At 51.4% G+C, this 130,826-nt stretch overlaps 5 protein-coding genes and 1 long non-coding RNA gene across 15 annotated transcripts in view; 3 read left to right on the forward strand and 3 right to left on the reverse strand.

Moving 5' to 3' along the window:
* Positions 1 to 3,851: 3,851 nt before the first annotated feature.
* ARSG (arylsulfatase G) lies at positions 3,852 to 45,238 on the forward strand. Of its 6 annotated transcripts, none has more exons than XM_076353458.1 (12): positions 3,852 to 3,957; positions 24,822 to 25,608; positions 25,929 to 26,116; positions 26,784 to 26,831; positions 26,911 to 27,022; positions 27,328 to 27,468; positions 30,476 to 30,669; positions 31,327 to 31,407; positions 34,690 to 34,798; positions 39,484 to 39,604; positions 43,227 to 43,317; positions 43,642 to 45,238. In XM_076353458.1, the coding sequence occupies exons 2-12, from the start codon at positions 25,412 to 25,414 to the stop codon at positions 43,974 to 43,976; spliced, it is 1,617 nt and encodes a 538-aa protein (XP_076209573.1). In that variant the 5' UTR covers positions 3,852 to 3,957; positions 24,822 to 25,411; the 3' UTR covers positions 43,977 to 45,238. The 6 variants fall into 6 exon arrangements, with proteins under 6 accessions (XP_076209573.1, XP_076209572.1, XP_076209577.1 ...); XM_076353457.1 differs by lacking the exon at positions 3,852 to 3,957 and adding an exon at positions 4,437 to 4,474; XM_076353462.1 differs by lacking the exon at positions 3,852 to 3,957 and adding an exon at positions 4,437 to 4,474 and having other exon boundaries at positions 27,331 to 27,468.
* On the reverse strand, positions 7,624 to 17,744 carry SLC16A6 (solute carrier family 16 member 6). 2 transcript variants are annotated; one of them, XR_012996588.1, is made up of 7 exons: positions 17,683 to 17,744; positions 15,377 to 15,619; positions 14,599 to 14,742; positions 13,689 to 13,817; positions 11,862 to 12,683; positions 9,160 to 11,245; positions 7,624 to 7,912 (listed from the first exon to the last, which is right to left on the reverse strand). XR_012996588.1 is itself a non-coding variant. In XM_076353464.1 (6 exons), the coding sequence occupies exons 2-6, from the start codon at positions 15,609 to 15,611 to the stop codon at positions 11,004 to 11,006; spliced, it is 1,572 nt and encodes a 523-aa protein (XP_076209579.1). In that variant the 5' UTR covers positions 15,612 to 15,619; positions 17,683 to 17,744; the 3' UTR covers positions 8,646 to 11,003. The 2 variants fall into 2 exon arrangements, 1 of the variants encoding a protein (XP_076209579.1); XM_076353464.1 differs by lacking the exon at positions 7,624 to 7,912 and having other exon boundaries at positions 8,646 to 11,245.
* A 25-nt stretch (positions 45,239 to 45,263) lies between the features above and the next one.
* WIPI1 (WD repeat domain, phosphoinositide interacting 1) lies at positions 45,264 to 66,990 on the reverse strand. Its single transcript, XM_076353466.1, has 13 exons — positions 66,899 to 66,990; positions 65,381 to 65,463; positions 63,583 to 63,752; positions 59,893 to 59,989; positions 56,062 to 56,159; positions 54,909 to 55,001; positions 54,527 to 54,597; positions 53,503 to 53,610; positions 52,938 to 53,102; positions 52,649 to 52,756; positions 51,282 to 51,403; positions 50,424 to 50,524; positions 45,264 to 45,808 (listed from the first exon to the last, which is right to left on the reverse strand). The coding sequence occupies exons 1-13, from the start codon at positions 66,955 to 66,957 to the stop codon at positions 45,761 to 45,763; spliced, it is 1,323 nt and encodes a 440-aa protein (XP_076209581.1). The 5' UTR covers positions 66,958 to 66,990; the 3' UTR covers positions 45,264 to 45,760.
* A 10,636-nt stretch (positions 66,991 to 77,626) lies between these two features.
* On the forward strand, positions 77,627 to 94,497 carry PRKAR1A (protein kinase cAMP-dependent type I regulatory subunit alpha). The gene is made up of 12 exons (XM_076354076.1): positions 77,627 to 77,671; positions 78,838 to 78,901; positions 79,801 to 79,979; positions 85,330 to 85,503; positions 86,120 to 86,211; positions 86,435 to 86,496; positions 87,017 to 87,063; positions 87,699 to 87,857; positions 88,529 to 88,589; positions 88,879 to 89,000; positions 89,611 to 89,692; positions 91,972 to 94,497. The coding sequence occupies exons 3-12, from the start codon at positions 79,803 to 79,805 to the stop codon at positions 92,142 to 92,144; spliced, it is 1,149 nt and encodes a 382-aa protein (XP_076210191.1). The 5' UTR covers positions 77,627 to 77,671; positions 78,838 to 78,901; positions 79,801 to 79,802; the 3' UTR covers positions 92,145 to 94,497.
* Positions 94,498 to 97,084: 2,587 nt separating this feature from the next.
* FAM20A (FAM20A golgi associated secretory pathway pseudokinase) lies at positions 97,085 to 113,487 on the reverse strand. Of its 4 annotated transcripts, XM_076353485.1 has the most exons (12): positions 113,144 to 113,178; positions 111,641 to 111,836; positions 106,702 to 106,886; positions 106,159 to 106,209; positions 105,592 to 105,670; positions 104,255 to 104,347; positions 102,611 to 102,726; positions 101,967 to 102,147; positions 101,523 to 101,632; positions 101,070 to 101,151; positions 100,927 to 100,986; positions 97,085 to 97,766 (listed from the first exon to the last, which is right to left on the reverse strand). In XM_076353485.1, the coding sequence occupies exons 2-12, from the start codon at positions 111,826 to 111,828 to the stop codon at positions 97,502 to 97,504; spliced, it is 1,410 nt and encodes a 469-aa protein (XP_076209600.1). In that variant the 5' UTR covers positions 111,829 to 111,836; positions 113,144 to 113,178; the 3' UTR covers positions 97,085 to 97,501. The 4 variants fall into 4 exon arrangements, with proteins under 4 accessions (XP_076209600.1, XP_076209599.1, XP_076209601.1 ...); XM_076353484.1 differs by lacking the exon at positions 111,641 to 111,836 and having other exon boundaries at positions 113,144 to 113,487; XM_076353486.1 differs by lacking the exon at positions 111,641 to 111,836 and having other exon boundaries at positions 97,554 to 97,678; positions 113,144 to 113,487.
* Positions 113,488 to 128,101: 14,614 nt separating this feature from the next.
* Positions 128,102 to 130,826, forward strand: part of LOC143167846 (uncharacterized) — a 12,133-nt gene continuing 9,408 nt past the window's right edge. The window contains exons 1-4 of the long non-coding RNA XR_012996607.1: positions 128,102 to 128,202; positions 128,925 to 129,043; positions 129,378 to 129,469; positions 129,902 to 130,043. This is a non-coding gene — a long non-coding RNA (uncharacterized LOC143167846). The remainder of the gene's footprint in view (positions 128,203 to 128,924; positions 129,044 to 129,377; positions 129,470 to 129,901; positions 130,044 to 130,826) is intronic.

A 130,826-nucleotide genomic window follows, 5' to 3' on the forward strand; every position in this document is an offset into this window, starting at 1 on the left:
GGGTACGTGGGCATGGACGGTAGCAACCTCGCGGTGCCTTCAGTGAGAAATAAAGCTTTAAAAAGCTGAAAAGCAAGGATGACAGTGGAGGCTGGAGTTCACGCTGCCTGTGTGAGCTTTAGCATCCCAGCTGCAGCCTGTCTTGAAGCTCATCTTTTCCTTCCCGTGGCTGATGCGTCTCTGCTCTCCAGTGGGTCATCTGCGTTTCGGCAGGGTCGGGTCCTTGCGTGCTGCGCGGTGGTAGCCCACGCTGGCTTTCTCGGCTCTTTGCAGGTAGTTGGCGTCTCCCAGGAGTCGCCTGCAGTATGTCACGGGGGGAAACAGCGCGTGGGGAAGGACCGGCTCAGGCGTGCACGGGGGCTGCGGCACCCACGGGCGGGAAACTCTCACCCCACCGGTGTTCCCGCTGCTGTAACCGGGACGGAGCATCGCGGCTGATAATGACCCTCAGGGGTGTGCGGAGGAGGGCCTGGCTTCATTATCACGGGTGCCCCGACCCTCGCGATACCCGTCCCGAGCGGCCGGGCGGGACCGGCGCAGCCCCGCGGGGGGGCCGGCAGGGGGCGCACGTCGCCCGCGCAGCCCGGGCGGTGCCGCGGGGGAGCGCGGGCGGCGGAGCGCGGGTGGGACCCGGGCGGGGGGGGAAGAGGAGGGGAGCGGGGTTTGGGAACCCCCTCCCAGCGGCGCCTCCGCTGCCCGAGCCTCCCTCCCCGGGCAGCGGGACCTGCGGCCGCGCCGGGGGTTGGCGGGGGCAGCGGCGGGGGCCGACGCGGGGGCAGCGGGCACCTTCCCCCGCACACTGCTCCGGTTTGATGGCGGTTAGGCACCGGCAGCCTCTAATTTGTTGCTTCTCAGGTCCCGCCAGGTGAGAGCCCAGAGCCCGTCCTGCAGCGGTCAGCGTAAAGGAGCGGAGGGAGATAAGGAAACGTAGGTAGGAACAATTTGCCTAACGCAGGCTGTTTGTCAGACCCTGACTCATGAAATCGGGCAGATTTTTGGTCTCCGTCGCTGCCCGTGGCTGCAGGGCATGACGCAGGGCTCCAGCCACCTGGAGGAATCCGACGGACGTCCCCTGGCCCTCTGCCCAATTTGTTTGCACGAGCTGCAGGCTGCCGTAGGCTCTGACATTACAGAAAGATGCAGGGTATGGAGACGGGGCAGCCACGCAAGCTGGCACCCAACCTCTTCTTTCCTCCCCTTCCCCAGCGCTGCAGCTGTGCTGTCGGCACCCACCGCAGAGCCCTCCCGCTGCTCACCCCTCCGCAGGGCATCGCTGCCCACCCCGCCGGGCAGGGCAGCAGACCCCGGCGGAGTTGGTTCTGGTGGCACAGGAGAGCTGGAAGAGCCCGGACCTGTGGCACATGTGCCAGCACCACCAGCCAGCTGCTTCCCAGTAAAGTCACCCGCTGCCCTGCAGAAACCAGTGCTCACGAATGTTAGTAGCACGTCTTCAAAGCTGTATCACCACCCGTTCCCAAGGCCTCCTGGAGACAAGGGTGTCCAGGAGCAGCGTGTTATCATCAGAATGCTCTCGGCAGATTTCTGGCCACCCTTCTCCCTGGGAACCTTGTGCCTGGCTGGCTGTGTGCCTGTCCCGTGGTGGGGCAGACCCGCTGGGCCCTGGGAGCGGGGACCTGGCCCCCGCCTGCGTGAGCTCTGCCTGGGAGCCATCACCTCACGCTTGAGATTGGATTACAACATCAATGGTGTGCATCAATCAGCCCCTTTTTTTAACTTCCTTGCAGGATGAATTTCACAACCCCTACGTAGTTTGTGTTTCAGCTGTTGCTGTAGATACTGTAGCTTCTGTCTGTGCATGTTTTCTTGTTTTTCTCATCTTTCTACAGTCTTACAGACGTAAAAACTGAAGGGGCACATAAGTTCAGGGTTTCCAAAGGAAACTGTGGTCTGAGACATGCAAAGAAATGTCAGTGGTAGAGAGTTATACTTGTGGTTAGTAACTGTTTATTTGTTTTGCTAAGTAGAAGCAGGTGTTACAGAAGAGTTAGGGTATTTGGGGAAGGAGGCAGAAGGGTTGTGTTGCTCACACGGGTTGGGGGTTGAAAACCTTCTAGCCAGTATTAACCATATTGTTTTTAAATACAAGAAGCAGAGTGCAGTGGAGAGAGAGAATGATTTTGCTTTAGTCTTTCAACATTAAAATCTTTCAACTTATTTCATTTTCATTTAATGTGTTACATCTTGAAGACAAGAGATAGTAATATCAAGGAATGCATGAATACGATAGTGAAACAGTGGCAGGAACCCAAATGTGTTCACCAAACCCCTACAAGCGTTCAAGGAGAGCTGCATGTGGTTATTAAAATGCCTTGATGTGCTGCAGGACTAAAGCATATAAGCCGGGTGTATAGTATATGCAGAAAAGCTCATGTATTTAAAGGGTTACTTTCTGTCATTTACTATGGACTATTTTAAAATTTACTGTCTGACAAGAAACTACGAGTGCACTAAAAATTCTTCACTGAAAAGCTAATGTTTGTATCATCTCTTGGCTGACACTGGTTGCTAACGTGATGCTACAGTGTTTGCTCTCTGCTGATGCCATGTGTATGCAAGGAATGTTTGTCTTCATCACTCTTGAACACTTCTTTTCTAAATAGGGTCTGGGGTGTGCTGTATCCCACACAGCTGCAGGTGACTTGTGCGGTTTAATTCTTTCTATTTTATAAGACTAATAATAAAATTGCAGAAATGAGAGTCCCTGTGTAGAAGTAAAAGGGTGTTTGCAGGTGAAAGGGGCAGCTATGAATGAACAGCTGGGTGTTGGGGTACTGGCACTACTCAGCACGCGATACGTGCTGTCCCGAAAGAGAGTCTCCAAGTACCAGGATCTGTCCGTAGCGTGGGTTGCAAGGAGAGGAGCGAAGGCCAGTTGCATCTAAGAGTTTGCGTGACGATCAAGAGAAGATGCCTTGAACTTTAATCCAGGTTATTTACATAGTTTCTCTTTTTTTTTTTTAATCAGGTTCACAGATCTAACTGGCGCTTTGTGCAAGAGGTTTAATTTCCTGTGTCAGGATGTTATTTTTAATTACTGTGACCAGGATTTGGTTAGGGTTCCATTTTTCTTTACATCACCCAGGTAGGATGCTTCCTCCTCTGTGCTGGTAAATTGACTTCCTTGTACCAGGGCCCCAAATCAGGCTGACGGGGGAGAGTTCCCACTGTGCACAATTTTCAAGATTAATTTTTGCTCTCTGGTTCACTAATCTACTTTTGTGCTCCCTTCCTGGTCTTACACACTGTGAGCAATTAATTTCTCCAAAGTGTGTGAATTATCTGCTATTCTGACAGTGAAAAAGTACACACCAGAGTGCATCTATATATATTTAAAAAATTACTCTTTTGAAATAGAATCGCTTATACATTCTGATATTTATTGCTGTTGTTTCCTTGCTTATTAAAATTGAATTTGACATAAATACATAGTTTATGTCCAGTTATCACTTTACACACTGTTAGCTGACCAGTTTGGCCCCCTCTGCTGCGCTGAAGGTGCTTTTTACCAAGGAGAAATCCAACACGTAGGTCAGGCTGCAAGATCAGCATCTAGTCCTTGAAGACAAACACGGAGGTTGAAATTCTTGTCTCATTCAAAGCTGTGCAAAAGAGATTGAATAAAAATCTTTGGGATGTGAAGAGACGAGTGTAGATCTGGGAAGGATAAGGGTTGTCTCAATGAAAACATTTTACGAATTAAAGCTTGAACGTAGTTTTGTATTTAAATATTTGGGTGATCGATTTGCATCAGGATTCGCTCTAACTGCTGTTCAGGGAGTGGGTTTCCACTTTCTCTTTTCTGAGTGCTCTTGATTGTGATATTGGATGAAGCTGTGAAGGGCTCTGACTCCTCACCGGGGGAGGCAGGAGGAGAACAGCCAGCAAAAGGGAGAAGAAACAGAGAAACTGCCTTTATGCCTGCAGACTCCTTTCCAGGTACAGTTTATTTAATGTATTTTTCTTCGGGCAGAGCATGGGGAATTGCATGAGTTACCAAAGGAGGGGAAGTCTTGCAAGGCTGGCAGGGTTTCTGTGCCGGCGAGGGTGGATGCGAGTGCTGCTGAAGGTGCAGTTTGGGGTTTTCAAGCGAGGGCAGAGACAAAACCCCTCACCGGATTACATGCAGCCGATGTTTGAGCAGAAAAGGGCCGTGTTTTGTGAGCAGCAAGGGGATGACTGCGTGTCTGTCGTGCAAGGGCTTGCTGGAGGTCGGGGAGCGGATTCCTCCGGTGGTACCAAGCAGATGGGGGTGGGATGTGCCCCCTCCGGTGCCCGCTCTCGCCCATGGGGGATCGCCGGGGGGCCCTTTGCTGCAGGGTGGTGGCGTGGCCGCCTCGCCTGGACTCCCCAGCCTGCGCTCCTCCCCTCGCCGTGGACGGGGACGGGGAGGAGCGGGGCTCCCGCGGTCACGCCGCAGCGGGGAGGACTAAAACATGGCAGGCAGCTCTGCACCGTGAGTGCACAGGCTTTTGCTTCGGGCTTCTCTGACTGTGTCTGGGGGGGGGGACGGACCCGGTTTCGTGCTGGCTTTCCCTGGCAGTGCCGAACTGCCTGGTGTCCTTTGCTTGGTGGGACCAGTTGGCAGGAGCCCATCCCAGCGGCACGGGAGGCCTGCAGCACCCGATAGCGCCTGGGGCTGCCCCGCAGCAGGGCGCGGGGGCAAGGCTGTGCGTGGCTGATGCTGATAAGCCGTTGTTGCTGCGGCCTGGGGCGTGTGAGGGAAGAAGATACAGGCGCACGGGGTGTTTGGTGGCTGTTACTTGGTACGGTGAGGGTGAACTCGGAGTGCGCACCGGAGGCCTGGGGCCGCAGCAGGAGGAGGGGAAGGGAGTGATTTGACGGTGGGCAGGGAGCCCTGTGGTGGGTGGGAAGGAGCTGGCTTTTCTGGGGGTTCAGCTCCAAGCAGGGCCCGGGCTGTTGCTCCACACGTGTTTTCCAATTTCAAGTTTCCCAGCGTGCACACTGCAATATTCGGCAAAGGCTGGCTTGTCCCCTAGCGCTGCTTTCGGAGGAGCAGCAGAGGCACGTCCTGTCCTGCATCCACAGGGATGCGTCCCGTTCCGCAGCAAGGCTAGCTTCTGGTGCCGGGATGCAGGGGGCACCCTGCCCCGCTCTTCCCTCCTGTCTGTGCAAGCCAGAACCTACTTTCACACCTGGTACGGGCTCTCTAGAAGAATGCAATCTGGCAATGTCAAGGTGTAGTAATTGCTGTGCCAGCTCCTGCCTGCAGATGCTGAATCTTGAGTAGAAGTGGCCATGCGTGTCGAGGTGTCCTCAAATCCCCGCTGTGCTCCGGCTGCCAGGGCCGGCTCCGGCCGGGACACACAGCCGCTGCGTGGTCACCGCCGGCAGAGAGAGGCAGGGATGCAGACCTGCGAGGGGAAGGATTTGGGTAACTTCCAGGCACAGCACTTGACCGGAGCAGATAAAAGGCTTCAGCAGCAGGTTTGTCCGAGTGGCAGTGTCAGAATCAGACCTTGTCATATATCTTTGTATCCTTCAGGCGATCTGTGCATCCATCACTGGGTTATTTAGTCATTCATTTACAGTCAGTTTATACCCTCTGTAGGAAACCTTCTCTACCATCACGCACGGCGTGGAGGTGCAGTGGGGGTCATGTGTACAAGCTGCTGAGCTGGGGGTTAGGGTTAGGGAGGAGGATCATGATCAATGAGGATCACCGCGAGGGGAGCTGACCCCGCTCGCTCAGTGCCCAGGACGGAGGTTAGGAGGATGCTCAGCAGGGGTTAGGAGAACGCTCGGCTTAGGCGGGAGCATCACCCTGTTACTGTGCATGGGCAGTGGTGCGTGGCTGCCCTGTGCCCTCCGTGCCCAGCTCCTGCAGTCCTTGAACCCCAGGTATAACTTCACAAATGGCCTTCGCTCTTCACTGGTGATTTTGGGTCTTTGTCTCATTTTGCAACATTTAAAAAAAAAAAAAAAAGTACTAGCCACATCAACAGCAAAATGCAAAAGCCTCAATGTGCTTGAAGTGCTTAAAATGCCTAATTTTGATAACTTCCCATAGCACAAGTGCAAGCTGGTGGAGACTAAAGCGAATTAGCGGAGCAGAGGGGCAGGACGGTGGGTACCAGCGTTGCCGGGGAGAGCAGGTTGCTGAATCAGGAGCACAGGGTGGTGCTCAGCACCCCGGTTTGCCATTGCCCGTCTCGGTCTTGCTGCTGCTCGGGCTCTTTGGGGCTGGTTTGGGCCATTCCTCTGCCAGGCTGACTGCGGCAAGCGGCCGGCAGCGGATAAAGTAGAAAAAGACGTTCACGACATTAATGAAAGCTTTGACAAAAAGAAAGCGAGGGAAACTATTGTCTCCTCGGCCTTATTCTCATAATGTCTGTGTGTAATAAGTCTTTTGATTATGCTTGTGGCTTCTGTGACAAAGCAGTGATTTAGGGGGCTGTCTTTACAGAGGCAGAGCTGCTCACATGGGCCAAAGTGCTGGTGAGTAATATTTTACCACAAATTGTTGTAACTGGAGCTTGACAACTGCAGTAGGAAGGAGGATGGGGGGTTGCATTTGATTTATTAGATGACTTACTGCAATTTGCAAGAGCGAGCTTTATGCTAGCGCAGCCACGAATTTGCAAATCCTGCAAGTAAAAGTCCATGTGAGTGAAACCGGGGATGGGAAAACTCTGTGTTTTGCTGCCGGGATCCCCAGAGGTCGCCTGGATCGGCAGGAGGCACGCATGCATCGTGGCTGCAAACCGGCTTCTCGAACTGACGGCATCTTGGGATGCCCGGGAGCCTTTCCCACGCGTCGGCGGTGCGGTATGCCGGTGGGAACCACGGGTCCTGTCTTTTGGTGTGGACAGCAGGTATAAAATAATTCCTCTGGGCAGCAGTGCTTTCTCTCTCAGCCCTCAAACCAAGCCAGAAGGTAAAGGGATGTTTTCCTAAACCCAACCTGTGAAGCATCTTTAAGATGAGCTTTAAAGAGGGAGGGAGGGAGGCTGCTGCTTGGGCTTCCATCACTGTGAAAATTCAGGTCATGTTTACTACGGGCAGCTGGAAAATGATGATCTCAGGTGCTAACAAGTAACATCTGAAAGGAAGCATTAAAATGTTCAAGCTGTTTTGTAAGCACCTACTTTACTTTTTTCCAAAACCAGTTCAGCTATTTTAAAAGATTCATTTGTCCTGTTAAGTACCTGGTGTCGGCTTATCTAAAATAAGTGAAAAAGAACAAGAGGTTGCCTTCCCTTTGAATTTCAAATGGAAAAATGGTTTTGTCGTTTTTTTTTTTTTAAAAAGACCCCAAAACAACAAACCAACCCACTGTACAGCTTCCTTTCTGCTTCAGAAAGGATACGTATCTAGGGTCTGAGGGCTTTTTGTCCTTCTGCAAGCTGACCTTGTGTAATTTCCTTTATTTACATTTGACTGGCACTGGCCTCATTGACTACAAGAGTTTATACAGCCACTTTTGAGAGGAATACCGATGCTTGCAGAAGTGAGTTTTGCCCCGCGTTGTCCTCTTATTTACTGGTACAAAGTAGATGTACAGTGCTACTGAATAAAAATAAGTATTCTTATCCTATTTTGTTCTGGCCTTAATGCCTTCATACCAGGGTAACAGAGGAGGACGTGGGCAATTCATTTAAACTGTGGAAAAATTACTTAAAATTGTTTCTGTGCAGGGAGACAACTGATAGTGTTACAGTTTTATGTGCTTTTATTTATGTGAACAGTGTGCAGCCTTTGTAAGGCTTTTATTTTTTTTTGGGTTGTTTTGAGGAAGCTGTTGCAAATAATGTTTGTTCACTGCTGTAATTAAGCCAGAGTCAAATTTGGAGACAGATTAGCTTCCCGGGACTTTGGTATTTGCGTTAAGTCTGCTCCGCTTGCACGCGTGATCACCTCTGTTCTAGGACTTCTGCAACCAGAATGAAAACAAATTGCACTTAATACATATCAGTGGCGTGATGATTCCTTCAACAAGTAGTTCATTTGCAAATCTAATACCTGCATTGATATTTGGAATTAAGCAGCATGGCAGTGTGACTCCTTGTAGGGCTTGGTGATGCTGGGAGTTATGGGCTAAGCGGGGAAGGGCGTATCTCAGCTGGTGTAAAAACAAATAAGGTTTGAGGGAGAGAAAATTGCCCTTTAGTGCGACTATCCTGCTATTTAGTGGCTTGATTTCTGATACATGAGCTGCCTAGCCTGGCATGGAGAAAGTATTCTGCAATTCAGGGAGATGATAAAATAATTACATGATTACATGCTTCTTGAAGACTTGAGGATAATGTTCCTAAGTGCCACCAATTCAGTTACCACTCAGAAGAAGAAAAGGCTCCTTCTAATCAGGCCTCCCCGGGTAAGGGTTTACAAGAGTACCCTTGAGGTCAGCGCTAATCTACCAGCTTCCAAGCAACTAATTTTAAAAGAACGTGGGATTGCCCAATTTGCAGGGTAAACACGCTACTTCAGGCTGAGGAAGCGGCATGTGACAGCCACGCTGCCACGAGCCCTTCGGGGAGGGGAAGCGGGGGCTGGACCCCACAACAACCTCGCGGGGCGAAGGCTGACCCAGCCTCATCCTAGGGATGGAGAAGAGGGAGAGGAGGAAAGTGTCTTCATTTCTTTATTAAAAAAAAAAAAGGAAAAAAAAAAAAGAAAAAGTTTATTGCAAAACTCAGTGTTTTAGAGTATTTCCAGAGTCCACTAGGTACGTTACAAACAAATCAGTAAATCCTGCTTTGAACGCATTAAAGCCTGCTTCTGGGTCTTCTGCGCCCGCATACACACATACTCACTCGCTCCCCTGCTCGTGCCGCTACACAGACAGGAACAGAAATGTACTGTGAGGTCAGTGACAAACATATTATTTGATCTGTATTGGAAATTGTTGTAAAAAAAAAAAAAATTAAATTACAGTAGAACCTCGCAAATCTGCAGAACAGGGAGCTTCCACACACACGCAAAACCTGGAGGCCTTATTCCACTTCCAAGCAGAGTTGTAATAGCAAAGTGCTGTAGTGAGGTCTCGTATCACAAAGACTTCAATAATCTTACAATTATAGTCTACAGAACATTTACCAAAATGCTTGAAGTATCATAAATTAACAATAAATAAAAAGTACATCTTAATGCAACATCGTTATTTGTTCATTTACTCACTGATTCACAAAACTCTAGTTCTCTGTAAGGGGTCTTCCAGTCCTGGGTGCAATGCAGCGAGGTTCTGCTGGCCGTGATAAAGTGCTGAGGCAGAGGAAGGACACGAGACCGCAGGTCTCGGGCAGTGAGGATGAATCGCTCTAGCCACTTGGTTGCAATAGTGCCTGTTTCTTTTCTTTTTTTTTTTTTTTGGACATCTAAGACAGAAAAAACAAATCAAGCACCTTCCCAAAAAGAGTTGGTTTTTTGTTTGGTTTTTTTGTGGTTTTTTTCTTTTTTTCTTCTTTTTTTTTTTTTAAACAGATTGTCCCACATTTCTATGGCTGGTAAAATACAGACAGGTCAGCATAGCAGTTAATGCATGATGCCACTTCCACTTAAATACACAGAAATGTTGGTTTGGTTTTTTCCCAAACCAAAACAGACTTGTTTTATTTGTCCCCCTGAGTTGCCTAGAGGCATTAAGATGCATATAGGTGGGGTAAGCAAGCTTGTGTCACTGTGAGTAGGAATCTCTCCCATTAAGACTAAACGAACAGCTAGTACATCATCTCTTAACATTCCCTTCATGCCTTCAGTGTGCACAGGCTCCAGTTCATTTCTCACTGAAGCCAGCAGCAAAAAAAGCCTCTCGCCGACTTTGGGGGAGCAGGGAGAGCTGGGGAAGGGGGTACAGCTCAGACCAGCCGCCCCGTGCCCGCGGGGTTGGCAGATGCGGGGAGCAGACTGCGAGGGGCTGGGTAACGTGGGGGTTTCCACATTCATTCGGTGATGTGGCAAAGATTTCCTTGTGCACCTGTAAGCGAAGGTTTTAGGTACATTAAGACATACTGGGCCAAATCCTTCCTGCGGGGTGGGCTGGTTACAGCAGCGGAGCTAGGTCCATTGACACCAGCTGAGGCCTTATGGAAAGAGATGCTGGATCTGTAGTTTATTTTTTTTTTCCTTTTTAAATAACAACTGGGTTACCTAAGACCTACCTATTAAAAACAGCTACACTCTATGCTGTAAGAGTAAGTTTCCCAACAATTTCACAAGCTAGCAATACAAGATAGGTATTGAAGAGATTGATGTAAAAACAGCTTTCCGTTACACAAAAGATAATTTTTCCTCTCCCGTTATTTAAGCTAACCTCCTTTAACAATCTTAGAATAAATTAATAAATACTAGTTAAATTAGAAACAGTACATCAGATCTGACTATCAATAGAAAACAGTTCTAAGGATACCAATCAGGAGAAGAAAAATGATCTTATGAAATATGTGCAGTAATAACTGGCCATAAGACATATGGAGCCTCCGATTTCCCAGCATTTGTGACGTTCAAGTTAATTAGAAGAACATTAGCAATGGTTTAAGTCAGCTATCTAGTCTAGCCTCCTCCTCAAATCTGAAACATGAGTCCATATTCTTCCAGAAGATTCAGTTGGCTACTGGTGGTGTACGAAATGCTTGTCTCCAGTTCGTATCACCCGTTTCTTGTCTGCGTGGAATTTGTGGTAAGGGATGGGTGAGGACAGTCAGAGCCTGAGCTGCTTCTGCTGTTGCTGTTCTCAGTTTTTCTGGGATCAGTCAAACCTTTACCTATGCTTGTTATCAGGAAAGCAGGAGTGTGCATCACATCTTCATGCTAGACAGAAGTTACTCTTATGTGGCTGTGTTTTCTATGGAGCTTTCCATTGTTGGTTAAAAAAGTTCTAATAATAAAAAAAAAGTTGTCGGTAGCAACTGTTCACATTTAAAATTTCACATTCCCTTTAGAATGTAGTTTTAAAACGTGGAGCAGAGCTGACGTTTTCCCCAGTCTTATGCCGAGTACATTAGATGGAGAAGGAACAGGGTTTTTTATGCCGTGCCATCACAGCCTTTTCCTGAATTTTCTGCTTTTCCAATATCCATTTCAATAAAGTCATCTGGTAAGTCTGGTACGACCTCCGCCGCGCTCTCCTCTGCGCACTGCTGCTGGCGGTGGCACAGCCCAGCCTTGCACGGTCTCACCAGGGACAGAAACACAGCACCCAGGACCATGCCAGCAGCACAGGAGTAAAAGGCTGAGCTGTAGTTCTGTGTCGTATCCACTAAGACACCTACGGAAAACACATTTACAGCAGTTAGCCACAACTGACTCTCCCTCTCCCTTGCCCATCCGTCCCTCATATAGGATTTTTAATCTGGCTACCACTGCATCGTTTTATTTGCAGAAGATACTTAATGGCAAACAGATGCTACCTTAAAAAAAAAGGTAAAAACATTGTGTTCAGGGGTGTGTAGCGTCATCTTCAGGCAAGTCAGAACCCTTTGAACGCTGCAGGGACTCTAAGCCCAAGATGCATCTATTTATTATGCTAGAGACTTCACCTTTCTGCAGTGTATGGTAGAAACACATGCACAGTGAAAGCAATTTGTTTCTACTGTTCACTAGAGCCTGAAGTGATGCCAGTTTTAGGTTTCTAACAGGATCAGGGTAGCACTGCAGTATTTTCCTTCACTGAGGTTCCTCAGTAGAGACTGCCTCATCGGTGGGACTCTGCAGAGCTGCATTGCAGCAGTCTTCTGGCTCCGAGAGCCTCCTAATACTAGTTGCAGGGCTTTTAGGATAGTACTATGATTAGTGCTGCCAGAACACTTTCTAGACAGAGATCAGCACCAACAGCTGTCAAACATACCAAAAAAAAAAAAAAAATAGTTAAGTTTTAGAGTTACCTGCAAGGGGTGGTCCAGCCAACCCAGCTAAGCTTTGAATGAAGACATAGACTCCAGCCGCAGAAGACATCTTTGCGATGCCAACCACGTCGTCTTCTGCCAGGAGGGGAATATGCGTGCCCGCTACTGTTCCAAGCATGAACCCAAAAAATATGCTACATGTCATCAAGCCCCAGAATTCAGAGGCAAAAGGGAAGGCAAACAACGCTACAGACAGCAGAACAACACAGATGAGTTCGATGTAGATCTTGCGGATAGGCTTTTTGTTGAGAACCCAGCCAGCTGAAATTCTTCCGAAGACCTCTGCGATCGCCATGGCCGACAGTATGTATGCAGAGTGGTCTTTGCTGATGCCAAGGCTGAGACTCAGGGGAATGATGTAGAGGGAGGGAGCGAAGAAGCCCAGTGTAGCGAACAGGCCAAAGAATGCATAACAGATAAAGCTATAGTCTCTCATCACAGAAAAGTCCAGTAGTTTGGTTTTTGGTTCTGGAGGGGTGCTGTTATTTTCAACAAGTATCTGTACGTGTTCCTTTGGTTCTTCACTTTTCGGCTCTGCTTTGGTGTTTCCAGGCACATTGCTGGGTGAGGTAGTTATTTCTACTCCTGAGTCTATGGACTCTATTGAGGTGCGTGTTTGCTCATTTTCAAGCATGTACTTTGTCTCTGTGGGCTCTTCTGGAGGCTGCACTTTCACTTCTTCTCGCTCTTTGATGATAATGGGTCGCAGCAGTGATCCGCAGATGACGATGCTTAGCTGTAGCACCCCAACAGAAAGGAGGCTGTATCTCCAGCCAATCTGCTCCTTCAAAGCAGTAATTGCTGAGGGAAGAGGGCAGAAGAAGAAAGTGTAACTAGAAAAGCCTGTAGTTACACCAAGGAGCTATTTGAATTTACAGCTAGGGAAGTAACTGAAGCTTCATCGCTGGAGGGTCCCAAGCACCTCAGCTCTTGCAGAGGTTTAGCGGGGGTCCCTCCTGGTCCATCCTGCCCAGGACCACCCAGGAGTCTGGCACCCATGTTCCTCCCATCAGCTGCAGCAGACAAGAGCTAGAAGTTGCATTTAACATCTGGCTAGCAGAAGCTATCCTCTAGGTAGCCCCTTTTGAGGTCCCAGCGAGTTTGGGATGCGCGAGAATAAAGGTGGTGTTATTTTTAGTGAATGACAGCAAACTCAACAGTTGAGTTTCCTCTCTCAGCTGACCCCACCCTGAAACCAGCTTCTAGAGGAAGTCTCCTAGCTCTACTCAAAGGTGCATGTCACTGCTTAATTACAAGCCTTCATTTGCAATCAAAGCTGCTTTGCAATGGGTATTAGCTGAAAGCAAGCATGCACAGCACAAGACCACCTGAACTGCAGAGGACAGGTGGTGACAGGGACATGCTGCCTGGGGACAGGTCTCCAGAAGGCTGGAGCAGTTCAGCAGCCCGTGCTAAGCACAAGCCCACTAACCTTTAGGAGCAGTTATGTGTACTGTGTGTATTTTAAATAGCTGAAGTTTCTCGGTCTTATTTTTAGCCTGCCAGATCTATATAGGGAACCCGGCGGGCTGTGTATCAGTGAGGCACGTCCTGCTGTGGCAGGTGATGCTGGGAAGAGCTCAGGCATCGTTAGACCAGTCTCTAGGATTACTTGTAACCCTGCCTGCAGGGCACGAGTGCCACGGGCATGTGAGCAACCACCTGTGGGCTTTAGCAGCTTGTGGGAAGGTCCACAAGCACGTGGGTATCGATGGCCTTTGGCTCCCATTTGCCTGGGAAAAGGGACCGGAGCAGCGTTGCGCTTTACGCATGCACATATCAACTCTCAGCGTTCAGGCACTGTACCTGGTGCAAAGGAGAAAACTGCAAAACATTCCCCTGTAGATGCCACTGCTGTGACCAGCGAACGTCTTTTGTCAAAATACTGTGATAAAATGGTGACAGTCGGGAGGAAAGAGAGGCAGTATCCAAGGCCTGTGAATAAATGCCAAAAATTGCCATAACAACAAGTAAGGGAGGGGGAAACACCGATGCGAGAACACGTTAAGTCAGCTTTCCCAGTGGCGAGATTACAGTATCATTTCGGCCAACTCAGCAAGTCACCCTGGAAAAAAAAATCATTGGGGAAACCAGAATGTTATTTTTCTTTAAATTGGAAGGGGGCAAAGAAAAAAAAAAAGGAAAAAAAACAAGACAAGAGACCCAACCTCCCAAACCTGCTAGATAATGCCTTCTGTTCCCCAACAGCCAGTGGGGTCCACTTTGAGGACCTCATCTGCTTAAAGAGTTTGAGGCTGTAGCAATTGCTCCCCTAAGCGAGGCAAGCTCCCGACCACGGATGTGAGCAGGACACCCAGGCCAGATTGGAGAGGGGGAAAAGTATCGGGGGGGGGGGGGAAAAAAAAAAAAGAAAAAAGAGAGAGACGGAGAAGTTAGAGGATTTGACCCCATGAACAGCTTTCATGTCCCCAGCGATCCCAGTCAATCAGAAGCAATCAGTACAGCTGCACTAGCACAGTGGTCTGCAGGACCAAGTCCCGAGGTGGTCCCCAGGGTGACATGGAGCAGAAAGCCAAGCCTTCAGCCCAGGTCATCACCTCTACCAGGAGGGGGAGGTCAGCTCAGAAGGAGCAGCAGCGTTTCTCAAGCACTCTCAGTATCGTGGGGAGTAAAACCCCCATAGCCAGAGCCACGCTTGCGGGAAGCCACAGGAGTGAGCAAAGCGTTCGGCAGGTACAGGAATAGGACGACTCACCAGAGATGACACCAATGGTGACATACATGTCCACAACAGTGCGGGCAAAGGAGGCAGTGACCATGCCAGTACTGATCAGCACCCCTCCAGCCATCACCACAAAGTGGTGACCGAAGCGATTGCTGAGGACCGTTGACAGAGGAGCTGGATGGACGGGAGAGGAAGAGAGCCGTGGTCAACACCCAAGTCAACAACTTCACCAGCTACCATCTCCTTCACAGGCACTTCTTGTACCCCTGCCCAGGTCCCCGTGACATGCCACCTCCCCTGCCAGTTGACCTCACACAGCAGAGCATCACCCCGGAGCCATCCTTGGAGCACTGCAAAGCTCACGGCATTTAGGATGTGCTAAAAAAAAAGTAATCAGAAGAGACTAAGACAGGCATGTGGCAGCCTGGGACAAACCAGCAGCAACATCCACAGACACCAGTGGATTTCAGTGAGGCTCAAGTTATTTCTAGTACTTTTCACTACGGAGTTAGGTTTCAAAACTCTTGTTTTCACCCCTTGCTGATGAGAGCTAAACAGCCGGGCCAGGATCAGCGACACGGACCACATCCCTGTACCATGCAGAAGGACACGAGATGGGGCTGAAAGGGGCTGCCGGGCTGAGAAAGACATTTCTTGGTATTTCAGAAGCATGCAGTCTCTGGGTTTTATGGCTGTTATTTATAATGGTGCCATTATAGACACGAAAGCCACAGGTACCAGGTCCTCATATGCTGAGTCAGCAGTACGATCGCCCCTTGCACTCGTGCTGAACGCCTGTTACTCTTACCTGTGAAGGTCTGTACAAACACACATATGGATATTATCCAGGATATCCTGCTGTTGGTTTCATCAAAGCTTTCCATCAGGTCATTAAAGAAGACACCAAATGATTTTATAATGCCGTATGTTAGAGCTTCCACAAAGAAGAAAGCAAAAGCAATTGTCCAACCCCATCCTCCATCAGGCACTTTAGTATAAACATTTGGAGCGGTGCACAGCATTTTTACAGCTTTGACAGTCATTTTTTGATCTGGAAAAGAGGGGAGAAAGAGCCAGGCATCAGTTTAAGATTAATTTTGCTGAAAGAGGCATGGCCTAGCAGTTGTAACATCACCATGGCACCTCTAGCTGGTCCCTGCGCTGCCGAGGGATTAAATGCAGGAGTTGGGCTGAAGTTTCTGCCTTGGTCACCCCACCGGGCTCATTTCTGCTGGTGCCCTTTGAGCCCAGGACCAGAAACTCTCCACTCAGCACCCGGGCGAGCTGTTCCCATCAGCAAAACCCAGCGCCCGGGAGCTGTCATCTGTATTTTGGTGCGTGGGAGTGGATGAATGCAGTTCGTGAAAGATCCACCGCGGGACCCAGCACGGGCTGGTAGAGCCGCAGGAACTCCCCAGGAGCACCTGTCCTGCCTGCTGCACCCTCCTGCCTGGCCCGGGGTGGCCAGTGACACCTCGGTACCACCCATGTGCTGCAGGGTCGGTCAACGATACAACCCACCATCGAACCCTGCGATGTCCTAAACCCACCAAGCAGCCGCTGGCACTCGGGGCGACGGCAGCTCCTCGGGAGCTTGCCCGTTCCCCAAAATGGCTGCCCCAGGGCTGCCAAGCCCCAGCTGCCCACAAGGCTGTAGCTTGGCAACAGGGGGTGGGGACACCCCCACTGCCACCAGCTCCCCATGCTGTCCCCTGCAGCCCTCAGGGTCACCACCACCCCCCAGAGCAGGAGGAGGCTGAAGCCCTAAGGGCTGCCGGGGGGCTGGAGGGGACCACCCCGTAAGGCACGGGGGGGGGGCGGTCTCTTCAGCCCTGCTCTGTGTCACCCGGTAGTTGTGGATGCACAGGGGCAATTTTTGTCCTGCATGGGGCTCCTTGCCAAACCCGAGCACCACCACACCTGTGCAGGGGGGACAGTCCCAGGGTCAAACCCCACCGCTGGCTCCCAGCGGCCACCCTGGGAGGGGACCATGAGCTGCCACCCCAGGCGCTGCTGGCCCCCTGCCCCATGGGCTGCCTCCGGCCCCACGCCCGTGGTGTCCTGGGCACAGCGTGAACCTGCGGCTCTTGCAGGCGGCACGTTTCCTCCCTGCGCCGCCGTCCCCAGCAGCCACAAGGCATTTCCCTCCTCCATTTTATACTCCAGATCATCGGCACGACTTTCTCGTCAGAGGAAGCCAGAGCGGCTCCAGCAATGCTTCCCCATCCCACTGGGGAACTTCTCACGGAGGACCAGGCGAGTGCGTGCGCGTTCCCGGTGGCACTGGCACCAGCATCCACCGGAGACCTGTGAGCGGCCCCACGGGAGCCTGGATGGGGTGGGGGATGCAGAGGCCCACCCGAGGGGTCCCCTGAGCGGGGCAGGGGGGTCTTCAGCACCCCGCTGACCCCTCTGCGGTGCTGCATGGTGGGTCAAGGCTAGTGCATGGCTCCCTTGGGGGCTTTTCTGCCTAGGGATGGAGCGAGGCGTGGGCTCCAGCATCCCTCTGGTGCTGCCTGCACTCAGGCTCTGCTGCAGCCCGGGCCGGGCGAGGGGCAGCCTGGCCGGCTGGGGGGCGCAGGCAGGACCACCGCTGCGTGCCCAGGCGGGAGTTGAGCCTCTGCCCAAAGTTTGTGGGAAGTGAAGATACCCCCCGAGAGAGGCAACGGGGCTGCAATGAATTCCTGTGTCACTGCACAAGGAATGGGGGGAGATTAGATTAGAAGGAAGCACGCTATTTAGAAACGGGGGGGGGGGGGAACCAAAACCAAAAAACCCACCCTAAACCACAAACCTTGGCGTACATTTAAAAATTAAAAGAAATTACGACGGGTAAAAAAAAAAAAAAAAAAAAAAAATTAAAATGCCGGAGCTCAGGGGCCCGGCGTGGCCCCCCCTTCCCTGCATCACTTTCCGAACATTTCAGACCTGATTTCTGTATCGCCACCGCCGCACCGGCTCCTCGGCGGGCGCCGGGGCCGACAGCTAAAAATAAAGGGATGCGGAAAAGGGGAGGGGGGGAAGCAAAAGGCAGGAAAAATAAAAAATAATTTAAAAAAAAGCCAAACAAAGCCCCCCCCCTCCCCCGGAGTCCCCGGGCGGGAGCCCACTCACCGGGCGGCGCTGGGTGCTGCGGCGGGGCTAGGGGCTGCCCATGGCCGGGGCAGGGCGGGCGGGAGACCCTCGGCGGCGGGGCGGCGAGAGGAGGCGGCCCCGCTGCCCGCCGGCCTCCGGCCGCTGCTGCTCCCGCTGCCCGCGGTGGCGGCTGCTCTGCGCTCGCTCCCAGCCCTTATATACCGGCTGGAGCCGGTCTCCGCCGGCGGCTCCGCAGCGCCATGTGCGCGCCGGGCCCGGCTCGCCCCAGCGGCGGCGCCGGCACCGCGTGTGCGGCGGAGGGGCGGTGCTGGCGGCGGGGGAGCGCCCCCCCCCCCCCCCCCCCCCCGCCGCTCCCCGGCCCGGCCCTGCCCCGCTCCCAGCCCCCCGCGCCGGCACCTGCCGGAGCGGTCTGGGCTCCCCCCGGCCGCGCTGCAGCCCCCCGGGGGGCGGCCGGGGCTGGAGCGGCGCCGGGCGCAGCAGGTCCCCGCCGGTTCGGCCGAGCCGGAGCCGCGGCCGCGCTGCGGGGAGGGCGCCGCTCCCCGGGGGTCGCCGGGCGGAGGAGCAGGGGCAGAGCAGCGGCAGCAAAAACTCTGCCGGTGCAAAGGGCAGGGGCGGGGGGGAGCGACCCTGCCGCGCCCCGGGCTGGCGGCCCTGCCCTCGGGGAGCGGCACGGGGAGCGGGTTTGGGTTCCCCCCACCCCGTCGCTTCCCCCCCTCCCCCCCCACGCCGAGGGCTCTCGGAGCCCGCTCCGGTTTGGTGCCGAAGTTTTGAAGCCCTTTGTTTGCAGAAAAGGCCTCCATCCCCTTATGGGAAAGGGATGAGATGGTGCAAGTTGGGGTGCGAGCAAAGGATATCCCCGCACGCTTTAGGCCCTTCGGGCAGCGTGGCCGGGATCCGGCCGCCTGCCTCCCTCCTCGCCCCGCAGCAGCGGGATGCGGTGCCGGGAGCATCCCGGGTTCGGGCTCGCGGCGGAGCAGGCAGCCGCCGTCCCGTTTGCTGTGCGAGGCGCTGGGGACGGGACGGGAGCAGCTGGGACGGGGCCGAGCACATGCCGAAGCCCCGCATGCCGTTTTTGAGGACGCCAGCGTGTGCCCATCCCCTCTGCGCTCCAGCGTTGCCAGCGGCGCACATTGCATTTTTAGGGGAAAACATCTCCCTTATGTAGGGAGCTTAAAAAGTAGCGATTTGTGAGTCAAACTGGAAGCAGGTGAGACCGACTGACCACCTATATGGATGGGGGAGGAAGGGAGCCGGGGGGGGGGGGTGTCACATCTGGCACGGAGAGCACGGGATAGGGATCTTTCCCGCGTCTAGCAGTGCCCGGCAACGGGGGATGGAACTAAAGCAATGAGCACTTTAGGGTTTCCCCTAAACTTCCCTGAAATCAGTAAAATAGAGGAAAAAGCTGATAGCGCTGCGTTTCCTGGCTCCCTGTCCCACAGCCACGGCTACCGCTGCATCCCGCTGCCGGCCTCGATGTGCTGGGCGCGGACAGACACTGCCGGCGAGGTTTCAGAACCTCGCACCATTCCTCGAGGCTCGTGGGTGAGTGACTTTTGCCCGCAGGTAACAGCAGAGGGCTCAGAGCGGGGCGGTGACCGGGCCCCTCCTTGCCTGCCCTCCTGCGCTGGCCCGGGACCCCACCGCAGTTTGCTGGGTTAAAGTGGAACCTGACGATTCTGGTTCGTACCCCTGGAAAAACTACCCAGGTTCAGTGCCTCACCCGTCAGCAAGGGCTGCTGTGTTTGATTTGGCAGGAGTCCCTTCTCTTGGTTTTCATTTTTTTTTTGTCACAATGGGAGTTGCTAGTGGGGCGGCGCAGGTAAGGGTAGCGGGCAGCAGGGGCAAAATTCTGCAAACTTCTGACAAATGGGGCAAATTAGCTATTGCTTTCGCTCGGTAACTTTGAGAAAGCTGCCACTGATTTCTCATGGCAATGCTGGTCCAATGGCCGCTGCCTCCAGCAAGACGCTGATGCTCTTGTCCTCGCTGGGAGGTTTTGGCAGCTTCACCCCTCGCAGTCCCATCCTAAACAAGCTAAAATCCAGGTGCTGGGCCATGGGGAGCGATGGGGACTGCGCCCCGTGTGTCTTTGGGGAGCCCCGTATCGCCCCGTCCCATGGGAAACCCCTTGCTCCAAGGGGTTAATGCCTTTCCCGGGTACGGATAAAGGACGACCACCTCGTCCGGCCTCAAGGAGCTGATACCCCGTTACACAAGCTTTTCCTTGAGAATGGGTCGCCCTCCCCAAGCTGTAATTCATCCTGGCAGCGACAGTGCAAGTGGTTATGGGACAACAAAAGAGGTTTGTGCCTCCAGGGGAGAAATAAGAATGCAAATATCTTTGGCATGAAAAAACAAAGGCGATTTACTCCTTGGTATTTCTTGTCAGTACTTTGCATCTGTCTCTGCTTCACCTTCTCATTCCTTTCCTTTGGGCTTTCCAAGTGCAATAAGGCTTTGGGGAGCGATGGGGGCTGGAGGGGCCCTGTGGGAGGGACAGGACTGATCGCTGGTGGCTGCAGCCTCTCCGGCCCAGGGCTTCGCAGCTCTGCTGTGAAATGCTTTTTCCCCCATGTTGTTCGCCCACTTTGGGGGGATTTGCCCTGCTGCAGCCTGGCCTCGGAGAGGGCTTGGCCGTGTCTTGCCGGGACGCTTTGCCCTGGCACATCCATTGTGGGTTCGTCCCGTGCCTGGCAGTGGCTCGCACCAGGACGTGCCTCTCTGTCTTCTCGGGGAATTCTGCACCGCTCCCAGCCTGGGTGCGTGGCCGCTGTTTGAGGGCTCTGTAAACCATAGCGAAGGAGAGCAAGCGTCCCATCAGTGGGCATAAATCAGCCGGGAGCTGGAAAACAGGGCGGGCTGCAAACAGAAGGGGAGTGTGGGCCCCTGCTTTCTGCCGCCGGATGGGTCAGGGACTTCCAGTTCATTTATTCTGCTGGGGTTTGCCCAGCCCTGCTCGGCATGTGTAATGTTTTCTCTGAAAGACCTAGCAGTTAGATGGGTGAAAAACATTCTCCTGTCTCAGGAGCTGGCAGAAATCCTAGTAAATCTGCAGAAGTATGTTTTTGTCGGTGCTGCTTATTCTGTTAGGGGAACTAGTATAAACTATTCCAGTAGAAAACCTTTTCCTGGAATAAAGTCTTGACTCTGTTCAGAGCATTGTCAGGACAGTTGTACGGGGAAACGGAGCTTTGCTGGTAAACATGCTGGGACCGAGGAGGCCTAACGGGGCAGACACAGAGCTTGTGCAGCCTCTGCCCCACGGACAAACCCCTCACAAGGCACCTGCTGCCCTTTGCTGCGCTCAAACAAAAATAAAATCTCTGCATGGTCAGTTTGGAAACAAAACAAGGGGTTTTTTTTCTCCCTCCTGAAACTCTGGCTGTCCCCGCTGGGATGTGCCACTGTCCATCCCCTCCAGGCTGCGGCTGGGCATCCCCCGGTGGGGTCGGTGTCAGCGCCATGAGCCACGCCATGGGGGCACGTCCCCATCCTGCATCACTTGGCAGCCGTGGGGTCAGCACACAGCTCGAGCAATTGCGTCTACTTGCCTGCCTCAGTTTCCCTGACCCCAGCTGGCACGAGGGGTGATGCTTTGAGCCCCCGGAGTGGTCCTGAGATAGCAGTGGGTGCCCGCTCCGCTTTGAATTTCTCATCCCCTGCAGTGTCCTTATCTCCCCGCTCCTCGCAGCCAGGACGGGGATGCCTGCTGGGGCTTTTGGCAGGAGAGCAGGGCCGCCGGCACGGGTTTGGGCCAGAGATCAGAGCTGTGACGCCCTGGGCGGGGTGCTCGCCCTGGGTGCTGGCGGGGGACGACTCGGTGCAGCCGGCACAGCCAAGCATGCTTCAAAGAGCGGCAGGTTTTTCTGGGCTCCAGCTGCTGCTTTGCTCTCCAGGCAGGCGTGAAAATGTGAAAGAATGTGAAAAATGTGAAAATGATCGTGCTGGCCCCAAGATTTGTAAACTTCTGGTTAATGTGTAATAAATATATGACGGATACTCCCAGCGCTGGGTGGGCAACCGTGGCTGCTCGGTGGTGGTATGGCCGGCGGTGGCATCCCTGAGCCGAGGAGGCATCTCCCCTCCCCTGCCCTGGGGCCAGCCCCAGGGTGTCCTGAGCAGCCCCGGTTGGAGAGGCTTTGGGGCTTTTCTAAACTGGTTTATCTGGTTTCGACTGATCCCTCCTCTTTCTGTGAACCACCTTGTCTGGCTTGCAGAAATGCACTTTATTTTATTTGTTTAATTCTTCCCCGGTACAAGGTGCATGCTGTGAAGCCTGGGTGCGCAGCGTCCAGTCCGAGCGATGCCGGCGCTCGCAGCCCAGCGCCGTGTGGCGGTGCCGGTGCCGGTTCTCCAGAGGCTTTGGTTCCTGGGTGTGATTCTGCCCAGGTAGCTCATCGGGCTGTAACCACCAGTGCAGTATTTCCTGCTTGGCACAAAGTGAAGTGCTGCAACCATGTTCCCACCATAGTCAGTCTGGGGCAATCTCTTATGAGTCACTTTTTTTTTTTTTTGCAAAAATAGCTAAAAGATGGTCCTTCAGCTCTGCATGGGTCCAGCTGTAGCAAAGCTATAGGGGAACAGAGATGCTGCTGAAGCACAGGGCCTGGCGTGGTGGTGAGCAGGGACCAGGGCTTGTCCCAGGGAGGCTCCCCGCGACCGCCCTGGCACCGCCACAGGACATGCGCAGCGTGCCGCGGGGGCAGAGCCGGCAGAGCCCGGACTCGCCCAGGAATTCGGGATGAAAAGGGTCAGAGAGGCGCCTCTGCCAAGGAGCTCGGAGGAGAGCACGCTGGAGTTGGTGCCAAGGGGCGGCCTCATGCTCTGCCGGGGTTTGGACCTGCTGTGGGCGAGGATGGTTCTGCAGGAGCCTGGCGAGGAGCCGCGCCGGTGTGTCCCACCTTCCACGGGCTATGTTCCACCTCTCCTTCAAATGGCCTCTGAGCATCAGAGATCAAGAAGTTTTGTCTGACGCCTTACTTTCCCCTGTAATTTAGAGAGAAGAGAGTGTCCTTTGAAAATGGTTTTGTTTTTGTTATCCGTGTCATCCTGGCGTCCCTCCCCAAAGTAAATGGAAAGGACAGAGGTTTGTGGGCGAATGTGGGTTCAGCTCCCTTGGGTTTTGCTCGTTTTTTCTGGGTGGCTGCAGGTGCTGATGGGGGGTCCCCAATGCACATTGCGTGGTGTGGGGCCACCCCCCGGGGATGGGATGGGGTCTGGCATGGAGCTGCATGGAGGATGCTTGGAGAGGCTGGGGCTTGGCACGGAGACCACGCTTAGCCTGGCAAAGGGGCCCGGGAGCTGCTAGATGCCAGTGAAGGTGCCGAAGGGTAGGATTACGTGGTGTGGCTTCCTGGAAAGGGTGAGCAGCACCCTCCTTAGGCATGGCTCAGCTGAACTTCGTCGCTTTATTTTTCCCCCAAAACCAGTTCCAGTGCTGGGTGATACCCTGCTCCATCGCCCTGCGGAGAGCCCCAGCCAGAGGGCTGAGATGGGGCTGAGTTAACGCTGGGCCATGCCCGGGTTAATCCATGCTGTTCCTACGAAGCTGGTGGCTCGATTCTGTGCTTTCCTCGGTCCAGCTGGGCTCAGCCCCTGAGCGGGGGTGTTGGAGCAAAGCAGGGCTGCTCCTTTCAAGCACCCATCCCCAAAGAAACCCCGAGGGCTTTCCAAAGAAATTGCAAGGGGAATTTTTTATGGGAAAATAAAGGCAACTTAGCTGCCATCAAACATGTCCAGATACCTAATCTTGATTCTTCTTGCTGTTTGGCCGTTCAGGGCATGAGGGACGAGCTGTGGGTTTGCAGTTAGGGTGCAGAACGGGAGCTGGGCTCATGTGCTTTGTTCGGGCAGGGCTGTGCAGCCTCTCCCACAGCTCAGCCCCCTCCCGCGGCTCAGCCCACCGACCCACCGCATCCCGCCCCTGTTAATTAATGTACGGAAAGCTTCCAGGCCCTCGGATGAAAGTTTATAAATTGATGCTCTGGGCTATGAATTATGAATGGAGTCACATCCCTGATCACTGCAGTGCTACGCCAACAGTTCTGAAGCTGCTGATCTGAGCGACAGCCCAAAGCTTTTAAAGATGTCAACAGCTAAACCTGGGAATAATTTGCTTTGCCAGCTACAAACCTCTTGGCCTACAGATGGGGCTCATCGTATTCCCTCTCCTGCCTCCTCCTGTCACCTTCTCCTCTTTTGTTTTCCAGTATTGCCTTCTCTCCTTGCCCTCCCGGTTTGTCTTCATGGATCTTGTCCCACTTGGCTGTGTTGACCATCCCATGGGAGCTGAATCCTCCATGGCATGTTCCTCCCCCAAGGTTGCTGGTACTGACTGGGGACATCTGCCACAGCACCGGTCCCAGCTGGGTCACTCTGGCCCCCGTCCGTCCCCACCCGGGCGCAGGTCCCCACACCATCTCCACGGCCGGTGCCGAGCTCCTCACGCAGGGCTCGGCAGGGTTTTGGCAAATCTCTGCAGTTTCATTTCCCTTTGGCCATAACTTTGTGCTGAAGATGTTGTGTTTCACAGCTCCATCTCTGCCATTGGTCTTCGGGTGTTTGTCCTTGAACCTCTCCACCACTGGAGGCCAAATCCTGCCCTAAGCAGCTGCATGTGCTTAATCCTGTAAGCCCGGGTATTTCTTGGGTTTATTGCCTTCTGGGTTTGCCTGAATTCCTGCATTCTTACCTCCGGGAGCGGCTCCCTCCCGGTGCCTGATGGCCCGCAGCTGGGCTGCTGCCCGCACGGGCTGCGCTGCCTGCTCTGGCCCGCCGGCAGCAGTGGGGCAGCATGGAAAGAACTAAATTTAAAAAATGAGCTTTAGAAACTTCTCAATTTTTACAAATGAAGGCAAGGCCCTGCACATTCCCCCCAACCCCCAAGTGCTGCGCACCCTGCAGTGCTTGGGACAGAGCAGCGCGGCTCCCCGGGGATGACAGCACAGCGGGAAACCGTCCTAGCCTGAGCGATGGATGCGGGAAAGGGGCGCTCGTTGTTTCCAGTCCTTTCCAGTCGAGCCATCGTGAGCCAGGCAGCAAAAAAATACAACTTCAAAGGCAAAGTCTCGGCATCTGGTTAAGGCGTTCTGCCCCGGGCTGGGATGCAAGAGGGCTCCGGCAGGTCCTGATTGCGTCTTGTTTCTCTTCCACAGGGGATGCTGTAGCCGTGCAAGGTGAGGGACAGACCGAAAGTCGCCGGCGGAGCCGTGACGGTTATTAATCCGCCTGAAGCAAGGGAGGCCGGCGCTTCAGCGACCCGAGGAGCATGGTCTGCAGGGAAAGAGCCGTTTGTCAGAAACAAACATCCCCCCGGCTGCGGTGAGGCGAGAGGAGCCGCTGCCGCAGATCGAGCACGCTTATTGAGGGAAAAATACCACTTTGGTTTGGTGTCTAATTAGATATTTACCAGGAAGGAAGAAAAGTTAAAAATAGGGTGACAGTTACTTCAAAGGGTGTTTTTGCCTTCTAAGAATAACACCTTTGCTGGCACTGATTTCAGAAATATCAGCTGTGCCTGGCTGTGAAAGATGGAGGTGTTGCAGCTCAGTTGGTAGCCAAGGGAGCAAACCTGGACCTCCCGGCCCCTGGCCCGGCCTCGTAGGAGCAGCTAAGGAGAGGACGTTTGCATCGCTGTGAGGGCCCGTGGAGAGCTCAGCTGCGCCCACAGGGACACATCGGAGGGAGTTTGGGGAAGACGAAGCCGCCGGTGCCCCGGTGTGGGTGGGAGGGGACGTGTGGCACCATGGGGACCCCCTCCCTGCGGGCGGTGCTGGTGCTCGCCGCAGCGCTGGCGGGGCTCTTGGCTCCCCGAGCAGTGTACGGGCAGCCCAACTTCATCGTCATCCTGGCGGATGATGTGGGCTGGGGGGATCTTGGGGCCAACTGGGCAGAGACGAAGGAGACCCCGCATTTGGATGAGTTGGCAGCCGAAGGGACGAGGTAATGTCTGTCCCCCCTCCCCGCCCCTCTCCAAGCATCCCTGGTTACTCTGTCCCGCAGCAAAGGGGGTTTCCCTCCTGTGGCAACCGGCAGGCGAAGGGGGTTTCACTGACATGATTTTGGGTGCACGGGGAGGGCAGCCAGAGCCTGGTACCTCGGGGTGCAGGTCCATCCATCCCCGCTGGGACCTGCGAGCTTCATCCCCCGCTCCAGACCCTCATCCCTGGGGCAGAAGGGGACACGTGCAGGGAAGCAGGGAGGGACGGGACGGCATTAGACCACGCAGAGGCTTGCGAGCGAAGGGTCCTTTCATTTTCTAGATTCGTGGATTTCCACTCAGCTGCGTCCACTTGCTCGCCGTCCCGCGCCTCTCTGCTCACGGGGCGTCTCGGCGCGCGCAACGGGGTGACCCACAACTTCGCCGTGACGTCGGTCGGTGGCCTCCCCCTGAATGAGACCACCCTGGCTGAGGTCCTGCGGGAGGCTGGGTACAGCACGGGGGCTATAGGTAATGTCCGCCGTGCCGAGGGGGCATCCAGGGCGGGGAGATGGCGGTGGGGGGGACGAAGATGCCTGTGTCTGTCCCTTGTGGAGGAGGTACCGCCGGTAGTTAGGTGAAACGCTGGCAATTAAAGGAAAGTCTAAAGGATCACGTGGGACGGATTTTGCACTTTCCCCTTGGATTTTGCAATCCCAAGCTTAAAATCTTCATTTTCAAGCATATGATATTGCCTGAAATTCAGGCCCTCCCCAGTTCTCCATTTAAGCTCTAATTGCTTCACCTCACAAGGAATGCGCAGGGTTTTCCTCAGCAAACATGACTGCGCACAGCAGTCCTGGATTGGTGCATTTGGTGGGAGCAAGGGCGTGCCGGAGGTCCGAGGATGAAGCTGGTTGTTTTGGAGGGGTTAGAAAGTCATCTCCTCTGAACATAAACACATGAAAGAGCCTTTTAAGGCTGGAGACGGTCAATTTGCACAGGCACGAGATACCCTATGCATTTTTTCTGAGTTTCTGCAAAAAAAAGGCATTCTGGAATCGTGGCCAGCACAAACAAGTAGCCTTTCTTGTTGCCAGATTAAAGTACCCAGTGCTGCGGGCACCTCGTGGGTGATGACTGGTGGTGACCATAGCTGCATTAACCTTTGAAATGATGTTCTGTGGCTTTCACACAGGCAAGTGGCACCTGGGACACCATGGCTACCATCACCCCAGCTTCCGCGGTAAGGGCTGCGCCAGCGGGGATGAGCTGAGCATCCTGTGGCCGCCTTGTCCCCGCCAACAGCCTTGCTTGCCCCTCAGGCTTCGACTATTACTTCGGGATCCCCTACAGCCACGACATGGGCTGCACGGACACCCCTGGCTACAACCTGCCGCCCTGCCCTCCCTGCCCGCAGCATGGCGCGGCTGCCAGGTACGGGGGTGCATGGGGGGTTCAAGTGCTGGCACTGGGAGGTTGGTGTTTGCACCAGCGTCCCCAGCCCCGAGAGCTGCCCTTTGCTGTGGTCCCCTTATGCTCTGTGCACCCATTTTTTCCCCTTGTGCACCCCACAGCAGGGCGCGGGTCAGGGAGGTGGGTTGGTCCCCGAGCACCCTGTCCCCTTTCTGCTCCTGTCCTCGGCTGTGCCTTTCTGCTAAGCCAGGAGAACAGCCGGGCTCCGTGCCTGCTGCCATGCCGGTCCCCGCTCTGGTGACGAGCGTGGGGTGGCTTCTGCCCAGCAGGATTGCGAGGAAGGACTGTTACACGGAGGTGGCCCTTCCTCTCTTCGAGAACATCACCATTGTCCAACAGCCCGTCAACCTCAGCAGCCTGGCAGCGCGCTACGCAGAGGAGGCAGCGCGGTTTATCCGGCGGGCGAGGTGAGATGCCACTCGCCGTCCCCCGTCCCCTTCTCCGGGAGACCTCGTGGGTCGCTGCAATTGTCTTCTGCTCGTGCTGCAGGGTGTCCCCGGGGCTGCTTCCCCTGGGCTGCAGAGCCCAAGGGGTTTCGTGGCTGCTCCCCACCACAGCTGGTTTTCCCTTGAGCTCTGCCATGTATGAGAGCAGGATCTGGCTGCTCGATCTGGGTCTGCAAGGCTCAGGACATGCCCATCCCGCAGCGGATGCTGCAGGGCAGATAAAGCCGAGCAGCTCTAGCTGGAAGCCCTGCACGTGCCTGGGGAGGTTGGCATTGGTGTGATGCCGGGGGGCACGGGTGTTGCCCTGCAGTTCTTGGGGAGCAGATCTGGGGTCTCCGTGGCTCAGCTTCCCAGCCCACTGGAGGAGGGAGAAGGCACCGAGGCTGTCACCGGTGTCCTGCAGTGCTCACCCTAGAAGCCTTTTGGTGCATCTCCTCTAAAGGGATTGTGTGTGTTTAAAACCACCATTTACAAGGAAGGTCAAAGCCTTTGAGCTGGGCTGTGCCTCCTTCCTGGGGGTAACGTGCAGCAGGATCCTGGCTAGCGGGGATGGGAGGGAGGGAGGGAAGGAAACACTGCCATCCCTCTGTCCTCCATCCCTCCGTCTTTGCAATGGCATGGGGCGAGGTGGCAGCGGGGTGGCTCTGCCGGGCGGTGGAGGTGCCTCTGTGGGTGGGGGGTGCTGGCGGGGGCATGGGAGTGGGCACTGAATGGGTGCCCACAGCAGCTCCGGTGGCGGGACCAGAACAGCACCCAGAGGTGTTTAAACCCGCCCCGTATGTGGGGTTTAATTCATTTTGAGGATAAAGCGCTCCGGGACCCCTGGGCTTCAGGGTCTGCCTTCCCCAGCCGCCCAGGGACACAAGGAGCCCGGGTGTGCTCTTCCCCGAGAACCAAAGCGGCTCCTCCGAGACGATGACCCCAAAGCCCTGCTGATGAGTTGTGTAATTTTAATCCCTATTATCAGCGGATTATGAGCTGTGACTTTGCAAAACACCTCCCTGCAGCGCGAGGAGGAGAAGCGCTGCCGGGCAGCCATGTCAGAGTCCATCCCAGGCCTGCATCCAGGGATAACACAGACCCGGGGAAGGGCCACGGCGGGGGCGTCCTGCGGGCGTGCTTGGGGAAGGGTTTTGTAATGGGGGCAAACGAGGGGCTGGGCAGGGAGCAGCCTGTGGGGAAATGGCTCCCTATAAGCCTGGGTACCGTTTTGCTCGCACAATACCTATAGTTTATCCCCTTTGGGTACCAGGAATCAGCCGCAGCGTGGCCCAGCCGCATGGTCAGGATGCGTGCCTGTAACGGGGCTGGAGGGTACCCGGGCACCGGGCTGCAGGGCAGCAGTGGTCCCTCCTCCTGTGTAAACCCCCAGCCCTCGGGGCTGCGAGGATGCTGGTAGGCTGTGAAACCAAGTGCGTGAGCTCCGCGTTAATAGGAAAAACCTTTGGACTCCCAATAGTATTTTGGGGTTATCTGCGTTCATGGAGAACAGGGTTAAGCAGGTGCCTGCCTTTTTTCTCCTTCTCTTTGATGGCTTATTCCAGTTTTCCTCTGCCTGACTCATTCATTACGGGGCAACAAAAGAACACCGGATTTGTCATCTCAGTGTTTTTTTAACCAGTTGTGTCAAGGTTGAGCAATTTGTGGCAGTGAGACTTGGCTCTGCTTGGGACACTTAGAGCGCAGTGAACATGGGAACAAAAGTCAGGGACGTTTGTCTTAAGTTATTGATTAAATGTTTGCTCAATTTTCGGGAGAATTCTGAAATGTCCATGCGAGAAGCAAGCGGGATGTTCAGCTGAACGCCGTGGTCATGAGTCCGTCTGGATGCTGGAGTCTACCTGGTGCTCCCGGGTGGGATGCGAGCCAGGGGAAGCAGCTTTCCCCACTCCAGGGTCTCTGGCATCCCAAGGGGAAAGGTGCCGCATAGCCTTTTGCAGCGGTGATTTGCAAGGGATGCATCAGCACCCGCTGACGCCCAGTGTTTTGCAGGGGCTGGGCAGGGTGCCGGGGGGATGCAGCCCTTCGCAGGGCTCCAGTGCTGCTGGGGAAGGATGCGGCAGCTCTGGGCGGGATGGGATTTACTCATTTTCCATCCCCAGGTGGGTGACGGGTAAAGGAAGGAAGTGCTGAAACGCACGTCGGAGGGGCCCAGAAAGCTTTCTGGAGGCAGCGATGGGGCAGCCAGAGCCAGGCGCGTGTGCAGGCTGGGGCACGTCCCCGGGATCCGGCCCCTCCCCACTGCTCACCATCCCACCCTTCCCCTCCGAGGTCCCTGAGGAAGAGCGTGCCTCGTTGGAGGAGATAAATATAGCCGTAAACAAGAAAACAGGACATGTCCTCTGATGATTTAAAAGCAAACAGGCAGCGGGGCAGCGCACAGTGAGCGAATGTGCCGTGCTCCCTGTCCGGGGCTGCTCGGCAGTGCTGAGGCCGCGCTCGGGGTTGGTGTAGGTGTCCTTTTGCTGCTCATCCTCTGCTAAAATCACCGGCGGGGGCCGAGCGCTTGCTGGGGAGGGGGAGGAAGGGCCAAAATGGGCCCCGTGAGAGAGGGGAGGGAGGTGGGTGGGTGCCGGGGGTGCACTGACGCGGGGTGTTTGGCTGGCAGCTGGCATGCCACCAGAGATGGAGGAAGGGGCGAGCCCGTCCCAAATTGGAGGACAGTTGACAACAGGGGGACAACGGGGAGAGGTTTAAACAGGAGCAGGGGAGAAGTGGCTCACGCTGGGCCAAGCATCCCCCCTGGAAGGGCAGCGGGTGCCCAGAGGGTTTGCAGCCGGCCGATGCACGCAGGGCGGTTTTTCCCCCGGGAGCTGCGGCAGAGGCAGGGGTGGCTTCAGGGCTCCTGGGAGGAAGGGCCACCGGTCTGTGTCCCCAGGCTCAGCAGTGCCACCACCCCGGTGACCTCCTGCCACAGCTTTCCCCTTCCCTGACCCGGCTGAACGCGCTCCCCCTCTTCCCTGCGCAGCGACAGCGGACGCCCCTTCTTCCTCTACCTGGCGCTGGCCCATATGCACGTCCCGCTGGGGGTCCCCTCACCGCCCCCCGCCTCAGGCAGGGGCATCTACGGAGCTGCCCTGAGCGAGATGGATGCCCTGGTGGGATGGATAAAGCGGGTCGCCGACAGCCACGGAAAGGGCAACACGCTCCTGTGGTTCGCAGGTACAGCAGGAAAACCGGCTGCGGTGGGCTGGGGGCAATGCCAGCGGCTGCACCGGCACCAGCCCAGGGTGTGCGTGGGTGGTGGGGGGCAGGACCTGTGTTTGTCCCCTGCCCTCGATGCTCCTGGCTGCTCTGCGGATGGGGAGCGATCAGCAGCCATGGCTGAGCTGCCCGGGGCCGTCACATCGTGGGGATGGGGGTCCCGGACTGCTGTGGCCACTCAGCCGGGTGCCCACCCTGCCACCCCCCTTCGGCCGCGGGCCTGAACCGGCAGAGCCATGCCTAATTAAACCACAAATCCTCATTCATTAAGAAGCCCAAATCCTCTCTCGCTGAGCAGCCTCCCTAATGAGGATGTCTTGCTCCTGATGACAGGAACCTCTCCACTGCTCATTAACGCCCAAAGCTGGTGGCAGCCGTCCCCGCACCGTGCCCCAGCTCCGCTCCAGCCCCTCACCCGGGACTCGGGCAGCCCCAGCACTTGAAAATAAACTTTTAGAAATAAAAATAAATAAACCCGCTGCTCTTGCTAATGTGGGAAAGCATCACAGGGATGGGAAGGAGGGATGGAGGGGTCACTTGTCCTTGTTCGCCCCCCGTTGCAGAGGTGCCCCCTGGTCCTGGTGTTGCTCATGGCGACGTTTCTTTCTCTTGCAGGTGACAACGGCCCCTGGGCGCAGAAGTGCGAGCTGGCGGGACGCCTGGGGCCGTTCGTGGGGGCCTGGCAGAGGCAGCGAGGTAACCTGGCAGCGTGGGGGGGGGGTCTCCCGGGGGGTGCAGGGGGGGCTGCTCCACAAAGCCCTTCATTGCCCATCGAGGGGGACATGGGGAGCATTTCACCCCCCAGCCTTTCTGCTGGCTGCTGCCCTGGGCTGAGTTGCCTTGAAGACACCCCAGGATAATTTTTTTTCTTTCAAGCAGTCAAGTTTTCCCCTAAAACCACTGCTGGGGTGAGCTGGGCCCCCCCTGGTCCCTGTTACCCTGGAGCTTGAGGTGAGTGGCTGCTGGTTTTGGAGATGGGATGCTCTCACCACCCAAGCACCAGGGCCATCGGTTCCGGCAGGGTCTCGCAGCCCCCAGCCCCATTCCCCCTCAGAGGATAGGGCCCAGCAGCCCTCCCAGCACCGTGGGACTTTGCTTTTCTTTCTCTCCACCGTTTTGTTGTTTGTTTTTTTTTCTGCCTTTCCTCCTTTTCCGGCCAAGCCATCTGCTTGGTGGGTTTATTTCAGCCGGAGCAGCCAGAAGCATGCATGAGTCAGGCGTTTCCCACTTCTGCTTGTATTACGCAGTGTAAACGCGCGCCGGGCTCGGTTCCCCTCTTTGCTCAGGGTCAGCGGGGAGGGAGCGGCGGTGGAGGGGCCGCGGGCGGCAGCGCCTCTTTCCTCCTCCGCTTCCTGACACCCAGGCGATGCAACCGTGGCCGCTTCCCTGGGCAAACGCTGCCGCCGGGCTGGCTTGCTTTCCCATTCCCAGAGCCCTTCCTTCAGCTGGCCCCAGGATGAAATCGTAACCTTAATTTATTTTTTTTTAGTAAACAAACCCTGCTGACGACCTGGGTTGCTCTTGAGCAACCGACGGTCACAAGCTGGAGCAGATGGTACAGGCAGTCCAACGTTTGGGAACAAAGCTAGGAAAACACGGCCCCTTTCCAGTCTCTCGCTGCCCTGCAAAAACACCCTGAGCCCTGGCTATCGCGGGAGGCTGGGGAGGAGGTCGGGCTGGCAGGGGTCTAGGAGCTGGCTGTAAATACCGGCTGGGAAGGATGACTTCTGAAATCCCTCGGCTGGTTGTTGCATGGATGTTTTGAAAGCCAGCCCGGTGTTACTGTGTGCTGCCGGCTGGTCTAATGCTGCAAACACCCGCCAGCGTGGGTGCTGGGTGGGTGGGATGCTCGGCCATCCCATCCCGGGGGTATTGTCCCCCAGCGGGGAAAAGCCCTTTGAAGAGCGGGAGGGCAGGGGAGGACGGGCTGCTCCGGACTCTATACGTTTCACGTAGCTTGGCGTTTCCTTTTAGGGTCCAACCCAAATTCCAGGGATGTTTTCCATTGATTTCGGGTGGTCACTGGAGTCGGTCCTCCCTGGGAGAGAGCTGCACATCCGTGCGTGCTGCCCCCTTCTCTGGTTGGGGAGCTTCCCACAGCCCCCCAGCCCGCCCCGAAAACCCATCTCCCACCTCGGGGCCCAGAGCCCGGCAAGGGTTGCCGGGATGGAGATGCGCGTTTCGGGGATGTGATGCTGGCCGTGTTTTGAGGCAGGTTTGGGAGGCTCCAGACCCAGCGTACCCGTGCTGAGGACCTGCTGTGCATGGCAGGAGGGGGACTGGGGGTTTCATCCTGGCACGGGAATGCTTAGTTCAGCTTTCCTGGAAAGCTGCGGCCTTCATGGTCCCCACAGCAGCAGGGCTGCGTCATCCCTGCTCTGGAGAGAAATCCCTGCTTGGGTTTGGGGTGTTTTAGCTCCATTTACTGCCCAAAGTGTTAACGTGCGCTCGTTCATGGGTAGCTCCGGTGTCCTCCCCAGCCAGAGGTACTTGGGTGGCTGGAGGGAAATACCTACTTAACGTCCTCCTGGAGACTCCCCGACCATGCATGGAAAAGCCCTTGAAATGCAACTGTCTTACTGGGAGGATGAGTTATCTGATGTATGTGCAGAGATGGGGATTGATATTAACTGTATAATTGCTATAATTTCCTAGGGCGTCTGAAGGCAGGGGAGGCACCTTGCTTAAGCCGTACGTGGTGCGTGTTGGAAGCGGTTACGTTTCCAACAGCTGCAAGAGACCCCGGTGCCGGCTGTGTCCCACCGCTTCAGGCCCCAAAGAGATGTTTATCGTCGGGAAACGCCAAAAATTTGGGTGGAGTGTGGGAGAGATTGGGGATGTGCCTGGTCCGTGCTGCAGCAGGGTCAGAAACCTTTTCCCTGGACTATTCCTCGTGCCGCCGGCACCGTGGCATCTGTGCAATATGTGTCTTCCTCCGCTCCGGCGGTGTGGGTATGGCAGCATCTCTTGGGAGTGCAGGATCAGTCCAGATGCCCGTAGCGTCAGGCGGTGACTCCCGGAGAGGCCAGGCTGGGATGGGGACCGGTGCAGGGACACAGAGGAGCGTGGGGCGGCTGTGTTGGAGCGGGGACGTCGCCTCTCTCTTGGCTCTGCCCGGAGGAAATGGCTTTGGGCGAACGCCGTTGCCATGCGCACGCTGAAAGGCGGGCAGACAAAGGCTGTGCCTGGGAAGTTTGCTCAGTGAATTGGGTTGGGATTTTCTGTTTGCCCCATTTCCAGTCCCTTCCCCCCCAGCTGCCTGGGGCCCTTTGGGCTACAGCCAAAGCAGAGGCTCTCTAACGCCCTTCCACCCATTTCAATGGTCAGCATCCCCATTTTGTTGCTCAGCATCCCCATTTCAGTGCTCAGCATCCCAGGTGGAGGAAGGGACTGGGCAGCTTCCCCGTGCCGTGCATCTCAAACCCAAGGGCAGAGCAGGGGCGTTTTGGGCGATGTCAGGGAAACAACTGAACAGGTTAATTAGCCGGCAGGAGGGTTATCATCAGGATGGTATTTTTAATGAAGCGTGTTTCCAGCAGGCTGGGGGGCTGTTGGTGCTTTACCCCATGGAGGGCAGCAGCCCACCTGCACGGGGCTGTTTGCAGCCCCTGGCATAAATTTCTACATTTCCTGCCAGCTCCATATTCTCTCCTGACATCAGAAGTGGATGGAAATGTGGCAGCTCCGGCGGCTGGCTGTGTTCCTCATTGCTCGCTGGAGCCGGGGAAACACAAGGCAGTGCCAAACTGAGCCCCCTTTCTTTTCCCTTTCCCTAGTTCTTTTAAAAACTCCTGTAACTCTTCTCCATACCCTGACCCAGCTCTCTCTCCAGTGAAATCATCCTCCTTTAGGGTCATTTACTCCATATCTGCTTCTGAGTAGTTCCTTTCCCAGGGAAACTCTGGGGTCAGGAGGTTTTCCCATTGACGCAGCGCTCCTGGGCAGTGGGATGCTGAATGCTGCCCTTTTCTCTTGCAGGTGGGAGCTCGGCAAAGCAAACGACCTGGGAAGGAGGGCACCGGGTGCCGGCGCTGGTGTACTGGCCCGGCCGCATCCCTGCCAAGCGGACGAGCCACGCTCTGCTCAGGTAGGAGCCCGGCCAGATCACATTGCGGGGAGGGGCAGCCCCTTTGCCCCTGTTTGGAAGGACCCACCATCCCCGCGCTGGGATCCAGGTGATGATCGGGATTTTGGCAGCAGCAGCTGCCCGCGCTGGTTGTTGCCTGCCTTGTGCCAGACTCTGTACTTTTGTCCTCTCCCAAGCCCATAAGACTTAATGCTTCAGCGAAGAGGAGTTGAAAGGGCTTTTTGTGAGGCTGGTGGATTGGCGTTAGCAGCCGCTGGGCTCTGTGTGCCTCCTGGCCGCGGTGGCTGAGCGCCTCCCGATAATTAAAAGATGATGATGTTCCCTCTCTCCACCAAGAAGCAGGCTTAGGCTTTGTGGTTTGTGAATGGTTTTATGTGGAGGAGGGTGCGGTTGTGGAAAAGGCTGGCCGGAGAGATGGCGCTTGCAATCAGCGCAGGATGCGGCCGGGCTGGGAGGTAGCGAGTGACTTTTGCTGTTTCCGGCAAGAGCGGAGAGGAAGGGCTGCTGCCTCCTGCTCCTCGCCTCGCCGGGGAGCGCTGCACTGCGGGGGGTGGCGTGGCGGGGTCCTTATTGCAGCAATATTGCACCCCTGCAGGCAGCAATTGCAGCTCTCCATGCAGCACTTGCAGCTCTCCATGCAGCACTTGCAGCTCTCCCTTGCAGCAATCGCACCCCTCTTTACAGCCCTCCTTTGCAGCAAATGCAGTGCGGGGGACACAGCCTGGGCTGGGAGCAGCGCAGTGGGATGCCCCGTCCCCTTTCGTCCCTTGAAACACAAGATGGTGGAGGTCAGGGTGGTGGGGCCAGGGGGCTTGCTGGGCGTTGGGAAAGAGTATCCCACCTGCTGGAAGCAGGTCCTAACTGGTCCCCACCTGGGGAGGCGTTGGCTGTTTCTAAGGTCCATGAGATAAGCTGGAGCCACTTCTTCCTGCCTGAGGACAGCTCTGGGAGCTGGATTTTCACAAGCAGGGGAAGGTTTGAGGCATAAGCTGGGTCACTGACATCTGGCAGAGGGGATGGGGCACACGCAGCACCCCTTGGGTTTCACCTCCAAACCCTTCCCCTCCGTGGGTGGGTGATAGACTGACCAGTGGGACATGGGGCAGAGCTGCCAACCCATGCCCGCTCCGGCAGCCGGGGCAGCACGGTGCAGGATCAGTGCCCATCCCCATCCCCCTGTCCCACCAGCCCCCTCACCCCCCTGCACATGCTGCAGCCCTGCCGCCAAGCCCAGGCATTCCGTTTATCTCCTCGAAGACCTTATCTCCTGCATTTCCCAGCTCCAGTCCAGCAGGTTGGGCAGCTGGAAATCTAGAAAGCCGGCGGCAGCACAGGCTGTGCTGCATGCCAGGTGCTGGGAAGGCGGCTCTGTAGCTCCCCAGGAGTCACAGCACACCCAGCATCCTGCCCAGCACAGCCTGGCATTGCCACGGGGCCATGCCCAGCTGGTGCAGGGTGATGCCCTGGCATCAGAAAGAGGCAACCCCCTGTTTGGGAGGCAGCACAGAGCCAGCCTGGGGGACGCGAGCGACGGCTCGTGCTCAGAAAGGTGTCACCACTGTGGTCCCGGCCACAGCCTGAGCTCTTGAGCAGGGGATGTGGAGGGATGCAGAGGGACGTGGAGGGATGTGGAGGACAGGGGCTGCTCGGTGCTCGCAGTATGTCAGGTCAGGTGGCTTTTCTCTGCACCTGGAGTCACCCTTGGGGACATCCCTCAAAGGACAAGCATGTGAAATAGGGCGGTTGAAGACTTAGGACAAGTTCTTCCCCAACTGATGGGGAAGACCGAGAAGGTGGGGAGGGAATGAAATCTGTGTGCAGATGCAGCTGGGAGACCTCTGCACACAGGGAGGGACCTCTGTCTGGTGGGATCCCCCAGGAAGGGCAGGGGCTGGGCAAGGGCAGGTGTTAACTGCCTGCATGAGCCTCCTTCTGCCCCTGGGGTTATGAAAACACTGACAGCCTTTGCCATCTGGCTTGGGAGAAGGGCCTGCCCAGGACTGCGCCTTGCCTCTCCCCAGCATCGCTTGGCTTCACGTCCTCCCCGGCACAGGGAGTGGACAGGTGAGCGAGGGTGAGCGTGCCCGGGGGCCAGGGAAGCTGAAGCCAGCAGAGAAATGCTGATGCATCGCCGCAGACCTGCACCTGCACGCGGGTTTCTGCAGAAAACTGCCTTGTCGGCTTTTCTTAATTATATTTAATTGTCAGAGCCACCTGCCGTGCTTCTGCCCTTCTTTGCCCCAACCCAAAGTAGGGCACAGAAGAAATAGGTCAGCGGGGTGGTGAAGAAGCAAATTGCACCACTCCGGCTGTGCCGGAGGCATGGGGCTGGGCAGGTTGGGCAAGCCGGTTGTGGTGCGGGGAGAGCTGGTTCAGCTGCCTGCAGCTGCCTGCACCACATCATTGCCAGGGCAGGGCAGCATTCCCTGCCGCCGTCATGCCCAGGATGCTCATTGCCAGCACAGCGCCCCGGGCAGCTCTGCCCCTCAGGCAGCAGGCAGGGAGCTGCCTGTCCCTGGGCGCTGCCAGCCCCTTTTCCCTCGGTGTTCGGGGCGGCAGCAGGACACTGGAGTGACTTTATTTATTAAATCTCTCTTGGCCGGGGCTGGGGTTGGCAGCGTGACTTCCCCTTTTCCTTCAACACGGCTTCCCCAGCTTGGCTTCCGAGATGTGCCTGCTGGCGGGGCCTTTGCTTTGATGCCAACTTTGACCAAAATCCTATTTTTTTGTGCCTTTTTCCACGGGATATGCCTGCCTGTGGCTGGGGGGATCTGTGACCACCTCTGCGCTCAGTCACGTTGCCCTGCCACCTTGGCGATGGTTTTCTGCGGTCCCATCTGCTGGGTCGGGGCCGCTTGGTGCAACCATGCGAGCATCCGCATGCACCGTGCTGGGGGTCAGATCCTGAGGGTGCTGAGCACCCGTGGGACCAGGAGCGCGCTGAGCGGGGCCTGCCCTGGGCTGCCATTTCGGGTGGACCTGGGCTGACCCCAGCGAGGTGCCTGCAGGGATGTGCCCTGCCTTGGGCACAGCGGGGAGCCAGAATTTTTTTCGGCGCCTCCTGGCTCGCCTGGCCGCTGGGGCCGTCTCCACGAGCGCGCCGTACCGGGGCTGCCTCTCAGCAGTGTTTGTTCTTATTTGTTCTCTCCGTCTCTTAGCAGCTAAATTAAAACTCATTGAGTGGGAGAACCGGGGGCCCTTAAGCCCTGGGCTCTTTTCTCTCTCTGCTCACGCAGTCGCCATCGTGCACCGGGCAGGAGAAACGCGGTGGCAGGACCGTGGTGGCAGGACCGCAGCGGCACCCTGGGTGCCCCCCAGTTGGGGGACATGGTGTTTTCGCCTCCCTCGGGAATTTCCTTGCCCCAACTGACCCCCCGAGTTGCCGGCATGAGGGTTTTGCAGCTGGAGGGATGCAGGCTGAGTCCCCGCCGGCTGCCTGGCACCGGTGGCTCTGCCGGCTCATCAGCTCCCGTGCCACGGCCTCATCCCCAGGGAGGGCAGCGCTGTGATGTGTCACTTGGCCACACTGATGTCCTGCTGTCCCCCGGGGCCGTGGGACACCCCTGGTGCAGGGTGGCTCCTTTTAGAGGTGTGGGGTCGCCCTGCAACCATGTCTGCGAGAGGGAGGGATGCTCTCGGCAGTGGTGGGGGGGACGGGACACTTTTGTGCCTCGCAGGAGCAGGATGTGGGCGGTGGGGGTCAGACGTGGGGGCTGTGAGCGGGCTGACCCCGTCCCGCTGGAGTCGAGCCTGGACCCCACTGGGCAACGTGGCTGGAGGAGGGGGAAGCCCGTGCCCGTGGCGGCAGAGCCAGGAGGTCCCCGTCCCACCCCAGCAATGACTTTGCTTGACCTGTGGTCCCTCTGCACCATGGGGATGTGCCGGAATCGCCATGGCCCAGCTCTGGCCCCAGGGCCACAGGTAGCAGGTGGGAAAGCAGAGACTCTCCCCCTCCGCATCCCCATGGAGCTGGAGGGACATCAGGTCACCTGCTCCTTCCCTGCATCCCTCCGCACCGGGAAGCGACTAAGGACGAGCCCCGAGCGCTCTTTTGTGGCTGAGGCCCCTGAAAAACCCAAGAGGTTTACTCGGGTGGAAATGCTGACGGGCGTTTTGGTGGGAGTGCACAAAACAGCACCGCTCTCATTTTCCATTCTGGCTGCGACGGCTCGTGCTGTGCCATGCAAAAGCGAGACCACATTTTCCTGGGGCGACGGGATCTGCTGTCATTGGCGTAAAAAGTCCCTGTGCTAGCACTTTCTCTGGAGGGTGACCTGCTGCCTTCCCTGTGTGTCCCCGGGGGAGGGGGGACAGGGGGGCGGGAGGGGGCTGCCCTGCTCCCCGCCGTGCCCCTGCCCTGCGGGTGCGGGATTTGCCAGGCGTGGGAGCGGTAGATCCTGGCTGAACCCCCAGCACCTGGCGAGCAGCCGGCACCGGGAGTGGGAGGTGTGCGAACCGAGGGCTTGCCGGGGCCGAGTCGCTGCTTGAAGCCGATTTTAACCTTTTCTGCAGAGCTCAGCTGCTGGGATGGGTGCTGGGAAGCAGCCGCCCCCTGCCCAAGGCACTCCCCTGCCATCGGTGCACCGGGTGCCCCCCGGGCGAGGGGCTGTGGGGTGCAGGTGGGTTGGGGGGACCCTCCAGGGATCTTCGCTCCTTGCTCTGATGAAAGCCACCTCTTTCCCCAGCACCCTGGACATCTTCCCTACGCTGGTGGCCCTGGCTGGGGCGGCGCTTCCTCCAAACAGGCGCTTCGACGGCTTGGACGTGTCCCCGGTTCTCTTTGGGTGGTCAGATGTGGGGCACAAGGTAAGACAGAGCCACCCCCCCCGGAGACATCCCCCTCCTGACAGCAGGTCCCACCGCCTCCGAGCTAAAACAGGTAAGCGGGGGGCGGAAAGGCTCAGAGCTGGCGACGTGCGGACCCATGGGAGCATCATCCCCCTGGTCTGGAGGAGGAGGACAGCCGGAGACGGCCGGGTGCTGTACCAAGGCTGGGCTTGCGCTACCGGGGTAAAAAGGGCTTTTGGATTAGCGAAGAGTTGTCTTAGCTAAGAGAAATGCTTTGTTCATAAATCTGGGATTATAGGTGAAAATGCCTATGCATGCAGCCTGGCGTGCCTCCCCGCGCGCCGGCAGGGCTGTGCCCGCTGTCCCGGGGGACACGGTTCCAGGGGATGCTTGAGCTTGCAGGCCCAGACGGCAGCCCCGCGGTGCCCAGCACGGCGTGTCTCCTTTCCAATCGCAAAAGGTACGCCAGCGTGGGAAACAAAAGATCCCAGGGGCTCGGATCTAGTTGTATCTGCTTTATTTATCTTGCCAGATCGAGACATAACAAAGCCCTCCTTCTCCCAGCTGGGGAATGTGCCTGTTACTGATGTTCAAGCGGGGCAGCCTGTCCATACCCTGCAGCTCTGCCCATACAAAAGGAGCTGCTGACAGCTCCTTTAAGCCTAAAAAACGCAGTTAGCAGAACAAGCAGTATGGCGATGCATTTTTCTCAGAGTTGCACAAGATTTTTGCAGAACCAAAAGAAAGAAAAAAAAAAAGCGGCTTTAATAACAGTCCCACAGATAAAGCCTGATTTTGCTTTTAAAGTCCACCCTCTTGCGAGCACCACGAGCCAGCTCCCAGCGGGGATCTTGGATTTGCTTTCTGCGTCCATCAGGGTTTTGGTATTTGCTTCGTATTTATGGAACCCTCTGCTGAACTGTGAGATAAAGCGGGGAAGCGGATGGGATGCGGCCAGCGTGCTCCGCTGTGCTCCTTGGGATTAACCCTCTTCTTCTGAGCACGTGGCGCCGGGAGGGGAGGACTGGCAGTTTGCCGGGAATGATGGTTTGCTGGGAACGATGGTTTGCTGGGAGCGATGGTTTGCTGGGTGTCAGGGCACGGCGGAGGGGCACGAGCCTGCGCCAGCCATTCCTGTGCGTTTCAGGCTGAGGAATAAAGTCCTGAGCTGCGACGCACCGCCGGCTCCCCAGGCTTCCCCAGCGTCACCCCGGCCCAGTGCTTTTCTGGAATCGTGCTGCAATCAGGGGTGAATTAACCCCTGCGGGGCTGGGAGCCGGGGGGGCACAGCCGGGTTGTTCCTGCCCGTCCCGGCAGCGCGAGCGGAGTTGGCATCCCTGGGGGATGCAATCCAGCTGCCCGCGCCGCCGCGGGATGGGGTGACCTTGGGGGACACACACAGCGCCCGCCTGCTCCAGCTCCGCGGGGTGATCGGGAGCAAGCGCGTGTCCCCGCTCCCTCCTCTCTTGGCTCTCTGCCTTTCATCTCCCGCTTGCGAGCGGCTGATAGCAACCCCCCCTTTGACGTCGCAGGGTTTTCCTTGACACAAATCCTCCCGAAAGCGGTTCCTTTCCTCGCCCCGCCGCCCGGTTTCCGCACGGCGCCGACAGCTGCTTTCCTAACTGGGGTCCCTCGGGTGGCTGAGGCTCCCCGGCATGAGCTGCCCGGGGTAACCTTGCTCAGCGTCCCAGCCCGCGTGCTCGGCACCGGCACAACCTGTGACGGGGCTGGGGTGACGCCAAGGTCCTGTTTTGAGCGAAGGCTATTTACAGTAAAAATAAACACATCCTACAAAATGTATCAAGGGTACAAGTGTCAGACAAATAAGCTCTTTCCATTAGCTTAACGGCAGAGGGGTGTGCGCCTGCTCCCTGCGCGCTTGCTCGCTTGTGCAAACAGCCCGGAGCACTGAGTTCAGACAACTGGTTTTCTGGGGAGAAAAACCTTTTTTTCCCCCCCTTTTTTTTTTTTTAATTAAAATAACAAAGTCAAAGATCAATAGAAGGATTGCAGACCTGGGAATGTTTCTTGAAAGGGCTCAATTGAAACAAGATCCTTAATCATGCAGTAAATTATAATAGATTTTCTTAGCGTGAGGTTTTATGAGGCAGGTTTAGGAACGTGCTTGTTGGTACCAAGGGAGGTTTGAGTGCCTTTACACTGACATGGCAGCATCCCAGCTGTGCTGCTAAAGGTAACGCCGACTGGCGACAGGGCGTAGGCAAAGCTTTAGGGCTGGAAACATGACGAATTGGTTCAGTTCCTGGTACCTTGGCTTCGTGGGCCCTTGAATATTTGCTGATTTCTACTTTGGAGCTGTTTTATTCTGACCAAGGAGCGTCAGCATAAGGGGACTCTGTAGCAGGGGTTTCCTCCTTGCAGCAGGGTTACACTGCACCACCTCTTCCACTTTACACCCTTAATTTTTTTCCCTAAAACATGATTTTTAAACCCAATTCCGGAAGGCAAATTTTTTTTTTTTTAATTTGCCTTGCAATGGAGGGCAATAAAGGAAACCGAGAGCATTTGGAAATCACCCCCCACCCTGAATCCTGGCATTTCTTGGATAAGTTGCCAACTGGCCCCCCGAGACAGCGGCCGCATCCGGACCAGGCAGCGCGGAATCGACATCTCGGGGCGACCGAGCGGGGTGCCGGGTGGTGCTGCGTGCCGGGGCAGGGTTCTGCGCCGGGCACCTGCTAAGGCATTACCGCGCTGATCAGCTGCGAACGCTGTTACTAAACTTGGCCCCGCAGCTGCCTACAACTTCGGCAGATGTTTCTAATTTTTAGCACAGTGGAAATTTCTTGAATCACTTTTAAACTCAATTCCCAGGGAGGAAACCTCGAGTGACTCATCCCTCAATGAAGCCATTGGCTCCACGGCAGATACTATCTGACAGACGAGCCCGCTGAACTGTCCAGCTCACTTGTCTTCTCGCTCCCGTGTGCCAAAGCAGTCGTCCTGTGCGGATCAAGTGTCCTAAATACCGAAAGGGAGAGATTCAACCCGCCCTTCCCTCCTTCCCTTCCTTCTCACCCCCATTCCCTGTGCCGGGACGGCTGTTGTTAGGGAAGGGAGCGCCCGCACAGCGGGGTGAGTCAGCGGCGGAGGCAGACCTCACCTACCCGTGCAGCCTCTGCTTCGCATGAGCTCACCCTCAGCTTGCGGCTTGCTGTTGGCCCCAGGCAATGATTCGGCTCCCTTAGATGTCCCTGCCACTAGCTGAGCTGTGAGCACCGAGGGAGATGGGTGTCTCGTTGGCATGGGGCGGTGGTGGGTGACATAGAGCACCTGAGACCGTCCCGGCTCCGAAATATTCTGCCCTGCTCTGCTGAAAGCCCCGGCACCTTTGTGATCCCTTTCCTGCAGCAGAATTGGTCTGGGGAGGTAAATTCAGGGGTCCCGCATGCAGGGCCGGGAAGGCACAAGAGAGATGCTGGTGTTTCCTGGTGCCCTTTTACTGTCACCCCACCCTTCAGCAACCAAAACTCGGTTGGTTGCTCAGAGTCCAGGGGCTAAATGGTGCCTCTAAATGTGTGCACGGGTGGGACGTGGTCTTGTCTTGGGAGGGAGCGGGTCTTGCGGAGGAGGTTTTCTCTGCAACAGGCTGACGGGCACTTTTCTGTTCTTCCTTCAGGTCCTGCTCCACCCCAACAGTGGGGCAGCTGGGAAGGACGGCGAGATAGAGACCCTACGGCTGGCTCAGTACAAGGCATTTTACACCACAGGTACTGTGTCCCTTTTAGAGATCGTAAAGTCTGGGAGAAAGCTTCTGGAATTCTTGGTTCCCTGCAGATACAGGTAAAAACCAACTCAGGTTAATTCAAGCAAGAGCAAACCTAGCAAGGATAAGCACGTGCCCCCCTGTGTCTGTGTGATGGGCTTTGCAGCCCGGGGTTGTTGGCCTCAGAAGCGCTCTTGGACTAGCGGAAGGACCCGGGCTTCCAAAGCTGGGACATGGTGGGACTGGGCCATCACAGATGGGTGAGGAAAAGAGAGGTGATCCCTAGGCAGCCTGGCACTTCAGTGTTTTTCTCTCGGTTCCTCCCTAGGAGGGGCGATGGCTTGCGATGGGAGCATTGGGCCAGCTGAGCATCACCAGCCACCCCTCATTTTCAATCTGGATCGTGATATCCAGGAGCAGGAGCCTTTGGACTTGGCATCCAGAGAGTATCAGGCAGTGCTACCTGCAATCAGCAGGGCTTACGCCCAAGCTCTGGAGGACATCGCAACGGACAACGTCTCGGTTGCAGATTACTCCAAAGACCCGGCAGCAACCCCCTGCTGCAACGCACGGCACGTGGCCTGCCGATGCCAAGCGCCCGGGTCTCACGCAGCCGTGCTGGACCGTCGCACGGAAAGAAGAGCAACGCGGCTTTGTCTTTAAGCAAATAATTGCTCAGGCTGCTCCTTTCCCAAGTCTGGTTTCTGTGAACGGGGCTGTTGTGCGTACTGGCTCCAGGCTGGAGGTTGGCCACGGAGGAGAGGGATGGAGGCTGCTGTCCCCCTTGCTGTGAAGCAGGGAGGTGAGTTAGTTGTGGGTCTGCGTAAGCACACAGAGGGTCCCCTTTACTGCAGAGCAGGACCGTCACCCCGGCAGAGCAGGGCACTGCAGTACCTGGTGGCTCTAGGCACATGGAAGGAGACAGGCTTTTTGTAGGGCTCTTTAGCTGGGAAAGAGCCAGGTCTTGGATTAAAACTACCTTCTGTGAGAGCTGGCTTTGGGAGAGAATTCCTCTGGGAAATTCGCTTGGCTTTCCTCTAAAATGGACCTTACAGGAGCGGCTGGTGGGAGCACAAGGCAGGGGAGGACGGGGCCCACAGCCTCTGAGCAAATGTCCCTTTTGGCGCTGAGACCCTGGAAGTCTGTAGCCACAGAGAGAAAATTCCTGGCCGGCACAAGGCGAGTGCCCTGGGAAACGGAGCACCTGCCCCTCCAGCTGCCAAGTGAGGTTTATTAACGGGGTTACGTTAAAGACCCAGTTGTCTGTAAAAGAAAGAGGGTCCTGGGCTCTCCCTGACTGCTGCCCTCCTCGTGGACGGGATGCTCAGCTTGTCCCGTGGCTGCTTTGCGCTGCCACAGCGGAGGTCAGGGATTGCGCTGAGACAAGGACCCGAGCCCCAGGGTTTGGAAAAGGCTTTTTTTGGGAAGGTGTGGGGGAGAGGTGTGCAGTGCAGGACTCTGTCAGCTCTGCATGGAAGGACCAACGGTGTAACTGCAGGTTTTTTTTAGGGAGGTCAGGGAGAGGTCCCTGCCCCGAGGTCTCCCAGCAGATCAGAGCTCCAGGCAGAGAAGCTGCTCCTGCCGATCCCAGTGCAACGCTGGGGGGGCGGGTGGGGCGAAACAGCTCTGATGGGGCATTTCTGGGCAGAGGCAAAGGCCTGGGGAGCTGCAAAGGCAAAATCGAAGGTGCAACTGAAACTTAGAAACCACCGGGATTTCTCAGCAGCTGAGTGAGGGTTTTCTGAAACAATTTTGGACTCCGATTTACGCACCCAGATCTTTCTTTGGACAAGCCGTAAATGGGTTTGTGTGAACTCGGCCAGGTGGGTCGGGTGGAAGCAGCTGTCCTTGCACCAGCCCCCCCCAAACCCACGCTCCCACTCATAAAACTTAATCAAGACTGACACCTTTAGGGCCCCACAAAGAACAGCAGGAGCACGGGCAGCGAGCTGCCAGGGACAGACCGTGACTTTATTCTGTCTTTAAACATAGCAAATGGCATCTTCTGTAATATCACTGCAAAAATACTTTGCCTGGGTAAAATAGTATGTATATACTGTACAAAGACATAAGTTTAATATATCTTCCTATAAGTACATTTATACACATAAACCAGCATAAATTAGAAAAGGGACAAACGGGTATATAAAATTCTGGTTACATACAAATCTGATTAAATTAGCATTTACATTGTGGTTCTAACATGTAGTTTGTTAAATATAGCGCTGTGCATACAGTACATTGACACCCCACCCAGACACAAATTAAAACAAGGGGCTAGTGGGGCCAGGTAGTCACTTAAACATACCGTAGGAAAAAGCAGTGGCCCACCTTGGATTTTTTTTTTTTTCCCTCGTCTTGCGGAGTCACAAATGTGTTCTTCGAAATTCCTGGCTTTTCCAAAGCACTTCCCAGCAGCTGTCCCAAGTGCGGATGTTTGCTTCTCATCATGACCTCTTCGCTTTGCCCGGCTGACCTCCACGGCACAAGATTATCTACCAAAATCAAAACAGAACGGCCTTACTTTTCCCAGCAACAGGGTGTGTTTCAAGTTGGTTTTACGCACATGGGAGGAGAAGGGGGAGGGATGTCCTGCAGTGTTTTACTTTCCATTCAAAGGCAGATTTGTGAGCGGTTTATTTATTTACTCTCCCCCTCCCCAGATTTACAGTCCTGGGAACAGGAACCATCTGGCTGGGTGATAAGTGTGTCTTGCCTCTAGCTGGCATTGGGCTGAGCACAGCCATGCTTGCAGGGGTTCAATTACTGGGGGTGAGGTCTGTTTGCCTGGCTAAGTCCTCCTAAAAAGTTCAGCTCCTGGCCTGGCGGGAGGGGAAAGGTGCGTGCCGTGCATCACCATGTCTCTCCGGGGTCTACAGATGGAGCCCGGAGTTAAACACCTACATGTTAGACTGGATTAGGTGAGGGGAAGCCTAGCCTAAGTATCAACAAAACCTTTGAGGGAAAGAGTAAAGCAGGCGCATGGAAGAACAGGCAGCAGTGAGGATCCTGAACCACTTCACATCAGCTACTCATGCCACGGGACGAGGCTGGAGACCCCGGGGTAAGATGTGCACCTACTTCTGGACGAGGCTTGGGCAGAGCTGCGGGGCTGCTGCAGCACCCGAGGCGGGGGCCTCTACGGCCACTAACCATGAGCCAAGGCGCAGGTCTCCCTTTATCAGCTCCAGCCTTGCCAGACTTGACCTGCATCTCCCAGCGGTACAGATGCGATCCCCGCAGCCCCAGCTGCAGGAGGGTCTGTGCCAGTCCCTCCTCCCGGGATCTGTCTCTCCATGGGCTTCAGGACCATCACTTGCCCAGTTTTGAGGCACAAGCATTGGCACTGGATTGCATGTTTCCCAAGGGACCTCAGATAATGTACTGATAAGCTGGGCTGAATCCTGCAAGCCCCAGCTGCCCAAAATGCCTGTCTGAGCTACCGGGGCAGGAGCTGCCGTGAGGAAGAAGCAGCCAGTCAGGTTCTGCCAAACTTGCTCATCCCCCAGGAAACATGATTATTAGGAGAGCCCCACAGCAAAATCTATTGCCTTTCCTCTGCTCGCAGCCAGCTGTTAAAAAGAAAAAATCACTTAAAATCATTAGCGTCGCATATCCGCGCAACAGAACGAATGAAACAATCCAGGAAACAGTGAGGAGGAACTTGGGCAAATACCGGTCCCGTGGAGCTGAAGATGCATCTGCAGCCTGGCTGCTTGTATTAAGATCCATGGTTTGGAGCAGTGGGGATGTGCGCGGACCCCACGCTGGGGCACCGATTTCTCCGCCCTGCAGACAGCAGCGCTCCCAGGGTGGGGACGTCGTGCTGCCGAGGGCGGCCGTGGCGCATGGGCTGCTGGAGCTCGTGCTCCTGCCCGTCCTTCCAAGGAGCAAGCAAGAGTGGGAGCTCAGCGAGGAGCTGCTGAGGGCTGCTGCTCACTGCCGGGGGGGAAGTTTTTCTTCCACCCTCAGCACCCCGTAATGAACGCTGCAGGCAGGAGCCACGGGCACGCACGGGCAGCAGCATCCTTTGGCAGCACAGGCAAGCTGCCCAAACAGTTTTGGAGGTTGCCAAAAATCGATGTGAGAGGTGTTTTTTGAGACTGTGTATCAGTGAGGGGAAGCTGTCTTTGAAGAGCTGACCGCCGTATGCAATCTAGCCTGACTTAATGAAATGGGTCTCCCGATAAAGCCTTCACATCAACTCCGGCCCCGAAGCTGACAAGCTTCAGCGTGCAGCCAAATGCAGGACGGATCATGTATGGCTGGAAACACACCGAGCAATCTGCTGGAAGAAATCACCTTTCCTATTGAATCTCGGACGTTTTAAGAGAGATCCCCTGGTGTGTGTTCCTCGGGTCCACGAAGGCCATCTTGCTTGCTGAATCCTGTAGGATTTCTTTTGTCAAACCTCACAGCACTACCCAAAAACTGTTCTGACCATGCCTCCGTGGGGAGAGCCACTACGGTGGCTCCCAAAAGTGGAGCTCGCCGAGTGGTGCCCTGCCTGGCCCGAAGCACACACCAACAGCTCCCGACACGGCTGGAAACCTCACCGACGCTGATAAACCCGCAGGAAGGTGGCAGCTGCTCGGGCAGGTAACCAGAAAACAGCCGTAATCGCCACAACCGTCTGCAGCCAGAGCTGGGTTTGCTTTTCCCATCCCGCAAAGCCTTCTGACCACGCAGAGCAAGGGCGGCGCAGCCTCCTCCCAGCACGTCGCAAGCACGGCACCTTCGCCTCACCTGAGGCTTTAGCCTGCTGTCCATCTCAATAACCCCTGAGCCTTTCTGCGTAAGATCAACGGCAGACCTGAAAGCGCTTAATCCACCCCACCAATGCAAGCAAGAGGCGTAACTGAACTTGTTTAACCTCTTGCCGCAGGATCCTTCAGCAGTCCTGGCACAATCAGTAGCAACATCCACATTCGCTCTTGTTGAGGCCACTTTTTATGAGCCCTCCTTGGGCTTCTCTTCTCTGATCTGTCCCTCCTTCTGTTTAATGAAGAGGCAGTTTTCGACAATCAGCAACAGATTTAATGTTAGACTGAAGCTGCTTTTCCTCGCTCTGAACAGCTGAGCCTCTGAAGTCTTGCTTGAGGTCAGGGGAAGGCAAGATGTTTCAAAATGGAGAGGAACTGCTGGGTCTGAGCACTGCTGTTTCTCCAAAAGTATGTCTAAGTTCAAAGCCGTACTCGTGGCGTGGGCTGCGGGTGAATATTCCATTTTGTCACAAGTTTTGAGGTTTTTAAATGTCTTTTTCTTGCACACTGGAAAACAAACAAAACCCTTCCCATGTTTCCGCAAAGCAGAATGCTATCAAAACATTTTTGTTGGATAAGGTCAGGTTTTCTCTCCCTCCTTCTCCACACAGAAGTGACCGATGCCTGAAACCCCCCTTGAACGTGTCATTGAGACCGAACATCTCAGTGCTGAGAAAACAGTGAAGTTCAGTGAAATTCAGAGCATCAAAACATCCCGACCAACTCTCCTTATGCACTCACGCAGTGGGAGCCAGCGCTGCACTAGCTGGTAGACCAGAAGCAAAACACATTACCGTCAGCAACGGAGCGGCAAAACCAAAGTCCTAGCTGCAGAGACTGCATCTGGAAGCTCCAATTGCTAAGCCACCGTATCAGGGAGTATTTTTGGAAAGCGCCTTCCCTCCCACACCACCTCCTCCCTAACTTTACACATGTAAGTTGCTCTGTCAGGTTCATTACAGCACAGGATTTTGGCAGATCAAAGTTCATTTGATAAAGCACCTGCTGTCGTACAGCAGGGGTTTGGGGCTGCTTTTATATGGCATGGTCCCAGCAGGAAGGCTCATTCAGGAGCAGCGTGATTCCTGCTTGCTGGCATTCGCTTGTCCCCGAACCACATGTTCAAGAGCAGGTTCATCAGAAGGAAGCAAAGGATTTCTCTCTGGCCCCGCGGCTCCTTCCAGGTGCCTGGGCCACCAGCTTCTCCGTGGCCACACGACTTTGACCAGAGGAGGGACATTTTAAATGTCCTTCTTGGGTAATGGGGTAGGACAACTAGAAAACTCTTGTTCTCAGTTTGCAGCAGGTTATGTCACCGGTAACAAAAGAGAATTGGTCTCAGGTTTATGCAACCCGAGTTGGATTTAGGCAGTGTTGTTTCAAAGGGAGTCATGAGCTAGTCACCTTTTATCTAAATAACACTTTGCATCAGTTAATAGGGAAGTGCCTCACAAAGGTCAGCCTCAGCATATGGAACAAATCCTGGGATCCCGATAAAGTTTTTACTTCCTCCTTTTCAGGCAAAACTCCAACAGCAGGATATGTAAAAACGGAGTAAGGGATTCAAAAGTCTGCCAAGTCTACAACTTGAAATGCATTACAATATTCTGCTGTATTAATGCATTACTATTACGAAGACACCGCTGATTACAACCAGATCATAGCACGGTACCAACATCTGTCCATTTAGGGGTTAGATACTTAACATAATAAATGTGTGTGTAATAGGAAAAGGAGCCGGAGAGACACTGCCAGGCTTAAGTTAGATTTTAAAAAGCCAGTATCTTCTTCCAACAGTAACTGAGAAAGTGCCATATAAAAATCATAAAACGGTTTAAAACTCTGCTATGCCTTTCATCTTTGTACTTGAAAAAGGAGTTTCCTTTTCAGTTAGCTTGGAAATGAAGAGACTGGTGAGGTTCAGGTATGTCCCAGTTGCATTCCATAAACTAATACAACTGACTGTAAACGCAACAGGGAGTATTAAGTTTTTATTTCTCAATGATGGTATTGTTCAAATTCAAGCTATTCCTGGTAATACTAAAAATCTGCGCAAGGCACAAAGGTCAGATCTGGAGCTGAACGTCATTCTGCATCTGCACTTCATTCAACTAGTTTGTTCAGATCCATCTCTAGTTCTTAGGTTTGATCATCTTTGCCCCATCCCTAGCTGCCATTTAGTGGGGGTGTACTTTTCCTGGCACTGTCCCTATAACTTAATTAGTTATTTTAGGCTTCACAGTGAGCTGGGACAAGGTGGGGGCAACAGTATCTCTTCTGTAAGAGGTTAATACTTTCTTCTTAGCATGAGGGCTGAATTGCAGTTTTAGGGGTCCCGAATGCTCACAGGAGGAAACTCATTCTCGTCATCAAGACACACTGGTCCAGTTGCAAACTCATGCTCTGGGATAACCTCTCCTCGCAGGGCACCACCGTCCTCCGAATAACCTGTCCAAGTAAAAATACAAAACATGACGGATAAATGGATGGAAGGAGGCTGGAAACAAACAGCGGAGACACTATTTTATCACCTTTTTAGCACAGAGCTGCTTTCTCTGGCTTTTTGGCAGAGCTCTGGGGAACTGCGGAAGAGAAAGGTATCTCCATTGACACTACAGATTAAGGAATGGACTACATGGCTAGCTCCCGTGGCAGGAGCTTTCCTCCTCCCACCATGAATGTAAGCACCAATTTCAGAATAAGATCCACATCTGTATGTGGGCCTTTAGACTCAGGAATATAACGAGATAGTCGGCCAGTCTTCTCCTGCAACAATTTACTGCTAGCTTCGTTAGGTAAGGTGTAAGAGGTTCGGGAGAATCTGTAGCGATCTTGCCACAAAAATAGTGAGATCTGACTTCTACAGCCCCAGTTTCAACTCCTGGAAACCAGCCTGGCAGCAGCTCCTGTCTGACCAACTGCGAAGCTCGGATGTGGTTACCGCTCTGCTGGTGAGCCCATTTGTGGTGCAGCTCTGCACGAGGAGGAGGAGCGCTGGCAAGGGGTCCCGAGAAGCAGCGCAGAAAATGCCTGGCCTGTTTTTGGGGCAGGGGATGAACCAGGTGAGCTCCAGAGAGTCCTGCTGCCCCAGGCTGCTTTGCACAAGTGGTGTTTCTGGTTGAACCCTTGGAAGGTGGGAGACTTTCCACTTTGCCCCAGGTGGCTTTCTCGCTTCTGCCTGAGGAAGGGCAGATGCGATGCTTACCTGGCATGGTTGAAGTTGAAGGCACTGTACTTTGTCTGGCTACAGTTGCTGCGTAAGATTGAGGTAATGGAGGCCGAAGGTCATTTTCTTTGTTCTCCTCCATCTTTCCTGAGCCAAGCAGACTAATTGTACAGGAGCAAGAGAGGGGAGAAGAGTTAGTTCTGATCCCAACCACTCCTTCCCCAGCACCAGCTAAGACAAGCACATGCATCCACGTCTCCTCGAAGCACGTCACCCATCCGCATCACTGCATATAGGCACTGCCTGCAGCCCTAGCAGCGCTGCAGAGGAGGAGAGCATTGTGCTCTACAAGTAAAGCCGAGGGAGGGGGGGGGGAGCAGAAGATAGGGAAAGCACTACTTCGGCTAGAGGACAATGCTGGCACGAGAATAGAAGGGAACAGATTGACCACAAAAGCTTTAGGTTACAAAGGCAAACAGTGTTTCTAATCAGAGAGGGGGCTCCAAAGGGCTTCCAACAGGAGCGGACTAGATGGCAAAAGCAGCGCTGGCTAGTTTAGGATGGAGTTTGAGCAGAGATATAGTATGATGTAACATAACTCATGACCCAAGGGCCCTTTTCAGTCTAAAAGGAACCCACATACAAAGCTGGCCCGCCAGCTCCGGATGGCCACTTCGGGACGGGAGCAGGCGGGCGTCAGCAGTGTCTGAAGGCGGCAGGGCGGCCGGAGCACGCTGGACAGCGCAGCTTTGAAGTGCTTTTGTTTTGTGGCTTTTCAAAAAACTGCTGGCATTTTCCTGGCTGTCAGCCACCTCCCAGCTTAGAGCACATGTTACATCGCACCCCACCCCAAAGGCTTCACATCTGGAGCCAAGTAGCCCAGATGTGGGGGGGAGGTTACATGCTTAATCCAATTTGCATACAAACTGAACAGCGGCAGCAAAGACTCTGCTTTGGCACTGCATGCCTGCAGGCGTGCATCTGTGCGGGTTTTTGTTTACAGAAGCTCCCGGCGTCGCTCCACACCGTCCTACCCCCAAAGTCAGCTCTCCAGCACCCACTCCACGGCTGGAGAAGGTGCTCTGCTCTCCTGCCACCGTGGTGGTCAGCGCTCTGCTGCTGGAGGCATCTCCTAAGGCACAGCCTGCCCACCTCTGCTGTCTAAGCCGAGACGTCCCACAACTGCCTAGGGATCTGAGATGTCTCTGGTTTCTTCTGCAAGAAGCCCCACATCCCTGCCTGCTGACGTGGTTCCCACCCACGTCTGTCGGATCAGGCAGCTAAAATCACAAAGTCAGTTCTAACGTTCTTGCTCCTACAGCTCCATTTTGTGCTTTCAGGTGAAATTTCCCTTAATTTTTTAAAAGACCAACCTCTGTATCAGATGTGTCTGGAGGTATAGTTACCTGTGTTTCTTTATTAAGACACACTCCCCTCCATCTTGCGGGTCCAAGTTATAGATATAGAGATGTCCATCTGACGTAGTCACCAACAGTCGAGGCAGCTTCTGAATCCTAATTAGAAAAGCATCATGAGTCCAAACACACCTGCACTCACACACAGATACAGCACGCACCCGCGCTGCGTGCTCTGCAGGCACGGGTGCAAGATAAGGGGCCACAGTGGTGTTCTGCAGAGATAGTCGTGTCTGCTCATGACTGGCGTGGCAGAGGGGACGCAGATGTCAATACATACGTGGAGAGAGCGCAGATGTTCCTTTGTCCGGAGATGTTCAGGCGGACAGTGGCAAAGGCTCGATCCTGGTTCATCATGCCCGATACCTGAGCAGGGAGGTAGTTGGTAGCAGCCTGGAACATCTTTCCCATGTAACCGCTCCAGGTTGGAGGCTCTTCTGGCCGGCTGAGGGGGTCACAAAGCAGCATCAGTGGGGCTACCGCAATCAGCCGTGACAAAACAGATCAGGAACAGCCAAAATGATCCTGATCTCAGATACGCAAAGGCTTCTTTGGAGCACCTGCACACATTGTGCACCAGCCTAGCTGGATACATGGGAAGGAGGCAGGGGACAGTGGCAGCTAATAAACCCAGAGCAGGCCTGGAGAGGCTGACAGCAGGGATGCAGTGTGTAGCTTTTCCAAGGAGTGAATCCCACAGGACACAAAGCCAAAGAGACAGTTTGCAGCTGGTATTGCTCATGGAGAGTACGTGGTGAGGAAATGGAGGCCAGCTGCATCAAGGCAGACATCTGAAGCAGAGACACCCCTGGGGCAGGCAGATTAACCCAGGCTAACCCCCTCACCTGTCAGTGAGATGCTCCAGTTTAAAGATGTGTACGGTCTCCGTGTTGCTGGAAGCACAGAGGAACTGGGAATCCATGCTGAACACCAGGGAGCTGATGTTCACATACCTAGGGCCAAGCAAAGACAGGACCGGTCATTTCATGGCATACCGTTCAAGGGGAACTGCTCGGTTTTGCTCACAGAGAAGAGGACAGGGAGGAAGGAGACCCATACACGGCGAGGAGCACCCTGCCTGGCTGCTGCTGAGCCTGCGGGCTGACTGACTAGCATTTCCCTAATCCCTTTGCTCAGCAGAGCTAGGGGTAGCCTCAAGGTAGTGACAAACAGCCAGAGAGGTGGAAATGTCCTTGCTCACAGAGCTGCCTGTGGAGTGAACATCTGTGCCAGCCTCGCTACAGCAGCTAAAGCTTCTGGCACTGCAAAGGCCAGGGAGGACATCCAAAGCGCTGGGTAGCCAGATACATGCGGCGTCTCCTCCTGCGCAGGATCAGCAGGGCTGGGGTCTTGGTCACGGCAGTTTTTGTCCTTGCAGAAGTGGGTGCAAAATCACAGGCAGGTCAGGGATGGGGAAGAGGGAAAAGTCAGGAAAAGATCTACTGAAAACATTTGAGGGAGCCTGCAGAAGGGCAGCCCATTCCTGCCATCGAGACTCGGGCTCTGCGCAAATGACTTAGTAGCTTCAAAACACCTCCTCTGAGAGGGCAAGAGTTGGGCTGATAACTTTGAGGACTTCATTATTTCAAGTAAGAAACAAGAAAGGACAGAGTAAATGGACAGAATCTACCTCTGTTCTCTGCAGTCACCCTGTTCTGCGACACACTGAATTGAATTGCTAAACTTGCCGAAGGCAGCTGGGCACAGCATGGCTGTCTGACACAATGACATTTCTAATATGCTCGCTCTTGTTTTCTTTCTGCAAAAGATGCCAAAGCCACCAGGATCTGACGTTGCCCTGTCCCTGTGTTTACATTTCTGCTCCAGGAGCTCTCTGTGTACTTGTCACTGACAGAAGAATGAACTGACCTTTTCATCCCTCGCCGGAATTCATAGAGCTTTTGCCCACCAGGAATGGAAAACACACGAATGACTGTGCCCTGCAAAAAATGCAAATGAAGAGATCACGCAGGAGCAGGGCAAAGAGCGCGAGCCCTTTCTCTGACACACCCAGGAAACTCAGGACGTGCAAAGGCCCCTCCTGTTTGCCAGCCGCTGTCAATCTGAACCCGATACACTGGCCTCTTAGAGTCCTTTTAGTGCCCGTCCTCTGTTGGCTGTGTTTAAGAACGGGCAGCTCAGAGGTCCTGCTCTCCATGCTCCAGGCAGCCAAGCTGGCTGGGACACCCCTGCCAGCCGCAGGCAGAGAGCACGGGCAGCAGGGAGGGTGCTCGCAGCAGCGCTCACTCACTTTTTCGGAAGCACTTGCCAGCTTCGAGCCAGTGGAGTTGAAGGCGAGAGCAGCCAGAGGCCCATCATGGGCAGGAATCGTGCAGGCCGTTTTCTGTAGGGCAGAAGGTAATGTGAGTGCAAAGAGACACGCTGCTCCTCGGACTGCGTGAGGGCAGGGCATGCCCTGCCTCGCACCCCATCCAGGCCTGCCGATACGGGTTCACGGGATTGTGTCGCACTTATGGTATCCCTTCAACATCCGCAGCGTTTCTTATCTTTGCGCTGCCTTGAGCTCACTCCCCACCTACTACGGCCACTGTGATTACAGAAAGCCCATTTCAGGGGCAGAGGTCCTCAGCTCCCCACCTCTCCAGGCTGCGGGATCGCGACTGCGCCGGCTCTGAAGCCTGGCATTTCTTTGCACAGGGACAGAGCTGGCCTCCCTGCAATTCGCTCGGCTGTACAGCAAATCCTGCTGCAGCGACACCACCCCGATGCCTGCAGGGAGCCCAGGCCCCCGCTAGTACCTCTCACAGCAGCAGCGTGTTTTCCCCTTGTGCTCTGCTCCTCCCCTGCTGCAGATCCTTAGCTCCTGCTGCATGTACAGAGCGACAGCCTTATGTAATCCAAAGCCCTGGCATAAACAGCAGATAATCATGACCCTGCTTCCCGCCAGGGACAGATTTCCTGAGGGGGGCTTTGGACACCTCACCCTCTCCGTGACTTCGGGTCCGGCATCCCTTCCAGCCCGCGGCATGGCAAAGCAGCTGCTCCAGGTCCTGCGCTGCGCCTGGAGCAGCTCCAACCCTCCCTGAGCCACCCTGGTCACATCAATCCCATGGGATACACTGCTGACGCTCCTAAAGGAACCCCCTATAGGAACCCCTGTGTCAGCCTGGCAGCGGCCCTTGGACTGCGGGGTAATGGGTCACGTTTCCCTTAATATCCCGTACTGGGAGATGGATGTCCTGATCTCAAAGAGGCTGTCTGCTTCGCATGGCGTCCAAGCAAGGGGGATGGGGAACATGCCTGCCCCGGGCAATTCCCTTGCAGTCTAGCTTGGTGGAGTGTATTTAATTCATCCTTCCCAAAGGCCCTGTTGGCTTTGCTGTGGTTCTGTTTGTTTTCAGTCCCTGCTGGTAACCAAATGGGCGAGCTTCGCACTTACTTACCAAAGTATTTCCATCGTAAAGCGCGATCTCTCCGCTGGTCGCACTGCCGGGATAAGCCAAGTAGGAGTTGGCATGGTTGATCGAGAGAGCGCACAGACCTGGCAAGGCGAGAAGGACGCAGCTGAGGTTGTATGCTGGTGGAGGACGGAAAGCAGAAACGTGGCCATGGACACCGCAAGGGGGTTCAGGCTCTGTCTCATTTTGGGGCAGTGTCTGGCACCGGGCGCACGCTGGCTGCGCGCTGGCAATGCCTCGGCCGTGGGGACACCTGCTGGTATGGGACAGTACGGCTCACTTCTCCCAGCCACCGTCCCCCCTGAAACCCTGCTCAGAAGGAGCCCAGGTCCTGCTTTTGGGCACACTTTTGGCTTCTCCCCCTTAATCATCTCCTTTGAGAAGGCAAGAATAGGTGCGTGAAACACAGCAAGGGACATCTTGGTGTCAGGGCTAACAGGACTCCTGTCCAGGCACATCTGGGCACCTCCAGATGTGCGCAGGGTGTAGGTGCCGGGTCAGAAGCTCAGATAAGCAGCGCAGCGCAGACGCAGCGCTGGTATGAAGCCTGGCACATGAAGGCTGTGGCCGTGGGGCTGGGCAGTGCCGTTTCCTTCTTCTCCGAACGGAAAAGGGAAGCAGAGAAAGACAAAGCAAATGCCACAGTTGTGCAGGGAGTTTCCGGCTGACAAGGAACTTGAACCTAGCTAAATTTTAACCACAGGGGGAATGCTTCCCCATAATGGCCATCTGTTTTTATGCCAACATGAGCATAAACGTTCCCAAACACCCCTTTCAAAGTGAGCAGGAACTACAGGATGAGACAGGGATGTATGGATGTGTGTGTGGGCACGTCCATCCGCCTGTCCCCCAGGTGACCTCGGAAAAGAGCATCTCTTCCTGCCTCTCATTTCTGCTGCTGGCTGAGGACCCATCCCAGTGAATCCTGTCACATACAGAAATGGGTCTCACTTGATTCCTGCGCCACGTGCGCGTGCTCACAGTCCTCCCAAATCCGACTCAAGGCTTCAGCATGACCTGAGCTTCCTGGCCCCCGCTGGGAGGTCCCACCTAGTCCCACGTGCGGAGGAAGCCGCGGGGTTAAAGGCTGCCGGGGATGCTGCCATACTCCCCAAACAGGATACCCGCACTCGTGCACGTATATGCACGGACGCGCACACACATGCTGTGCAACCCATCGTGTCAGGACACGGCCCTGGCCCAGGCCCAGCAGAGGGAAGGATCGGCTGAAGCTCTCGTTTTAGGTCATTGTTTATGAGAAGAGACCGCAGCGGAGCCAGGAGCTGCAGGATCAGCCAGGGGCCCCAGGGATCCACTCCCTATCAATCAGAGGATTTACATCATGCCAGGGATGGTGCGCACTGGGGAGAAGAGGCGCAGCAGCAGCAAAGTGCAGGCAATTAAAAGGCACACAAAGAGGGAGGGATAGGAGGAAGGCAGAGATAGCCCAGAGACTTTGCTCGTGATGAGCATCCTGTCTTTTCAGGATAGTCTTCCCCAGCCTAGGCAGCATGGGGGGATCAGCGCAGCCCTTTCTCTAAGTGAAGGATCTAGAGAACGCTCAAGCTAAACAAAGCAAGCTCTGAGCGGCTGGTGTGAGTCACCCGCTCCCTCTGCTCCGCGCCTGGTTGGGAAAGGCAGACGGGAAACCAGGCCAGGGGAAAACACAGATGCGAGTGTACTGGGCTGACCTCAGGGATGCACAAAGAACAAGGATCACAAGGGACACAGGCAACCTTTGAAGATGCTCCTCTGCTCTCGGCAGCCCCACAGCCCTGAGGAGGGTCGGTGCGTGCAGTGGCGGGCTCGTGAGGGAGGAGGCAGGGTGGTGTTGCTCAGGATGGCACCTCTGGGAATGCCACATCGCAGGTGGCTTCCTCAAGCAGCACAGAAAAAAGCTACTGCATCCAAGAAGCCTGGCCTTGCCCCTAAGCCAGCAGGTCCAGGCGGATCTGGGGCTTGGGGGGAGCCATGTGAGGTGGTTTCCAAAGCTGCAGTTGTCCCCAAGATGTGCCCCCAAGGCACACATGTCAGCGTGAGTGCTGCAACCTCCTTAGTGCAAATCCTGCCCCTGACATGAGCCACATGAAAAACAACATCTTTGAGCACACATGAAAAACAACAGGCTTGCCCACCATGGGCATTATCCTCTCTTGCGTGGAGGAGGGTGGATCAGGAGCCAGGTCCTGGCCAGGAATAGTCGGGGATCTCACTGTGACTGGCCGGTGGGTATGCAGCAAATCCCAGTCCTCACTCTGCTGGTGTTACCGTGCCCACGGTGCACACTTTGGGGGGGGCGGCATGCTTGCTGTGTGCTCCTACACCCCCCCAGCACAGATCCCCACTCCGAAAAGGGTTGTCCAAAGAGTGGTGAGGCTGGACTGCCTCAGCCTCCTGGACACGCTGTCCTCGAGGTCAGGCTTGGGACCAAAGCAGATGGTCCAGGGACAAAGGGAGCACGCGTGGCCCAGCGCTTGTCGCTCAGCTCATTTCAATGACAGCTGCTGTGGTGAAAGGGTTTTAAAAAATTAAGCCCCTATGAAGTTCTGTAATCCGCAGCAGCCTAGTGCTGTCCCGGTGAGCGCTGATTGCTGTTGCTCTTAAATCATGACCTGATCGTTCAGCCCCACTGCAGAACAGCTTCAGGCCTGGGTATCCCTGCCCTGCCTGCCGCTGCTGGGCTTTCTCAGGAAGGTTTTAAACTTTAATTATATTTGCAGTATTTAGTATGTTTAATCCACAGGGAGAGGCCATCTGTTGAGACCTGAAGTAGGTCAGGGGAGCCGCCCGAAGAGCGTCCCTTGAAAGCCCAGAAGCCAGGCGTGAGCACATCAGCAACTTCCCGATCAACCACCCGTGAAACGATGCTGCAGCCTGTGACCAACCAGGATATCACAGCAACGCACGGCAGCGCTGCCGCAGGCGCTCGGCCAAGTTTCCCTCTCTGTGACTAAAAATAGCTCCGCTCCCATGAGCAGGAAAGCCGGATTCACCCTGTGCCTCACAGAGAGGATCTGTTCTGCAGCCACCTGCCCTGCTCCTTGGGTTTGCAGCGTATATGGAATAATATCAGGTGGCAGCCCGGGCTCCTGGGAACCCCCTGGCAGGGAATTAGCGCTGTGCCTGGCTGTGTTTTCTGCCCCGAGGTGATCTTCACAGTGCTAATCACTTTGGGAGCTGACCCCAAGCCCATAAGTAATCACAGGAGCTTTCTACCTTAGTGGAGCAGTGCATGTCCATGGCTGAGAGAGAACCTGGGTTAACCGCAGGTCTGCAGGGAGTGCCGAGCTCTGCAGCACGGTGTGAAGCTGCAGAGCTGACTCACGCCAGCAGCACAGGGAAGCGGGGCTCCTTCGTCCGGAGAGCAAAAACGCCGCGGGACTCTCTGATGCAGGGCATGGTGAAGGAAGGGCAGGGAGCCCCGGAGGGAGAGTTTCAAGTTGTCCTATATGTGGAGGGAAACTTGCGGTCCTGGCCTGCCTTACAGCTTTCCGCTTGTGAAAGAGAATAAAGGCACACTGCGGGAAGCTGTGAGCTGCACAGACATCCCGCGCGAGGACAGGAAGGGATCGAACCTGGGAGGTGAAGTCAAACCATGCTGACCATTTCTGCTCTCCTGTGATGCATTTGCTCAGGACAGAGCGGGGTTTCTGCTCTCCCAAGCCCGACTGACTGCCTCCGCGCATTTCTGTCTCCCCAGTGCTGAATTAGGATATACAACCCACAGGCTGGTTTAAATACTAACACCAGCGTTGTGGCTCTACAAAGCTCCTGCAGAGCTGATCTCTCCCTTTCACACAGCTCTCCCATGCTTACCTGTTGTATTTGGAGGCATATCCAGAATAGTCTTCAAAAGCTTCATGTCCTTAATGTTATGGATGTAAATTGACTCCTCCAGGCAAACAACCAGCCTCTGCAAAGGACACAAGGGACATGCACAGAACCTCACCAGCATGGGCACCGTGCCTCTGTCTGCTGCTCCCGCAGTTCACAAACCCAAATCTTCACTGTCAGAAAAACTCAACAGGAATTTCTCATGCACTAAAATGTAACAGAAACATGATCTCTTCTGCTTCTCCATCCCCTCTCACTGGACAACCTTTGATTTTGTATGAGACTGCTTTTGAGAGCCGCCTGCATCTGGTCTTGCTTTAGAAAGCAGATAAAGTATCATGACTTCTGCTCTGCTACTCTAAGAGCTGATCTTCCACATTCCCAGACCCCAGGAACAGGAAGACACATCAGGGTTATACCCTAGCCATGGGGCCTTGATTGCCATCAATTCCTACCCCACCTTTTCTTTGCGGTTCTTTTCATAGCAAATTACTTTTTGATCATGAAGACCAGGCAGCAGAGAGGCTGCCAATCCTGCTTGTCAGTATGCCTACAGATGGGACTACGTGCCCCTTGCCCTGATTTTTTCCCGATTGGGGAGTGAACGTTTAGGTGATGGGCCTCCCACTGCTGCTAAACCTAATGCATCTGTTCATCAAATTAATGTTTCTTTTCCCATTCGGCATCAGCGGGCAAGACACCTTTATGTGCCCTGAGTTGTGCAGCAGAATTGCGTAAAAACTGGGCTGGGAAACATTTATTCAGGGACAGTCACAGTGGTTAGTGTTTCACACCGAGTATTTACACCATCTTGGCAGATGGGTAGGGCATTTCCAAGTTAATGTGCTTGTACCTCTTCTGCTGAACTCGTCAGGAACACCCACCCACCCAGCCACGAGGCAGCTGCTCAGAGAGGAGCTGCCAAGCGATGGGGAGGAAAGGCAGAAAGGAAAAAGGAAGCCTAATGTTATAACCTTAGCGCTGGGTCGCCATCTCCACGACCACTCAGCTTTGTGTCTCAGCTTGGTCCAGATCTCTACGTGTTAAACGGAGGCATTTTGCATAGAGGCTTTTTTGGGACCAGGCTTTGGATCTGGCTGAGGGGTTGTGCTTTCTAAGCCCAGCGAGCGCACAGCTCCACCTATGTTAGTGCCAAGTCTCCAGAAGTGCTGAAAACCTCCCAATAAAAATGTAAGGCCAGGCTCCATCCAGGCTCCTGAAGTTGGAGCATCTGAATCCATGTACAGGAAGCCTCCACCTCTTTAGAAATGAGGCCACTTATTTAGTATCTAAATGTGGAGCTTAGTCACTAACTTGAAACACCCACATTAGAAAATCTTTGCCTTGCTCCACCATTACTCTCGGATCAAACTCTTTCCCACTTCTATTCCTGCTAACCACAGCATCTGGGGCTGTGTCAGAGCCATTTTGCATTTCCAGGAAGACTTTGTCTTTTCTACAGTAACAGCCATCAACTTGCTAGCAGAGACCGTCAGAGTAATATTTATACAGCTGATTTCGGCAAAGCCACCATGTGCTTTCCCAGAACTGCAAAACGCAGTGCTATTGATGTACAGGTGAAGGGAGGTTTCCAGATGACAGCAAAGCAACAGCCAGAGCTGCAGCAAGAGATGCTGGCACCGACAGGGACAAAATCCAGGAAAGGGACGGGGGTGGGAGGTGAACAGGCGAAGGAGGCCTGGACAAGCTCACCAGGAGTTGGAGAGGGCTCGTTCTCTGCCTCCTGCCCTCCATGCAGCCCTGTAGCCCATGCTAACGTCAGTGCAAACCCTGCTGACATGAGGAATGGGTTTTATCCTCACCGTGCACACAGACAGAGCCTCAGAGAAGGTGCCCGGTGCTGTGATTGCTACACAGGGTTCAAGGCACTGCGTCTTGTACAAAATGTTACTGCTCACCAGTATTTTTCTTTAGTACTTCAGTTTGACACGAATCAGGTTAGATAACTGAGTTGTATGTTGAGGACTTCAATGTGCTGGGTATGGACACAGCCAGGGAAAAGTACCAAACCTCTCCAAAGAGCTCAGCAGGGTTTCAGCAGTGAATGAAAACCCAGGGGGGCTACAGGAGAGCTTCTCACCGGTCCCACAGCACAGCCTTATTCCCCACTTTAAGACAAATCACGATCTACCTTAACACATCTGAGAGTTACAACGGAGCTTGGAAGAAAGAATTCCCATGGATCAGCAACAACTGAGGGACTCACTCGTTTGCAGAACGAGGACTTTTTCACAGCGAGCTCAAATCGAAACACACACCATTTGTTTGAGACTGTTCCTGGCTTATTTGCCACCATTTTCCCGTGTTAATGCCTTGTATGGGATTTGGCCTTCTATGGACTTTTAATGAAGTATAGCTTTCATACAGAAGCCCAGGCGAGGGGTTCAAATGTCACAGCACACGCAGAACCTGACTGCCACCAGTTTAAATCTTGAACGTAGATTGAAACAGTCATTTCTCTTCTGTCTACCCAAGTATCGGTAGCATCTTCACATCTCGCCAGGTGTGTCTGTGTTACAGCTAAAGGATGAGCTCAGCCCAGGATTTGAACCGAAGCTCATAAAGCAGCCCAGGAACACGGATGCAAAGGCTGGGCCTATGCATCATCTTCAGGCAATCGCCAGAACAGCACATGGGCAAAAGCCTGAACTTATTTTATTCTCACACTAATCTCCTAGAGCTGCTAAGCAGAACCTCCCAGTTTATTTTTATACATATACATCTATCTGCAATTCAATGGAAGTCCTTACTTTGCCAGGTCCACTGTAAATTTAAGTGAAAAAAATCAATTTAGGACAGATTTAATTGTAGTACAGGAACTTCTAGTCAAACACAGCTTTACTGGAAACTCAACCCAGAGTTTTCTTATGGGAGAGCCTTACTGCAGGACTCACTGTTGCTAACTGAGGAGAGGCTGATTATATACAATTACACAGACTGCTTATTTCTTCATTGTAAAAGGTCCTCTGCTTCTTATGGCATATACTTTGAAAATAATTATGGACAAAAAGAAAAGATGACTTAAAATCCTCCAAAAGGGCTCAAGGCTGCATGAGGCTGTGTCAGTACAGAGAATAACATTCTAAAAGCCGCCTTCTAAGTGGCCTGAATGTTTTCTATACCTTTAAAAATAAAACAAGGCTGCTCACAGCACTTGAGAAGCAGCCTTTCGCCTCATCCACGGAGTTCAAGTTACTCCTGGGTTTTGTTACCAACTTTGAAGGTCTCATTTGCAACCAAGATGGCAGAGGTGGGCCTGAAGTCAGGATGTGGAATCCAAGGGAGGGAGGAAGATGAAAAGGTGTTTTTTTGGCAGAGTTGCGTGCTGAATAGGCAAGAAGGCAGACAACAAAAAGCCTTTGTGTAACTGCTACGAAAACAAGGACTTAGCTTCATTTTACTGAAGCAAACAGTTGCGGCAGACGCTATCCACAGCCATCCTGCTCCTCTGTCAGAGGTCACCAAGCTTGAAATGAAGCTGGTAGGAGAGGACAGGTACCTCTACCCCTCCAGTCCCCCTTCACAGTCTCCGTCCAAACCTCCCTGGGCTGCCGCTGTTCTGCTAGGCAGCGGGGTCCCAGGTGGAAAGTCAACACCAGCAAAGAGCCAGAGTGGGACAACTCTGGCTAACCCCTTTCCCCAGCCTCTTACCTGACGATTCAGCCGGATGGACAGTATGTTACTGGAATAGCTATAGTTGCAGATCTCAGTCCCTTTCTTGAAGTGGTAGACATTCATTTGCTGTGGCTTGGCATGACTGACCACAACCACAAGGCTGCTGGAGAACAGACGCTCCACGATGTAAACATCTGGGATTTCATCTGGGCACAGAAGGAAAGCAAGACACAGTCTTTAGCTTGGCTTATGGTTGGTTTGATTGCAGCAACAAGTAAGACTCAAGAGGGAATCGGGTTGGAATGCTCAGTGCTAAGGTGTTCAACATCTGCTTTCGTTAAAAATTTCTCATACCTGGCACAAAGCATTTAGGACAGAGCAGGAAAGGGTTAATGAACCTTCCCCTGAAGGCAGAATTCAAGCTAGCCCCCTTTGACAGTGCTGCTGTGCCTCTCCTGGGCAGGGCCCTCCAGCTGAAGCTAATCCTTGGGCCCTCCAGCTGTAGTTAATCCTTGGGAAGGGGATATAAAAAGGAGGAGCTCACCCAGCTTGGTCAGGGACTTTCTTGGAGAGAGTGAACAAGCCAGGGTTTGCTGAGGTAAGGTGCAAGCTGTGTGTAACTCACTGTTTATTCTGCATGGTGTCTGATTTCTCCTAGCCTCCTTAGGGAAGGCTGATGTGTTTAGTCCTTCCCTGTCACTGGGGTTGTGGTCTCTAGAGAGCTCTAGTATGGCTGTGGTGAATGGTGGTGTGGTATGTCTTGCAAAGACCATGTTTGGAATGACTCCTGTGGTGTTGAGAAGGCACCATTGCAATGGTCCTGGTGGACCTGTACCTAAATCATCAGGGACTATGACTTCTAGTGTAGGTAGCCCTGAATGGTGCTCAGTGCTTGGGCTGTACTGTGCTGGAGGTACGGGGACTGCCCCACAGCCATGATGTAGGACTGCTTGTGTCTCAGCCCATCACCTTGAGCGTTTTACCAGCAGGGATCTGTTACTCTCTGGCCCTTGGTCTGACTCTGGGGGCAATTCAAGCTCCTAAATACTTTTAAAATAAGCCTATAGCTTGCTGCTGTATAGCAGCTGAGTTACCCTGTGAGGTAAAGAGGAAAGGAGCCTGGGCTCTGTTCCAGATGATGTAGCTATGTCTGGTTGCCGAGATTCCCTCTATAGCCAGTGGAGAGAGACTAGCATATTCCAGCTGTGAGGTGTATTTCTAGTGCAACTCAGCTGAAACACTTCTGGCTGTGGCCTGAACCAGACTAGAGGACGTGCTCCATGAGGCCTGACTTGTTTCAGGCTGTTAAGTGCATTGCATGCTGATCTGAGCACAGCTAATCACTGAAAGCCTGCTGTGAATGACCTTCTTACGTGGGAAACCTGTTAAAAACATCTTGCTTGTAAATTCCACATAGGACTAAAAGCCTGCGAGTTATCTAGCATCTGTGCTGGGAGTCTGCAGTCTCCTGTCTGTGTATCTGAAACATGCTAGTGGTAAACTACCTCTGAATGCTGGTTTGCAGGACAAACTGCTGCTGTCAGACTGACAGCAGTGAAAAAGAAGCTGGACTCTAAACTTGTGGGAGTCCCTCAACTTTGTTAAAGTACTACTGACTGTTCAGAAGCTCCTCCAAGGCTGTAGCTCGCTGTAAAGGCTGCTGGGCACAGGGCAATAGCCAGAGCTGTTCCTCTCCTGATATGGGTACAGCAGAAATGGGTGTCACTTCTGCAACAGCAGTGAGCAGAATCACCCCCTCAAGGCAGGCTGAAGTGCAGTAATACAGGTAAAGTCTGTCAGCCAATATTCCACCACAGCGGAACAGGAGACTTACTGCTTTCATGGACCTGGTCCAGTTGCTCCACAGAACTCAAGGAGAAAAGCCTGTATCCAGTTGTGGTTCCAATTGCCAGGGAGCTGCAAAGACAAGACAAAAGCTTGCTAGTTTAGATCTTGTGGCCTCCAGGTGATAGCAAGAGTCCCTGCATGTAGGGGAAATGGGTAGATCCTGGTACAGTGATTTGTGTAGGCGCAACTTCAGTTTCCACTTTCAACCTAAAGCGTGTAAGGTAACAAACCCAAGAATCCTGCTTTCCATCTGAGGCTATTGCAGCCTACAGAGGTAGCCTCACAGTATCCCTGTGAGACAGCAAACTATCATCCATTCACGTGGTCCTGCGGCTGCTGGAGGAACAAACAGGCATATTTCTACCTGGGAGGCTGCGGACAGGACCTTTGGGACCTAAAAGGGAGCTCTTTCCTAAGCGAGGAGCTGATCCATCTACATTGACATGCTGACTTGCAAGGGCTGTGGAAGCTTTTCTCTCACTGCTAACGGCAGTGGGTGCAGGCATGTAGTGCAAGGCGCAGTTGTGCCAAGCGCTGGCTCTGCTCAGTTCTGGGTATAGTGAGCAGCAACATCTTAAATCAGCAGCCGGCCCAGAATACCAACACACAGCGTTTGTGCTGGTGCTGGCCAGCAGGTTCACGTCAGCATTGCCACCCATCAAAGCACTCTTTGTTTAGACACAGTAAAAGCAAAGCAGTGCTGCAAAGGTAATGATATTTCCAGGTGTGAGACTGGTATCTGTGATTTTTATCTTGTACCCCATGACCTGGGCTGATCTCGGCTCTGGGCTATGATTGCCAGGCACTGTGTCTAGTTCACTGCTTCAGGATGTTTGTTGTCCTGCTTGGAAATGGCTCTTAAATGATGGCTTTGAAGCAGGTAAACCACAGGCTAGCAACAGCGTAAGGGTGAGAGGCTCCAAGGAAACCCTCTGTTGTCCTGAGGAGGTGGTGGGGTGGTACTTTAGCACAGGCTGCTCGCCGAAAGCCAGCGCAGGGCTCTCGGCACAGAGCCCTGGGCAACTTTGCCACCTACAAAGTAGCCACAGCACAGGCCAGCCAGGCATCGGCACGGAGGGGCTGTCAGCAGACAAAGCCCTGAGAGAAAGTCGCTCCTCTGACCAGCCAAAAATGCTTTCCAAACTGCTGGGGAGGTTAAAAAAAAGTGATTCTTCTGAATTCGCTGCCTCCCAGAGACCTAACCTGGGGCACTCGAGGATGTCTACCGAGAGCCGGGTGCCCCCAAAGAGGGGGGCAGGGCCTCGTGGGGCCGGGGGATCCCGCAGGGCCAGCCCCCCCTTCGGGCCGCGGGCAGAAGAGCCTCGCCCAGCGCCCCACGGAGCCGGACCCGGTGTGTGTGTGTGTGTGTGTGTGTGTGGGGGTGTTGTCCCTGCAGGGCCGGCCCCGCTCCGAGCTGTCGTGCCCCGCGGGGGCTGTGGGACCGAACCAGACCTGCCCGGCCGCCGTCGCCCCCCCCCCGCCCCGCGGTGCCCGCCCCGCTTACGTGCAGTCCTGGTTGTAGGAGAAGCAGCTGAGCGCGGCGGGCTCGGCCGCGGCCTCCATGGAGCGGGCGCGGCGGCTCGGCCCGCTCCGGCCCCCGCGCCGGCCCCGGCTCGCTCCGCGGCGCTGGCGGCGGCCAGGGGCGGTGCCGCCTCCCATTGGCCCGCGCCCCGCCGGAGGGTCCGCCCAACCCGCCGATGGACTCGCGGATCGACCTATCGGCGAGGGCGGGCGGGGCGGCCCCCGCCTGCGGCGTTAGCGCAGCCGGCTGCTATTGGCTGGCGGCGGGGAACAGCTGTGCGTGGCCACGTGGTGATGTTGTGGTTGCATCAGACGAGCCCGGGCAGCTGTTGGGGGGGGAGCACATCTGGAGCGCTCACCGCTGCCCGCGGCGGCTTGAGCGGCGTTACGGGGGGGCGGGAGGCGCCCTGCCGGGGGGGGGGGGGGGGGGGGGACACGGACACAGCAACAAGTGGCCGCTGGGGGGGGGGGGGGGCCGGGTCTGGCAGCGGGGAAGGGCGGTGCGGGGTGGGCGAGGGGCTGGGGCGCGGAAGGGTGCAGCGGCGCGGGGAAAACCGGCGGTGACGCCGCTGTCTCACCGACCGGAAAACAAGGCCGTCCTCCTGTCCGCCTCCTTGGCTGAACAGAGCTTTGGAGGGTCTGGGGTTTTTTTTTTTCCTTCTTTACAAAATTCACGCTCTGAACTTAACTGCGTTCGTGCGCAGAAGAGCTTCGCTCACGTGACTAGTGCCGCTGCTGCCTCGTGGGGTCAAATCTACCGGGGAGAACGCGAAGAAAAACCCTAGAGCCGGTCGCTAAATGACAAATGCTCTAGAGGTCAGCGCGACGACGTTAACAGCGCACAGAAACGCGGGGCAGAGCCTGCAAACCCCCTAATTAGATGAGTAATCCTCATGTGAGTGCTGAAGTCATCGGCCCCGGATCACTTGATGTGCACCACAGGGCTTTTGGAAAAAGAGCCACACACGATACCGTCTAAATGAGGCAGATTCCACGTGGACACAGATATCTGCCTAGATTAATCCCCCTTTGCAGCATGTGGGCCTCTGCGTGTCCGTAATATTCCCCCATTACAGAGTTTAAAACCTGCGACTGTGAAGATGATTGAATTTTTGGGAAGGAAGTATGAAAACACACAGCTGCAAAACAGCATTAGCTTGGAGTGAGGCTGATGGCAGATCATCCCTAAAACACATGGCACATGAGCAGCGCTGCAAAGGCAGCAGGGGAATAACTTTAAATTCATCATGTTTTGGGGTAAAACATCTTCTATTCATAGGGGCCTAGTGGGAAGCTCTAATAAAACCCAAAAATGAAACAGAAAAGCTGGTTTTTTTAATGTCCCAAGACTGTCCCTGTGGATCAGCATAGTTTGATTTTGAAACAAGGATGTCAGATGGAAAATGGGGTTGCAGAGCAGGAAAAAGTTTGAAAACAAAAAAACCCAACAAACTAAAACAGGGAGTCAGTGCCTCATATTTCAAAAAACAGTTTCTGAGCAACTGCTACAGTTGGATGTTTGCTGCTTGGGTAACCAAGTGAAGCCTTGCTACAGCAGAGCCACAGAGGCATCTGAGATTTGGGCAACACAATTATTTTTGTAGCTTGACTGATGCAACCACGTTGGTCAATTTTCCTTTCAGCTGGCTGCCTACAATGGCTATTTAATTAGCAGAGGTGGGAGGAACAAACAGTTCTTTTCCTCTGCTGTGGTGTGAAAACCTTTGGTGGCCTTTGGAGCAGGTGTTGCTGTTGAGTACAGCCATGCCACAGCGATGGCCGTGGCCGTAAGACCAGGCCCAGCGTCAGGGCAAGCTGCTCCTCTGGCTGGAATAGCTTCTGTGTGTTGGTGAAGCCCAGCCTCACAAGAGCCTTTAGAGATCTCGGGATCTGTGCTCTGGCAGATTGGGGCACTTGGGCTGTGGGCATGAAATAGAAGCTGAGGTGCTGTGTGTGGAAATCGTGTGTCTTTCTGGTAAAGAAATGAGGTGTCTCTGATGTCTAAAAGAAATAGCTCAACTGTGGTTTTCAGGAACACAGCTTTGGAAGGAGGTGGTAGTTAGGGGCTGAATTCCTTCTTGGGATCTGGGTATGTGTCACACCTGGGGAAAATGGTCTGGCAGAGACAGCAGAGAGTCACACCAGACACCAGAAGGATGTTCTTGCTCTGATGCATGCATCTGCTGGGAAGAATCTATCAGGTAGTTGGCTTCCCTTTTCTGACAATCCTGTGATTGCAGTAACTCCACTCTGTGCGCAGTAACCATTGACAGTAAGAACCTCAATTCAGTCATTAACTCTAAAACAATTCAGAGTGTGGCCGTCTGATCGTGAATATTTTTCAGTGCAAAACACTTTGACAGATGTTGGTTTGTGTTCTCCACCCTGGGGGTACGTATTCAAGCCTTAAAGAGGAAATGGAGGTGAAGAAGCTGGGAAGCCAGCCACTGTGCCTAGGAGGAATTCTCCCAGCCATGGCATCCTGCGTGTTGCCATTCGACATGAGAAGGGTTAGGTACCTTTTGATAGCTTTTAGGCTTTTCCCTAGCTCGGTGTTTAAATTCCAGCCAAGCTCTTCCCTCTCATATAAAAGCCTGCTCCTACTGATACGTCAGGTATTTGAATGAAATCTCCTACAGGAAAAAAACAGTCGTGGCAGGGGCTAAATAGCCTTCGCTGGCATTGATGGTAACCAGGAGCCTCTTGAGGGTCTAGAGCCTTCCAGGGGAAAAACGGGCAGGAGGGAACAGGCAAAAGGCGAATTTCCAATAAGGAGAGCAAGCTTTTCTCATAGCAAGGAAACCATCTCTTGCATGTGGAAGGAGTGGGGAGAGGTGGCACGTACACCTTCGCTTTGCTTGTAGCTATTACCCTTACCAAGTGGTATCGTGATCATCTAGGTGGAGGAGGAAGAAGGGGCTGCAGCCCAACCTTTAGGGGCTTTAATAGCATGAACCGTCAAGCACTAAACTGCCAGTCCCAGCTCCTCTAGGATCTCCAGACAATAAATGCTGCCATCTGGTGCCCCGAGTCCGGCTGCACACATCATGCGTGCTGGTCCAGCATCAGTACGCAGCAATGTTTCGACACGGTACTTGTTAAATGGAAAGAGCGGTCTTTGCTTATCCTTTGGATTATCCAATGGATTACCTGCCCCTCCACTAGCTTTCAGTACTGTTGTAGGAAAAAACACTGACTTCAGAGAGAGTCGAGTAGTCCTGCTAATAGAATGCTATAGAAAGGAATGTGGAATCTATACCTTGCATTCTCCTCTTGCTTTGAGTTACTTCTCGTTTATGTCAGGACAGATAAGTTTGGGGTTTTTTTCTCTTATACAGTGGAAAAGTGAGAAGAAAGCGGAGAGCTTTGTCAGAGGCCAGTATGAGTTTGGAAGAACCCTGATCACAAGATCTAGACACCAGAAAAATCATCAGTTCAAAACCTTTTTTTGGATATCGTGATTCCTGTATCAAATATAAAAACGTGGGAAAGAAAAAACAATGGTCAGAACATATTTGTGACAGTCACCACCAGACTGGCTTGTCTTGCTAAATTGACTGGACAGATACTAACCTAGTGAGGGGAAGGGGTACACAGTGGAAGTGTGCGTGCCACATGCATACAGAAGTTTCACTGCACTCTGTTTAGGTACAGAAATCGGCAAAGATGCATTGAGACCTCGAGAGCCATCTGCTGGCACTTACATCAATCAGGGTGATGGAAGGACAAGAGGAGTCATGCCTGACTCCACAGCCAGCCTGAATGTCACCAAAGTTTTGAGAGCTTTGCTTCTAGCAGTTTTTCCTTTTCAGTTTTAGATGGTGACCCTGAGCCAGATCCTGCCATTTAACGAGCTGTCATTTGTGAGCAGCCCTTTCAGAAGTGCTTGCCAAGGTCAGGGAAGAGCTTGCAGCTAATGCTGTGTTTCCGTGTAAGTTGGATTAATGCTCCTTATCTTGCCCTTGCTCTGGCAAATATCCCATTTCCCTAACTAGGATTAGGACATCACACTTACCCTGGGAATGGATTATCTCACTGGAGGCTTTCACAAATTGGTTTGACACAACTGCTCACAGGAGTGGTACGGGCTGAGGGTGGCTGATTTTCATGTCTCTCTTTGGGGTGCATACTGGACTCTTTGAAGTCTCGGAGTCTCTTCAGCTGAGAACCACAAGACGTGTACCACAGAGAGCAAAGGGGTTAAAACTGGAAGGGGGGAGAGAGAAACTTTTGCCTCCCCTTTAACTTGTGCATATGGCACTAATTGTAATTCCTCTGTAATTATCTAAAGATCAAAGAATGTTCTGACATGGGAGATCAGAACAAGTAATGCTGTGGGAGCGCACAGAGGTCCCCACAGACAGGGGAACGTCAGGTTCCTGCACAGCCTGGTGTGACCAGACCAGAGGAGCAGCTCTGCTTAGTGAGGCTGTGGAGGGATAACGTTGGGAGAGACAGGCCCACTGCCCAAGCTCCTAGCACGTAAGTCTGTCTCATGACCTGTGTGGCTTTCTCCTCTTTCATGCTAGAGGAGACGAGGAGGGGCTTTGAGGAGAAATGGCACAAAACATTGGTATAATAAATACATTCATAGCAGAACCAACTTGGTTCTTGTTCAAACAGAATGCAGGGAGGCATCTACACTGTCCACGGGACTGTGGTGTACACAGAGCCAAGGTAACTGTAGGCATTGCTAGCCATAGCCTCCAAGTTCATGGGGATGCAGCTTCATGACTTCTTTTGCAAACCATACTGAATCAGTTCCCCTGTGACGAGCTTAAACCTTGTTCAAGTAATTCAACTACTGATCCCCATTACTGGAGCATGCAAACATCTCATGAGCTTGGCTTCGTCCTCAGCCCAGAAAGCGCTTTTATCCTCATCCTGCTGAGGGAAGCAGAGATGGAGTGAGGCTAAAAGACTTCCACAGGAGAGGCTGGAAATCAGTAGCAGAGCAGGAAACTAGACCTGCATCTCTTAATAATCTTGCTGCTTTAGTTTTAAGGGTTACAGTTGGAGAATGAAGAAGGCTATATCATATTCCTGCGGCACACAGCACATGCCAAGCAAGCCTTAGCTGACATTTCAAAGACCTATTGTTTTTAAAGTGGGTTCCTTCCATCTGGGAAAATGTTCTATTATCTTGGGGGGAGGGAGGCGGAAACTTGCATCAGAAATCATTTGATTCTGTAGCCAGTTTGTTAGATGTTGGTCCAGACATTGTTTGGATGTCAGTCCAGACCAAGAATAGTGGGTCTGACCGACTGCGTGATGTGTTTACTTTGCCACCTGCTTTCAGAGACAAGCACATAAGCACATGGATGTTTTGAATGCTTTTATGCGTGCATTTAGCTTGCGACAGAACTGAGTCACAGATGATGCCCGGAGAGGGAGCTCCCCCCAGACTGCTTCTACGTAAAAAGCACAAGAACCAAGGGTTCTTTTCAATGGGGGTATTTACATTCTATTACAAAACAAACGCTGGTAGTATTTCACATGCTTCCCGAAAAAGAAGTCAACAGTAGCTGCACAGTGTCTCTTTGCTCTTTAAGTCGGTTTGCGTCAGAGCGATCTTGAAGTCAAGAATCACATTTGCAGATGCTTGGGCAGTCCACAAACTGCTGAAGCAGCCCAGAGGTTGTACAAAGCTAACAATGCAAAGCAAAGACGGTTTGCATCCGAACTGCAGGAGGCAAAGACCTGCTACTCTCCCTTCTCCTTTGGTCCCTCTGGAGGACTGAGCCTCACAGGGTCTTTTCTGCAGTGCTTCGGGTGCTGTTTTCTATCTCCCAACTCTTGTGAGGCAGCTTAGCACTCTGACCTGCATCTATTTCCCACTGTGCTAATCCTTGTCCTCGCTCAGAGTTGAGGAGAAAGAGAGTCCCTGAAGTACTTCAGACCTGTGCATAGACACCTAAGCAAGGAGTTTCCAATAAATATTTTCAGGAGGGTGCTTAGAAACTTCTTGCCTCGCTGCTGAGGTGCAGGTTAATTGCTGGTCTAGACACAAGTCCTTAGGTCAGAAGAAAGAGAACATTGAGTTCAAGTTAAGCACGGTTGGATGGCTGGCAATTATCTGTGTTAGAATTTAATCAGGGTATCATGGCTTTTTCGAAGTGTTATTGAGACCCTCCTTAGGCAAACACAGGAGAGCTATGTGAGGTACCTCAGATAATGACGGCACATCGGCTGGCTGCACTGCCTCCCTCACGCCGCTGAGCGGTTTAGCATTTACTCAGGAGATAAAATGTTCCCAACGTTGCCCCTTGGGTGTTGGAAGCCTTCCAGCTGGCAACCACGCTGAGCGTGTGAAGGGCTGTGTTGTAGCAGGCACCAGGCATGTCTTGCAGATGTAAATGGATTCCCCGACTGGCCTATCTTTAAGATCTGGGCACTTCAGGGTATTTTTTCCTTGTCTCTTGGTTACTCTGTTTTGAGTCTCACCCATCATTTTCTTCTTCAGAGTAACACATGGAAATTATTTGAGATCTGCTGCTCAAAGCAAACTCATTCTGCGCCGGGGACCATTTCACACAACTGTCTGCCCAGTTGACGTGCAGCAAGACCAAAGCCAGCTTCCATGCACCATCTTTCGGGGTCCAGAGTGTTTTTTTTAGCCCACAGCACAGGTCACGACGGGGTTCTGCACCACTAAAGCTTCTTCATTCCCCATTCCCCCCACCCCAAGACAGTGCGCACGCAGCAGTCGCCACCGATCAAGACACTGTTGCATGTTGGGCTGTGCTGCTTTGGACCCTGCTTGTACATTACGGGTGACAGATTTGTATGATTTAACATGTAAAACTGTGTGTGTGGGACAAACATTGGCTGTTTCAATCCAACACTTGTTTGACTCATTTGCTTTCAATCCCAGTGGCTTGTCTGAGATGGTGGTACCTCATGGGCAGAACGTGATACCGTTGGGATGGTATCTTCCATAGAAAACCCTGCTGTTATAACTCCTGTGTAGCTTAGCAGATACCCACAGGCCCTGTTAATTTTGCTGTCACTAAAGTACCAATCAGGAAGCTTTTTTTCATTCCATGCACACAGCAGGGGTAGACTTCTTGTATGTTCTTATTTCTCATCTTGGCTCATTTAACTTTCTCTTCCCTGAGCTCCCTGATCACTGCCTCGCTGTTATTCCTGGCAGACTGCGATTGCTCATGGAGGTATTTTTTCTGGCCTAGTGATCTATGATTTTCCTTTTTTTTTTTTTTTTTTCCATTTTCCTTTCAGATGGATCCAGTGACTCCTCAGCCACTTCAGCTTCAAGCTGCTCTTTCAAGCTGCTCTTTGCACCCCTTTAACGCTGCTCCTTGTGCCCTCTCCCCATGTCATCCTCGCTGTTCCATGCACAGCCTTCTTACCCGGCTACCTTGCCCTGGATCTCCTTCCCCTTAGCTAAGCTGCTGTGCCAGTGTGTTCTCATTTGCTTCCTCGGTGAATGCTGCAATGCTTTATGCTTGTGGGATAATACTGAGTCAGTCAGTATCTCTGTGGGGTTTATATGATTGCACGGTGGTAAGCAGAATAGAAAGCCTTAACTTCTTTCCTTCCCTTAGCTTCTATTACTGTTGATCACCGTGTTGATAAATAGCACCGTAAAAATTAGAGTAATAAATTTAGTCTTTGTAAGTTCTGGGAAGCTTTGTTAAAAAGCAAACAAATTATCTTCCCACTTGGGATATTTCAGATGCTTTTTATAGACAAATTTATTGGTCTTTTATGAGACCAGGAATATGTATCCTACATGACTTAATGCAGAATGGAGAGGAGCCAAATGCCTAAGAATGATGAGGTGGCGTTATCACTCAGTTGATGAAGGAATTGCGATGATCTTGAAGAGGGCTGCTGTTTTTAATCATGAAAATAGTGTTTTTGACTCCTCCTTATGAGGCTGAAACAGAAGTGGCTAAATACAGAAACTTAACAGTAGAGTAGTTTACAAAAATGAGTTGCCATACTGGTCCAGGTTCTCCAAGGTAGTTAGGTAGCCAACCCCTCTTAACCTGCAGGGACCTAAATATCTTTGGACATTTTCTTCCAGAATCTGCCTAGAAATATCATACTTCAGGCAGTGTTTCTTGGTTTAAAAATGAGAGCAATCAGGCTGCTAAAACTCAGGAGGTCCTATCTGCAGCTTTCTGCAAGTCCATGCTGTGGCACATGATGATTCACAGCCCCTGCCTGGGGAGTCATCTCTTCTCGTCCACGCTCAGACTCTGCCAGTATTTACCAGTCTAGGACACTGAACGTCCCACCACTAAGGACGTGTGATGGCTACCATCACTGAAATCACTACCGTGCTGAGCCTTGGTCCTTGCTATTGGGGTTTGAACCAGGACTGACTTCTAGCTTTGTCTAAAAACCGAATAAAATGGTGCTTTAGGACAGCCTCTGCTACAGGATAGGAGATGAAACTGAATTAGAAAAATGATTCTATGGAGTTCTTATTAAATGCAACTAAAAGCAGCTAGTACGGCTCTGTGAAAGCATAGTCCCCACCTTACCCCCCTTCACGGTGACTCGCTGGCTGTGTCACGCTACGTCTCTTATGCTTGCGTTGGCATGTTCTGCTGGCAGTCTGGGCGGTTCTCCTCTGCTCTTCAGCAGCCACAGCCTCGGGCAACAGATTGCTTCATGAGAAACTCTAATGCATAAAATGGTTTGAAACGAAAGTTGTGGGAATAGTGCTGACGGTAATGCAAGTTATTTACTCAGGAATGTTTATTATTTAATTAGGCAGTTAAGACTAATTCAGACCAGACCAAATGGAATAGGGCTTTGTTTGTTTTCAATTTCTCTTACGTCTTTAACAGTGTAAGAATTAACACATGAATATGTACGAACATATGCTTATGAGCAGCATGATTTAACATTCAAAGATAAATCAGCGCTGACTTACGGTGAAGGAGCTGTACACAGTCAACAAGAGAGAGACCTCAGGTTGGCATCGCAGGGCTCCTTTTGAAAGCCTGTTCTGTCCCTTTGTTACACTCCTGCTTTGCCATCTGAACTCTCTGGCTCCAGAGCTCAGGAAAGGATTGCATCAAGAGCACGCTGTGCAACAGTATACTTGTTTTCTTAATAAAGAGAATGTTGTAGAACAGGTTTTACGTGCGGGTCTGATCTTTGTTCCAGATGGGATCTATCCCAAAACAGCACCAGGACTTGTCCAAACAAGGAGGAGTGAGATGTGACAATAGCAGGCAGCTTGCAAAAAGGGAAGATAAAAAGCAAAAAAAAAAAAGTGTGTAGAGGGGGAATGTACACAACTTTTTTCCAGTGTTCAGAATCTTCTAGTAGTCTTCAGTTACAGAAAATACTGTGTTACCAGGTGAGCAGGTAGATTTGGTATTTACTAATACTGTACTCTGACAGTATTTCACAAATATTAATGATTCCTTACAATTCTTATTTTTTGTAAAAGCTTTTGGCTTAGTGTCAGAAAATCCTGGACCCTGGCTTCTAATTAACCCCTAACAGACAAGCTATCAAACATTTAAGGAATGTGAACTCAGGGGCTAGCTTTGGTCTGTCATAAATGCAGATCTAAGATCTACACCTAAGCTGTTATCCTTTATTTCTTTAATATGAGAACTAGTAAACAAGAGACACCGCGGCAGATGGCTCCTGATGGCTTGTCATGTCATTGCAAAAGCACCAATAGCTTCTCATCTCAAGAGATATATATTAAACTCTAGTTACTGGAATCGTTTTGGTTGTATGTTATACGATTCTCCCAGATGAGTTAAGCGCGGATGAATTTTGGTTTAAATGCTCTCGCAGCAGTTGTTGTAAAACTGAGTTATCTCCTCAGCTAGAGGGAGATCAGCAGACGCAGGATTCGGGGTTCATTCTCCCAAGGCCTTGCACGGGGTCTGCGTCTCCCTTCCAGCACAGCCGCGATCTTCGGCGACTTCTTCCAGGCTTTAGGCGCACGAAGTGAAGGGATTCACGGGGCTCACCTCAGCTGTGAAGACATAGGAAATAATTCTGCACGCGGATCTTAAATCCATTACGGTGAAATCTTTGCCAAACTAGAGTACGATCTATTCTCCCCCCTTAACAGTCTCTGATCTCTCCACCCGGCAGTGTCAAGGCCGGCGTTCACCAGCACAGCGTCACCGCATCGCTGTTTAATGGACGCCTCGCACGCCGGCCAGGGCACCTTTCACCCTAAACGCCATTTAGCAGGATTTCGGTACGGCCGGTGCTGCCAGTCTCTCTGGGGAAGGCCTACACGGGGGAAGAGGCGGCGCGGGCTGCCTCTGGGCGCCCCGCGGCGGCCTCCGCTACCGGAGCCGGCGGCTTCCCTCCGCCCGGGGAAGGGAGCCTGTCCCATCCGCTTCCCCAGCCCCAGGGCCCGGCCCGCCGTGACCCGGGGGCGGCCCGGCCCGTCCCGCCGCGGGTGCCCGCTCCCCTCAGCGCCCCGGCCGTGCTCTCCCCGCCGGCCTCGCGCCCCTTAAAGGCGCAGGCGGCGCTCGGCGAGGCGCGCCCCCTCCCCCGGGCTGCGATCGCCCCGTTGGAGCAGTGGCGCCCTGCGCTGCCCCTTTAAGGTTACCGCGGCGACGGCTCTGGGTGAGAGCGAGGCGCATTGACGTCACGGCGGGCGGTGATTGGCCGGGCCAGTCGGTTTCCGGTGGGAGCCGCCGCCGCCGCCGCCGCCGCTGCTGCTGTCGCCGAGGCCGCGGCCGGGCCGGGACGGGGGGGGGGGGCGGTGGTGAGGGCCCGGCGGAGCCGCCCGCGCCAGGTGAGCGGCGGCGCCCGGCCCGGCGGGGCAGCCGCGGCGGGGAGGCCAGGCCGGGCGGGAAGGGAAGGGCGCGGAGCGGGAGGCCTGCGGCCTTGGGGGCGGGGGCCGGCCCTGCTGAGGGGAGCGGCCCGGAGCCGGCAGCCCCCGGGCCTGCGGGGGGGCAGGGTCCTCTTTCCTGCCTTGGCTGGAGGCCCCGTGTCCGAGGGGGGAAGAGAGGCCGCGCTGCGCGGGGCCCCCTCGGGCTTGTCGGGCTGTGCCGGGCGTCGCCTCCAGGCGCTGGGCACGGAGGCGTTCAGACGCTAGAACAGCCCCCCCGGCCCGACACAGGGCTGGGAGGTTTCGTGTCCCCCCCGCCCCCGGAGCGCCGTGTCATTACTTTGGCCTTGGTGCTGCCGTGGGGCTGCCCGCCCGCACCGCTGGGCCGTGGCGGCGGCGCCTCCGGGGAGCGGCGAGCAGCCCCGGCCCTGCGGTGAGGGGCGGGCTCGGCTTGGCGAGGGCAGCCCCGGGGCGGGCAGGCCGGGCCCAGGCGGTTCGCGGCAGTCTGGGTGCAGCCGTGCGTTAGGGGGCTCTGGAAAACTTCGGGTTTGCAACATGCAGAAAAAATACCTTGTAAAAGTGCTGGAGTTTTCATTATTTCTTTGGTATTTTCTGCGCTGGTCTTGCTCTTCTTGTGAGCAACCGCGGCCCCCGTCCGCTGTCTATCAGCAGCGCGATGCTTTTTCCATAGATTGTCATTTGTAGGCTGTCGTGGAGCCACCGAGTTTCTTTGGGGCTGTTAATTAGTACTGACCTTCACTGTGCGAGTTGCCAAAACAAAAGAAGTAACTGGAGAACTTTAAGGCACTTTTTTGGTCCATGTGAAGTCCATACTTGGTGTTTATGCAACACATAATACATCTGTCCCTGCGTGCTTATGCAGGGGTTAACTGTGACAAGAATGAAACCTGTTTGAAGTGTTAGCAATTGCATATTAACTGTAGTCTTCCTGTAATCTCCAGGAGCATAATTCAAAGGGGCACGGTGTTATATTGCCTCTGTGGCCTCTGTTTCTTAATCTGCTGCCTCAGTAGGATAAAACGCATAATATGACTGCACCGCTTGGCTTTTTGGTGACTTGTCATTTCTCAAAATTATTTTGTCTGAATCCATTTTTTCCCTTTCAAAAGCTGATCCTGGGATCAACATATCTTACTGCATATTCGTAAGCTGTTGCCACTGTCCCTGTACCAGGTAACTTTCTTTATATTTCATCAAAAATGCCCTGAGAAATTCTTTCCTATTTCTTTAGCTGTCTTAGTGTTAATTGTTTTATGACAAAAATGACAGAAAGTGTTATATATATATATGTAAAAATATATTTTAAAATGGTTCTATAACCTGAAAGGGGGGAAAAAAACCTGCTTAAGAACATTTTTGAAAGTGTTACAGCTGACACTATAAAGTCTCTTGAAAACCTGGTGTTGTAACAGACATGTTTAAAGGTGTACTCTTGATTTATTTACAGTTGAAATATTTTTGGGGATTGTAGTGTATCCACAGAGATAGTTATGAAGTATGGACCAGTTTAAACTGGAGACTAGCTTTTTAGGAGTAATGCCCCTAATTCCATAACTTCCGTTAGTGGACTCCGCCTCGGCATTTGGCAAACTGGCTTTGGCTTCAACCTTACCAAGTTTCACGTCCTAATAATTTTCATACTTGCCTCTCAGATTCCCAGCTTCCACCCACCTATCTCCTGGTCATCATCCGCATCACCCCATACAGCTGTTTATGAAGTGAGCCTCCAATCCTAAGAAATACTAGGTTTAATCAGCAGAAAGTTTAGGTGGAAACTTCCCTGACTTTGAGTGCTCACAGGCCTCGAGTTGTTGAAGCTTTTCCAGCTCAAATGCTTTTACTTTTGTGCCTGCGGCTATAGAGCACCCAGATTTTTTTATTTCTTTCCAGGTGCTAAATAAGTTAATCGCTTTTTCTTTCACGGTTTAGCTTAGTTACTAGTCTTACAGATAAGGTAGTTTTATGCTGTGATATCAGTAAGATGATAATGCAGCATAATGTGCCTGACTATATTGGGCAGCAGCATCTTTGTTTCCACCAGTTATTTAACCTTCTTTTTCTCTTATCTTCAGCAATGGCAGCTTCTAGCAGCAGCAGCAGTGAGGAAGAGCGTAGTCTTCGGGAATGTGAACTTTACGTCCAAAAACACAACATCCAGCAACTTCTGAAGGATTGCATTGTACAATTATGCACAGTGAGACCTGAAAGACCCATGGGATTCCTCAGAGAATACTTTGAAAGATTGGAGAAGGTAAAAATACATAGCGGGAGGGAAGGAGAGTGGAACAACCTAAATTTACATCGTCTCTTTGTGATTTAGAGTCTTGAGTTTCAGATTTGACCGTGTTTGTATTGGCCATTTGAAATTGGAACTGATGCTTTTGGAAAACAAATCCTGTTTTCCAGTAGTTTATGTCACCTCTGTCATAACAAAGCACGTAGGGCAGAACACAAGCTGAGAAGGAGACTTACCCAGCTGGGATGCAGATGTAATCCCCCTCTAATGGTTACTCATAGAAGCTGATAGATAGCATGCACGATCGTGTCTGTAGTTGGATGATAACCGTGGCGCCTGACCTTGGTTAGATACTGCGATAGGCATTTGGTTTCTTATATTGAGACAAATGGTTTACATTAATTTGGGTCCAGCACAGAAGTAGTAGGCCAGTGGTAGTTATCCAGGCCTAGCTGAAGTCAAGCAGAAGTATTTGCATTCCAAATTTCTAGGAGAGCAAGCCTGTTTCTGCCTTCTCTTGAGTTCGGTGTTGGTGTTCCTCTTGCGTTTGTCCTCAGGGTCTCTTTGGTGTTTTTGTTGTTGGAAGCATTCTGGGATCTCGGGAATGGGAAGCGTTTTGTCATCTCAGTGGTCATATTTGAAACAGTGATTTCATATTCTTTTGAACTGTCCATTTTATATATTGATATCTAAGCAGATAGGAAAAGAAGCTGCTATGAAAATGGGAGGTTTTAAAGGCTAATGCAGAGGAAAGGTTAGAGACAGCGACTCTATTCAGAATACACCATTAGTAAAAAATGTAGCTGTGACCTCGTACAGCAGTCATTTGCAGGTGCTGCTTTCAGTACTTGTATATGGGAGGTATTTTTTTTTTTTTATTCTAGCTGGTTACTAATTGCTGATGTAAAGAAGAAAGAAATTAACACTAGAGTTCCTAAGTGTGTATAGTGGAAATTATCTTTTAATGGAAGTGTTCAAGGTAGATACTAGAAAATGACCAAATGCTGCAAGCCAACCTCCTATACTCACAATGTGTTTGAGGAACATTTTGCTTATTAAATGAACGAGAACTCTGTAATGTGTCTGACTTTTCTTTTTTTTTTTTTTTTGTGTGTGTGTGGTTGCATCTTGAGTACATTCTATTTCAGAGAGAGTACCAGCAGCAAACCATGTAGTAATCAGGTTCTTAAAAATCCATTGTCCCTCCCTGTTACTGTGTCTCCTTCCCCACCTTGGATTCTCGAGTTTTGAAGTACTGATAGATTGATAATTTTTAAAATACCGCCACAAGTGTTGATATACAAAACTGCATTACTGCACTTAGAATAAATTGTAAACCAATCCATACATAGGGATATAAAATGGGACTATTTGGATGCTTTTGTGTAGTGGACTTATGGTCAACATGCAGTATTTAAGATTAAAGGAAACTTAATTTGTTTTTAGCAAGACAACAAGTCTAGCTCTGAACTTAATCAAATGTATTCTGGAGTTGAATAACTCTTGATGATTTTATTCTGGTGCAAATAGGCTGTCTATGTACTTTGTCAGCCTATAAGGAAGCTGAAAATAAAACTGCTTAGGTAATGTGTTTTCCCCTTAAATTACTCTTACAATTTTGGTCAGGGTCTCTTATGAGTTGTGTTGGTGTGGGTTGTACATGCCCACTACTGCAGCTACAGCTAAAAGTGAAACTGTAGCATTTTTTCTTCTTGCCTTCTTGAATTTAAAAATTGCTACAGCTTTCTCAAAGTAATTTCACCATTCAGTCTAATGGATTGGTCTTAGTTTAACCAGGTAACACGGTACCTTAATAGCTATCAAGTAACAGAACAGTGAACATCCTGTGCTAGGTTAGCAAACGCCTCTGACATCCGTGTCTGGAAAGCGCAAATGCTAAGTACTATTATTAACTAGCTCTAACCTGGTACTTAGCTCTGGTAGAGCAAAAATGTTTGAAACGGAATCTGCTTCACCTTCCAGAAGTAATGTCTGTTACATCTTTAATAAAGCAGAGCAACTTTTTAATATACTTTCTAAATCTGTTCATCTGTTAGACTGGATGAAATTGAGGTTGAGATACAGTATTTTTTTTTTTAAGATTGAATTTTGGAGGAACACCATTTAAAACTGAAGCAAGGTTACTATTTTCTCTCTAGTTATCCTGACAAGTCATCTCTTCCACAGCACGTACACACAGAGCTGATTCACTGTCATGTTATTAAAATACACTGAAGACATTTAAACACGCTTTTGAATTTATGTTCAGAAACATTAAAATTACTGCCTCTGAGATTGTTGTAGCTACTGTAGGAATTCAGATGTCCTCTTCTGAGTTATGAAAGCTGTTACATGAATCTGATTACTACACATTGATGGTATAAATGTTTTTATTTTACCTGTTTGTGGTGTACTAAGGCCTCCGTTCTCTTTGCTGTGCAAACATGTCTGGTAACACCAATGCATACTGAAAGCTAATAGTTATCCAGTGCTGTGCTTGGCTGTGTAATGTAGTTTGAGCTGTGGAAATTTAATGTAGAGATCATTATTACAGCCTGCCAGATGAATCTTGGATATTGGACATGGCTGTCCGCTGGAATAAGTGCATATTTGAAATATTGTGTGTGATGCAGTTATGTGTATATTAGGCTTTATAGAAAGCTGGAATTTTGAAGTGTGATTGACATCTAGTCACTCTACCTGTTCCCCACCACCTGCCCTGCTTCCAAAATACCTGAATATTTTCCTATTTCCTAAGTGTTTCTCTTGCAAAACGTGGTAGTTAAGAAGGATATACTCTGCAGTTGTGAATTTATGGCAGAGCTTTTAACACTGCTTTCTCAGCTTCTGCATGTTTTTTTTTAAATACGTGGAGAGCTGATAGAAATTAAATACAAATTAACCAGAAGAAGTTGAGAGTATTTCTGATGTGATGACAATTACCAGATGCTGGACTATTCAGGGTAAAACATAATTCTGAAATTGTGAATGTGGTCTTCAGTGGCTGATAGTCTTAAGATACGAGTATGTGAAGTCTCATCTCTTTAATGTTTCTTACTTGTAATAATTTAAATGGAATTAATAACTATTTCTTGTCAGGAAAAATAATATTCATAATTAGTGGTCACTGACACTGAAAACTCCTTGAACTGTTCCATCAGCTGGAAGACCAGGATCAACACTTGGATGTAATAAATAGGCTAACTTTATTACTAAACCTTTTTAACATCCAGGTATTGGTTATACTGATCAGCACAGAGCAAAATGAATGCCGTTGTCCATTATGTGTTTAATTTGAGGTGCTTCTAAACCTGAACAAATACCTTTTCTCACTCATAAACAGTGGCTAGATTGTAAGGTAACCGAGAATAACAACTGCCGCTCTTTCTTCAAGGTCTAGTGTAATTTTTCTCTGATCTGGTGGTGTAATATATGTGGTTTAGTATCAGAAATGATATAAAATGTATTTAAAAAAAAAAGAATACATGAAAAGCTACTGCTGTGAAAACAGTGAGATTTTAGCATGTCACTCCATGGCACTGCGATGTGTAATGTGAATATATAGAGATTTGTCTCATTTGGGGGTAATCTTCCTTTTGATGAGCGTGTATGCAGACTGTTTAGAATAGCTGGTATATTTTAAGTTAATGTCTTATCTTACCCACCTGTAACTGGTTTCTGTGTCCGTGCCCTACCTTATCACACTTCTTTTTAATACAGTAATGTTAAATCTCAGATCAGGCAGAAGTTACCAGTTGTACTTTTTCTATTAGTGCAGTTTCCTTGTTCTTTGAGTGGGCCATTACCTTGGCGAGTCTCTTGTTGAACAGTGTTTCCATACGCAGCTGCCTTGCTAAATGCTGCTGAAGTGCTTCTATCTGAAAGTTACAGGCTCTCAATATTTTATATTTTATGTGATACTGGAAAAAATACAGCAGCTGGTGTTCACTTATTTAAAAAGTGTCAAGTTTTTTTTAATGGGTTAAGTATTCTGTATATGAACAAACAGTATGTTTCTTGTGGCTGGTGGTGTTGCGCACTTTGTAGAGAGGCAGTTTAAACTGAACACTTACTACTGCTCAAGCTATTTTTAACAACATCTCAGTTGAGACTTGTTTCTCTAAAATCAGAAGATAGAAACAAGGTTTTAAATATGTTTTGCCCCCATCGTTTTGAAATGTAGCATTATCTTACCAATGGGCAAAAGGCAGGAAGTGAAATGTAATTCAACGGATCAGTGCTTGCTCTTTGGCTATCTGAGAGGTGTAAAATGTAAACTCACTGTAATGGTTATCTGATGTCTCTTTCCTCAAAGTGGTGTTGTTATACATAGCCTCTGTGCACCTCCGGAGTGGAGCGTGGCAGCCAAGCAGCAAGCTGCCCAGCTGGGCAGGGGACGTCTTGATCAAGGACACTGGGACAAACCCAGCTTTTAAAAGTGCTGGGAGCTCTCAGAGAACAGATGACTCCTTGTTCTTTTAAGGCATGTCACAAAACCCTGTTTCCTTAACACCGGGAGAAAGTCATTTGAGCTGTTACGATGCAAATGCTTTGGCTCCAAGGTTGGCTTTTTTGTTTTGTTTTTAATCTGATTTTAGTTGATTAAGGTGAATCTTCTGGTACATAGAAGAATCAAATTTCCGTGTGTCAAATTAGTTAGACTTCATTTTATTGTAACTTCTCCAGTCTTCTACAATATCACTACAACACAGCACAACAGGTAACTACGGGAAATAAGGAAAATGTGTAACACTGTGCAAAGTTGACAAATCTGTGGTTTGCGGAAAAAACCCTACTGTTTGGCCTCTAGCATCCTTCCTCCAGCTCTTTTGTAAGCAGTGTTCATATTTCTTTCTCCTAAAATAACTGTTGGTTATTGAGTATCGAGTTGGTCCATGACTTGATCTTGTTTCAAAAGCTTCTCATGTAACATGGATTTCTGAGGAACTGCTCTTCTGTCTTTCAAATCAAAAAAGGCTTAACACCTCGCAGCTAAGGGAAAGAACTGCTGGGTTTACGGTTGGGAAAATGTCTTTAGCATTTGCAGAATTTCTTCATCGCCTGTTGAATACACTAGTGGAAAGTAGAATCAACTTGTTTATACTTCTTAATTTCTTAAACTATTAGTGTAACTTATTAAAATAAACACCATTATGATATGAATGTTATGAATGAAAGGCATATCTACCATCTATTTTGAAAGGCCTTTGATCTTGGTTCCTCTGGTCTCCTGTTTGCCTTAATGTGGGAATAATAGTACACAGGAAGCTCCCTTGCATTGGCAGACTAAGTTGGAATATAATACGTAATGGCTTTTTTGCTTTACTGGATTATGTGACACAAACATGTCTTCCTTCCTGTTTAGGAGGAAACAAAACAGTTGTTGAATCAACAGAAGTCTGGTTCACGCTCAGACTCACGGGAGGATGAAATCTCTCCTCCTCCTCCTATGAACCCTGTGGTTAAGGGTCGAAGAAGGCGTGGGGCCATCAGTGCAGAAGTCTATACAGAAGAGGATGCTGCATCTTATGTTAGAAAGGTGCTCTAACTTTTAAACATTGCTAAAAATTGCATCTACGATCCAAGAGTTTATCTAAGACCACCTTCTATCCAGTGTATTAAATAACTATGATAACTGTAAAAAGCAGACCTGTGTGTATAGGTGTTTAACTGGAGGTTAGAATAAACTGTCGTGCAATTAAACCATTTATGCATAACATGGACAAAGGGGAACACCCTTTGAAGTAATATATATTTATATGTACATATATTTATATATATTATACATAAACAAAGTGCTTCCAGTTATTCGACAGCTGCAACAACATTATGTTTAGCCTAATGGCAGAGCAGACTTGCTGCTATTCATAGGAAAACACAGGTGGAACACATACTTGTACTCTTGCAAAAAGACTTACAAACTTAGCATGGAATGATGCTTTTACAGTTGCATAAAATAATACTAGGTTTTATTTGCCTTCTGCATAAACTGGCAGTAAACATTGATTATATTTGGTTTTAGATCTATAGCACTTGAAAGAAACTGGAAAAACTCAGCCAGTGTTTTGTAGCAATTGAATAATTTATTTACCCAGGGGAACGCAGAAATTTTTCTTCAAAAAATTAACCAGTTACTCTTTCTGATTATATCCTAGGTTATTCCAAAAGATTATAAGACTATGGCTGCTTTGGCAAAAGCTATTGAGAAGAATGTGCTGTTTGCCCATCTTGATGATAATGAAAGAAGGTAGGAATAAATCTTTGTAATCTTAAAGTTTCTCAAAGTGCAGGCTTCGGAAGAGCTAAATGTGTCATAATGTACAAAGCTGCACAGCCTCTTTACAACAGTCAGTGTAACCGTACAGAGGCTATAGGAAAAGTATTGACGGGTTGGAGGTACAGGTGTATGAATGCATGCGTGCATGGCAGTTGTCCAGGCATTTGTCTAATTTTGGTATCCTTTTCTTCAGTGACATCTTTGATGCAATGTTCCCCGTCACTTACATTGCAGGAGAGACTGTCATACAGCAAGGCAAGTGGCAATGTTTACATTAATGAATAAGTTGGAGATGGTGAGCAGACGCTGGCCTGGTGCTCTTGTTAGGTTTTGGGGGTTTTTTTGAAAATAAAAACGTTGTCTCGATGCAATGACCCTCTCTTGTTATATTACCTGAAGCACAGTTCATACTAAAGTGAGGAGTGGAACAATTGTAGGAAGATGCAGTTTCGTTGCGTATGTTATCTATTGGAAAGATTGTCATTCAGTGGCTCTGTAGAACACGTTACGTCAGCTTATGGATCCGGTACGCCTTTCCACTAATCCTGGAAATGCTGCTGATTGCCAGTAGATGTCCTCTTTCACAGGACTGAGAAGAGTGTGAAATCAGCAAAATGTGAAATTTCACCCTGTAAGCCTTGCAAAATTTGTCTCTGCCAACCTTATTAGATTCTAAACATCAAAGTTGGCAGAGATGCCAGTGCTGTGAAACATGAATGCTTACATAGCTTTACTCTCTTTTTAGCGTGTACTTAATTTTTTTTTTCTTCTTTAGGTGATGAAGGTGATAACTTCTATGTTGTTGATCAAGGAGAAATGGATGTAAGCAGTATTGGTAGTTTATTAATGACATGTTCATCCCTAGCAGAGGAATAGTCTGATATTTGTAGGCCTCTTCTACAGGTCCTTCCTTTAGCGGCTTTTCTCATAATAAGTTCTTACTTACAGAAGCTTATTTTGCTTCGGAGCCTCTCTGCTCCTTAACGGCTCAGTCTGGCTGCACAGACCGTGAGTTGCGTTGAGTTTCAAAATGAATGATTCAAACACCAATGCAATACTAATGCTTTACAAGTGCAGGGTGGAGTCTAGCTGAGGCGTGGGACAGGCTTTAAGAATGACCAGGCTTTTTATTTTCCAGTCCAACTAATCTATAGCTTTCTCTTGCAGAGACTTTGTTGAGATTTTATTTCTATCAAAGGGTCTCAGGAGTCTACGTGTGTAGTCTCTGTGCATGTGATGTAGAAGAGAGTCCCTTTGATGAAAGTAAAAATTGTGGCTGGGGCTGGGGTTGGCTGTGAAGTGTTGATGAAACCCTGAAATGGTCAACTCTTGACTGTACAGATGTGAGATTTCCCTTCACTGTAAAGGAAATACGGGGTGGCAGGAGCTTCATGTTGTCTGTGACCAGCTCGCAAGATACCATGGGCCTTGGCTTACCACCATGTACTGCCTTTCAGGTTTACGTGAACAGCGAGTGGGCAACCAGCGTTGGTGAGGGTGGAAGCTTTGGAGAACTTGCCCTTATATATGGAACTCCCCGCGCTGCAACTGTCAAAGCAAAGACGAATGTGAAGTTGTGGGGCATTGATAGAGATAGCTATAGAAGGATCCTGATGGCAAGTATTTTTCTAGCTGATGTGTGGCTTATGCCATTGACTCAAGTAACTGTGTGCTAATCTGGAGTCATGCTTTTGGTTTTACTATTCACTCAACTTACACTGGTCATTTGACCTTCTATCTGTGCCTTCTATCTCCTTTGCTGGAGTTATTTATTCAAAGTCCTGCTATTTCATTTGTAATCAGAAAGCTGATTACTCAGCGTACTCAGTTTATCAGGCATGGGGCCATGGGGAATCTTACATTAGTGAACAAAACCACAGCAATGCAATATTAAACTGACTAAAAATGTAATGCCTACTGGTTAGCTTGTCAGATGTTTTGATTCTGCTCTCTATTTAGCTTGCTATTTGTAAGTAGTGCGTGTGAATAACAGTTGTAACTAGAGCATATTTGTGAATTTTGGTAAGGTTATACAGTAAGAATGCATTTAAGAAAGTTTAAGGCTGCAGTAAATGCTAAGTACTTTATGAAGGTTGCTGAACTCTGAAATGTTACTGAAATAATTAAATTTTAAGAGAGTCTTGTGGGTTTGGGGTCTGTGAGACAGGATACAGTATGTCTGGTTAAATATATTTTTGTCTTAAGTTTTATTTGAAGTCTCATGTAAAACGTGAAGTAGAAAGAAAACTTACTTTGTGCTTGGGTTTTTTTTTTCTTTTTTTTGTAGGGGAGTACTTTGAGAAAGAGAAAGATGTACGAGGAATTCCTTAGTAAAGTATCTATATTGGGTAAGTGAGAAGATTTTTGTTCTGAAGTGGAATAAATTGCCATATTGTAATAAAGCTGTTATCCAGCATTATGATGATTACAGGCTATTGTGGTAGTCTGTTAAAACTGACTGCAAAGCCTGTACTGCTTTTCTGCATCGTTCCAAAATAATTCTAATTCTAATTCAGGTCTTGATATCTGATGCACAAATGTAGCCAGGAATAGGTTGACCTCTGTATTAAGGACAGAGCAAAAAGTATAATTTGTGCCATGAAAAGATAATCTATTAATGAACTGTTTACTCTGTAGAATCTCTGGACAAGTGGGAGCGTCTCACGGTAGCTGATGCATTGGAACCGGTACAGTTTGAGGATGGGCAGAAGATTGTGGTCCAGGGAGAGCCAGGAGATGAGTTCTTCATTATCTTGGAGGTAAGATGAAGCTCAGAACTTTACTTCCCCCCCCCCCCCCCCCCCCCCCCCATATGGCTTATTCTGCCCCTAACTAGACACTTGGAGAAAAACAAAATGTAAGAATGTACTTGTAGAGAATTGCTAAAGAAATATAATATTGCTGGACATGCAGAAGCTTATATTTAGTTTTGCTATTTTTACAAATGGTACTTCCAGGGAAAAAGTAACAAGTTTCTGGCTGAAACCAGTTTATATTTTCAGAAGAGTAGAGACCTGTTCTAGATAGCTAGTAATGTCTTGCTAGTGGTATCATTTGTCTTCTGTCTGGTTTTTGGTTTTTTTTTTTTTTTTTGCTAGACATACTGTAGTATTCTTAGTATTATGAGGAAAAACAGGGAGAAATCAGTGCTTCAGCTACGTAAATACCCAAGACGTTTTACGCTCAGAGGAGGGAGGACCAGCTGTTTTTATAGAGCAGTCTGGTGAACTATGCAAGGACTGTGAAGTGGTTTTTAAAGACTGAGACATCGTAACAATTGTTTCTGCAAAGCAGCTGATTCCTTGTGGAATGCAATGTTTCAAGTGATGCTGGAAATTCCGATTGTTTAATTGCTGTGATTTATTAAAGGGCACAGCTGCAGTGTTACAGCGTCGATCAGAAAATGAAGAATTTGTTGAAGTGGGCAGACTGGCACCTTCTGATTATTTTGGTGAGTTATGTAGTGACAACTACGATTATGTACACCACTGTCACCATTTTACCTGTGCTGTATTGATGACTGCTGTGGATGGTAGTGATGGGATGGATTTGCTTAATTACTGTTTTGGCCGACTCTTGTGGTTTCACTCAATGTCAGGTGAGTATTAGAGTTATTTGGCACTCAGGTGTGCATGCATGTCACAGAAATGTGATCGTTCTAGGGTACCTTAATTTAGAAGGGGCTTGGTGGTGATTTGGTCAGACCTCTCTACTCTGAGCAGAGCTAACTTTGAAATTGCATCATGTTGCTCAGGGCTGTGTCTGGTGGAGTCTCTTGTGTCTCCAGGGATGGAGGTCCCACAGCCTCTCTGGGCAATTTCTTTCGCTGTTTAACCAGCCTTGTTACGAAGAATTTTTTTCTTTATATTTGACAAGAATTTCCTGTTCTGCAACTTGTTGCTTTCTCTCTGCCTTTCACTGTGCAGAGGGCAGTCTAGTTTTGTTTTTACAGTTTGCTCATTATGTAGCTGAAGACAGCAATAAGATTCCCTCCTTAGCCTTCTTTTCTCCAGGTCAGACTAACCCAGCTCCTTCAGCATCTTTGTACGTCCTGTGCTGCAGTCCCCTAACCATCTGGGTGGCACTGCTGGACTTGCTGTGCTTTGTCAGCATCTTGTACTGGGGACCCTGAAACTGTGTGGTACTCTGGACGTAGTCTCCCAAGTGCAGATCAGGGTCTTTTCTCCTTCTGTTGAAGGTGTTCTCGCTCAGCTAAAAGTTATGGGGTACATAAAGCTTATGTGTGCTGGCAAAGAAAAAGGCTAAGAACCTATTATTAATACTTACTTGTGAAGACTTGGAAATAACCTTCACATGGAACTAATCACTTGTCTAGCGCATGTTGATTTCTTTTGAATCACAGGTAGGGACTGGATATTTATGCTCACAGAGTGTTCTTGGAGTATAATGCAACAGTGTGTAACAAGATATTCCTGGCAGCCTTAATTTGGGTTCAGAAGAGAAGTGGCTTGCAGTTCTGAAACAAAGCAAGCAACCTGCTTAGAACCTACTATTTAATGTTTAAATACTTCCCCCTCTCTCTCGCTAAAAAAAAAAAAGCACCAAACTTTTTTCTCATGTTTAAGGTAGGTCCTCTCTCCGAACTGAGGTGGGATGTACTTGAGAGTGCACTAATAGTACTGGATCTGACCAAAGGTCTGCTTAGCTCAATATCTAGTACTAGATTTTTGTTCTATGTATGTCGTTTCAGTCTCTTCTAATATTTCCCTTGATGTGTACTCCTGAGTTTCCCATTCTTAAACTAAATGTTATCTCTACCGTTGTGTTCAGGTGCTGCAGACCTGTCCCCCAGGGGTTTAACTCTCCCTTAGAACATACTTATTCTTTTGCAAGCCTGTGTTTTGGAGGCTAGTGAGTTCAAGTTTTAATTGGGCACAGAGGAAAAGTTTTTCTCATTTCTCTTGAACATCCCTTCTGATAATGCAGGCAGATTTATTCTCCAAGGAGCACTGAGTTCTGTCCTCAGTCCTGAACATGAAGGTAACCAGCCCAACTGCTTAAAAACAAACACACCCAAAAGTTGATGCTGTGGTTTCTTTCATGCTTGTTGCTAGGAGCATTAGGGGTAGCTGTTACCACCAATGGAAACAGGGGCTTGTTGAAAACTTCATTTCCAAATATGTTGTTTAGCAGTTGTAACAACAGGTATTTGAAACAGTTTTTGGCATCTTTGTGCATAACTTATGAAATGGGAATCCAATGGGACTTCAAGATACTCGTATTCCACAGCCCCGTGGCAAAGTCAAATTCTTGATTCTGGCTAGCTATGGGTCAAAGGCTTCTGCCTTGTGCATTAATGTTTTTTACTTCAATACCATGGTCTTGTCCTGAGTTTCCTAGAAATACCAGAATTGAACAGTAGCATACCTTACATATTAGAAAAATAACTACTTGTTGGCTAGGAAAATGATGTGGTTAACTGAAACATGACCTTTTCTTAAATAGAACCAATGTTGAAAATTCTTTAGGCCTTCTTCAGAGAAACTTGAATGTGGACAGGCTTTTTAATAAAAAAATCAAGTAGTTTTTTTTTAAACTGCCTTCACAGTTGCTTCTAATGTGACTACACAGATACTTGTTCTGATCAGTGTTAAAACCTGAATTACCTTCTGTTCAATTCCTGCAGTAGTTTGAAATACAACGGGGTAATTTCTTCGGCTTTCTTGCGCATTGATTTTTAACACTGTTCACACTTTCCTGTTGCCCTAGGTGAAATAGCTCTGTTGATGAACCGTCCCCGTGCTGCCACAGTTGTTGCTCGTGGCCTGTTGAAATGCGTAAAGCTTGATCGACCCCGATTTGAACGTGTCCTGGGTCCGTGCTCGGATATTCTCAAGCGAAACATCCAGCAGTACAACAGTTTTGTATCGCTGTCTGTCTGAAAACTTCCTATCCAAAACATGCTTCACGAATGCAGACTGCTTTATTACCCTTGTGCAGAGCCACATTGCCACTGGCATTTGCAGCTTCCTGTCTGTTTAAAAAAAGAAAGAAAAAAAAAAAATTGCTTATCATGGCACTATTTTTAATTTAGAGCATATTAGTTCTGTGCTCTCTGTCCCATTAAATTAATAGAAAAAGTTCTATGGAGACGTTTGCTGTTACGGCTTCTCTCTGTGCAACAGTGTCCAACTCAGGCAAATGCAGCCTTGCTTCAGCGAGGGAGAGATCTCCTGGCACCACACCACTTGCCATAGAGTAAGAAGGTGACAGTGGAGGGGGGGGGGGGGCGGGGGAATTTTTTTTTAAAGGTGTTTCTCAAATTGTTGGACAGATTTTTAAGGCTGTGGTCATAATCTGCTGTACTTCTTTTCCAACGAGAACTGCCCTTGTAATTGAGCTTCCTGGGGCTTGGGGTTTTCTTTTTTCTTTTTTTTTTTTTTTTTAAATTTTCTGGGTACTGTAATCCTGGGTTCAATCGTGAGGCATCAGCTGCTAAGAAAGCCACAGTTGGAATTTAACAGTATAATTGTTCCTGTCTGCTGGTTTAAGATTGCTTAGTTATGTTTTTGTCAAGTGTAAATCAAAGCTTTCAAGGTTAATAGTTCTGGTGAACTACTGCAGTTGTTACTTAATTTGCTGACTTGCTGCAACTGATTTTTTTTTTCTTGTTCTTTCTTCAGCGATAGATATGCCATTTAAAACTCTTCCTGTTCAAGGTGGCAAGAACCAAACATTACATTAAATGCCTAACTTTGGTCTCTAGTACATAGATTGGTGTAAGAATGGTGCAGCTGTCCAGCTGTTAGTAATGTTCAAGTACTTAGGTTGGTGTAGAAATTGGAAGTGAACATTTTATTTTCCCTGTGACTCTTGCTTGCTTTGTATTCCTCAGTTGACTTTTTAAAAAATTATCATCAGTTCAGGTGACCCTTTGTTACCAGGGAAAATAAATGTTGAGTATTTATGGCCAGCATCAAGTTGCAGGTGGCAAGATTGCTGGTCTATAGAGATGCCATTATTCTTGGTAGAGGATGTGAGGCAGGAAAAAGTGAATGTTTTAACTTTCCTGCCACACTCAGTTATTTTAAGTTTTTTTTAATTGGTCAATTCATTATTTTTAAAATGATTAATTATAAATCTAGTTTAAATACAAAAGGTGCATTCTCTTTCCTTGCTTATGGAATTTACATGGCACATATTTCATACTCACTCTTTTTTCCAAGTTCAATATGTTGCGGAGTCTTAAATGTATTTCAGTATTTACCAGCTTTGTGTTCCATTATTCTGTGTGCACCAATACTTCCCAAAAGTTTTTACTGAATTCCACGGTTCAATACTGATAGGCCATTTGTAAGGTTTCCTTTAAACTGTAATTTATATAAAGTAGCGTAGGTTTGTATTTGGGAGTGACAGCAAGCAGTTTTGCATTTGTTGTGCAACTACTTCTAACGATGGAGCCCTCATTTATTTCCTTTCTGAGGTGATAGGGATTCAAATTCAATACACTTTCTCCCAGGCATGTAGATAATCAGAAAGAGTCTGCTAATTGATGCAAAATAATACTGAGGGTATCAAGCCTTTACAGAAGGTTTCAGGGTATTTCTGAACCTGAAATCCCAGTAATGGGATTTAAACGCTTGTGGTTTGAGTTCTCTATTCAGAAGAAGTTGAGTAGAGGATTTCTGCCAGAGTCCTTAAGGAGTAAGCAAATGCTACCTTTTTTCTTTTTTTTTTTTTTTTTTGGTAAAACTGTGTTCTTAAGTTTTGACTCTAGCCAGGTTTTTTCTTCATATGTGTTCTTTGTGTTACTTTAAAGCACCAAAAACTGTGTAAACTAGTTAGAGCTCCACAAAAAAATGCACATTTTTTTTATATAAGGCTTTCTAATCAAGTTTCACTACTGCATCTTTTTAGCTTGCTGTTTACTCCCTTTTGTAGTTTTACCTACAAGATTTTAAGATAAATCAGCTAAGTCTGAGTTAAATATTAATCACAGTTATAGCTTTACCTTTGTGTGCAATTTAAATATGTTTGAAACCACAATTGGCATAGTTTTGCCTTAGCTAACATTCAGGGCTTTAGAAATAATTTTTTGCTAGTCCACCTTTAGCGAATTTATGAAGTCTATTGCCCTAGAAAGCTATAGTCAACCAGAGGACCATTTTTGTATTGTTACCTGACTATATAAGTCTGATTTACTGTATGTGCTAATATATTATATTCTATTCCTTTTGTTATAGATTGTCCTAATGGCAGGTAAAGCAATAAAATGATTTAAATTCTTAAATGCAATCAGTCTTTTTTTTTTTTTTTTTTCCTTCCCCCCCTGCCCCCCACCCCTACATTGTGTTTTCCTTTGGCCTTAGAGGATACAATATTAATGAGGCGGTAGAAACTAAGAAGCTTAATGGATTAGCTCTGTGTGAACTCTGGAGGCTTGAGTTCAAGTCCTAGCTGACAGCACAACTGAATCTTCCCCTCCGGAGTCTGTGGGAGAGCTCGGTCTCCACCAGCCAACCTGTGCCTGTGACCCGCGAACTTCTCTGGAGGTCTGGCATTGGGTGCACATGACTGCTTTTGAAGTGAGAAGGTACCTGCGTCTTGCTCGAGTGTCTCTTAGCAACTCATGCTGCTTTGATCCCTTGTTAAAGTTGTTAATTCCCGGCTCAGCCACTGTTATTGGAGCTCATAAGCTTCTGTAAGTTGTCTGCTCCCATCTATGCATACCCTTAATGAAAGTTTTGAACACGTGATGATTAATCATGAATGAATTCTGGTGGACAGACAGCAAGGAATAGAAGAGGGGGATTTTCACACTATCATGAAGTAGGAGAAAATTTGAAGAGTGATGACTTGAAGTGGCTCAGGCTGGACATGTTCTACATCCAGCTCTGAGAAAGCTATCGCCCAACTTTGAAGATACATTAAAAAGCTACCATGTAAAGGAGAATAAAAATAAGAAAGCAACCTTGCAAGCCCTGTTAGTGTACCAGACATTTGAATATCCGTGGGTTTGTTTCCTTCATCCTACCCTCCCTTTCCCCCATCCCCTTGACAAAAAAAAAAAGGCTGAAAACTTTTTTATTACCTAAAATGAAACTTTAAAATTTCCACTTCCAACCTTATAAATTTACTTTTAAACTTATCTTCCGTTGCCATGTTCTTCCTGTTCAAGCAGCCAACAGTAAGGATTCCGTGACACCAACCAAATTAATTTTGGGCTTGTCACGTGTGGTAAGCACACAAAAAGTCACCGGTAGAGGGAGATACAACTTTGGGAATACAGTGTCTGTACTGAAATAACGGCTGCACCGTGCATGCCAAGAGTGAGTTAAATCGTTTTATTTTCATCTATTCTCTGTCCACAAGAGTAAAAAGGTCTGTTAGCTCACCAACGTTGAGAATTCTGTTTGATTGAGACTGTCTAAAACCTTGCTTTTGTGAAAGCTGGAAATGGAAGGATGTGGCTGAATCGCAAGTCGGGAGAGACTAAAGGAGCGTGGTGTGGGTTGGTTTGGGTTTTTTTTTTTTTTTGGCTGATTGGGTTTGTGTGGGGTTTTTTTGCTAACCCTTGTGGCTTTAGAATATTGGAGGAATCTCTTTGCTAAGTAGAAACACTCCATACTTCCTCATGCAAATAAATAGAATAGGCACCTGTAGGGACGTACTCAAATTACGACTACAGCCTGTTCTGTAGTTTTACAGTGTGGAGACGTGTATTGTAGAATTATTGTGGAGCTGAATTAAATGTCAGCACAGTCCCCTGTGAAAAATGATAGCTGTGGCCAAACAAGCTTTGTTCCTTCCTTGCATGATCCAGGCACTTACTGCCAGCATCACCGAGTTCCCTTTAGGTTGGGCAGGATTCCAGCCCATGCGAAAATGAGCCAGTGGTAGGTGCAGCAGCTTGCTGAGAACCTGTTAACAACTGCTGCCTGACAACATTTGTACTATGGTTTTAGGATTCTCCTCTGAAAGGTCTGCAGTGCTGTAGATGGTTTTTGTTTAACTTAAAGGTTAGTTTAGAATGAGCTTCTAGTAGATTGGTTGTGGTGGGTTGTTTTTTTTTCCCCTTAAGGATGATAAATTGTCAACAAAGTTCTCAACCACTTTCCCTAGGCTGCCAAAAAGCTCAGTGCAATCGTTCTTGAACAGTTAAAGGAAAAAGCTATTAAAGAGAGCTTCGGTAATCAAACCATTCTTAAGCCTTGTCCTTGAGAGGCAAGGGGAAAACTACAAATTCAAAGATCTCCAAAAACTCCCTTCTCACTTTTTTTTTTCTTTTTTGGTCTCCAGTTCCTATTGCATCTCCTCAAAATGCACAGAGATGGGGGGTGGGGTGGGGGTGTACCATTTCTGTCTTCCAGGGACTTCTGACAACTTAAGGGATTTTAAAGCTATGAGAAGTGAGAAGATGACCTGAGATAGATCCCCCACTTTGGCAAAATGTTTTCACCAGAAGTGGGTGGCTTCTTGGATTGTGAATACAGTCCTATGCCTCTGAGCAGTTTGGTTTGGTGGTTTGTTTTGGTTGGTTTTTTTTTTTTGTTGGGGTCAAAGGCAACACATACCTGCCCTTCTCTTACAACCCAGACTGGCTCTTCCACCCATGAGGCAGGTAAAAGTAGAAGTGGTTTTACTGCCCTGTGAGGCAGTGGGCTTTTGAGCGATGTGCAGAGATCGGAGTGGAGTGGGTTGGTCGCTGTTGAAGAGACCAAGAGGCAACGGACAGGCTTGATGGTGAATACTGGGCAGATGCTCTTCAGTCTGACCATGCTGAATCGACATGTTGTCTTGTCTCAGTGGCAGGTACTGCCCTTGTGAAGTAAGATTGCTCTTTTCTCAAATACACAGTCTTGATTACAGAACAGAGACTTAGTAAGACGAAAATGCTCGTGGCATCTCTTTATTCAAGCCTCATCCTTGGACCTAGTTTGTGTCCTTCACTAGCAAGACCGAGATCCCGTGTGGGTTGAGCAAACCAATGGCCACGTGTTCCCCCGCCCTCCCAAGGGCATGACCAACTACAGAACAGGAGATCGCTCCTTTTCCACCAGAGAGATGGTGTTCAGGTTGTAAAGGTCTGCTACAGTCAGACCACAACTTACCAACACACTGGCCAGGCACAGAAGCTTTGGTTGAGTACCCAGCATAGAAGCCCAGTGTGATTCTTGAAGATCTTCTGAAGAGTTTCCCCTGTCAGTCTCCACAAGCGTTTGTAGATGGAAATTACCAGCTTTTAAAACACTTGCCTTGCAGGGGTTTTCCCCACCTCTGAGCATGAGTTAAAGACTGTTTAAGTGGTCAGCTTCACTTTGTCAGATGCAGGAGCCTCGGGCTGCGTCGTGTCGTTGGCCACCACCTTGACTTCTCCATACGTGTCTATGCATTTCCTCACAGCTTTCAGGATAAGCTGTAACCGTCTGTCTAAAGCCAAGAGATGGGGTTCGGTGAGGACAGGTGCCAGGAGGTCCTGCAGGAGAGATTCCCTCATCACGTCGCTGAGCCGATACTCGGGCTCAGCCAAGAGCTGGAGTCGTAATAACGTTGTCCTCTTTATTCTGGAAAAAAAGAAATTGGACATCTTAATGCAAACTTCTCGCTGCATCCTAGCAAGACCCAGCTGTCTGAGCCCCTTGGTAGTAGGGGAAGGAGGGAGGGCAGAGATGGGTGAAGATACTTGACAAAGAACTGTGGAACAAAAGCTTTCCCTTTCTGAAGGAAATGAAATTTTTTTTTTGCAGAAACCTCTGCTTCTTTGTTTTTCCAGACTGCAGAGTATTTGTACTGCAGACTTCTGTCATCAGAGAGAAAAACATGATAGAAGGTCTCAGTAATGAGTGTTTTTCCTCTGAGTCAAGAGATGACCCAGTTCCCCAGATTACTGCAGAGTGGTGCCATGTTCCCAAGGATGACATTTATGGGGTGGGGGCAGAGGGGGAGGTAAAAGGAAAAGGTGTGAATGAGAAAAAAATTCTTCTGTCAAAACTCTGAGCAAAAAGAGGGAATATTTCCTGGAACTGATTTAACTGTGACTTTTCACCTTAAGAGGTACTGAGACTTAAATATTATTTCTCTTTGACAGAAAATGGGATGAAAAGCTATAATCTTGGAACACTTCTGGGAACAAAACTAAGTATTCTGAAATCATTTGTTTAATCCTCAGCAAAAGTGTTTTGACTTCAGCATCTCTAACACTGAAATTAATCAGTGGTTTTAATTATTGCCCTTTAAATTTTGGTAACAAAGTAGATCGTGTTTGTGGAGCCATTCCTATTTAACTGAGCCAGAATTTTCAGATGGAAAAAGGTGTAGTCAGAAACATTTTAACCAGCTCCAGAACTTGCCTTTGTATGCCTGTTATTTACCCAGGGCATCGATCTGGCTCTCTGCAACTCTTAACAGGACACATGCTGTTCAGATGCCAGGGGAAAGGCCTTGTTGCTGCTGCTCTGCCTGGCCGAGCAGTGGCTGAATTGCACCAGGTGCCCGCAGCGCTCTGGAGCAGCCAAGCGAGGTTGTGTGTCTTTGCTCAGTGATGCCTGTTGCGTTGCACGAGGGAGGGAGAAAGGTGCTGCGACCGGCTGCCTCCTGCGCAGTGCTGGCACGGGGGCAGGTGACTTAAACTGTGGCTGTTGTCCTGGCTGCCCGCTGCCAGGCTTGCCTTAATATTCCTGCAAAAAATAATCAATTGATAAAGTGCTTAAGGCTGGCAACGAGGCTTTAAATCACTGCCGGAGCACGGCTGTGAGGTTCTGCTGCTGCCAGAGAAAGCCTTATGCAGAGCAGATGTGAACTGCAGCAAACGAGTGTGCGTGCACTCTCCTTCTAGGCAAGGGGTGACTCTGAGGAGCCGCTGTGGGTAAACACCAGCTGTGTTTGCTCTTGTCTGAACAGTGACGGGGCTTGGAGGTGGAGAACAGGATAGTCTGGCCCTGTGGGGAATGGCTTATTTAATGCTGTAACAGTTACATAAGAAACAGGCAGAATATGGAAAGGAGCACGAGATGGAAATCCTGCCACCGGCCCTGCTCCTCGCCCACAGGGCAGTTGTAACCTCGCTGTTGTACTGAATTCTTGAAGATTTGAACCAGAGCCTTCTAGGGACTTCATCAGCCAAGAAGATCCATGAGCCAGGTTAACTGTGGGCTGTTTCCAGGCCTATCTGTTCCTCGTTGAGGGTTTTGACCCTTTCAGGAAAAGGACCATCTCTTACTGCATGGCTGTATTTGTGCCATTTACTGTACTCGGAGCAATGCCGGGAGAGGAGAGCAGCAGACTTCAACGTGTGGGACAAGGACTGGCGTGGGAGCTGTGAAAGGTAGCTAGAAATACCAGAAGACTTAAATCTTGCTGGAAGCCAAACTTAGAGAAGAACTCAACTGGGAACGAGATGAATGTGTTTAACAGGGAAGCAAGCGGCCTGTTATTCAGCACCCCTGTGGTTTGAGTGGTCCCTCTTGTCCGGTGGGGCTGGAGGACTTTGTTCCTACTTAGGTGTACACGGCTCGACTTCACGTAGGAACAAGGAGGTGACTCTGGGCTGAGTCCAGATAGTTGGTCAGGGCAGGCTGAAATCTGTGGCCTCTCTACTTACTCAAGGAAAACTTTTTCTTTCCTTTCCAAGTGTTTTTTGGATGCTCCTCCACTCCGAATAGATTGGTTGTTGTGGGAAATGAAGTTCTGTGTATCTCTCTCAGGCAGCATGAGTTGCTTTTACGCTGTTCTTGGCCCTAGTTGGCTTATTACAAGGTGCGACTTGCAGGTCGTCTTACCACTGTCTTTTACAAGGAGAACTAAATTAAGAAGAGCTTCTGGGAGGTGGATCTGGAAGAACAGGAAGGATCTGACCTGTGGATCTTACTGTATACAGGTCAAATTAAGAGGCAGAGTTAATTTAAATGGCACAAAATAGGAGTTCGTGAGAAGGATTCACTGTGAGCCTGCAATTATAAATGAAAAGGCTCACTGGGTGCAAATAACAGTTCTTAAAATGAGATCCAGTAATACAAGTGTATGGGGAGAGAGTGCAGTTAACACCCTTACGCTGAGATGGAGCAGGTACAGCGAGGAAATAGGTTAGGCATCTCCTAAAGAAAAACCACAGGGAAGAGCGGCTTTTTCTGTCTCTTAAATTTAACTTTCAGCTGATGATTTACGTGAATTGATAAAGGGAGAAGATAGGATTCAAATAGTAAAATTTATGAGCTTCTGCTTAATGCCATGGGAAGAAGAAACCTGATTAGCTGTATTAAAGTTCTACCAGGCTTTTGGATGGAGATTTCTGAGCTTCGTGTCAGACGAATGGGGCTGATAGCACCTTATGCCGATGGGCTGGGAAATGCTAGGAGACCCTTCTGGAAGGGTTTGATCCAATGGACAGTGTCTCCTGGTCTGTCAGTGAAAGCTTTTACGCTTGCAAGGCCTTTTAACTTCAACGGGAAAGTATCCAGGAAGGATAGTTGTACGACACTGTAGCAGGCTGCAGCACAACAGAGCTTAATATTCTAACTGATATAAAAGCTTAATCCCTGTTTCGGGGACAACTCGTGATTCCCGTGCTCCGGTGTCTGGCCTGCCCCCTTGGCTGGGATTAGCAGGGGCTCTTCGCTGTGCTGCTGGATGGAGCCGGGCCCGGGTGACTTCCAGCAGGAAGCGCTGCCGGTCCGTTACGGTGGGAACACCAACGTGTCTGGGAAGGAAGATGAAGCTGGCACTTACATGCAACACTGGGAGAGCGGGGCCAGGATGGAGGTTTCATCATGGGAATGCCGCCCGAACCTGGGGGGATAAGCAGAGACTGCAGAGCTTTAGTGCCTGCCCAGCCCCTTGCCCACCTCCCCAGTGTCCTCGCACAGCCTCACCCTCTGGCGTTGTCCAGATGTAAGAGGAAGCCGTCGTCCCCAAACTTGGTGAACATTTCATAGTGGTGACGGTCCATGTTCCCTGGTAAAGGGCAGACAGAGGAACAGAGTTTCCCTTGCATGTGACCAAGTAATTTTCTGAACTATCCTATATTTTTTCAGATCTGTGTGAAATACTTGTTGGCTTGCTGGAAGTGTCTAAGATGCTCAGAGCTGCTGCTTTCATCTTGCTGGACCCCCCCGGGGAGTGGGCTGGGGTGGGCCTGGGGGCTCCCCCTCGCCCGCGCATCAGGAGGGGTTGTGCTGGCTGGCTGTGGGGAGACAGCAGTCTCTCAAAACTGTCTCTGGAGCAGAAGGGATGGCTTTGAGAAACACCGTGGCATGGGAGGGCAGACAGACTGATGCTGAAGGCCCACACGGAATGAGGGAACGTGATTTCCCCCTTCATCATACCTATTAGGAAGTCAAATATGGCCATGTCAATGATGTTAAGCAGGCGGTTGCCATTGCTGTAGGGGTAGATCTCCCTCACCGTGTTGCAGTAGAGCGGATTCACTTCCCACCTGTAGGAGATGGAGGAGAGGGGGGAGATGCACTTAGTAGTTGCTGCTGCTGTGTCCCAACAGCACCCCAAAGCCGGTCTCCCGTGCAGAGATGGAGAGAAGGACGACTTAAATCTCCGTCCTTGTGCGTGCAGGAGACTGGAAGTCAAACCCAGTCAATGCCCAGGCATTAAGAGTTATTAGACTAATTATGGGCAATCTCTGAACCTTGGCCTTCCTCTGCCTGGACATACAATTTCTGTATGTATCTCTGTGTGTTTGTACCCTGCTTATTCTCCTTCCCACGCGCTCCCTGCAATGCAGATATGGGAAGCAGCATCATTTACCCACTTACTCCTCTTTTCCATCAAACGAGTAGGACCGGATCCACGGGTTTGGGATGGAGAGTCGTGGCGCCAGGTTGAGGGACGGCAGGAAGGCGGAGAGGGACCCTTCTAGGAGGTGAGGGTTCCCACACACCGCGTACTCAGTCTTGCACATGTACGGGCACTTGGCAAAGAAGCACACGTTGCTGGCTGGGAGGAGAAGAGGGAGGAGAACTGGGGAAAGGAGCTACGATCTGCAGGAGGCTGCAAGGTAGCCTGGACTGGCCTCTTCCCCATCGCGTGACGGTGACTGTGTATACTGTGGCATATGTAACCACATCATGGATGCGAAACTGCCGTTTGGCAGGATTGATGGAGGATAGCTGGGTTTTGGTTGATGGACAGGCCTGGTCCCATGCTAGGGGAAAGGCTGGGGAAAATTGGGCAGGCGAGTAGATCTGGCAGATAATTCCAGCTAGAGGTTGAAGGACACCTCTGCTGTAACCATGTCTTTGCGCATCTGTTTCACCCAAGACTTTAATTTCTGCTCAACAGCATAAGTCCTGCTGGCCCCTTTTGCCTGCTGGCCCCTTTTGCCTGCAGACCCTGCCCTTCCACCCACCATGGACCAACATGCCTAGTCCCAGCTCGCGGCAGCCAAGCGCTCGCCTACCTGGTGAGATGAAGAAGACACTCTGCAGGATCTCGTTCTTGGTGACCTCCAGGATCTCCTTGGTGACGTTGATCAACCTCCCAACTGTGGGCGGCACCCTCCGGAAATCCAGGATCCTGCACAAAAGGGACGGCTGCTCAGAGCCTGCGGTGCAAAGGGATGTTACTGCACAGAGCAACGTGGGACGGCAGATGCGGCCCTCGTCCCTCCGTTGGTAAACCAGGGGCCTTTTGATGACTGCACTCACATGGGTTTTTTTTCCTCCCAGCTTCTTTCTAGCAAATAGCCAGGATCATTTTACCCTCTGGACCAAAATGCAGCTGAGTTCGGGTTTTGGTATTTTAATAGCTGCTGCTTGGAATAATCTGGATGTTCTCCAGGATTCATGTCTTTTCCCTAACCGGTTTCTCCCATCCCCTTGTACGCAAGCTGGGTCCTTGGGGAGGCAGAACAGCCCTTCAGGCCCTTCTACAATGTTGGGTTTGACACGGAGCAAAGATGTGTTGAACCTGGTACAATGCGGCTGAGACAGCAGGAGGCGAGGAGTGATCACCCCACTCGGAGGCACTCATGCCCAACTGATTCATCTCAAATATTCTTAAAAAAAATCAGGGCCCGGGGCAGGCAGGCATTTATGTCAGTGAATGGAAAGCCGCTGTTGATTGCTGAGTCAGTAACACGGGGTGAACTGCTAATGCTGTGCTTTGCTCCTTGGGTAATGCCCTCTGCTTCTGAGAATCTGGCACAAAACAGGATTTTGCCTGTTACTTATTGAGCAATGTTTAAAGAAAAAATTGCTTTCATCTAGCATCTTTCAGCTCCAAAAACCACAAAGCACTTCAGAAAAGCAGTCTGGCCTCATTTTTCTGGCGGTGGAGCTGGGATGCAGAGACGCAAGCTGATGGTAGGTGAGTCAAGTAGAGTCACTGGGGTGATGTAGGGGCAGAGCTGGAAAGGGAGTTCAGCTCTCTTCATTCCCTCGCTCAGTTTGAGCTACAGGACTTACAGATTAGTCCTGCTTATCATATAAGTTGGGTGTGGGAACTGGAGAGCCCCATCCACTGTCATCATCAGGGATCACTTTCCTCGATGTTCAATACTCATCCCATTGAGGGGAAGAAGGCTGCTGCTCTCCTCTTCTAATAAGGGTATTTTTGATTTTATGAAATACAGAACCTGCTGGGAAGAGGTGCCAGGTTAATTGCTCATTAGCTGAGGGCTTGAAACTGCATCGCTGCAGTTTATCTCAATCCAAAACATGCCTTGATTGCTGATTGAGCATGGGACTCCCATACCGGGAGGGGATCAAGGCTGCACCCAGAGCTCATCTTTGCGCTTTGATGCATGGGAGGGACCACGTGCGTGTGACAAATACCTGACCCATCTGCAACCTGGACTTCATCTGCCAGCCTGTTCTCATGCAGCGGCCAGGGCAAAGCTGATCCTGGGCTTCAGATGAGAGCCAGAGCTGCCCCGTCCCCAGGTAATGCAGCAGCTCCCAAAAGGGTGCTGCAAAGCAATCACTTATCTAAGGCCAAGCAGCTCTGCAGGACTCAGCACGGCTTTCCTCATGCCCAAGCTCTCCATGGGCAGAAGACCAGGTGCTGGCAGCCGGAGGAGGCAGGCGCCGCGGCAGGCCCCTACCTGTCCAGGTGGAAGGCGGCGATCTCTGCGTTGTGCCGCTGGAAGTCAACGAAGTAGAAAAAGTCCTCGGGAGTCTCTTCATCACGTTTCTGCCTGGGAGAGATCAAGGGGGTTAATCTAACCGGGCCCGGCAGGGCAGGCAGGCACCGGTGAGGGCAGCTGGAGGCAGCCTGGACACAAAGTGGTGGCACAAGGACAGTGCACCCAGGGACAGCCGATGTGCTTGGGAACAGCTGTCGTGTGGCCACGCCGGTGCCAGGGCCACCGGGCAGAGCTGCAGCACCAGGACCCAAAGTGCCCGGTGCTGAGCTGGAGCCAACCCTCTGTGCCGGGGAGCAGCGCTTGCGCCCTGGCTCAGTGCCGGGTGGGTGAGGGAGGCAGAAGGGCTGACTGTGGGCTTTAAAACTATTTGTGCCAGAGTTTAGACCCACTTACTTAGGACAGCGTTTCGAGTGGGTATAACACCGGGGGATGCTAGAGGCCATGCTGCACTTCTCACATCCCTGTGGGAGGCAGAAAAGAGCTTAGGTTTGATGCTCTCCTATCCCTGAGATGGGAATCCCAGCTCTTTTAATTTCATTTTCTGGCTGTCGCACAGTGCCCCAATATATGTATTATGTGAATTTGCATGCTCGGCCTCCCAAGCAGCTGTACATCACAGGAAAGCCCACAGGCATTGCTGAGCCCTCCTGGCTCAGCTGAGTGCAGGGATGCTTTCCTTCACCTCCCAGACCTGCCGGACACCGGGCAGAGGTGGATGGAAACCAACGGGACAGGAGCTGGCTGCTTTCTGGATGAGCAAACCATCACAGTCGGTGTGCTGCCAGCTGCCCTGCCTGTGCACGGAAAGTAAAGTGAGAGGGAATAAATGTGAAGAGTCCTAAGGGGCTAGAAATAAGTGCAGAACCAATTTAAAACTCCTGTTTGAGGTGACCGGGACTGATGGCTATTTCTTGGAAATACTCCGGGGAATCCAAGGAGAAACAAGGTAAAACACAAAGTCAGCTGGGGAAGAGGAAGAAATGGGCAGTCCCTAACAGTAAATTGCCCCGAAGTCCTTCACCGTCTGGCATCTACGAACTGAGAAACTTCCAACGTCAATAAGCAGTGTGGGAACACCGGTGTTCATCTGCGTGTGGCTCTGTGATGGTGCAAGCAGCCAATAATAATTAAACCTTTTCAGCTGTCCAGGTAGCTGAGCGCAGGAGAGGAAAGACACGGCTGTGGTGTGCCTGTCCTTGCCAAGGATGCTCGCACCCCTCGCTGTGGGGCTCCTTGGTTCGTGGCTATGCGGGGCGGCGGGGGGGCTCGGTGGGGGCTCTGCTGGTGTGCCTTACCTCATGGGCTTGAACATGGCTTTCCCAAAATCCTGGAACCTGAGGACCAGCTTCAGGTGCACGCCGCTGGGCTTCACGACTTGGGGAGGAAACGGGACGTTAGCTGCCCGGAAAGCCTCCCCCGCGGTTAGCTGGGGGAGGTAACCGGTGTGAAGCACCGGTTACACACTCCGGTGCGATTTCAGCTTTCCACCCTGGTGAGCGCATCCCATCGCTCCTTCCAGCTGTTCCCCTCTGCTTTGGTGCTTCTCCCCTCTGCTTCTGCAGTTATTTTTCCTCTCTCCTTCTCCCCTGGGCCATAGAGGAGATTTCCCTCCAGCACTTCTCCCAACAGCCATTTGTTATGTCCTCTTGGGGACTTTTTCCTCCCCCCAGTAGAAACCAGTGGCGTACTGGTATCCTGGCACCCACATCTGGGGTGGCAGGGTTTAATTGGAGGGAGAAGGGGCTGGTGTTGCCTGGCTTTACGTTTCCCTTGCTGAGGTTAGGGCGGAGGAGTTGGGCATTGGGGTCAGCGGAAGCGATGGCATGTGGGGGGACAGCAGGGACCCGAAGCGTCACACTCACTCTGGCTGCAGTCGCAGGCCCCCAGCAGCGCTTTCTCGTCCTGGCTGTAGTCTGCAAGGGCAGGAGGAGCGGTGAGACCCTGCTGGGCTCAGTCTCTTGCTGCTGACCCCCCTCCCAGCATGGGGTATGCAGGGAGGCACTGCCTGCCCGTTCCTGCCTGCCCGTTCCTGCCTGCCCGTGCTGCCCCAGCCTGGCAACCCTGGTACCATCGGTGCACGGCGAGGGGTGCAGTCCCCTCGGGGATGGCTGAGGCAGCCTGTTGGGACTAAACTTCCATGCAATGGGTCCCCGGCATGGTTGGCACCAAAAAATGCTGCATCAAGGGTCGCAGCCAAGTCTTTCCTCCCATATCAAGGTAAGGGCACGGCAACTGCACAGCATAGCACAAAACCTGCCGGGAAGCCGGCACAGGGCTTGGGGCTTCCTCCGGCGAGCAACAGCCCCTGCCTCGTTTGCAAAAGTGACCTGGGGGGGCTGGAGACCCCCAGCCCTGTGCAGCTCCTGATGGCCGCATCCCCATCCCTGCGGCAGGAGGGTGCTTACCGGCACTGATAGTGGTGGAGTCTTGCATGTCCCGGAGGAGCCTGCTGACGGCAGGGCTGGAGCGCGGGTAGAGCCCGTCCCGGCTGATGCCCAGGTGGAACTGGAGCCAGCTGGCCTCCGGCCGGAGCGGCAGCGGCGCCGCTGGGGAGGTTAGGTTCAGCTCCTCCCTGTAAAGCTTGTGTCTCCTAGAAGAGAGTGGTTATGAGGTGATGAAGATGAGCCCTGGGATGGAAACCCTTACTGCTCTGAGCCCAGAGGCTGTTGGGGAGCGTGGAGGGTGCTGAGGAGCAGAGCCGGGGGACATGGGGTGGATAAGGACTCTGGGTGCTACCCCAGGGGAAACTGAGGCAGGGAGCAATGACTGAGATGGTCAAAGGTCTCACAAATTGTGCCTGCTTCCCTCTGCAAAGCCCTGGGAAAGCAGCCCCAAGCGGGAACACGAGGGACTCTGTTATCTTCTCCTCACCCCATCAGAACCAGGAGGGGTGTCAGGGCATGGCTGGAGCTAAACGGTGTCTCCAGCAACACAAGAGCTGGCCTATGTGATGGATGAAGTGCTTCCTGGAGGGACTGCAGGCTCCAGGCCAGACCTGGGGAAGGGATGTGATGTGACAGCAGATAACTTGGGTATTAACTGTTCAGTGAGGTGTCCAGAGAGCCCAGGAGAACAACAGGGTCTTCTGGTTTAGAGGTTTAGATAGGACGTGAGGAAAAATTTCTTTACTGGAAGAGTGGTTAAACATTGGAACAGGCTGCCCAGGGAAGTGGTTGAGTCCCCATCCCTGGAGGTATTTAAAAGACGAGTAGATGAGGCGCTTAGGGACATGGTTTAGTGGGCATGGTGGTGTTGGGTCGACGGTTGGACTCGATGATCTTAGAGGTCTTTTCCAACCTCAATGATTCTATGATTCTATGATTCTCCAAGTGAGCCTCCACAGAGGACTATCTTTACGGTCATTACATCTCCACCAGTATTTTTTGCTGAAGCTGGAGGTCCCAGGCAGGAAAAAAAAAAAAATCACTAAGAGCCATAAATCACCTTTGTGACCAGATTCACAGCCCTCAGTCTGGCAAGCAGGGATGCGGTGAGGCTGCCCAGCAGTGTCCTGCCCATCACCTCTTAAAATCAAGGTTGAACTCAGCCCTTTCTTGGCAGGTGGAGCTGAAGGGGCCTCCCAGGTTCAATAATAACCCCAAAACTTCTCCTCACTTGATCAGCATTTTCCTTGACCTTGAGACGTCCACAGCTGGGACCCATGCTTTGCTAAACTGCAATCGAAAGGTCACTTATTCCACCCAGCAGAGGACAGAGAATTAGTTTCTCATTAACGTCGGCTAAGCCGTGTACAGAGTAGCTGGTCCTGATAAAGCGAAAACGAAGTTCAGTTTGCACTGAAAGTGCCAAGATACATCCATGACGGAAAACAGGAGCTGGGGCTGATAACGAGTGAGGCATTAACCAAGGCTGGAATGGAGAGGCTGAAGAGAGGGAGGTACCGCACGCCTCGCTAGACCCAATCCAGACCCTTAGCAAAACACGCTCTGGGAAACACAAAAGATGAAAAGAGACTTTTCCCTGCCCACCTTTAGTTTTTCCTAATTTTTCCTAAATTTTTAGGTTTTGCCCAACGCAAACAAAACTAAAAGCAGGGAGGAGAGGGAGGCTTTTCAAGTGTGGTGGGAGAGGGGAGCACGTGCGGGCACCCGCAGGCACGGCAGGGTGTCCTCTGGGGTGGTGGCGCGGCTCTGCCGGGGTTTGCCGCGCTGCGTGGCCTGCAGCGGTGGCTGCAGCGAGCAGGTGCTGACCGTGCACCGAGTCATTCATCAGCCAAGGAGTTGGCAGTGGTGGCTGGAAAGGGCTCATGGGCATTGCTGGGTTTTTTTGCTTCTTTGCTCAGACCAGCAGAAAAGCATTGGGTTTCGGTTGGGGTTTTTTCCCACCATCCTTCTCCATCCAAGCAGGCTAAACAGTGTGGTTAGTCCGGTCTAACCATGAGCGAAGGGTGAATGCCTCCGGTGGTGAGGGACACGTTTCAGTAGCGTCCTGGGAGAAATCTAGGGAACGGAGAGACGTGGCATATCTGGAAGTCAGAGCAGCCCATTCCCTCTCCCAGTTTGTTTGCCTTTCAGTTGGACCGGGTCAGCTACAGCACGAAGTCCACACGCATGTGGTCAGGAATAAGGGTGTCAGAGCATTTCTCCGTTGATCCAGTTTAGGAGGAAGCTCAAGTGATTTGCAGCTCAGCGCCAGAGGGGAGGAGGGTGTGCTGCTGGTGGGGTCTCGCCTGGCCCCACGCCGGCCGCTCTGCAGGGACAGGGCTTTTTGGGGACATCTCTTTGCCCAGGCCATCTGGAAAGGAGGCAGAAGCTGCCCCTGAGTCAGGAGGAGGCGGACACGGGAGCGTGCTAAGACTCGTCGGCAGGTTTGGCTGGCAGGCTGTGCACAAGGATGTGGCCCCGGGACGCTGTTGACTCCAGTGGACGTGCCTCGACCTTCCAGTGCGCTGCCGTGCACCAGGTCTCGTGTGGGCAAGTCTCTGAGGCACGACCTTAACCCCCCGCCGCGGCCAGGGACAATAAAGACCCCAGTGTAATTTAGAAGAATGACTCAGGATTTTTCCCTAGGGAAGCTGCCCAAATATTTTACCATATTTGCTCTCCTGCCTCCCATACACACAGGCTGTTCCCCCCCGGGGTGGCAGTGAGCAATAGATTACTGATGGGGAAAAAAATGCAGCGGTTATGCAAGGGAAGGCAGTTCCCGGCTGGCAGCTGCTTCCCAGCCCAGCGCCCGCATGGTCCCTGCCCTGGGTGCACTGCTGCAGGGCCAGCGAGCCCCTTTCCAGCCTTTAAACCCAAAATACAGCTCCCTCTGCCTCCCCGTTTCCTTCAGGATTCCTGAAATATTTTCCTGTAAGAACAGAGCTCTGCAAAAGACATAATGATATAAAAACCATGTTCATTTCTAACTTGCTATAAATAGCCCCGGGGTCGCCCTAGCTCTCTGCACAGCCAGCTCGCTGCTGGGCTGCGAGGGGCACGGCGTGGGGTGATGCTGGGCACAGACCACTGGTGTCTGCTTGCCCCATGCCTCCCCCGGCACTGAGCCGGTTACAGAGTTTGGGGTTTTGAAGCTGTTCCTTCAAGGATAAAAATAAGCTCTGGAGTTTTTAAGGATTGGGGGTTTTTTTTGGTTTTGAAGAGGTGTGGATGGTTTTTTGCTGTTTCCTTCCTGCATCCCCATCAGTCTCTCCAGCTGGTTCTGCATCCTGCAATCAAACTCCTGGTCCTAATTGAAGTGCCGGAGAAAAGCACGGTGATGGGCAGCAGCCAGCATGCAGCAAGCACCGTGGAGGTAGGACACACGCTGCTGGCCATGCTCCCCTGGCCATGGGTATCCGAAATGGGCCATATCCTGGGGCCGCTCCATGAGCTGGCAGAGAGTCCCAGTCCAGCTGACGTCCATCTGGCCGCAGAAATGAAGACAGGCACGCTGTGCTGTAGGTACAGGGTTAAGCTACAGCTTGTTCCACTCAAGAGGAGCATCCTGCCACTCTGAAAGCTGCTTTGCCAACAGTCAGACCTACGCGAGATGCAGAAACGTGCCCTGTCGCCCAGTCAAGCCGAGGAGGAGCTGGCCCACGGACACTTAGCTCTGACCCTCTTCTGCCTGGTAGTGGATGTGGTCACGCCTTGGTGAGAGCTGGTGTGGACCTTGCTCCCGCAGCACTATCTTCAGTCCTCAACAGCAGCAGCTTCGCTAAACCTATGGATTGGGAGAGAAAGCCATGGGTTCCTGGGTCCTGCAGAGGACACTGCCCTCCGCTCTCAGCAAACATAATGACAGCTCTTTCACTGATCACGTCGGAGAGGATACGGGCTCCGCAGTGCTTCTGGTGAGGCAGAAATTCCTCCATGCCCACAGTAAATCATTGGTCTTACGAAATGCATCAGCCCTGGCAAGTGCTGTCTTATTATATATTCAATTTGCAGCACCAACGGCAGGAGAGTTTGTGTGTCACCTTGGCCTGTGCATGCTCTCTGAAGGCTTTACCCGCTTATGAGCACCGTATATTTCATTTCAAAGTAACTGAGGAGACTCTGCCTCCCTTCTCCTTCCCGGAGGTGCAAAGTGAAGTCAACCAAGGGCAAACAACTTTCCTCCCTGCCACATCATAAACAAACCTCAGAACAAAACGCAATGTGCAGCCACGGCTTAGTTGCAAATAGCGCGTTTAAACAAAGCAGTAAATAAAGTCGGGAAATGCAGACTTCTCGCCAAACAGCCGGGGCTGTCCCGCAGGCGAGGCTGGTGCGGATATAATGCCAGCGTTGCTGCAAGCGCTTGGCACTGGGTGCTCAGGGCTTCTGGTGGTGCTCAAGAAGCCATCAAGTACGTGCCATGAGCTGCTTCGGTTTGATTCCCCCATCCCCACCAGGCTTTTGCTTGGGAAACACCCATCTTGCTGCCCAAATCCCAATGTCTTCAGGAGGCATTGCTCAGCTCCGAGAAGATGCACCCAAGGGGGGTCCGTGGCACAGCCTGGCCGTGGCGTGTGTCCCCAGGGATACCCAAACCCACCACCCACGGACTTCAAGCGATGTGAAGAAGGATTCGACCTGCTCCAGACTGACTCCGGCAAGGGATGAGCCTCGCAGGGCTCAGGATGAGCCCCCTGGCCGAGCACATGGGGCAGCTCCAGGCCCTGGGCGCTGCTCAGGCCATGGAGGTCGTTCTTTCGTTCCTTCCTTATCGCTTCCCATCGTCTCCTCCTGCAAATTGTGCCTGAAACTGAGACTGGGTGAGTCCCATAGAAATAAGAGGAATACGCATCGAAGTGGAGAAAATGGGAGCTTGGAAATCCTGCCCGCATGGTTCAGCAAACAGCACGTGGGTGACAGAAGGAGCAGGGGATGGGTCTGATGCTGGAAACCAAACCTGGGCAGTGGGGAAGTGCCGGGACAGGGACCTCCGAGGTGGTCCCCAGGAGATGTTGCTGTCCCCTTGCAGGCGGGCACCATCCCTGTCCCATGAAGGGTGGCAGCAAGGTGATGCTGTGAGCTTGGCACGCTGGGAGCCTCTGCGCAGGGGCACTGCGGTGACCCGCTCTGGCACCGCATCACCATGGCCGTCCCTGTTGGATCCAAGTTTGTGCATGAGGGAAGAAGCTGGGGTGCAGGGAGAAGCAGGGACTCCGGGGAACGCTGGCTGTTTCCAGCTTGGACGCAACCCTCCTGGAAGAGGGGTTAGATCAGGGGTTCAGGGGCCCCGGGGTATGAAGCCTTGGCAGTCGGGGCATGCACAGGCGGCCGATGCTCAGAGCTGGTGCTGAGGGTCACCGTCCCCTCCGAGGCAGGGGCCATGGGCGTTAGTGACAGTCCCACCTCAGGAGCAGGAGACGGGGGAGTTTTCCTGCAACCGTTGCTGGGGCTGGGAGAGGCAGCAAGAAGAGGGCTCTGAGCTGGGAGTCCCTTTCTCTCCAAAAGTAAAAGCCTCTGCACCTTTTCTTGCAGAGAAGTCAGCAGTGGGAAAAGGAGAGGGGCTGAATGGGGAGCCAGCACCCCGACACCGCTATCGTGGCTCAGAGGAGACCCATGTAATTGCTTGGAGGCAGACACCGAGATGTGCGGGGCTCTGGCCTGGGGGGGGCTGTGGCTGCTGGAGCCCAGGGGCTCCAGTTGTCACCCACCCTGAGGGCTGGTGGATGCAGGGGCTGGCTCCCCTTCTGCCCCCAAGCCAAAAAGGCAACGCGGAGCAAAGGAGGTGCTTACCCCTGGGAGGACCCGGCTCGCAGGGTCTCACCCTCTGCCCCAGCAGCCACCCTTCCCCTCCCCTGGGGATCTTAGAGCAGAGCGGGAGGCACCCCAAGAAGCCCCCTCCCAGCAGAGCCCACTCTACCCCCGGGCTCAGCCCTGCCTGTCCATGGGGTGCTGCTTGTTGGGGAGGGGGGGTGATGGGGGGGACGGTGGGGTAGAGAGCCGGAAAGCAGGGCACAAGCTGGGCTGGGGAGGGGATGCTGGGGGGGGGCGGTACCTAGGGGGTGCGTGCCCAGGCGGGGGGTACTTAAGCAGGGGTGCCCGCGAGAGCTGCCCAGAAAAGGGGGTGCCTGTGGGGTATCTGTGCAGGGGGTACCCGGGAGGGGCGCCTGGAGACAAGGTGCTCATGCAGGGGATGCCTGGGGAGGGGGTGCCCAGGAGGTTCCCGTGCAGGGGGTACCTGTGCGGGGGCTGCCCGGGGAGGGGGTGCCCGGGGGGTACCTGCGCTTGGGATGCTCGTGCAGGGGGGTGCCCGGGCGGTGCCCGTGCAGGGGGTGCCCGGGGAGGGGGTGCCCAGGAGATGCCCGTGCAAGGGATGCCCGCGGAGGGGGCGCTCGGGGAGGGGTACCCGCGCAGGGGGTGCCCGGGGCGGGTGCGGCGGGGGTGCCGCGGCGGCGGGACGCACCTGTTCCAGCGGGCCGCCTTCCGCCGGTAGTAGCGCAGGGCTTCGCGGGCGCCCAGCAGCGGCTCGGCGGGGCCCCGGGGGGCGGCGGCGCGGTACAGCGGGTGGGCGAAGAGGCGCCGCAGCGCGGAGGCGGCGCGGGCGCGGGGCGGCGGGACGGCGGGCGCGGGGCGGCGGCGGCAGGGACAGCCCGGGGCGCCCGCCGCCAGCTCCCGCCGCGCCCGCGGCCAGAGGTGGAAGTAGAGGTCGGCCGCCAGCAGCGCCCCGAGCAGCAGCAGGACGGCCGGGCGGTCCCGGCGCGGCCCCGGCATGGCCGGCGCGGGGAACCGGGAGCCGCGGGCAGGGACAGCTCCGGGCGCGGGGAGCAGCCGCCGCCGCCGCCGCCGCCGCCACCGCCGCCGCCTCCCGGGGCAGGGCGCACGGGGGAGCTCGAGCGGCGGAGCCGGGGGGTGCGGGCACCTCGGGGCGGGGACCGGGCAGGGCGCTCGGGGCCCGGGGCGGGGGATCGGGGCCCGGCCGGGGCGGGGGATCGGGGATGGGGGACGGGGTGAAGGGAGCGCGGGGCTCCCGGAGAAGGGTCGGGGTTCGGGTCCGGGTCGGGGTCCGGGCAGAGGCTGCCCCGGAGGCGGCGCGGGGACCGAGCCGAGCCGCCCCGGGCTGTGCCGCCCGCCCCTCCGCTGCGACCGGAGCACCTGGAGCCGCCCGGCTTCCCTCCGCCTCTCCCCGGGCAGGCTGCAGGCTCCCCCCGCCTGCCCTCACCCCTCGACTCCTTCAGCGGGGCTTTGCCCCCTCTCCCGAAGGCGGAAAGTCCACCCGGCCAAAACCCAGCAGGAGCTGGAAGCTGGCAAGTGTCGCTGCCGCGGGTGACTCAGGGCGGTGTCTGAGTCGGGGTACGGGGATGAGGTGCCTAAACACCTTTGGGTGTCTGCGGGCAGAGCCCTGGTGGGTTCTGGCCCAGGGCTGGGCTTGCAGCCCTCTTCAGCACATGGTTCAGACTCTGCTTTTATTTTCTTAATTACTAAAAAAAATAGCCGAGGAAACTCCTCCCTGCAGGTTTGCTCGGAGAGGCTTGGCGGTGGGGATGTGCTTGGGCTGGGACCCATCGAGCTCATCATGGGGGGGAAGGAGAGCTCCGCTGCGAGCTGCGTGGAGAGACCAGCAAGAAACAGGTTGAGGAGCACCGGGCCAAGGGAGGGAAATGGAGGAGAAACTGGCTGTAAACAAAGGGAGCATGACTAGACTAGCTTGGCTCCGGCACTCTGCTGAAGGGAGAACAAAAAATAAACTGCAGAAAGAGGGAAAAGTCAATCATGTTTTCAGCTGGCTGGAGCAGAGTTCAGTTTTGCATGCAGCACTGCAAAGGGAGGCTCTGGGAAGTGTGCTGGGATCGGGGTTTTGGGGCCATGCAAGCAGGAATCAGTGGAGCTGTTGGCCAAGCATCTGTCCCGGAGCCTAGGATGCTCCTTTTACCAAGAAAGGGCAAGGAGATGGTCCCCTGGGCTGGCCTGGAGCGCGTCTCTCCTTGAGTGCAGCGTGGTCAGAGCATGGGCACTGTCTCCGGGAACCCGCACAAGCTCCTTCCAGTGCCCTTCCGTTTCCCCTTGGTCTCTTGATCTTTGGAAGACAGCGGCTAGGTCATGCTCTCATTTAGAAACGCAGTTTCAAGGTTGCTCTGCTCCATCTTTTGATATTTGAAGAGTTTGGCTTTAAGGTTTGGGGGGCTTACTCTAAGGCTTTTTTTCTATAATACCAAGTTTTATGTATTTTCCACAGTATGTCAGAAAAATCATAAGCACAAACTGGAGCGGGTGCTTCTACGGGCCGACAAGGGTCGGTGGGAGCAAATGATGTGCTCTCCACACTGCTCTGCTTCTGCTCAGGGACACCGGCAGTGCCTGCACTTCTGTGCCCTTTGGGGACGAAATTGGAATAATAGTTACACTTGGATTCCTTTATGCTCCAAACCAGACATGAGGTATCAAGAGGGAAAATTTTAGGGTCCTGCCTGTATTGGAAAGGCTTGGGCGGTGCTGGGTGGGCAGGGGCTCTGATCAGAAGCGCTGGGTTAGGGTCTGCAGGATGGGAAGGGCTCCCACCGGCCTTAAAGATGATCCTCCTGATACCAAAGGAGAGAAGAAGCTTTCAGGACATAAAATGGGGTGTGAAGAGGGGAAAAATGATCACCAGCTCTCTGGCCACATTGCTTAGGAGAGAGCAAAGGGGTGTTGTGCTGCAGCTACATGCTCTGCACGGGGACGCCCCGGTCTTCAGCCCTTCCACCGGCCAGGTGGCTTGGCAGCTTCCCCAAACCAGCGTCATCGTAAGCCCGATAATAAGCAACAGCCTGGGACTAACAATAGGATTCTTCTTTTTTTTTTTTTATTTCAAAAAAGATGAGATTAACCAGCTGAAGTTAACAAACCCAAATGAATCACCAGGAACAAACACTGCTCCGTGGCTGTCAGCCCTCTGAAGGGCACTCATTGACTCGCTTTAAGTTTAAAGAGCAACTTTTGACAAACACTCCATCAAAAAATTGGCTAATACTTGCTTTGCTCTTAATCCTCCCTGAGCTTTTTCCCTATTGCTAGTCTCTTCCAGAAACCATTATTAAATCTTTCCTGGTTTGCAATGCTAATTCTGAACAAATGCATCAGGACCAAAACATCAGCTGGGCCTGTGTCTGTGTGTTATTTGCATGCTCCACAGGAAGATCGTTTCGTTTTTTAATGAGACTAGTTAAAAAGAAACAAAAAGTAATAAATCAATCCCATTAATCTGTAATAAATTGAAGCACTATGGTCCTTCCCAAAGCGTTAGTGACTGCCAGCTCCTAACACGCTGGAATGCAAAATCACTCTTCTCATTATTATTTAAAACATCTCGGCGATGCTCCCGTAACGCCAGTGCTACCTGGGCTTTGCTGGCACGGCCACCAGCCCAGCACCGCTTCCCCGCTCAGCCGTGGCTTGGAGCCCCGTGGGAGCAGGGGGATCCCGCTGGAGCTCGTCTCCATCCCACACGCATCCCTCGGCGTTTCACCATATTCTGGTTTCTTGGTTCTTTGGTTTTGCTGCCAGGCTGTACCGGGACTGTATGCAGCCGCTGCGGTCCCCGGGCTGGAAGGTAAGCACCGCTTCCCACCCTGACTCTCAGCAGGGCTTATCCGAGCAGACTGGAATGGGTAGATGTGTTCCTAAAATTAACCTGCAAAAACTGATTTGATAGGACACTGACAGCTAAAGCGGAATCAAATGATCGTTTGGAATTACCATGAGATAATTGGCCTCATTTACTATTTTAAGATGAAAAAAAGGCTTCCTCTTCCAGACAACTGCAATGGAGAAATATTCAGGCGTAGATGATGTCCCAAAATATATCATTAAAGCTTTAAATAAATGTATGATGACATCTCGTGTTAAAAAAGACTTCCTTTGTATTTCAGATAGGAACCAGCCAGGTCATTTTCAAAGTCATTTTTTTAATAAACGAAAGATATTCCTCTTTTTTTTCCAGGCATGCAACTTAAAATATTTGGAGGTGTAAATATGTCATCTGAATTCTTTCACACATTATTGATTTAAAAATCGTCTTCCTTAGAGACTCCTCTTACTTGCCAAAAGGTAAATGCCTCTGTCTGCTGCTTTTTGTCTTTTTTACTCTGCTTGAAATGCTACAGAGCCGACCCAGTCCCACCCTGCAGATTATAATGTTTGTAAAAGGGAGAAAGGGATGACAACTATCCCTTTCTCGCTGTCTCATTAATTACAAGGATTAAATGTCAAGGCAACTACACAACATTATAAAGAAAATAAAAATATGAACTGGAGGAGCCAAGTTCTGCATTTGCTGCTTCACTATCACAATGTGTCTGAACACATCGCGGCGCAGGAACGCCAGACGCCATCCTGCAGCTCCGGTCCCATTCCCGGTCCAGCTGGTCCGGTCAGGGCTCAGAGCACCAGGTCCAGCTTCTCCGTCTTTATGCACCGGAGCTCCTCCGTGATGGGGTGGCCCTGGTTTGGGGGAACCGGGATGTGATGGGGGACGGGGATACCACGGTGTGGCGGGGAAAGGGGTTTGCTCCGCACATGGAGCTGCTGAAAAAAGGTGATCCCAGTTTGTATCCCTGGTGAGGAGGGAGAAAAACCCACAAGGAGCAAGGGAGCCTGGGGATGCGTTAGCACAGGGCTGGAAACAGAGGCAAAGCCACAGCTTGGACCCTCCCAGGGAAAAAACAGGCTGATCTGCAGCTCTTCTGGAACACAGGTTCATGTCTGAGGTCTTTGCTGTTTCCCTGACCCTGTGATGCAGACGGTTTTAGCTGCCCCTGCGGCTCCCCAGCCGGGGCTCGCTGGACTGTCCCCGTGTGTCTGCTGCTCCCTCCCGTCCTCCGCGGGGCTTCGGCTGCGAGTCCCGGCTGGATCCCGGCGGGAGCCCTTCCAGAGCCAGTCACCTCCGCTGCCCTCCTCTTGCACGCCCTTTCCACCCTTAACATGATTCGGGAGATGGAACTGCTGGCTCGGGCTCCCACCCGACGTCAGATGCTCAGCGGTTGCATCCGACCCGGATTTTTGGCAAGGGAGGGCCCCAGATAGAGCACAGATGTGCCGGCTGCTGCGCTCAGGGCTCAGGGAGGTGCCTGAGACCCTCATGGGGTTTCATCCCCCTTCCCCCTTTACTCTTGGGGCCGAGCGCCCGCTCCCAGCCCAGCTGCCGGACCCAAACCCCCCTGACTGGCAGCACACGGTGTGAGTTCCCCTCCTGCCTTTGGAACAGCAGATCCCTCCTTTGCCAGCTGCAAAGCATCCGGCAGTGCAGGCAGGGACTGCAGGCAGGGGTGGTGGGCAGGGGTCACTGCCAGCCCCTGGGGTGGGGGTAGGAGCCACGGCCTGGGGGAGGAGCTGTGGGCTGGGAGCCCCACCCAACGGGCGTGGTCAGGAAGGGCCAATCAGGGAGCAGTGCTGCCTATAAAAGTGCTGCCTGTGAGCAGCTGGGGAGGGCAGAGGGTGTTGTCGTCCTGGTTGTTGTCGTCCCCAGAGTGTGTCTCCCAGCCTCCCAAGGTGCAGCCTTCTGCCCTTGCAGGGGCTGGGGTTTATTTCCCAGGGAAAAGGGAAGGTGATACCTCACGCAGGGCGTTCGGTGGGGTCCCCTCTGCCTGACACCCCCCCCCCCCCCCCCAGGACTGGGGGTTTTTCACCACCAGGGTTGTGTGAAATCCCTCCCTGGTCTCTGCCGTGCTGGTTCGGTGGGGGAAGCGCTTGCCGTTGCTCTGGGCTGTCTTGCGCTCTGCCTCAGCTTGTAATTAAAAATGAAATATTTGGGTGAAGTGCTTAAATTAAGAACACATTTTTGTTAGTTAACAATACAGAGAAAAGCCCTGGAGACCCTGATAGGGCAATTAGTGCCTCTCCACTTGCATTGGAGATGAATCTTTTGAGAGAGGAAGCCTATTTTTGGTACAAAAATGCAATTATAGGGTATAAAGGGAAGTGTTTAGAAACATGCAAAGTGGGAATGAAGTCTGAAGCCTCCTTTGCTGCAGGACAGGGAAGGCAGAAGGTGAGAGGTGCTCCAGGTATGACACCCCCTAACATTTCCCTGTCCAACCTGCTGGGCCCTGGCAGCAGCTCCTGGCAGCTCGTGGTTTCATTCTCCTCCTCCCGTCTACCTCTCCTGGCTGCTCTTCAAGGCTCATCCCCTTGGCCTTGGCAGGCTCTCAGCCACTCTGGGCTTGGGAGGCCGGGCGGTTCCTATCCTACTTGGCAATTAGCTTTTGCACTGCTAAGCGCAAACAAGATGAAACCACCTTCACGGTCCAAGAGAGCGGCTGTTGTGTGCTGGGGCCGTTTCTGGTCTGTCTCCTCCAGCGCAGCTTTGCTTTTCCCCCTCACCTCTCTCCCTCTAAGCGTCTCTGAAGCTGGTGTGTGTATTTAGAGCAAAGCCTTGGGTGGCTGTGGCAGGTTCCTATGGTTGGTCCCAACACCAGACCATCCTGTCCCAGGATGGTGAGCAAGTCATGAAACCCTTGCCCAGTGCATGGGGTCTGAGAAGGCTCCAGCTGCGCTCCCTGCGCTCTCATCTGAAGTCTGGCTGATGGACACCAACCCTTGGAACCTACAAAAAGGTCTGTAACAAGCAGAGCTCACGGAGAAAGGTGGTAGTGACCTGCATGCAGCCCAACACATGGGCAGGGCTGCCTGTTCTTGCCGCTGCTTGTACATCCCCTGCAGAGCGGGTGACATGGGCTGTTTGTCTTGGACGTGCTGGGGTGGACTGGAAAACAGCACTGACCTCTTAAGCAACACTGGGTTTTTGGCCGTCCAGCCAGCGGCTCAGCTTGCGTTGAGTTTATGAGATCTGATTTCCAAGATAATAAAAACAAAACAATCCTCTCCAACAGCCGGACTCGCTGGCTGGCGTCGCCTTTGCCAAGGAGGAAGGGAACAGCGCGTCTGTGTTGCTAAAGGTTAAATAACAGCACATCACATTTCTTGTCTGCAAATGGTGCTGGGCTGTGTGTGCACATTCTTTAATCAGTATTTAGTTTGTTGAATTACTTTTATTGGTAGTTAACTGTGTAATGGTCTCAGTGGAACATCTGGTCCATGATTTGAAAAGAATATTCTTCAACCCTTGCTGAGTGCAATTATTTTTGGATACAAGTGGAGGCTTTAGAGCCATTAAGAAGATAAAATGCAGATTGTTTGCAGAGTTTCTTTTAAATTTAATGGCTTTCAAAGAAGGAACTTTTATTATTTTTTTTTCTATTGTTAGCAGGCAGTGCAGTGGAAACCAAGCAGAAGGGCTGGGAAGAGGCACAGATGTTCCCTTTGCCGTTGGCTGGGCCAGGCACCCAAACCCCGGGCAGAGAGTTTGAACCTCCCTCCGAAACTGCTGTAACATTTTCCAAATCTTGCAATAGCTCGTCTGCCCACCAGTTTCTTAGTAAAACCGCTGAGGGTTGGTGTGGGACTCCCTGTATAATGATTTAAAAGCGTGTCGGTGGCTGGGACAAGGATTGTTTACAAAACAGAGAAAATGAAGGGCTTTGTGCTTTCTTCCATTGATGGGAAAATCACAGATGGGTCCCAAACCTTCGACTCCCAGCCCAGTACCAGTTCCTCCAGACCACAAAAGAAAATAGCTAATCTCTGTTTTTTGGGCATGGTAGGCTGTGATAGCAACTGGGACACCTTTATCCTCAAGAGTTATATTCTCACAAAAAAAAAAGCATTAAGTTATCAGTAGATAATAAGTTATCTCATGAGTTAAATGTAGTTTGTACATTATGCCCTTCCATGGAGGAGGCTGGCTGACTCCTCTTTGTCTGCAAGAACAGTGCTTTAGATTGTTTAGAGGAAACTATACAATCTTGGCTGCTGTTTGCTATTATGATCGCGCATCCCATCCCAGTGAAAACCGCAGGCGGACAGGCTGTAAAATTATGGCTGTTTTTTAGTAGGAAGATAAAGTGAAACTGTTAAACCAGGTAAGGACGGATGCTTTTAGTTTATCCTGGGGACATACTGTTATTGTCGAGATCATGGATTTGAGAAAGACTTTGGATGGCATTGGAAGTGCCAAGGGATCAGTCACGGGATGAAGGAGAGACTTTGGCTTTGTGTGTTTTCAGGTGAAAAGGGCACTGCGGAGGGAGAGGGAGGAAAATGATGGAGGAAATGGCGGCTCCCCAACCCTTCCCTAAAAGCTTAAGAAGAAAAAGGGTAAAAAAACAGCCACAGCGTCAGGGTTGTGTGGGCACTTTGCTTGTGGCTGGTTCATTGGTGGGGGGCATCTCTGCCAAGGCAATGGTTGCGTCAGAGCAGGGTGGGAGTAAGGGCAAGAGATCCCGGAGCCCTGAACCTCCAGAATGCTTCAGACCTCATCCGTGGTTGCGTGCAGAGGCAAGCTGGGGGGCAGAGCTGGGTCCCCCAAACTTCAGTCTGAAGTCAACCGTGCACACATTTGGGTTGGGGCTTAGTAACAGGTTTCAAAAGGAAAGTCTATGCTAAATTATTATTATTATTATTATTATTATTATTATTACTAATCATCAGTGTTTTACTCCAGCACCTCTGTATACCTTGATTTTTTGGAAATGCCCTCATGTTTCAAAAGTGCAAGGGAAAGAGAAGGAAAGGGAGCGAACTTCTCAATCACAAACTGCTTTTCAGTATTGTTTTTTTACTGAGGGCAGCGGGGAAAGCCCTTTCAGCTTCAATCTGCAATTAAAATTGATAAATAAAAAGCACCAGTAAATTGGGATGGTCAAAAGCAAACTGCAGCAGCAATCTGTTGCTGCCCGCTAGGTAAGGATGCTGTAGGTGTGTGTATAAGCACAATGTCAGCTGGTGGGGAAGATCCTTTCTCTTCCCAGGCAGCCTGTGCGGCACCATATCCCTGCTCAGCTTTTCCTTATCTTTTTTTTCTTTTTTTTTTTTGTGTTTGTATTTGTTTTTCCCCCTCCTGACTGTATTAATCTCTGCTGCTCACCAGGGTCATCTTAACCTTGGCTCGGCGGCTGGCCACCGGGAACGGGCTGTTTGGCAATAACTCTTCTGGGGGAACTCTCTTCGTGGACATAGTATTCAGTAGTAAAAGTAACGATTTTGGAACAGAGCACTCATGTAGGGAGCTACGCCACAAGAATTTATTAAAGAGCTTATTCTGCAATAAATGCGGCATAAATAAAAAAAAAAAATCAGAATAAATGGAGGAGCTGGGAAAGACCTCAAGAGGACAACTGCTCCGTTCCTAACGATGCCAGAATAGATGTGTCTGCTGGATCTGGGCAATCGACATCCAGATTGATTGCCTACCGGCTCCTCCGGCTTTCTTGCCATCAAAACAGCTTGAACTATTTGGGCCTTAACTGCTTGTCAGCTTTGCTTCCTGTTTTCTCACTTTGTTGGAAGTCAACAGTAATGTTGAGGTGTTGGGTTTTTTTTACCAGTAGGATGTAAAATAAGGAGAATCAGTGAATCTCTTGCACTAACAGAAAATTAGCATCCTGCTGAAAAGCCACTGAGCCTGCGTGTGTTTGCCCAGGAGGAGCCAGTGTCTGTCTTCAGCATAATCGTGTGTTCAGATTAAATTAAGATGCAATTATGGCACTGGGACTTCTTGTAGGTTCAAATGTCTCTGTATAAAATGCCTCTAGCATTTTAAACTTAGGTTCTTGAGCCAGAACGATGATCTTTGACTTCATCTGCCCTCTAGTACTGCTTCAGGGGTCAGTCACAGTTGGTTCAACCTGGCACTGGGGGGGGGTGCAGAAAACTTGCTGTCTTGCTGGAAACCCAGCATTAAGATATTTTTTGAAGCAAGAAAATAATCAGGATGGTTTTAATGAGGCTCAGAAGGAGGAGTCTCTTATCAGCAGAAAATTCAGCTGTTATTCAACTCAGTCCTTCCTTGACTTCTTTATTAACCCTTAGTCACCACCAACGGGTGAGCACCAGGGCAGGGAATACCGCGTAGAGCAGAAAGCGAGTTGCCGTCTGAAGGGAAAAGGTTGATCTGGGGAATAGGGTGAATACAGAAGTACCTGGACTGCTTACAACTGCACTGGTTTTTCAGGCACGTCGTCATATCAGCAGTTTTTTCTGATAGCCCCTGAGAAAAGCACTTGAACAAAGTTGTTGACCAAAGCGGGTTGAAGTGCACAGAAAAAGACCAGGACGGGTGTTGGGGGCAGCTTATGAAAAGGGGACATGGCGACAAGCTGGTAACCTCAGCCAGGTGAGCAGGGGTGAGCTGCCATCTCTGCACCTGGTCTGGAGTTTCTGGTGGTTAACCCTTGATTCCTACATGGCATATTTTGCTGAGATTTAGAGCAATATTAGTAACTTTCAGCTCTGCCTATCTCTGCTTCTGTTTCTGCACTGTGTCCCAGCAGCGTGAAGTTTTGGGTGCCGCAATGAAATCCTGGATAACCAGGGTGCAGCCAGGGTCTCTGGACAGGGCCCGAGAAGGTAACTTTTCTCCTCTCCTAGGACCTCCAAGAGTGGAAAACACATTTGACCTTGTTTCTCTCCATATTTTCAAGCCTCTGCGGTCCATGGGAAAGGGCACAGGTAGACTTCTAGACCCATGCACAGTGTGCTCGATGGAAAAAGCCTTGGAGAGAGCTGATGCCAATTTTAGTACAAGTTCCTGCAACAGAAGTAGATCTTCCTGAGCACACACTTAAACCTTAGTAAATTATATTTCAGGTTAAACTATTTATTAAAGTACCACAGGGGAATTTCGGGTTAGCTATGTACATCATCACAGGAGATAGGCTGAAAATTACAGTAATTTGGAAAGAACATGGATTTGACTCTTAGGGCCCGTGGTGAAAGTCAGTGCACAATGAATTATTCCACTTAACAATTCATGTTCACACATGGATTCAGCTGGAGCCAAAGTGTTTCTGTAGCATCACATTTCTCCAATGAGCTACCGGGCCTAACACAGCTCTTGCGGGGGATTTGTGCTTATTCTTGGGTTTTTCATTTCTGCCTTTGTTGCTCATCTGGAGGCAAATGCCTATGGAATGGACTTGTTCATCTGCTGTGTGTAATAACCACAGAGAGGGAGTATTTCTTCCTGCCCTTGGTAGTTAGTCTTCTGTGACGGTGGGAAGCAAAAGGCTGTGGAGCCCTTGTCATTTGTGTCCTGGCTGGTGGAACTGCAGAGCCACGTTGGTGTGTAGGGATGTCTAATCTTTATATAAAAAATGGTCAGGGAAACTGTTTAATTGCCAGTGAGAGAAGCCCCAGCTGTTCCTGCAAATTGCTTAAATTGTCTCTTTGCTTGCTGTGGCTCCAGATGTTCCTCTGGTTCTGTCTGTCACCCTAGAGCAATCTCTGAAGGCCAGAGAGTGATGGGCAGAGCATCACTGCTGACAGAGGGACAGTTTGGTCTCAGAGGGGTGGGGGACCTCCCCTCTACATGGGTGCTGGTCTCACAACAAGATTACCTCCCCATGCTCTCTCCTGTGCTCCAGATTTGTTCAAGAAAGTGGGATCCTTTGGCTCCTCTTTCCCTTACACCATTTCTCTGCTCCCATGAGAGATGAAAATTGCCTTCAAATTTTGATGCTTGCTCGGTGGAGCCGGCTGGAGTTTAGCATGGTTTCTGTGGCACACGGTGGGGTGGAGGTCAGCGAAACCTCATCAGCTCAATGCATGATCCTCCTGGCCTGAGTGTGAAAGCATTTGTTATTGCATTTCTTATTGCACTCCTTCAGTGTGCAGGGCTGAGGGCCTCGGCTCAGCTGATTTTCTGTCTCTCAACACCAACAGCTACAGCTCTGGAGGGAGATTTAGCAAGATATAAAGAAGTCTGCCACACTCGGGAAGATTTTTCTCCTCTCCCCAGTCTTACATTTAATTTAAAATAAGTAATTATTAATGCCAGGGTCTCTTCAGTCTATGAACAAATTAGATACTGGGAAAGAAGGAGTTATGAGATCACTGAATGACCATTTTGTCCCTCTCTACCGCTAATATGCACACAGAGGCATTTGCAAGCACTAAGGGTTTTAGAGAAAGATTTGAACTGTGTGTAATTTAATAAACATCCATTATAACCAACAGAATCATGTGGATTTAGCAGTGGAAAATCTTGAATTTGTCCTTATCCTTTCTGTTTTGCAGTGGAGCATTCAGTCATTGTGTTTAAGTCATGTGCTGGGGATGCCATCCTGCGTGGGACATTTTAGCACAGTCAGGAGGTTTCTGTTGATGTGATTTTTTTGGTGGGAATTGCATTTGTAGGAGGCCTGTGTTGGCTGTGCAACAGCTTTGGCTTTGCTGGACTTGATCTCTGAGGACACGGAAAGTTTTTTTTTTGGGTAGGTTCAGAGGCTGATCTGTACCTGCCTCATGGGAATTGCAGCTTGGGGCCTCCTGCCGTACAGGTGTGAGTCAATGTTGTTGACGTGGGTGAGTTGTGGCTCCTGGGCTGGTGTCATCCTCAGCATCACCTGCGCCCAGGGCTGGTGTCCATCTGGTCTCTCTGTGGACCTGCTCCTGCGAGTGCTCCCGTCTCAGTCCAGTGAAGGTACCAGCTGGCTGTAAGCATTTTAAAGAGCCGAGCTTGCCTGCAGAGCTAACCTGGCTTGTTTCATCAAAAATAAGTTCTAGAGGAAACCAGCTGATGTGCAAAGATGTGGTGAATAGCTGGAAGTGATAACATTTCCCAGCAGAGCTGGGAGGTACAGGAGGTGTTCATTCTCCTCCTCCACCCTGGCACTGCGTTGCATTGGTTGGACGGGGCCTCTCATGGTTTCCAAATCAAAATATTCAACACTTTTTCACTGCATAAAACATGAACATTTAGTCCATGCACCCAAAGCGAGATCAAAATAGCAATTTTTCCCCTTGGCCGTGGTGTGGGTGCCCTGTTGGCTCCGACTCTCATGCTCTGAAAGCTGTTAAAAACATCTGCGAACCAAATGGCTCAAAGAACAGCAAGAGAAAAGACTCAGTTTTAGTTGTGGTTAAAGTCTTTTTTTCCTTTTCCAAATTACCCACCTTTCTTCCCAGCCCTCAGCTCGCACTGGGGCTGATGGGTGGTTTTGGGGGTGGGCAGCAGGTAGCTTGGCGAGGAAAGCCTGTGCCCGTCTTTGCTCTATTTGTTGCATGGGGCCTCCACAGGAAAAATATTAAGGGTCTGTTGATAGAAAAAGGTTGAAAATTACTGAATGTTTACACAGCACTCAATTGCTGTCCATCTTCCCCACCGTTTTATTTCAATGCAAAGAGCAAATAACTATGTGCAGTGATTGCAGCTATTGCTGAGTTACGTAGTTATTCATGACATGCAGATTACAGGGCAGTAATTATAGCTGAGGTTGCTGTCGTTTTACTAGATCCCTAAGTACCAAGATCTCATAAGTGCTGGGGTTTTTTGCTCATACGGCAATTTTTAGCTTCAGCTGGAGACACAGTTAAGTAGGGAGCTTTCAAGATGCATCTTAACTGCCAGGGAATCACAAGTGCAAAATCTCCTTGAAAATAAGGTGACAACTGAATCTTTCTTTGTCTGGACTGAGCTCCTCCCATTATATTCTGGGTGTTATTCTGAGAGATGGCACAGGCTCCGAGGGGCATTAGCAATGCAGTAATAGCACTGGGTTTGGCCACGTCCACTTTGTTGGTTAGGAGCCCTTTGGTATTTGGGTGATGGTGGAGAGGAAGGGCTGAAGATGCCTGGAGTGGAGGCTGGGGAATTAATTCATTTTTGCTCACCGTGGGATCTCACATCAGCAGGTTATCTGTTCTTATTAAAGACAGAAAAGCTACAGTGCAGAAAGACACATTAAAAAAATAACTCTATAAGCTTATCCAAGGGGATTTGGGGCCTGAGACTTGGCATGGCTGGCCAGGGGATGGCTACTCGGGCAGCAGGGAAGGGAGCTGTCTGGTTGGGAGGGTTACTTGTGAAAACCTGATGTCCGACTCCGTGGCACAAACTATTTCCTTGCTCAGCAACGGGTAAGTCAAGTCCTGGTGTAAGGTTGGCTCCTGCACCTCGTGGGGGACAGGGACCCGCAGTGAGCACATGGGCCACCCCTGGGAGAGGTGGTCATCACGCATTTCTCTACCAGCATCAGTTTAGCACCCAAGCGCGTGTGGGTGTGTATGGATTCTGCCTGGGGGAGCACTGCCGGAGTGGATTTCTAATTATAGCTAATTGCAGGGTTGATACTCTCTGGATTTAGTCTGATACAAGTCAAACGATTTCCTGTTGTTCAGCACTTTACAGACACGTACCCAGAGGCACCAAGATGGACGTGTTTTCTGAAGGCATCCAGCTGGGGAAACACATGTTCTTCCCTTTCTTTCCCATGCACGACCCTCGGTGGAGCAAAACACCCCACCACAGCCTTACTCTGTGGTCTTGGGCGATGTTAACGCTGTATTTTATTAAATAGTGTAGAGTTCCCTAAACCAGGTGAAATGGTCTGGTTTAGTTAAGCTGAGGGCTCCTGGGAGGGTGGCTTGGCCACACCGAGCCCTGGGCTTCTGCGGTCGGACCTTTTCGGTCCCCAGAAGCACAGCACCTTTCTCTGCACAGCCCTGCAGCCGGTGCTGCTGACAGCACTTTGCACAAACACTTAGGAAAACTCTATCACAGATACACTTTCTGAAAAATGGGAGTCAAAAATATCTTAACTGTGTTCCCTGCAGTGGGACTTTGTGCATTAATTGCTGAAATATTTACACTATGCTTTTAAAGTCAAATATTACGTATGTTCTAAATTTTATTTTAAGTAATTAAATTCATACTTTAAAGCCCATTTTTAATGTCCCCTAATGGGATGGGGACATTAAAAGTGTATTTCATGTGGTTGATATAGTTGTAACACTGTGCTGTCAAAGATCCCAAGCGATAGAAGGGGAACTTGTTAGCCCAGGTAGTGCGTACACAAAGAGATGGGCAGACCTCAAACACAGAATGGATCAAAGTTAAACAAAGGTCTAAGAAGAAAAGCAGCAGCTTCTTGAAAGGAATAAAGTCAGTTTGACTCCAAATGTGGTTTTTTTTTTCCACTTTGGCTTTCACACAAGCCAGGATCCAGAATGATGGTTTCATAGCCTTTAAGATGTTTCAAACAAGCAGTATTATTCTCTAGGAAAAAATGTCCCCCTCTCTCCCAGGCAGCCTCTGCAAATTGAATTCACAGTCCTGAAAACCTGGAACGGATGCCAAGCATTTTAATCTTACCAAAAGTAAACAATGAGCATAAATTTACATAAAAATTGACTTTTAAAATTATTTCAATGTTAACATTGCAAGTGACACTGTAAGTATATTATGTGACTTCGGGCCTGCACAATGCTTTTTAAATGGATGCTGCTGTTACAGCAGATGCTGGTCAAGTTTCTTTTCAGTTGTTTGTAGGAAATTACATGGAGAAAAAGCTCTGCTTTAGGAAAAGCCCAAAGGAAAACAGAATGAAAAGAAGGAGCAGGTTCTCCAGGCACTGCTGGGTCTCTCCAGACACATTTTAGCAGGGTCGGAGGATGCTGGGAGGATGCTCTCCATGATTGCCGGAGCCTCCAGAGGTGAGCACATGGTCCCAGACGGGTTGCATTTGCTGGCACTGATGGTCTCCAATGTTTGCTCACAGATTTTTCTTCTTGCTATTCTCTTCCTCAGCTAGTTTTCCACATGTGAGAAACCTCTGGGAAGGAAAATGGGAGTAAAATTTGTTTGTGAGGGCAGGGACTGAATTAAAGAGCAGCCTTCGTGGGAGAAGGGCCCTGGCAGCGAGAACGGCTGGAGCTAGGCTGGCCCTTGCCTGTGGGCGAAGGCTGGTGTGTCGCTCATTGCAAATAGCTCTAAATTATCAAACCTCCAGCCCTGTTCAGTTATTGGATGAAACATTTTGGCTTGGGGTGGAGAGTAGCTCATATGAGATATTTTAATGGCTGCTTCTGATCTTAAAACCAATGAATCCCTATCCAAACTGAGAAAAACCTCCTGGTAGCTACACTGGCATTTACTGCATAAAGATGTACCAAAGTATATCTAAGCACAGAGTCTGCATTATCAGACCTTTGGAGATTACTTTTATTTTCTTCTCTCTGTTAAATATAGCTCAGCTCTGCTGCCTTGCACACGAATAAAATTTGCTGGCTATTACTTCTAGGAATCATACATTAAGTATTTTTAAAATGCTGTTCAGCCATGTGTTTGCCCCTGTGTTTGCGCTAGATGGGATCGCTGTTGCGTAAGCCCCAGTGTTCCCTGTGCATGATGATTATTTGTTGGCTCATTTATGTAGGAAGTAACCTTCACTGCTTCACCACTTCGTACGTCTTTTAACAAATCTGAACACGTGGCGGATTCTCTTATCTCGAGCGGTGGGGTTTTGCCCTTGGCTGGAAGCGTGGAGTGGACAAGGTCAGAGAGAGGGAGACGGTCTCACCTGGTGATTTCTCTGGCTGGAGGTGCTGTTTGATGGCTGTGCAGGGTTGCTTTGCACAGTTCCCTCTGAAGAACTGTGGTTGGGTGATGCTGGTGGGGTTGGGGGATCAACACGTGGTAGCTGGATTTCAGCAGGGAAAGGGCAGGGTCAGGGGAGCACAGCTCAGCATCCTGCTGGAGGAAGGATGCTCTGCTCATCTCCTCCCAAGGAGAACCCCCGAAGGGAGGAGGAATCACACGTATCCTGTGCTAAATGGCATATGACTCAAACGGGAAAAAAAAAAAAAAATCACACCTCTTTATTACACAGATTTATCTCGCTGTGTCGGGGCCTGACAACCACCACCAGATGCTCATCTTCTCAGTCGCTTTATTGGATTCTGGGACATCCTCGTAATTGCCGTAAGTGGGAGATGATTCCCCAGCATCTGGTATGTTTTAATACTGATTAAGAGCGCTTATCAATCCACTTAAGGACAGAGAGTACATGCTCGGTGTGCAGTCAGAGGCAGCCTGGCAAATTCTAAAGGATCATCATTTGATCCTATTCTTTCCTTCGAATTGCTGCTGAATGACTGAGTCCTTGCTACCGGACCCTGCTGCAGTTTGAACCGTTAAAGGTGGGGAGCCATTGCCCAGATGTCATCTCCGTTTCTGGCGATGGGCAGGAAAGTGCTGGCCCATTTCCCCCAGCCTTGCCCCCAGGTTGTATTTCAGGAGCTGCTGAAATGCTATCTAAGCACCAGTCGCTCATGAAAAGTGCATTTAGAAGTTAAGGCCCAACAGAAATCTTCCAATAAATTAAAACGACTTCTGTTTCAATTTTTGGTTTAGGTTCAAAACGTCTCCTGCTCTCTTTGAGGCTGGCTGCAGATATCGATGAGCACAGCTGCTTGGACACATTTCAGCTGGGCGTCTTTTAACGGAGGAGGGAGCACTGCTTGGAGGTCTACGGAGGCAGTGAAGTCTCAGGCAGGTGGGTTTCCCTGGTCAGCTTAGAGTGAGGAAAAAGGGAGGAATAAAACTAGCTAAAAGCAGATATTTCAAGAATTGCTCCAAAGGTTCTGTTTTCATTCCTGGTAGGAATAAAAACATGGGGTTTAGGCAATTTTTAAAATTTTTATTCCCTACTTCCTTCCTCTGAGGAGCCTGGCAGTGTTTGGTCAAATGAGAGTTCGTGCTGGCGTGCATGCAGCAACGCTGGCAACCTCCCATCTTCCAGGCAGAGCTTTGGAGGTGGAGGTTTTCGAGGGAGACAATGGTGCAAAAGGGTCTGTTTGAACAAGGGAATTAAATATTTCCCCTCATCGCTCCTTGTTGAGGAATGCTGCTGGGTTTTGAACAGTACACGAGGGCAGGGAAAAGGCATTCTTCAGGCTTGCAGGGCTCCAGCGCTGTCTAGACTTCATAATGCAACCGTGCACACCACCCTGCCTTGAACTCCTGCCACGGCGTCTCTCAGCGTGTCCTATAAATGGAAGCTGAGAAGCCTTGCCTCTGCCAAAGCCTCAGTCACGCTAATGAGACCCTAGTTCCTGTTGAATTTGGCAATTTGTCCCACTAAACCGGTGAACTTGCAGCAGGTGGTAGCAAAGCTCATTTCCTAAAACCACATCCCGCTGGAAACAAAAAGCCACACCTGACTTCCCGTGGTGGGGCGACCGCATCTCCCTTCAGGCTAACGGAGACGCCCGGATGCGGGGATGGATGCTCCTGCACAGGGAACCTGCAGACCACTGCTCTGCAGAGGTGATCTTTG

The sequence above is a fragment of the Aptenodytes patagonicus genome, chromosome 16 (assembly GCF_965638725.1).
Source record: "Aptenodytes patagonicus chromosome 16, bAptPat1.pri.cur, whole genome shotgun sequence".
NCBI classification, from domain to species: domain Eukaryota; kingdom Metazoa; phylum Chordata; class Aves; order Sphenisciformes; family Spheniscidae; genus Aptenodytes; species Aptenodytes patagonicus.

What these genes read in the sequence shown, in the direction of transcription:
- SLC16A6 (XM_076353464.1), bottom strand. Translation starts at nt 15,611, where the DNA reads ATGACTGTCAAAGCTGTAAAAATGCTGTGCACCGCTCCAAATGTTTAT. An exon ending in GTTTGTACAGACCTTCACAG is followed by an intron (nt 14,743 to 15,376) that starts GTAAGAGTAACA and finishes CCGTCCATCCAG; the next exon opens with CTCCTCTGTCAACGGTCCTC. An exon ending in CACCATTGGTGTCATCTCTG is followed by an intron (nt 13,818 to 14,598) that starts GTGAGTCGTCCT and finishes ATTTATTCACAG; the next exon opens with GCCTTGGATACTGCCTCTCT.
- ARSG (XM_076353458.1), top strand. Translation starts at nt 25,412, where the DNA reads ATGGGGACCCCCTCCCTGCGGGCGGTGCTGGTGCTCGCCGCAGCGCTG. An exon ending in CCATCACCCCAGCTTCCGCG is followed by an intron (nt 26,832 to 26,910) that starts GTAAGGGCTGCG and finishes CTTGCCCCTCAG; the next exon opens with GCTTCGACTATTACTTCGGG. An exon ending in CGGTTTATCCGGCGGGCGAG is followed by an intron (nt 27,469 to 30,475) that starts GTGAGATGCCAC and finishes TTCCCTGCGCAG; the next exon opens with CGACAGCGGACGCCCCTTCT.
- WIPI1 (XM_076353466.1), bottom strand. Translation starts at nt 66,957, where the DNA reads ATGGAGGCCGCGGCCGAGCCCGCCGCGCTCAGCTGCTTCTCCTACAAC. An exon ending in TGGCAAGTGCTTCCGAAAAA is followed by an intron (nt 54,598 to 54,908) that starts GTGAGTGAGCGC and finishes CATTTTTTGCAG; the next exon opens with GGCACAGTCATTCGTGTGTT. An exon ending in TTCAACTTCAACCATGCCAG is followed by an intron (nt 50,525 to 51,281) that starts GTAAGCATCGCA and finishes TTACTTGGACAG; the next exon opens with GTTATTCGGAGGACGGTGGT.
- PRKAR1A (XM_076354076.1), top strand. Translation starts at nt 79,803, where the DNA reads ATGGCAGCTTCTAGCAGCAGCAGCAGTGAGGAAGAGCGTAGTCTTCGG. An exon ending in CTTGATGATAATGAAAGAAG is followed by an intron (nt 86,212 to 86,434) that starts GTAGGAATAAAT and finishes CCTTTTCTTCAG; the next exon opens with TGACATCTTTGATGCAATGT. An exon ending in AGAGACTGTCATACAGCAAG is followed by an intron (nt 86,497 to 87,016) that starts GCAAGTGGCAAT and finishes TTTCTTCTTTAG; the next exon opens with GTGATGAAGGTGATAACTTC.
- FAM20A (XM_076353484.1), bottom strand. Translation starts at nt 113,451, where the DNA reads ATGCCGGGGCCGCGCCGGGACCGCCCGGCCGTCCTGCTGCTGCTCGGG. An exon ending in CATATTTGACTTCCTAATAG is followed by an intron (nt 101,152 to 101,522) that starts GTATGATGAAGG and finishes GCCCTTTACCAG; the next exon opens with GGAACATGGACCGTCACCAC. An exon ending in CCGCTCTCCCAGTGTTGCAT is followed by an intron (nt 97,767 to 100,926) that starts GTAAGTGCCAGC and finishes CTTTTTTTCCAG; the next exon opens with AATAAAGAGGACAACGTTAT.